This window comes from Rhincodon typus, chromosome 31 (assembly GCF_021869965.1).
Source record: "Rhincodon typus isolate 14 chromosome 31, sRhiTyp1.1, whole genome shotgun sequence".
Taxonomy (NCBI): Eukaryota; Metazoa; Chordata; class Chondrichthyes; order Orectolobiformes; family Rhincodontidae; genus Rhincodon; species Rhincodon typus.
The window spans coordinates 17997211-18141389 of NC_063362.1; the positions used below are offsets into that span (position 1 = coordinate 17997211).

The 144179-nt window shown below is 42.5% G+C and overlaps 4 protein-coding genes across 12 annotated transcripts; 1 reads left to right on the plus strand and 3 right to left on the minus strand.

Moving 5' to 3' along the window:
* Positions 1–34527: 34527 nt before the first annotated feature.
* On the minus strand, positions 34528–47334 carry LOC109919458 (migration and invasion inhibitory protein). 5 transcript variants are annotated; one of them, XM_020519470.2, is made up of 10 exons: positions 46810–47334; positions 45877–46105; positions 44516–45247; positions 43643–43745; positions 43352–43463; positions 43075–43142; positions 42012–42138; positions 38852–38948; positions 36712–36837; positions 34528–36008 (listed from the first exon to the last, which is right to left on the minus strand). In XM_020519470.2, exons 2-10 carry the CDS (start codon positions 46078–46080, stop codon positions 35886–35888), a joined length of 1692 nt encoding a protein of 563 aa, XP_020375059.2. In that variant the 5' UTR covers positions 46081–46105; positions 46810–47334; the 3' UTR covers positions 34528–35885. The 5 variants fall into 5 exon arrangements, with proteins under 5 accessions (XP_020375059.2, XP_048470884.1, XP_048470885.1 ...); XM_048614927.1 differs by having other exon boundaries at positions 46614–47334; XM_048614928.1 differs by having other exon boundaries at positions 44516–45244; positions 45877–47334.
* Positions 47335–47443: 109 nt separating this feature from the next.
* On the minus strand, positions 47444–64310 carry mfn2 (mitofusin 2). 2 transcript variants are annotated; one of them, XM_020519469.2, is made up of 18 exons: positions 64192–64310; positions 63474–63652; positions 62825–62960; positions 62378–62540; positions 62031–62155; positions 61722–61830; positions 61446–61553; positions 60448–60601; positions 57074–57141; positions 56719–56840; positions 56326–56452; positions 56054–56158; positions 54624–54726; positions 53597–53817; positions 53026–53181; positions 50566–50762; positions 49904–50038; positions 47444–49557 (listed from the first exon to the last, which is right to left on the minus strand). In XM_020519469.2, exons 2-18 carry the CDS (start codon positions 63646–63648, stop codon positions 49488–49490), a joined length of 2274 nt encoding a protein of 757 aa, XP_020375058.1. In that variant the 5' UTR covers positions 63649–63652; positions 64192–64310; the 3' UTR covers positions 47444–49487. The 2 variants fall into 2 exon arrangements, with proteins under 2 accessions (XP_020375058.1, XP_048470883.1); XM_048614926.1 differs by lacking the exon at positions 64192–64310 and adding an exon at positions 63904–64159.
* A 3374-nt stretch (positions 64311–67684) lies between these two features.
* Positions 67685–97199, minus strand: plod1a (procollagen-lysine, 2-oxoglutarate 5-dioxygenase 1a). 4 transcript variants are annotated; one of them, XM_048615176.1, is made up of 20 exons: positions 96922–97199; positions 90342–90433; positions 89420–89556; positions 88892–89055; positions 88192–88304; positions 86122–86185; positions 84931–85028; positions 82531–82632; positions 82094–82225; positions 81726–81847; positions 80041–80145; positions 77678–77803; positions 76144–76285; positions 75843–75956; positions 75263–75328; positions 74220–74324; positions 73988–74134; positions 71824–71949; positions 71436–71561; positions 67685–69333 (listed from the first exon to the last, which is right to left on the minus strand). In XM_048615176.1, the coding sequence occupies exons 1-20, from the start codon at positions 97031–97033 to the stop codon at positions 69178–69180; spliced, it is 2349 nt and encodes a 782-aa protein (XP_048471133.1). In that variant the 5' UTR covers positions 97034–97199; the 3' UTR covers positions 67685–69177. The 4 variants fall into 4 exon arrangements, 3 of the variants coding, with proteins under 3 accessions (XP_048471133.1, XP_020375061.2, XP_048471134.1); XM_020519472.2 differs by lacking the exon at positions 71824–71949; XM_048615177.1 differs by lacking the exon at positions 71436–71561.
* A 1351-nt stretch (positions 97200–98550) lies between these two features.
* On the plus strand, positions 98551–106503 carry kiaa2013 (KIAA2013 ortholog). The gene is made up of 2 exons (XM_020519473.2): positions 98551–100304; positions 102235–106503. Exons 1-2 carry the CDS (start codon positions 99335–99337, stop codon positions 103092–103094), a joined length of 1830 nt encoding a protein of 609 aa, XP_020375062.1. The 5' UTR covers positions 98551–99334; the 3' UTR covers positions 103095–106503.
* The last annotated feature ends 37676 nt before the right edge of the window (positions 106504–144179 follow it).

The window sequence follows — 144179 nt, forward strand, 5'->3', positions numbered from 1 at the left end:
CTATTTTCTCCACCGTGTAAACCTCACAGTTATATTATATGCAAATGATTGACTGGATTATTTTCCACCAGGAGGATGGACCTGGTTGGTTAAATTTAAACAGAAGGAAATTTGCCTGCATTCAACAAATATTCTAGTCCAGTGAAATGGATCAATGACATGGTATAATTGTGAAAAAACAATTCTGATTTCAAGGCTCTGACAGATGACAGTGTAGGACTGAGAGAGCTAACCACAGTAGGTGGAACCTAATCTGCAGCCAATAGTAATATACATTGATATAAAAAGCCATACCCAGCAAGTAACTTCAGCAATCCCATTGTAAAGGTCAAACTCCTTAGACCTCCAAGAGAGAAGGAAACATGAACCAAAGTGAGAATTTTAACTCGGTTCCTCAAGTTTTAAAGTTTTAAAGGTTTTAAAGTCCTGGTCCTTATCCCTCCCTGCCTCAATCTCAACTGGCTCCCTTTCAGGCTACAAGCTGTCCATTAAGGACACTATGCATGACACCTGAAAGACAAGACATTCGCATGCAGTGCCAGTAAGCAATTGTGAGGATTGTGTCTGCAAGATGTGTAAGTGTGCCTAGAAGTCCTCCAGTTTAATCAGTGAAATATCAAGATAAATATTTATAGAATATATAATAAAAACTAAAAGAACTGCAGATGCTATAAATCAGAAACAAAAACAGAAATTGCTGGAAAAGCTCAGCAGGTCTGGCAGCATTCCTGAAAAGAAATCAGAATGTTCTGAAATGTTGACTCTGATTTCTCTCCATATGAAAATGTTTTGTTTTATCCTTATATTAACCGAAGATATCATTAAGCCTTGTATATGCAAACTGAAAGGAGGAGATTATTAAAAGAACTCCTATACTCAATGGTCTGAGCAATGAAGACAAGCATGCTAAATGCCTTCTTAACCACCCTGTCCACCTGTGACACAACTTTCAAAGAACTAAGTACCTGAAACCATAGGTCTCTCTGTTCGACAACACTACCCAGGGCCCTTCCATTAACTGTACAAGTCCTGCACTTGGTTCTTTAACCAAAATGCAATATGTTGCATTTATCTAAATTAAACGCCATCTGCCACTCTTCAGCCTATTGGCCCAATTGATCAAAATCACATTGTAATCTTAGATAACCAACTTCACTGTCCACTATATGACCAGTTTTGGTATCATTTGCCATGCCTCCTATATTCTCATCCAAATCATCTATATAAATGACAAACAACAATGGACTCAGTGCCAATCTCTGCTGAACACCGCTGGTCACAGGCCTCAGGCCTTCAGTCCAAAAAGCAACTCTCCACCATCACCTTCTGTCACCTACTGTCAAACCAATTTTGTATCCAAGTGGTAAGCTCTCCCTGAATCCCATGTGATCTAACTTTACTAATCAGTCTATCATGTGGAACCTTGTCAAAGGCTTTACTAAAGTCCATGTAGATAACATCTACAACTTGGCCTCATCTATCTTTTTGGTTGTATCCTCAAAAAACTCAATCAAGTTTGTGAAACACGATTTCCTATGCACAAAGCCATGCTAACTAATCAGTCCTTGCCTCTCCAAATGCATGTAAATCCTATCTCTTAGAATCCCCTCTTTCAACTTACCAGCCACTGTTATCTGACTCAGTGGTCTATAGTTCCCAAGCTTCTCCTTACAGCCTTCTTAAATGAAGGAACAACATTAGCCACTCTCCAGTCGTCTGGTACCTCACCCATGGATGTAGATGATCTAGCAAATATCTTTGCTCGGGGCCCCACAACTTTTTCCCTAGCTTTCCACAATGTCCTGGAACACAAATGATCAAGTCCTGGAAATTTATCCAGCTTTACGTTTTTTTAGACCTGCAGCATCTCCCCTTCTGTAATTTGGACTGTTTTCAAGGCATTTGGCCCCAAGGTTCCCTGGCCCCCATGTCTTTCTCCACAGTAAAAATTAACATGAAATATTCATTTAGTATCTCTCCCATCTTCTGTGGTTCCACACATAGATGTCCTTGTTGATATTTAAGGGGCCCTATTCTCTCCTTAGTTGCTCTTTTACCAGTAATGTACTTGTAGAATCTCTTTAGATTATCATTAACCTTATCTACCAAGGCCATCTCATCTCCTTTTTTGGCCCTCCTGATTTCTGTCTTAAGAGTGCCCTACAACCCTTATATTCTTCAAGAGATTCACTTGATCCCAGTTGTCTATACCTAACATATGCCTCCTTCTTCTTCTTGACGAGAGCCTCAATATCTTTATTCATCCATTGTTCCCTACTCCTACCAGCCTTACCCTTCACTCTAACAGGAACATGCTGCCTCCGAACTTTTGTTTTCTCACTGTTGAAAGCCTCCAACTTGTCAGTCGCCCCTTACCTGCAAACAGTCTACTCCAAGTTCTGAAAGATCCTGTCTTATACCGTCAAAATTTGTCTTATTCCAATTAAGAACTTTTACTTTTATACAAGGTCTATCCTTTTCTATAACTATTTTAAAACCAATAGAATTATGATCACTGGTCCCAAAGTGCTCCCTGACTAACACTTCAGACACTTGCCCTGCCTTATTTCCCAAGAGAAGGTCAAGTTTTGCTCCTTCTCTCGTAGGTACATGTACATATTGATAAAAAAAATTTCTTGAATACATTTAACAAATTCCTCTCCATTCAAGGCCTTTACGCTATGGCAGTCCCAGTCAATGTTTAGAAAGTTAAAATCCCCTATCATTACAACCCTATTATTCTTACAGATATCTGAGATTTCTCGACATATTTGCTCCTCAATTTCCCGCTGATTATTTCGGGGCCTATAATACAATGGCATCAAGGTGGTCATCCCCTCCTTATTTTTCAGTTCCATCCATGTAGTTTCACTGGACGATCCCTCAGGAATATTGTAAGTACAGCAGTAATGTTTCCCTAATCAAAAATACCACCCCCCCTCCTCTCTTGCCTCCCTTTCTATCCTTCCTATTGCATCTAGCCCCTAAAATGTTGAACTGCCAATCTGTCTCTCCCTTAGCCATGTTTCTGTAATAGCTATGATATCTCAATTCCACATTCCCATATATGCCCTGAGTTCCTTTGCCTTATCTGTCAGACTACCCGCATTGAAATAAATGCAGTTTAATTCTCTAGAGTTACCTCATTCTCTAACTTGCTCATGCCTGCCTTGTCTAATTAACTTGCTTTCTTTAACTTCAGAAGCATCCTCATCTGTCCTTCTATTCTCACTACTACTGAGGATCACCCCATCTCCCTTCCCTACTCGTTTAAATGCTCCAGAATTCAATGACAAAAACTCTCAGATACTCAGCAAGTAGTCGGAAAAGTACTAGGAGATGGAGAGCAATGGGAGGTGATGTGAGAGCAACAGCTTTAGACTTCGTAAAAAGAGCACACTTTATTAAATACTGTACACTGTTTTCTTTCTTTAACAGCTAAACATTGTCTGCCCCTGAACAGTAGCTTGACCTGGGTTAGAGTTAGGGTTAGCAGGGACGGTTTGAGCTGCTGGATGAAAAGGTTGCTAGTCGTACAATCCCTACAGAGTGGAAGCAGGCTATTCAGCCCATTGAGTCCACATTGACCCTCATCCTACCCTATCCCTGTAACCCTGCATTTCCTATGGAAAATCCACCTAGCCTGCACATCCCTGGACACTATGGGCAATTTAGCATGGCCAATCCACCTAACCTGCATATTTTTGGACTGTGCAAGGAAACTGGAGCATCTGGATAAAATCCACACAGACAAGGGGAGAATATGCAAACTCCACACGGGCAGTCACTTGAAGGTGGAATCGAATCCACGTCCCTGGTGCTGTGAGGCAACAGTGTTAAACATTGAGCCACTGTGCCACCCACTTAAGTGGAACACCATTATTTTAACCAAATGTAGAGAGAAAACAGAACATTATAGACCAGTTAGCCTGACATTGCTAGTGGGGAGAATGCCAGAGACCATTATAGATTTAATAGCAGAGCAGTTGGAAAAAAGTGACAAGATCAGATGGAGTCAGCATGGATTTATGAAAAGGAAATCACACTTGACAGATCTACTGGGATTTTTTGAGGATGTAACCAGTTGAGTTGATAAAGGGGAGTCAATGGATGTGGTTTACTTGTACATTCAGAAGGTTTAAGAGATTAACATGTAAAATTAAAATTCATGGGATTGTGGATAGTGTACTGACATGGATAGAGAACTGGTTGGCAGACTGGAGACAAATGGGTCTTTTTCTGAGTGGCCAGCAATGACTAGTGAAGTACCACAGGGATCAGTGCTTGGACCCCAACTATTAACAATATAGATAAATAATATTATCTCCAAGTTTGCAGAAGACACAAAGCTGAATGGGACAGTGAGCTATGAGGAGGTGCAAAGATGCTTCAACGTGATTTGAACAAGTCAAGTGAGTAGGCAAATGTATGGCAGATAAGATATAATGTGGATAAATGTGAGATTATCCAGTTTGGTAGCAACACTAGAAGGTGGATTATTAGTGATATTATGTTGGTAAATTGGGAAAGGAGGAGTTGCAATGAGACTGGGGAGTCCTTGTACACCAGTCGCTGAATGTAAGCATTCAGGTGCAGCAGGCAGTGAAGAAGACAAATGATGTGTTGGCCTTTATAGCAAGACAATTTGAATACAAGAACAAGGATGTCTTGTTGCAATTGTATAGCACCTTGGTGAAACCATATCTGGAATACTGTGTGCAGTTTTGATCTCCTTACCTGAGGAAGGGTGTTCTGGTTATGGACGGATGGCAATGAAGATTCCCTAGGCTGATTTATAGGATGGTAGGACTGAAGCATGAAGAGAGACTGGATTGATTAGGACTATATTCATTGAAATTCAAAGAATGAGTGGGGAAATTATAGAAACCTGTAAAATTCTAACAGGTTTAGACTTGGTAAATGCAAGAAGCGATGATCCAGGAATCCAGAGCCAGGGTCACAGCTGAAGGGTACAGGCTAGACTATTTAGGATTGAGATAAGACAAAGTTTTTTCAAGTGAGCCTGTGGAATTCTCTGCCACAGAAAGTGGTTGAGGCTAAAACATTGAATGTTTTCAAGAAGGAGTCAGGTATAGTTCTTAGGGGTAAAGGGACCAAAAGGAATGGGAAGAAAGCAGGAACAAGGTACTAAGTTTGATGATCAACCATTATGTTATTGAATGGCACAGCAAGCTCAAAGGGTTAAACAATCTATTCCTGTTCCTATTTTTTGTTCCTATGAGCCTAACACCCTCTTACAGTCTCCACCCTCCAGGAGACCCACCCTCTTACAGTCTCCACCCTCCAGGAGCCCCACCACCAACCCCCATCCCTGCAGGCCCCCACACTGCCCCCTGCGATTCTCCAGTCTCCTTCTTTCTCCACCACCTCTAGCCACACTTCTTCATTTAATCCTGCTTTAGGAGGAATCCTTGCTTCATGTAAAAAGACTGTCTGAATCAGGCACTGTAATTACTTAATGTCAATGACACTTCTACAATAGAACCAACTCTAATGTAGTCATTATGACTCACCATTTTGTGTCAGCGTTGGTTTAATTCCCAAAACAGCTACTTTTTGGTTTTAAGATTCACTCCAAGTTGAGACATGACTGTATTAGTGAGGGAGCAGTGCACTGTCAGAGGGCCAGGGCTGAGGCAGCGCTGCACTGTCGGAGGGACAGCAGAGTGGGCAAGGGATCAAAGCATGTTTACTCTGCTACCTGCAAGAGGCCAAACTCCGGGGGTTGTCGGGGCGCCAAGTAGTGAAGGGGACCCCCTAAGGCTACGGATGTGATAACTCCAATCATCTTAACGGGGTGCCGCGTCTCCAGGCCTCACTCTGTCCCCAGCGAATCGCTGCCCAGTTGCTGTCCCCGGTTACACAGCTAGCTGGATAGGGAGGGGAGGTCAGTCGTGTGTATGTTGTTTTCTCATTCTGTGAATCTGAGATGAATGTGAAAAGAAACCTGAGGTCACTGACTGAACATATGGCCAGTCCGAGCTGACAATTCTCAGCGTGTTATCAGAAACAAGGATCTAGACGGAGGGCAGGAATGAAGCAGCACGTTGTGCATCAGATCTGATCAATCAATGTTAGGGACCATGCATTCAGAGGACCACGAATGTCATTGAATCGCTTTTCTCCTGTTCCCAAACTGAGGGATGGTGCCAGGCGACTGTTGCTTGCTTCCCCAATAATGTCCAGTTATGACGGGGCAATCTGCCCAGCGAACTAAGCTCCTGCTGACGGCCAGTAAAGTGGAATTGGGGACCCGTTTGATATTATTTTAAACAGTCCGCTAGTCCAGTTAGGGAGGAAGCGGTCTTTTTTTTTAAAAAAAGGGTGTTTTACTTTGAAATTGTCACTGCTGTACCATGTAGGGATCAATTAACCCTCAATACCCCGGTTTCCAGCATTCTAGACAAATTGTTGAAATAGAGCCCACATCATGAAGTTCTGGTCAGGAGGGCAAATCAGTAGCGACAGGATCCTCGGTACAGAGGCAGTTAATACCAGTAAAACAGCATTTCTGAGATTTGATTTCAGAGTTTGGAGTCTTGCAAGTATTATGTGAATTCGCTGGATTGAAAATGCAAATAACTGATACAGTGTTGCATTTGACTATTCATGATGGTGACTTGCAAAAGGACTGTACGGTAATTAAATTTACTTTATGTTTAAAGACGAAAAAACTGCAGGCTGTCCAAATGAAGACAAATTGCTTTGATCATTGGAAAATCTCAGCAGCTCTGGCAGCATAAGTGGATAGAAAGCAGAGTCAACTTCAGATGCTGCCTTTTTCAGATGCTGCCTGATCTGCTGAGTTTTTTTTTTGCCCCCAGTAATTTCTGTTTTTGTTTCAGATTTCCAGCATCCGCAGTTCTTTGCTTCGTTATATCGGATGGGTCATTGCAGGCCCGGCTCCACATCAGAAGACTGGGTCAAGACCACGAGATTACCCAGAGATGGAGAAAAGGACCGGGCCAAACTTGCCGACAGCTGGTACAGATGGATTCAGCTGGTACAGTTTCCTTAGCTCTTTGCCCGGTCTGTAAACCAACCTGCACTGAACCATCCCTTCCATAGACACCTACATTGTGGTGCCCTTGCCAAAGAAAGACTGTTAACTGGGCGCTTGTTGTGTAATGTCAGTGCAATGGGCCTTAACACAAGCAGCAACTCATAACTGAAATCGGGGTGAGAGTGGGCTGCGGGACACAACCGAAAATAGGAGCAGAAACCAAATTGTTTCAAACTTCCCAAGATTTGAGTTCAGAGAGTTTAGAGAGTTTAAGTTCACCCAGGATGGGGCCAGCTGTGTAACAAATGGGAGAGCTTTAAGTGGTGTGACAGAGCTGGGAGTTCGTGGCTTTACACGTGAAACAAAAACAGAAATTGCTGGAGAAACTCAGCAGATCTGGCAGCCGAGAAAAAGGAACAAACGTGGTGATACCAGTTTATGTCACCAAGGGGCAGTGAATTTACAAAAAAAGTTAGGGACACTTGGCGGTCTGACCTCTGATAACATTAGTTTTGTTTTTAATTCCGCTAGTATCTGATGAGAAAGTGTTCATGAAATGGTTGGGGATGTTGAGTCCACTGTCTTTTCCCCGACACCCATCTGATTTTCAGAAAGTGACTTATGCAGGTTTAGAGAAGTCAGTCTGAAAATCGATCTGGCAGCTATTTGAGTTGTTTGATCTTTTGCGCCTAACCACATGAATCACATCGGTCTACAGTTAATGACTTCAGACTGTTCCAGGAACAATGAAACAACAAAACTAACACCACCAGGAGCTATCCATAAAACTAAATCAACTCCATGGAAATCAGTGCTTATCAATTATACTCCTACAATACCAGGACATGTCGATTCAATCTCTTACAACGTATCAACTTGGGCATCTCGAAAATACCTCCCCCATAGGATACAGCTCCGAGGGCGGATTCTATCTAGGGATACCATGGTCTTCCACCTCACCAGTTTCTGACCCTTTTTATATATTTATACAAAGGGCAACATTTGCTGCTCACCCCTAATTGCTCTTGAACTCAGTGGCTTGCTCGGCCGCTTCAGAGGGCGGTTAAGAACGAGCTACATTGTTGTGCGTCTGGAATCACACACGGCCTAGATAACCAGATATGTTTTAGTTTTGTGAATGGTCATCGTTACTGAGACCAGCTTTCATTTCCTTAAACTGAATTGAAATTTCACTGACAGTTCCCGGAGCCGTGACTGAACATCTGAATTGTTAGTTCTGTTATATCCACACCTCCTCCCCCCCAGGCCCCCCCCCCCCCCTCCCCCCACAACCATGTTACAGTCCCCATTCCCCTCTCTTACTCCCCAGCAGTAGCCGGGTTTAAATACCTCAATGTGAGGAATAGGGACATAGGGTAGACACGAAGAGCATCCGGAGGCAACAGCAATCCCTCCTTTACCTTTCTCTTCCTTTGGTTAATAACATTTTGTTTTCCTCTTGATGTTTTGAAATTTCGTTCTATACGCCCACAGAAACATTTCCAGGTCACTTCCCTAAAAACAAATCACCCACACACTTTCCCGAGGAATAATTCTATGGGCTTGTATTTATCCGAAAACTGTCCTAACGACGGGGAGGAGAGAACGTTTTCCAATTCATTTCACTAAAACTCATCAGATCATTTTTAAAAACTCTCTTTGGAACCGCTTCTCCGGGACAAAACGGTTCCAATATCTCATGGTTTTCCTCATAAATAGTTTCTTATTCCTGATAACTTCTTTGGTCAGTTCACAATTAGACACCATAGAGTGAGAGAGAGCCGTGGGTTTCTGGTGAGTACAAGTTGCACATTCGCTCTGACGGCGTTAGCCAAACCCGGGTGGAGGTGGGGGCGACCCGTTGCGATCAATGACCAGGGATGAACAGCGCCTCGTTATGTTTCTTGGCCCCAAACGCAGAGAGTCCGAGACCAGAACAGATCACGGTTTTCAGTTTGAGCGACTGATGTATGCTTAGGAGCCGGGGCAATGATGCAGCTCCCTAGAGATTGTACCCGCGAACCTAGGCCCTCATCCCCAAACCGGTTTTAAACCCTTTAGCAAACTCCAGATTCAAATTTTGCCCCGAATCATGGAGATTAAGTTAAAGAATTGGCTGCACTGACGCGTCTCATCAATCGCGTTCACATTCATTTGAATCAGTACCTTTTTTGCCGCCACTGCAGTCCAAAGGCACATCCAGAAAAGAGTCGCCACGCTCCGGGAACGAACCATTCCTGGGGTGGAGATACGGGTCGAGATGCTGACTGAGCTCAGCTCTGTACAATTAACCCTGCAGACCCACTTTTAATTCGACTGCAAGAACAGGAGCACGTGTTATGCAGAATTGGGTGGGAGGAGCTAGGCGCAAGTCTCAACATCGATGTACTCACTGTAGAACAGAATCATAGAAATGGTTTGCAGGACAGAAGGAACTGCCGTTCGGACCACTGCGTCCGTCCTGACTCTCAGGGAGCAACCCTACTGGTGCCACGCTCTTGCTTTTGCCCGCTGTCTTGCAACTCTTCTCCTTTCCGTTAGTTATCCAATGCTCCCTTTGAATGTCTCAGTTAAACCTGCCTCTAGCGCACTCTCAGGCAATGCATTCCAGATCATAACCACTGGCCACGTAGCAGTTTTCCTCATGTTGGCTCTGGTCTTTTTGCCAATCATTTCAAATAGTGACCTCTGGTTCTCCATCCTCCAGCCAATGCGAATACTTTCTCCCCATTTACTCTGGCCAAACCCCATGATTTTGAATACTTCTATTACATATCCTCTTAAAACCTCTTGAAAGGAAGCTGTGGCAAGTTCAGCTATCTCTCCGCTTTACTGATGTCCTTGATTCCTGGAGCATTTTGGCACCACTTTCCTAAAGTCTAATGTCCAAAATTTGATACAATACCCCAGTTGAGGTTGACCTAGTGTTTTATGAAAGTTCAACATAATCTTTATGTTTTTCTACTCTTTGTATTGATAAAGCCCAGGATCTCATAAGTCCTATTTACCACTTTCTCAATCAGCTCTGTCACCACCAACAACTTATGTATATATAACTCCGGATCCCTGTGCTCCCGCATACCCTTTAGAAGTGTATTCCCTGTTTTGTATTGTTTTTACTCATTCTTCCAGCCAAAATGTATTACTTCACGTGTCTGCCCATTCCAGTGATCTATCTACTCCCTCCTGAAATCTATCACCATCCTTCTTCATTCACAATACTTCCGTGTTTTATACCATCAACAAATTTTGAAATTGTGCCCCACACATGCACACCAGTTGAGATCCTGAAAACAGATTTTAAAAAGTGGACCTGCAGCAGAATGCTGATATCAAGATCAATAACAAAGAAGGGTATTTGATATAAAAACAGAAGATGCTGGAAATACTCAGCAGGTCAAACAGCATTCGCAGAGAGAGAGAAACAGAGTTGGTAATTATGGTGCCGAATGGAAAATTGTAAACTACTGTACCAACTCTATCCTCCTTCCTGTCCAAATTCATTGAACAGGGTGTTGCCTCCCAACACTCATCCTTCTCAGAACTCCTTGCTGGAATCTTTTGCATCAGTACCAACACAGCCCTTGTCAAATGCATAAATTATGTCCTCTATAACATTAAAACGAAAGTTACCCTTCTCAATCTGAGTGCAGCCTTTGACATGTTTAACTTCCTCTAATGCCTCATTATTATCATCTGAACCTTGGAGCTGCACCAGCCAGTTCCATTTTTAATTATCCAGTCATAGTCAGGGAATTACCAGCAATGGCTTCCCTCAACATTATATCTAATATCCCAGAAAACTGATCCTACAATTTGCATCCACTTTCTGCATGTGGCTACATCATCCTAAAGTGTTATTTTCTGTGCCTATGCTGGCAAAATCCCATACTTCACCATCACTTCTTCACCATCTCTATTATCTCCAGCCTCAGCTCATCTGCTGCTAGAATTCTTCTCCTTTTGTTTTTTTTTTACCTCTGGCTTGACTTTCCTACACATGTCTAGCTGGCCTCCCACATTCTTTCTCTCATAAACTGAGAACCATTCTTTTCGGCCTGCAAGGGTTAAGCAACATTTCAAATTTACAATTCCCAATCTTGTTTTCAAATCCTTCCATAGCCTCAACTTTTCTACCTCTGTACTATCCCCCACCTCTACAATTCACCAAAATTCTGTACTCCTCCAATTCTTGCCCCTTCTTGAGCATCCCCGATTTTAATCACATCACCTTCACCACTGCATCTTCAGCTACTTTGCAATTCACTCCCTAAACCTGTCTGCCAATCTAACTTCCCCTTAGATGCTCCTTAAAACTTACATTTTAACACGCTTTTGGTAACCTGTCCCAATATCTCCTTATGTAGCTTCATGTACAATTTTGTTTCATAATGGTCCTGCAATGAAACAAAATGCCACGAGATGTTTTATTATATTAAAATTGCTATATAAATATAAGTTGTTGTCGTCAGACCTATAACATGTTTCAAGCAAGTACAGAAGCAGGGAAAGGGGGAAGGTTAAGCAAGAATGAAAGAGATGGTCTGTTCTAGGTTAGGAACCAGAACTAACTGGATGACAAAAAGGGTGACAGTGCAAGGCAAAGGGGAACGGTTGTGAGACATGTAAAGGAACAATACACGGGTTAGGAGGAGCTATGAAAGCAGCAGTATTTCCAATTCTACTGAAAGGTCATAATGTTAAGTGTTAAACCTCTCTCTATCAACAAATGCTATCTGACGAGTTGAATATTTCTTGAATTTCCCTGTTTGTTTGTTTTTGTTTCTTCAGATATGCAGCATCATCAGTTTTCTTTTTGCTTTTGTATTATCAGCACTTTTTGTCTGAAAATAGAAAATGAGAGGATTGGCTCCAATTTTACATTATTAAAGTCAATAGAAAAGCAAAATATCCTAACAACTCCCTGCTGACTGCATTATCTCCCTGAATGATTAACTCTAACCCTTGAACACCCTGCATCCTCCCTTGAGCTCTTTTATACAGCTTTCCTTAGTCACTGATGAAATCTGTGTTACAATCCCTTCACGAAATCCATTTACTGAAATCAGGTTTGCTCCAGGTTCCCAAAGGCAGGTTAACGAAAACTAATTTTGGTTTTTTCTAGTCCTGGTAACTAGACCAGGTTTACAGAAAAACTGTCAGTGACGAAACCTTCCCTCAGAAATTAAATGCAAATTTCCAGATGTTACTGTTAAGTGGCCCAGAAGGACAGTGTAAATAGAGTTTCTTTTTAGTATCTTCATGTCACAATTTGACCCAGGCTGCCTGTGAGCATCATCAAGGAGAATCAACTAGGTTTTATTAAAATAGATAGAGCCATTTGACCACTTAATCACTATATAAATAAAGGTTTTACCATGGTTGTATTATTAAAGCTAACTATCATCAGATTTTACTGTAATTACATATTAATTATATGCAGCTGGTAGGCTTTGACTGGGAATTCACTTGTACTCCTCCATGAAGCAATAGATTTATACTTGTGGTTGGATGGGGAGGTACATATTTTTAATGTGCATTACTGTAATTTAATGTTTATAAAATTATGTGAAGATTAATTCCCATTCTAACCATCGTCATCTGCCTTTCTGGATAACAACATAACCCAATTTGTAACTTAAAAAATAAAGACACCCCTTTGCTTTGTGCAATTTGATTAAAATACCCTTCCCCCTGCATCTATATAGTATTGGATATCACTGTAACAGTAACACAGTCTAACCTTCATCTAGTTTCAGTTGGATAAGCCCCATTGGTGCGCACATCACTGGTCTGAAGCAAATTTGGGTCTTAGTATGACTCCCACTGGCTGGTTTTAAACACTAGCTGCCTCTCACTCCATGTGCATGGAAGCGGAAGCAGAAGTAGAACATGACTTAGAGGCATAAACAGCACACCCTTCCAACTCCCATAACCTCTACCTTACCCTCTGTTTTTTATCTCACTCTAGTTGTCATGTATGTACATCCTGCAACTTCCCAACACATTCTCACTGGTAATCCCTTCACAGATTCAATCAATACCATATCTGGAACTACTCCAGTCCAAAGTCCTCAAGCTGAAGCACCCACATCAGGACGATATCTGGTTTGATCCTTTTTCTGTGCTAAGTTAGCTCATCTCAGCCACAGTTGTTCAATGCTAAGGTCACAGGGTCCCAAGGATTATAGTGACTTAGAGTCTGTCAAGGTTACTGCTCTTAATTCTGATCCTCTTCATCTTTAGGAAGGTAGCAGGTACATGAACGTAAGGTGAAGAGCTATTGAACTCAGCTCTGATGTCCTCCATGCTGAATAGATTAACACATGCAAGGTAATCAATTTGATGAGTTACTATCTGAATACCCTGAGGAAAGATTGTGACTATGATGCAAAGTCACAGCCTTAATGAAAAGCTGTGACCTTGATGAAAGGTCACAATCCTGATGAAAGCTGCCTGTCAAGATGAACTGCATTTCATTTCAACCACTCAGTTGCCACTTCTCACTCAAACAGAAAGTCTCAAAGACCAAAATTAGATAGAAATATCCAACATCAAAACAGGCCATACAGCCGAAAGAATCTATGCTGGTGTTGTTTCACTCGAGACTCCTCCCGTCCTTCCTAATCCAGTATCATTCTATCACTATAACCCTCTATTCACACTTCCTCATTTGCTTATCTAGTTTCTTCTCAGATGTATCTTATACTATTCATCACAATTACTCCCTGTGGTAGCGAGTTTCATATTCTCATCACTGAGTGACAAATATTCTTCTAAATTCTCTACTTGATTTCTTGGTGACTATGTTGTAGTAATGTCTTCTGGTTTTGTTCTTTCCACAATGCAGAAACACTCTGTCTGTATTTACACTTTGAAAATTCTATCAAGAATTAACCACCAGTTTCATACCTCAATCAGAAACTCAGCTTTGTTCTGAGCGTTTTATTACAGAACTTCTAACAATCTTCTGAATTTTGTCATCCTGCCTTTTATTTTCGGATACTTTTATTGAGATGACTGAGCAGAGTTTCAGGTTTGCAGCAGAAGAAAACAGTCCAATAATTAATTGAGTTGTTAGCACTTCCCAGTAAAACCGAGATTCAGAAAGTTACATTATTACCTAACTAAAGTTATTGAGCAGCTGAGACCCTTCCCCCACTGCACATTCTGAGTCCTTGCTCATTTTGGGGGACTCAATGACTGACCAAGCAGAACCGCACCGGAACTTTTTTGGTGCTGTCCCAGATTTGATAGCTCCCCATGTCGATCTCCAGCTTGCTGTACTCCTAACCTTCAATTGCGTTTTGAGGACACGAGATCCTGGTATATATGGATTGTTTAACTCCAGGGTGGACAGAATACGAAGAGGATGCTGGAAAGGCTGAGTTTTAAAACTTAAAATTCGTTCTCTCCGATTTAATTTTTAAAAAAGTTTTAGTTTAATAAAGTCTTTTGTAATCCAGAACTTCCAGAAGCACTTTGCAGCCAATTAATTACTTTTGATGTGAAGTCACTGTTGCAGTTTAAAGAGACATGGAACCTAATGTGTGCACAGCAAGATCCCAGACATACCTTTATAAATGACTAGATAACCTGGTTTAGTGGTTTTGTTGAAAAAAATGACCCTGAGCTGAGTTTCTGACCCTATTCCTGCTTGATCACCAAAACCACTACCAACTCTCGGACACCACTTTGTAGAGCACTTGCACTCTGTTTGCGACAAACAACACCACCTTCTGGTCGCGAACCATTTTAACTCCCCCTCCCACTCCATGGATGACATGTCCATCCTGGGCCTCCTCCAGTGACACAACGATGCCACCCGCAAACTGGAGGAGCAGCACCTCATATTCCGCTTTGGAAGCCTACAGCCCAATGGCCTAAATATGGACTTTACCACTTTCAAAATCTCCCCACACCAGGCCTCATCCCATGAACAACCCTCCCTCTCATTCCTGCCTTTTTGACCTGACACAACCTGTCCATCTTCTCTCCCACCTATCTGCTCCTCCCACCTCACTGACCAATCCCCACCAATCCCTACCTGCACTCACCTATCACCGTCCCACTTACCTTCCTCAGCCCTACCCCTCCTTTCTCTATTTATTTCCGAGCTCCCTTCCCTCTCCCCCATTTCTGAAAAAGGGTCCTGACCCGAAACATCAACTTTCCTGCTTCTCTGATGCTGCCTGGTCTGCTGTGTTCCTCCAGCTCCACACTGTGTTATTACCAACTCTATAAATGTTGCCTATCTCAGCCCTTTCTTCTGACATGCTGCTGAAGCCCTCATCTATGCCTTTCTTACCTCTAGACTTGACTATTACGACATTTTCCAGTCTTCAGAAATGTGAACTTACCAAAACCTCTTCTGCTGATACGTCAACTTGCATTAAGTCCCATTTACCTATCAACATCTTTAGTCAATGATCCCCCCAACAGGCTCTTCGTCTGAAAAAATCCTCATCCACATTTCAAATACTGCCTTGGTCACACCCATCTCTATATCTGTAACCTCCTCCAATCCTGCAGCCTTCCAGGATTCTATTTTCGCCCATTTCTGGCTTCTTGATCTTCACCAATTTTTGTCACTCTGTAATTGGTAGCCATACCTTAAGTTATTGAGGACCTAAGTCCTGAAATTTACTCCCTAAACGTCTTCCTTGTCCTTTAAAATGCCTTTTAAATTTATCCTCTTTGACCAAGCTTTTAGTCAACTGCCTTAATATCTCAAGTAACTTGTGTCCAATTTAATGATCATCATTTTTGAAACACTTTAGAATGTTTTATTACAATAAGATGAGTACATCCGTGCATTTTGTTCTTGTTGTTCATAAATATTAGTCAGGACAGCTGAACAGCTTCCCTGCTGTTTTCAAAATAATGTTATAAAGAACAGGGTTGTTTCAACATCTTGCCAAAAAATGGTACTTTCAACTGTGCAGCACTCTCTCAGTACTACTTCAAGAGAATCAGCATAGATTTTGTGCTTATGTCTATGAGGTGTGTGTGTGTGCATGTAAGTGTGAGAGTGTGTGTGCGTGTGAGTGAGAGAGAGAGAGTCAAGGGGAGAGCACACACATGCAGTTGGAGTGATTATTTTCAAATTGGACGGAGATGTGCAGTGGTGCTCCCCCAAAAGTTAGCATTGACATTACTGCTCTTTTTGATATATATTAATGACTTAGATTATCAGTACATGAGGCATGATTTCAAAGTATCCAGAAGGCACAAAACTAAGATTGAGATTTAATATTCGTTTTCAAGAAGAAATTGGATAAATATTTAGAAGGAGGCAGTAGGAGGGTACTGTGCAAAGAGCAGGGATGTAAGACTAACTGGGTAATTCTACCAAGGAGCAACCACAGGCAATCTGGGCCGAATGGCTTTTTTCTCTATTATATCTACGAACGTAAAAGATGAGAGTTAATCTTGGCCCAGTTTAGAATTTTAAATTCAATGATCGCAGATTCATCCAGATGTTTAAAAAGTTATTGGATGAGCACTTGATTATAGAATCCCTACAGTGTTCAAACAGGCCCTTCGGCCCAACAAGTCCACACCAACCCTTGGATCCACTCCCCCATAACCCTGCTAATCTACACATCCCTGAACACTATGGGTAATTTAGCATGGCCAATCCACCTAACCTGCACATCTTTGGACTGTGGGAGGAAACCGGAGCACCCAGAAGAAAACCACGCAAACACAGGGAGAATGTGCAAACTTCACACAGTCACCTGAGGGTGGAATTGAACCGGGTTCCTGGCGCTGTGAGGCAGCAGTGCTAACCACTGAGCCACCACGCCACCCCTATATCATAACATTCAAGGTTGGGCCTTGAGCTGGAAAGTAGGACTAGTATAGATGTATACTTTTGGCAGTACAGACTCAATGGCTGAAGGGCCATTTCCATACTGTATGATTCTATGATTCTCACAGTAACAGGACTTGTTTGAGATAAAGACATTGACTACTGAGTTCGACACAAGGAGCTACCAGTTGATTTCGGAGCCAATCCAAGCCAGTCAGCAAATATTTTGATCAATTAATTCTATTTATCCAACGTCCCAATGGCAAGACAGAAAGAAGAGTTTAGAGGTTAGCTGCAGACACATATCCAGAAGCAATAACTTACTCACCAACATTCAACACTCTCCATATCTCTATCTTCATAACACATTTCATTAGTCATCTCCTTCCCACATTCACTCATTTGTAAACTGCAGCCAGGAAAGCTGATTGGATGTCAGTTAACATAATTAAAATGCAGTGCCTCACATGAGTTTTCATGATGCAGCACACTTTCCCAGGGTTGGCTCAAGACAACTGCAGTAAATACAAATATAATGAAATACCTGACAAATGTGTGTTTTCCCACTAAACATGCATGGATTAGGGGTGATATGATAGAATAGTATTCTGGAAGTTTAAGACAGGATAAATAGAAGCAGGCTATTTCCGGTCATGGAACAGTTAGCCTATTGAATCATTGACACAAGGTTAAATGTAAGAAATTTAGAAGAGTGATGAAGAGAAATGTCTTTACAAACAAAAAGCTGAGAGGATGTGGAATGTCAGAGAGAGTGGCTGAGGCAAAAAAGATATCAACACTCAGGATTTGATTGAATAGGTGGATGAAGGACAAGGGACAGAGTGAGTAAGGGTGATTGGAACCATGCATCTATGGAGGATAAAGGAGCACACGACTGCTTTAGGCCAAATGGTCAGCTTTTGTGTTACAACTTCTCTGTCATACTGTGCTTAGTCCACGTGTAACACACAGGAACAACTAAACCAGGGTTCAAACATTTCCGTTGCAGAGATCAGTTGACAGGAGAGAGGGGCCTTCTCACTCAGTGAGAATGACGCGTGAGTGTCAAATGGGGACATGAGTCTTGGAGTCAGTTGCATGAGCTGCCAGCAGGATAGCTGGCCACTGAAACACATAAACTCTCTATTAGCTGACTTATTTCTCGAAAATAGTCAAAGATGTGAAGCTGACCACTCCCCACAGACAGAGGCTTCACAGCAAAGGAGGCACATCCTATCCCACATCATCGATGACTGGCAGGCTGTCGTAGGAATCTGCTTGTGCGGGTTTGGCAGCAGGAATCCGTAGGGAGCCTGCGGCAGGACGAGGGGGCCGGCGGCCTAATCTTGATGAGGCCACAGTCTCTCCAACCTCCGGGATCGGGCACTCGGTAGTCTGGCAAAATTCACAGTCCGCAAGGGCACACGGCTTGACCTGCCAGAATTCTTCCAGGTCCACATTTCTCTTTGCCATCTCCGAGGACACCACGAAGTAGCGGACACGGCCCTGTTTGCCAATGTCACACATACACACCCAGGGCTGCCATTGTTCCCACTGGAAAGCCGGGTTACCTGGAAAACAGGAGGCGCACGCAGTCACATAAAAACCTCAAGGTATCAAAACTCAAGTCCCCTTCAAAAAACCGGCAGCTAAGTCTCCAACATAGATCCAACCTACAGAGGGTATTGTCTAATCTCATTAAGGACAATCACAACATTTAAGACAGTAAACTATCCGTCAAACATTTCAAATGGGATGCTTCACCCAGCAAATAATTTTTTTTATTCAATCATTCCTAAACTAAAACTTTTCTATCCGCAGTCCCCAATTCTATAGTTAGCCCTTTGGAAACTATGAGATAGACACATTTTCTGATATTACAATTCGTAGTATCAGAAAAAGTTACAGTTCACAAACTGGCCATTCAGCCACCAGGTCCTGCTGGCCATGAGATAACCCGTTTAAACTCACAGTCAGATCTAGCCTAGAACTGTTTAACATTATTCTAGTTCAAAAAAAACTACTTTGTTTTCTATTAAGATCATTTATAGATTTTGCCTCCACTTTCATCTCTGACGGAATTTCTAACCGTCCTGTGCTAAACTCCATATGGGTTAATTTTGCAGCAATCACTTCAGCATTGAATTACTAATGACACAGCAGAGAGAGAGATTATTCAGCTCATTGTGCTTCTGTGGGCTATTTTTGAACAAACAAATTAGAAGCAGAAGTAGGCAATTCGGTCCTTCAAACCTGCTCCACCACTCAATAAGATCATGGCTGATCAGTTGTGTTCTGAATTACATGTTCCAATAACCCTTGATCCCCTTGCTTAACAAAAATCTACCAACTCCACCTTAAAAGTATACAATGTCCCTGCTTCCGCTGCCTTCTGAGGCAGAGTGTTCCAAAGTCACTCAACACTTAGACAAAAAAAATCTGAGTCTTGAAAGAGTGACTACTAATTTTAAAGCAGTGCCTCCTGGACTCAACCACAGGAGGAAACATTTTCTTCACATCCACCTTGTCAAGACTATTCAGGATGTATAAACTTCAATCAAATCAGCCTCAATCTTCCAAACTCCAGTGAAAGCAAGCCAAGCCTGTGCAATGTTTCCTCATAAGACAACGTGCTAATTCCAGACATCAATCTAGTAAGCCTCCTCTGAACAATCTTCAATACATTGACATCCTTCCTTAAATAAACAGACAAAAACTGCACACATTCAAGATGTGGTCTCACCCTGTATAACTCAAACGTAACATCCTTATTTTTATGTTCAATTCTCTCCAAAGAAAGGGTAGCATTCTATTAGCTTCTTAGTCATTTGCTGCATCTCCATACATTACGAACATTTTATGACTCATGCACTAGAGCGCATAGATCCCTCTGCACCTTGGAAAAGTAAATTATTTTCTAATCAATCTGTTCAGCGACGTTACTACATACCTCTGAAACAAGTGGGACTTGAACCCAGGTCTCCTGGTACCACAGCAGCACAAGAATGCTGCAGTTACTCTCTGTTTAAATAATACTCTTCTTTTTATTCCTCTTGTCAAAGTGAACAATTCACATTTTCCCCCACATTAAACTCCATCTGCAAGATTTTTGCCCACTTGCTTATTTATATTGGTCTGCATCCTTGTTATGTCATTTTCACCTATCTTTGTGACATCTGCAACTTTAGTCACCGTGTGTTCGATTCCCTCATCTAAATAATTGATATAAATTGTAAAAGGTTGGGGACCCAGCACAGATCCCTGCAGGAATCCACTTGTCACATCTAGCAAATTTATGCATACTGTTTTCCACCAGCCAATCTTCTATCCATGCTAATATATTATTCCCTGTGCCACAAGCTCTCACTTTGCACAATGACATTTTGCATGGAAGCTTGTCAAATGCCCTCTGGAAATCCAAGTTCAGTACATCAACAGACTTTCCTTTATACATAGCCCACATTACTCTTTCAAAGAATTCCAATAAATTGGTCAAACGTGATTTCCCTTTCATTAAAACGTGCTGACCGTTCCTGATTCCATGAGTTTTTCCAAGTGCCCGATTATTATCTCCTTAATGCTCAATTCTAACACCATTCCTATTACAGTTATCAAGCTAACTGCATTATTCAGTTTATCCCATATTCCAACTCTTACCCAAAAACCTACTATTTTCCCTTTAAAATATTTATTCAACTCCCTTCTGAAAATTATTATTCAGTTGGGTTCCACTACTCTTTCAGGCTTTGGCTTCCAGATCCTAATTGACATTGTAAAACAAAGTTTCCTTCAGTTGCTTCTAGTTCTTTCCCCAGATACCTGAAATTGGTGTTCATTGGTTATCAGCCTGTCTACCACTGGAAACAGTTCCTCCTTTTTGCCTCTATCAACATCCCTCAAAATTTCATATTCTTCTCAGTCATAGAGTCATACAGCATGCAATAGATTCATAGAGTCCTTCGAGAATGAGGATCATGTTCTTCCACTTTAGTGTTGGTGATTCAGAATTGACTAAACAGGCTAGTGCTGAATGTGAACACCCTGTTAGAGGTGGGGCAGGTGGTGTTTGAAGACATGGGTGGGATTTTTAATTTTTGCACCTTTCAGCTGTATACAAGTGGTGTCCGCATGGGTCTGTCAGAGACGCTCGCAATGGTTGGCACCTGTACAGATGTTTCTTCTCCAGTTTGGGCATCTTTGGCAAGAAAGTCTCATTAGTCAAGGAGGTATTGCATTTTTTCAATGAGGTTTTGGGGGCACCTTTGAAATATTTTCTCTGCCCTCCTGGTAACCACTTGCTGTGATGGGCCTCTGAGTAAAGGGTTCCTTTTGGAAGTCTTATGCCAAGTGTGAAAATGATGCGGTCCACCCAATGCAGCTAATTGATGGCAACCAATTTCTGAAACTAGGGAAGTTGGCCTGAGAGAGAACAAAGATATTTGAGCACCTATCCTGCCACTGAATTTGCAGGATTTTGGGAAGACATTGCTGGTAAGGTTTCTTTAAAGGATTTGAGATGTTTGAACATTCTCCATGTCTCTGGTGCACACAGAGCAGCAGGTAACCTTACTGAACTGTGGACCATGAATTTGGTGCTGGGTTTGAAGTCTGTGACATCAAATATTCTGTTCCTTAGGTGACCAAAAGCCGTACTGGCAATGATGGTGGATTTCATTGTTGATGTCTGGCCTTGATTGCAAGATAGCAAGAAGCAATATAGGTTGGAGGGCATAAAATCATGTGGGTAGATTTGAGGAACTGAAAAGGAAAAAAGACTTTGATGGGAATTGTATGCAGGCCTCCTAGCAGTGGTCAGGATGCAGGGCAGAAAATAAATCAGGAGGTAGTTTGGCATATAAGAAAGGCACTATCACAATAATCACAGGGGACTTCAAAATACACGTCACCTGGAAAAATTAGGTTAGTAGCAGATCCCAAAAAAAAGAAATTAATGGAATGTGTATGAAATGTCTTTTTGGAGCAGCTTGTGGTAGAGCCCACTAGGGAACAGGCAATTCTGGATTTGGTGATGTATAATGAGGCAGACTGGATTAGGGAGCAGGGCAGCCTCTCTGCCCCTATGATGCTGCTTGGCCTGCTGTGTTCATCCAGCCCTGCACCTTGTTGTCTTGGATTAGGGCGCTTAAGGTGAAGGAACTCCTAGGAGGCAGTGACCACAGTATGATAGAATTCACTCTGCAGCTTGAGAACGAGAACTGGAATCGGATGTAAAAGTATTAAAATTGAATAAAGGTAACTACAAAGACATGGAGGAGGAGCTGGCCAGAGTTGATTGGTAGGGGAACCTACCAGGGATGTTGATGTGGCAGCAATAGCAGGAGTTTATGCAGGTAATCTGGGGACTCATTCCAGAAATTAATCCCAAGAAAGAAGAAACATACCAAGGGGAGGATGAGGAAATCATGGCTGACAAGGCAAGTCAGAGACAGCATAAATGGAAAAGAAAAAGTAATGTGATGAAGATTATTGGAAAGCCAGAGAATTGGGAAGCTTTTAAAATTAGCAAAACCCGTCAGTCCAACTCATCCATGTTTAAAAAACAATAAGGGGGAGAAGATGAAATCTGAGAGTAAGCTAACTATTGATTTAAAAGGAGATTGCAAGAGTTTTTTAGATATGAAGAAGGCAAGTGTGGACATTGGAGTGCTAGAAAATGAGGCTGAACGAGTAATAATGGGGAACAAAGAAATGGTAGAGGAACTGAATAGGTACTTTGCATCAGTCTTCACAGTGGAAGATATCAGTAAAGTATGAGAATTTGGAGAGAGTTAGGGTGAACAGTTAAGTGTACTGGTCACCACTGAAGAGAATGTGCTGGGGAAGGTGAAAGGTCTGAAGGTGGATAAATTACCCAGACCAAATGGACTGCACCCCAGAGTTCTGAAGGAGATAACTGGAGATTGTGGAGGCATTGGTGGTGATCTTTCAGGAATCACTGGAGTCCGGGACGGTCCCAGAGGACTGGAAAATAGCTAATGTACCATTAATATAGGAGAGTGGGTGAAGAAATGGCAGATGGAATACAATGTGAGAAAGAGTGACGCTATGCAATTTAGTAGGAAGAATAGAAGTGTAGACTATTTTCTAAATGGGGAAAGGCTTCAGAAATCTGAAGGGACTTAGGAGTTCTAGTTCAGCATTCTCTTAAGGTTAACATTGCAGCTTCAACTGGCAGTTAGGAAGGCAAATGCAATGTTAGCGTTCATTTTGAAAGGGCTAGAGTACAAGAGCTGGGATGTATTGCGGAGGCTGTATAAGACTCTGGTAAGACTGTATTTGGAATATTGTGAGCAGTTTTGGGCCCCATACCTAAGGAAGGATGAGCTGGCCTTGCAGGTGGTCCAGAAGAGGCTCACAAGAATGATCCTTGGATTGAAGGGCTTGTCACATAATGAGTGGTTGAGGACTCAATGGAGTTTAGAAGGATCTCATTGAAACTTACAGAATATCAAGAGGCATGGATAGAGTGGATATGGAGAAAATGTTTCCACTAATAGAACCCAAGGGCACAGCCTCAGAGTGAAGGGACAATCCTTTAGAACTGAGATGGGGAGGAATTTTTTTAGCCAGCGGGAGGTGAAACTGTGGAACTCGTCGCCACAGAAGGTTGTGGAGGACAAGACATTGAGTCATTAAAACAAAGATAGATTGGCTCTTAAAGAGATCAAGGAGAATGACAACATGGCAAAAAAATGCAGTTGAGAAACATATCAACCATGATTAAATGGTCGGACAGAACAGCCTAATACTACTCCTATATAGAATCATCGAGTTGTACAACATGGATACAGACCCTTCGGTCCAACTCATCCATGTCGTCTAGATATCCTAAATTAATTTAATCCCATTTGGCAGCTTGGCCCATAATTCCTCTGAACCCTTCCTATTCATAAACCCATCCAGATGCCTTTTAAATGTTGTAATTGTACCAGTCTCCACCACTTCCTCTGGCAGCTCGTTCCATACATGCAACATCCTTTGCGTGAAAATGTTGCCCCTTAGGTCCCTTTTAAATCTTTCCCCTTTCACCTTAAACCTATGCCCTCCAGTTTTGGACTCTCCCATCCCTGGAGAAAAGGCCTTGGATATTCACTCATTCGATGCCCTCATGATTTTCTAAACCTCCATAAGGTCACTCTTCAGCCTCTGACGCTCCAGGGAAAATAGTCCCAGCCTATTCAACCCCTCCATGTAGCTCAAACCCTCCAACCCTGGCAACATCCTTGTAAATCTTTCTGAATCCTTTCATGTTTCACAACATCCTTCTTATAGCACGGACACCAGAGTTGCACATAGTATTCCAAAAGTGACCTAATCAATGTCCTGTACAGCCACAACATGACCTCTCAACTCCTATACTCAATGCACTGGCCAGTGAAGGCAAGGATACCAAACGCCTTCTTCATTCTCCTGTCTACCTGGGACTCCACTTTCAAGGAACTATGAACCTGTACTCCACAGTCTCTTCTGCCCCCAAGCAAGTTTTTAAAGTTCTTGCTTAATACTGCCAAAGTTGGCCTTCCTCCAATTTAGAACTTTAACTTTTAGATCGGGTCTATCCTTTTCCATCACTATTTAAAAACTTTTAGAATTCTGGTCACCGGCCCCAAAGTGGTCCCCCACTGACACCTCAGTCACCTGCCCTGCCTTGTTTCCCAAACGTAGGTCAAGTTTTGCACCTTCTCTAGGAGGTACATCCACATACCGGATCAAAAAATTTTCTTGTACACACTTAACAAATTCCTCTCCATCTAAGCCCTTAATACAATGGCAGTCCCAGTCTATGTTTGGAAAGTTAAAATCCCTTATCATAACTTCCCTATTATTCTTACAGATAACTGAGATCTCCTTACAAATTGGTTTCTCAATTTTCCGCTGACTATTGGGGGTCTATAGTACAATCCCAGTAAGGTAATCATCCCTTTTTTATATCTCAGTTCCACCCAACTTCCCTGGACGTATTCCCAGGAATATTCTCCCTAAGTACAGCCGAGTGTGAGATAGAGGTACAAATATGTAGACAGATTATGGAAAGATGTAGGAGCAACAGGGTGGTGGTGATGGGAGATTTTAATTTTCCCAACATTGACTGGGATTCACTTAGTGTTAGGGGCTTAGATGGAGCAGAATTTGTAAGGAGCATCCAGGAGGGTTTTATAGAGCAGTATGTAAATAGTCCAACTCGGGAAGGGGCCATACTCGACCTGGTGTTGGGGAATGAGCCCAGCCAGGTGGTTGAAGTTTCAGTAGGGGATTACTTTGGGAATAGTGATCACAATTCCATAAGTTTTAGAATACTCATGGACAAAGACGAGAGTGGTCCTAAAGGAAGAGTGCTAAATTGGGGGAAGGCCAACTATAGCAAAATTCGGCAGGAGCTGGGGAATGTGGATTGGGAGCAGCTGTTTGAGGGCAAATCCACATTTGATATGTGGGAGGCTTTTAAAGAGAGGTTGATTAGAGTGTAGGACAGACATGTCCCTGTGAAAATGAGGGATAGAAAGGGCAAGATTAGGGAACCATGGATGACAGGTGAAATTGTGAGACTAGCAAAGAGGAAAAAGGAAGCATATATAAGGTCTAGACAACTGAAAACAGACGAATCTTTGGAAGAATATCGGGAAAGTAGGACCAATCTGAAACAAGGAATTAAGAGGGCTAAAATGGGTCATGAAATATCTTTAGCAAACAGGGTTAAGGAAAATCCCAAAGCCTTTTATTCATACATAAGGAGCAAGAGGGTAACTACAGAAAGGGTTGGCCCACTCAAGGACAAAGGAGGGAAGTTATGCGAGGAGTCAGAGAAAATGAGTGAGATTCTTAATGAGTACTTTGTGTCAGTATTCACCGAGGAGAGGGACATGACGGATGTTGAGGTTAGGGATAGATGTTTGATTATTCTAGGTCAAGGAGGGGGGAAATGTTGGGTATTCTAAAAAGCATTAGGGTAGACAAGTCCCCAGGTCCGGATGGGATCTATCCCAGGTTACTGAGGGAAGCGAAAGAGGAAACAGCTGGGGCCTTAACAGATATCTTTGCAGTATCCTTGAGCACAGGTGAGGTCACAGAGGACTGGAGAATTGCTAATGTTGTCCCCTTGTTTAAGAAGGGTAGCAAGGATAATCCAGGTAATTATAGACCGGTGAGCCTGACATCAGTGGTGGGGAAGCTGCTGGAGAAGATACTGAGGGATAGGATCTATTTACATTTGGAAGAAAATGGGCTTATTAGTGATAGGCAGTATGGTTCTGTGCAGGGAAGGTCATGTCTTACTAACTTGATAGAATTCTTTGAGGAAGTGACAAAGTTGATAGATGAGGGAAGGGCTGTAGATGTCATATACATGGACTTCAGGTAAGGCGTTTGATAAGGGTCCCCATGGTAGGCTGATGGAGAAAGTGAAATCACATGGGGTCCAGGGTGTACTAGCGAGATGGATAGAGAACTGGCTGGGCAACAGGAGACAGAGAGTTATAGTGGAAGGGAGTTTCTCAAAATGGAGAACTGTGACCAGTGGTGTTCCACAGGGATCCGTGTTGGGACCACTGTTGTTTGTGATATACATAAATGATCTGGAGGAAGGTATAGATGGTCTGATTAGCAAGTTTGCAGATGACACTAAGATTGGTGGAGTAGCAGATAGTGAAGGGGACTGTCGGAGAATGCAGCAGAATATAGATAGATTGGAGAGTTGGGCGGAGAAATGGCAGATGGAGTTCAATCCAGGCAAATGCAAGGTGATGCATTTTGGAAGATCCAATTCAAGAGCAAACTATATGGTAAATGGAAAAGCCCTGGGGAAAATTGATGCACAGAGAGATCTGGGTGTTCAGGTCCATTGTACCCTGAAGGTGGCAACGCAGGTCGATAGAGTGGTCAAGAAGGCATGCGGCATGCTTTCATTCATCGGACAGGGTATTGAGTACAAGAGTTGGCAGGTCATGTTACAGTTGTATAGGACTTTGGTTCGATCACATTTGGAATACTGCGTACAGTTCTGGTCGCCACATTACCAAAAGGATGTGGATGCTTTGGAGAGGGTGCAGAGGAGGTTCACCAGGATGTTGCCTGGTATGGAGGGTGCTAGCTATGAAGACAGGTTGAGTAGATTAGGATTATTTACATTAGAAAGACGGAGGTTGAGGGGCGAGCTGATTGATGTTCTCAAAATCATGAGAGGTATAGACAGGATGGATAGCAAGAAGCCTTTTCCCAGAGTGGGGGACTCAATTACTAGGGATCACGATTTCAAGGTGAGGGGGGAAAAGTTTAAGGGAGATATGCGTGGAAAGTTCTTTACGCAGAGGGTGGTGGGTGCCTGGAACGCATTGCCAGCGGAGGTGTTAGAAGCAGGCACGATAGCGTCATTTAAGATGTATCTAGACAAATACATGAATGGGCAGGGAGCAGAGGGATACAGATCCTTGGAAAATAGGCAACATGTTTAGATAAAGGATGTGGATCGGCGCAGGCTTGGAGGGCCGAAGGGCCTGTTCCTGTGCTGTAATTTGCTTTGTTCTTTCTTTGTAATGTTATCCTTAATTGAAAACGCCACTGCTCCTCCTCTCTTGCTCACCTTTCTATCCTTCGTATAGCATCTATACCCGAAAACATTAAGCTGACAGTCCTTTCCATTCTGAGCCACATCTCTGTAATCGCTATGATATCCCAGTCCCATTTTCCCAGCAGAATAAGATCTTTGTCCACTGGCAGAGATAGCCAAAACGATTGGAGATCAGGCTCCACTGCACAGATCGGAACTAACTAACACACATAAATACATTCACACAATCACACAACTTGTAGTACAGCATTCGTATAGCATCGGACAGGAGAGAATATTCCACATTAAACTATGAGATCAGCAAACACTCATTTTGGACAGCAGCAGACTACATACTTTGGTGTCACATTTGACACTCTGGCCCCATTGCCCATCCCACTCAGCTGTTCTAACAGGCTGATCCAGCTCTCTCCTCACTACTACTGACTCTGAAGGTGCTGTCTATTTTCCGGCTACTTTAACTGAGAGCTAAGAACAAAATGGCACTCATCAAGGACAGAGAGGCAGTTGTTCCATAACCATCAGCTTGAATAAAAAAAAGAACTTGTACAGATGAACAATTCACACTTTCCCATCATTTACTTATTTAAGTGTTCTATATTGTGATTAGTTTCATTAATATAGCTTCAAATTTGGGAAACTTCTGTCCTTGTAACTCTATTCTTGCGTTCTTCAAGGGAATCTCCACTCTCTGCTCCATGTCACCTTATGGTTGATTTGGCTGTGGCCTCAACCCTGCTTTCCTGTCAGTCCTACATAGCCTGGACTCTTTATCTACATTGAATAAATTGAATTACCTAGTCTCCACTATTCTCTAGTAAAGTCACCATGGTGCTGCTCTCTCACTGGGGAGAGGTAACTGTGATGGCTTAACCTGAGGGTCATCATCCCTCAGGTGAGGAGAGAGGTTGAAAAGGAGAGTCCTTCATGGTAACCTCAGCTGGTGTTGGCAGCTATTGGCAACACTGTGTCACAAATCAACTGTACAGCCAACCTTGCTTGACAGATTCACTGCATCAGCTGGGAGGACAGATGTGCTACCATCAGCACTCTTGAAGCAGCCAATAACACCAGCATCGAGGCCATGATCGTATGAAACCAACTCTGCTAGGCCGGCCACACGCTTAGGACAAAGGAAGCTTTTCAAAACTCCCCGAAGGCTTCCCTCAAGAAATGCAACATATATGTCAACGCATGGGAGACCTTTGTTCAGAAGAAACAGACATGGAGGAAACTCCCACATGAGGGGACAAAATTCTTGAGAACACCCAGCGGCGAGAGAAATTATGAAAAAGGAAATGGAGAAAGTAGTACCAATGGTCTCAAGGCCAAGGACCAATACCACCATCCAGAAACACTTGACAAACGCGTGGTTGGAAATGTGGATTGGGTTCATCACCCACATAAGGACCCCAAAGATCAGTGACATGGAATTTCCTTGGTGAACAATCATACTTATTAGTGAGTGATTGCTGATGATGATGAATTATGATGCAGTGATGCCAACAGTATGGATTCAATTCCTGCACTGGCTGAGGTTACCATGAGCGACTCTCCTCCTCACCATCTCACCTCACCTGTCATGTGGTGACTCTCAGGTTAAACCACCACCAATTGTACCTCTCTGATGACAGAGCAGCTCTATGGTCCGGTCGGAGTATAGCAACTTTAACTTCACTATTTCCTGGGAAAGTGAATTTCATAGACTAACAATAAGAACATAAGAACTAGGAGAAGGAGTAGGCTGTTCAGTCCCTCAGACTCTGTTCCACCATTTGATGTGATCATGGCTGATCTCATCTCAGTCTCAACTCCTCTTTCCTGCTCACTGTCCATAACCCTTCAACCCATTACTAATTAAAAATCTATCTATTTTCTCCTTAAATTTACTCAATGTCCTGGCATCAACTGCTCTCTGGGGTAGTAAATTCCACAGATTCACAAGAGAAGTAATTCCTCCTCATTTCTGGTTTAAATCTGCTACCACTTATCTTAAAACTATGACCTCTTGTTGTAGGTTGCCTTACATGAGGAAATGCTCTTTCTACGTCTACTTTGTTCATTTCCTTTAGCATCTAATATACTTCAATTAGATCGCTTCTCATTCTTCTAAATACCATAAAGTATTGGTATAAACTGCCCAATCTCTTTTCATAAGACAAAACTCTCACATCTGGAATCAATCCAGTGAACCTCTTCTGAACTGCCTCCAGTACAACTACATCCCTCCTCAATTAAGGGAACCAAAACTGTATGCAATATTCCAGGTCTGGTCACATTAATGCCTTGTACAGTAGCAGCAACACTTCCCTACTTTTGTACTCAATTTCTTGAACAATAAATGCCAAAATTCCATTTGCCCTCCTTATTACCTGCCATACCTGCATACTAGTTTTCTGTGAGAGGACACTCAGATCCCTGAAAACTGAAGCACTCTGAAGTTTCTCTCCATTTAAATACTATTCCTCAAACCAAAATGGATAACCTCACACTTATTCAAGTTAAACTGCATTGGCCCATTCACATAACCTATCCATATCTGTTTGTAAATTTCTTGTTTCTTCTTTGCAACTTACTTTGTTAGTATCTTAGTATCTCTGCAGATTTGACTATAGTACTTTCAATCCCTACATCCAAGTCATTAATATAGGTTGTAAATTGTTGAGGCCCAAGGACCGAACCCTGTGGCACCCACTGGTTACGTTTTGGTAGCCAGATAAAGACTCTGATTTTTGTTGGTTAGCCAATCCTCTATCCAAGATAATGAATTACCCCTAATCTTGTGTGACTTGACTTGCTGTATTAACCATGTTGTTGCACTTTATCAAGTGCTTTCAAATACTCAGAAAAGTTCCCACCATCCCAGCTTTAAATGGGAGACCTTTTATTCTTAAACCGTGCCTCCTAGTTCTAGTATCCCCACAAGAGGAAGTACCTTACAAACATCAACCCTGAAAAGTCCCCTTAGGTTCTTAAGTGATTTCATTATCCCAAGACTATATGTTCTACTTTCACGATCCCAGAATTAGCGTAACGACATCAACATACTGCGACAGCTGGAAAATTTGAGACAATCACACAGAATGCTCAGCAAGTCCGGCAGCATCTTCTTCTGAAGAAAAGTCGCTGGACTCGAAACGTTAACTTTGTTTCTCTCCACAGATGCTGCCCGACCTGCTGAGTTTCTCCAGAAGTAAAGTGGCCGCCATCCCGGCCTCTTACACCCTCAGCCCGGAACCTGGCTATCGAGAGCCTGGACTGCCCAAGTTTCCCCTTTTCTCCATCCACCTCCTGGGTCGGATTCAGGCCCCGTCTCCTCCTGCGGACCGGCCCCGCCCGCCATAGCCGCCACCACCAATAGGAGCAGCCGCAAGCGCGCCGCCATCTTTAAAAAGCCGGATGCTGTAACCTGGCAACCAGGGACCAGTGCGCATGCGCGTAGTCTAGCTGTCAGTCACCCAGCAAAAGGCCGAGGCTGAGGCGCGGGTTGTAGATGGGAAGGTTTACAGACAAGCAGCTTGAATCCAGCCACCCCATCAAGGCTGCCTCCTAGCTGGACTTGCACAGCAAGAGTCTGTGGTTGTCGCAGGGAAACGTGCAGACTGCTCAATTCGTGGGAAAAAGTTTTAAGGCACCATGGTAACTGGAGAAGAACCGGGAAACACAAGTCCCAGTGTTTCAACAGCCTGGAATGTAGCAAGAGCTTCAATCAACCTTAAAGCTCATGGTAGCAAAAGGCCATAAACCTGCTGAGATTATGTGATTCCGCGTGGTCCAACCTATCGAAACGCCAGTGGATTCACGCAGGAGAGAAACTATTCATTAGCTTCACGTGTAGGAGGAGATTCCCTTTTGAATCTAACTTGAGGGCACACTAATGCCTTCAAACCTGAAGCCAAATAAAATGTGTATTCATTGATATTTGAGTTTTCTATATTCTTACATGTCCTTCCATGGGAATTGAATGTGTCACTCAGTATCTCTTTACAATATCTGGAGAGTACCACATCTGAAGAACATCCAGTTATTCCTTGTGTGCAGGTCTGCAGGAATGTCACCACTTCCTCGTCAGAAAATTGTTTTTAACATCATAGCAGTCTGGAATGCCTTCAGTGTTCCTTCAATGTGGACCGATCGTGTTAACTGCTTAAATCTGTACTTGTTTTATGGGCCTCAATTAAAGAAAACATACCGAACACTTCTTTTGAGTAATTTTTTTTGTTAAAGAACGTTTTGCCTACTCTAACATCTGCTTGTGATATTATTTTGACTTCTAGTGAAGGCCTTTGTCTGACCATTGTTCCGCTTAGCACAAAAGTTAGAAAATGTTAGAAAACCTGGAACTTGTTCCTGAAACTGATGTCTCTATAGCCTTACTCGGACTTCTTTTGATCAAAGATTAAGCTATAATTTTCACACCAGCCAAATCATTAAGTGACAAGTTTTGTTTCATCTTGTTGCACATTTTGTTGTAGCCACAGTTCCTCCAATGCAACAGTCGTTACATTCTGAAAATACTTAATTAGATTTACAAAATATATAATGTGAATTAAATTTCAAGACTACAATTAAGTTATTGAAAAAAGCAATTGGAAATTCTTAATTTTCCCATAAAGCGAGGTACTGAATGGCGCATAAAATAAGCAGACACTGTAATTATGTTTGTTGAGGTAGCTTTACAGATTCTGATTAAATCACCTGATTATATGAACTTACACGAGTCATAGAAGTCCACAGCACAGAAAGATATCCTTTAGCTGGTCAGAAGCAACCACCTAACTATTCTAATTCTATTTTCCAGCACTTATCCTATAGCCTTGTATGCCTTGACATTGCAAGTGCACGTCTAAATATTTGTTAAACGTATGGTGGGTTTCTGCCTCTACCATCCTTATAGGCAGTAAGTTCCAGATTCCCACCATTCTCTGAGTGAAAAGATTTTTTTCTCCCATCCCCTCTAAACTTCCGGATCCTTATTGATCCCTCCACCAACAGGTAAAGTCCTTCTTGTCCACTCAATGCCCCTCATAACTTCATATATCTCATCATGTCCCCTTTTGGTCTCCTCTGCTCCAAGGAAAACAATCCCAGTCTATCTAATCTCTTTTCATGACTGGCAACACCCCAGTAAATGTCCTCAGCATTCTTTCCAGTGCAATCACATATAATGTGGATTCCTCCTATAATATGGATTCCAGAACTGCACACAAAATCAATTAGAAAGTTGGGCAGAGAAATGGCAGATGGAGTCTTATCCACTCAAGTGTGAGGTGATGCAATTTGGGCAGTCAAAAGCAAGAGGGAAGTAAACCATAAATGGCAGGACCCTTCGGAACATTGACATACGAAGGTATCTTGGGGTGCAAGTCCATAGCTCTCTGAAGGTGGCAGGACAAATGGATAAGGTGGTAAAGGCAGCACACGGCATGCTTGCCTACATCATTGAGTAGAAAAGTTGGCAAGTCATGTTGCAGCTGTATGAAACTTTAGTTAGCCATGAAGTATTGTGTGCAATTCTGGTCGCCACAATATTGGAAGGATGTGAAAGCTTTGAAAAAGGTGCAGATGTTAGGATATTGCCTGGATTGGAGTGAATTAGGTCTAGAGGTTGAACAAACTTTGATTGTTTTTCCTAGAGCATCAGACGCTGAGGTGCCAGCTGATAGAAGTATATAAAATTATGAGAAGCATGGATCGGTTGGATAGTCAGAATCCTTTTCCTCGGGTGGAAACGTCAAAGACTAAGGAGCATAGGTTTAAGGTGAGGGGGAATGTTTGAAGGAGATGTGCTTCGTATATAAACTAATTCCAGCTGCCTGAACATGGTCCATATCCTTTGATTCCCTGCCTGTTTGTGTTTCTATCCAAATGCCTCTTAAATGTTGCTATCGTATCTGCTTCTACCACTTCCCCTGGCAGTGCACTCCAGGCTCCTACCACCCCTCTGAGTGAAAAAACATTCCTCACACATCTTTTAACTTTTCCCCTCTCACCTTAAACCTATGCTCCCTAGAATTTGACATCTTCCAGCTTTATGCACAAATTCCACCGTGACCCTTAATGGACCCTACACTTTCCATAGCTTTCATTTTATCTTTAATGTATTGTAAAACATTTTAGGATTTTCCTTTATTTTACCTGTGGTCATCATTTCATGCACCTTTTCTACTCTGCATATTTCCTTTTTAATCCCCCCCCTCCCCCACACATTCTGCACTCCTCTAGGGCTTCTGCTGTTTTAGCTTATTTTGTACTGAGCAAAGTTCTCTCTCAAATGTACCATTCAGAACACATAATCACAACTGTTGTTAGGTAGCAACATTCAATTATGGCAGTGCCTTCTGCAAGGTTTCCAACAGATCACTCTGGTTACTGAAATGGAGTTCCAAGAACACACTGAATTGGAGAAAGAGGGAAAATTAGGTACACCTGCTGTTAACTGTGCTGCTCAAGGAAGTTGAACTACTCAGGTTTTGTGTAAAGAGAACTTCTACAGCATTTGAACAGCTTTGGGTAGTAAACACTCAGTGTGAAAGGCTCAAAATAAGTCGATGCACAATTAATAACTCAGTATCGGGGGTGAAAGATCACAGCTTGATTTGTGCCTGTGAATAAGTACTCGAGTGTGGTTTTTAGAGTGCAGACAAACATGGACCCAGGATAGGAGGGTGATCAACTAAAACAGGAGCAGTCATTGAGGCAGTCCATGACAAAGCAACACTTGAGACAGTGCATCAACGCCAGATCAGCCAAAGTGAAGATTTGTAATCCCTTGTGAAATTTAAGAACTCACCATGTCATTAACGCCTGGGGGAAAAATTACTGAGAAATGTGTGATCATACTGGCTATTTGATACACACTGTGAGGTATTTCATCACATTTACTACATGTTAATTTTGGGTATTAAAAACAAGTTGCATACGTATTGTGGATTATATTGCTGTTCTAACCTGTAAATGTTGTTGTTTGCACAAGACTGTGGAATCTTGTGGCTTTCTTCACTTAGTAAGTCCCCAGGGTCTTTTGTTAAGTTTAAAAGAATAAAGAATAAAGGGTACAGGTCCTGAACCAGATCATAACATAATTTGGTGCTCTCATTCAAGTTCATAACAAATATAAAGGACTTTATTAAGAGAGTTTCAAAGTGAAAAACTGATTACAGTAAAAGGCTTTAAAAGATTAAAAGTTGTAAAAGATTACAATATGAGGCTTCAGCTAGCAAGCAGAACATTGCACAGTGATCAATGGTTGGAACATGCAGCATTCAGGTTACAATTTCAGACAAAGACAGAAAGTTACAGGCTAAACTGATACATCAAATGCAGATACTCCCTGTTGATCATACTTTTTTTTTTACAGCAAGTCACAACTGAGCAAATCTCTAGTTAAGATGACAAGATATCTGTCCCATCCTCTCAGCTGGGAATACTGGGACTAAACAGAAGGCATTGACTCTCCCACAGTTGCTGACAACATGATTGCTGAAATCGCTCTAGTCAAGAATGTAATCTCCCATATTTCATTTTGGAATTTTCCATTTTTCGCCATAAGCTACTATTTTCCTCAATGGTGCAGCCAAATCAGGGTTTGTGCACAGAGATGCTCATTGTCCATTTGCTATTGCGACACTGCATTCCCAGTCATACTATTCACCAGTAATTACCTCCTTCTTTCATCTGTTTCAATTTATTCAACCAGTGATTTTTCATTGACACCAAACATTAAAACAATATTTTAAAAGATACACTAGAAAGTTATTAATAACTCTTTTCTCCTCAGCTATCAACTGATGTTTGCTGCTTACTAACTGCAAATGGCATGTGTTTGCAGCACAGAAGGTTTAATATCTGTCATTCTCTGTTAAAGTGGATGCACAGACAGAGCACTCTCTCAAATACACAGCCATGCTCAGTATACAGACAAACGGGAACACAATCAATTTCACTTGATGAAATCTTCAATTCCAGCTGTCTTATCAGTTCAAGAAAGGCTTGGCACAATTAGCAATCAAGCAACTCCATGGAGTTTGCTCAACAAAACACTATCTTTACTGTATCCCACAGATAAATATGTAAACAGGGTTTCCGTCATTCTGCCATGGCTGATTGAGGTGAATACAACTTAGAAAATGCAGAATGAGTGATAAACTCTGATTCATGGACAGGTTGAACTTTAACACCTCTCTCAGGCTTGCTGTCTTGTACAACTGTTCTATTTTTCCTCCAATATTTACAATTCTTTTTGCTTTAAACAGGACTGATTTGTACAGCCAGGATCTGACATGCTGGTAACGCACATTGTTTGCCACTACCCCAACCCGCCTTTCTTGGACTTTCAATGGTCACTACATGCACACATCCCCAAACCAGACTTTACAATTAAAACAGATTAAAAATCCATTGGGGTGCAACAAAGGTCAAGTACTGAATGGAAACACGTATACGTCCAGAGGCATTAGACGTTAATAGGATGTTGAATAAGGACAGTCTAGTCTCAGTCTCTGAAACTGGTAGGCTGTCAAATGGGTAAGGTTTAGCAGTTCATCGGATCTGGTACCTCCAGCCACTCGAGATGCAGCAGGATTCTGAAACATAAGCATAAAACACAAATGTTGGTTCAACCACTTCTTTACAGAAAATATAGAACAACAATATTTGCCAGTACAAGTAATGCTTTGTATTCACATTTCCCTGCTCACTATGTTTCCTAATTACGTTCATCCAATTCCCTTCTAAATGTATTGAAAGACGTAGCTTCAATCAACAATTCTACTCCTGAGTAACGAAATTCACATGAGTAAAAGGTATTGTTCTCTACCTGGGGATAAATCTACCTGGAGTTTTAAAGATTAAGAAGAGGGCTGAAAAAGTTAATCTGAGCAAATAGCTCATTGAAGGGTTTTAAATGTGACGGGACACAACATAAAGAGGCAGAACCAGAGGAAGATCACTCTCTTTCACATAAAGGGCTTTTGAATTGTAAATCAATGTCATTTAAAAAAAGTCATTAAAAGAGGCAGATCAAGGAATTCAAACAGGTAAGCCGTAGAGGTAGGTATGCAGAATTGAGATCTGTTAATAGTACCAGATGTTTAAGGCAGGAACAATGCCTGCAGTATCTATCCAGCAGAAGTTATATATAGAGGCAAAACCCTGAGGAGATCTTTCTGCACAAAGGCTGAATAATATTTGATGTCTCCCAACATCTTTGTTGACTGGCATTATTCAGTGACAGATCACCAATGCTAAGCACTACCAATAACAGACTTCAGTTTTACAGGATCCTACCGGGTTGGACGGGTTAAGGGCCAATGGAGAGGAAATCTTTTCGGCCTCCACCGTGCTGCGCATGTCCAGGGTGTTCGCAATAGGAGTTGTTGAGGGCATGACATTCCTCCAGCCCAAGAGACAGTGCTGTAAGAGTCAACACAGTCCAAGATCAGACTCTCAACAATACAATCATCTACATGTTGACAACATACAAGAGGCTACCAGATGCCCATGTATATACTCCTTCCTCAATCACAAATTGGCTGTGCCTTCTCTTCTGAATTCTGATCAGTGTAGCTCCATACTGCTAAATCACACAGATTCTTGATACCATGTACCACTTTTGATTTGACAGTCCTTTATGCTCATTACACGGTAAACGTCAAATATTTTTAGTGCACTTAAACCACTTATATTCACAGATTAAACACTAAACAATATAAATATTCCAGATGTTTAAAAACACCCACATTAATAGTGCTAATAAAGCTTTGCGGAAATCTGGCTTTCCAAACATGACTGACATGGAATCAGTATTCAGCACACTCCAGGCTTATAGCCTAAGTATATTTGATATCTCTCCAGGCATAGAACAGTACTATTAGAAATGCTAATAATTATGTGGACTCCCAACCTAATACTGGAATTCCTGGATTATCTAGAAAGAGAATTATCTAGGGGATACATTTGAATAAGTTATGAAAACTATATGGATGGATAAGTTCTAAAATGTTTATTTTCCTTTGTTTCCTCTTCCACCTTTGCTCCAGTTTAGGCTTCTTGCTGTATCCATTTTGTTTTTCATTTTCTCCATTCCTGTTACTCTTTCTCTTCCTTCACAAAATTTTCCCATAATCTTTTTTGTTCTGATCCCGCTCTGCAGTTTGTTTTTAAAGCACTTCTCTTTTGCTCCTGCAGAACTACAGCACAGTAACAATGCAGGTCCAAGAACAAATCATCATAGGACTGAATGTCATTTGTACAGTTTGTAATGTAACTACATCTGTAGCAAATCAATCATACAAGCTGATTGCTGAGGTGTAGTTTGACAAGAATGAGGCTCAGTCAACCAGGAGCAAGCTCAGCTTCTGACTTTATTACAGTCAAACAAGTTCAAAAATAGACAAAAGAGGTGAGGTGAGAGTGATTACCATCATCATCAAGGCAACATTTGATTAATGCCACACTCAAGAAGCCCTGGCAAAAGGGAAGTCAAGGGAAATCAGGAGTAATCTCTCCACTGGTAGGAGTCATACCTAGCACAAAGAAAGGTTGTTATGGTTATTGGATGCCAATCATTTCAGCCCCAGGACATTGATGTAGGAATTTCCCAGGGCAATAATCCTTGGCCCAAACACCTTTCAGCAGCTCCATCAATGACTTTCCTTCCATCATAAAATTGATTGGCACTCCACCCAACACCTTCAACATTCACTCCCCTCAAAACTGAGGGGTACAGTGGCAGCAGTGTGCCACGACAAGCACTGTGGTAACTCATCAAGGCTCCTGAAAGCACTATCCAAAACCATAACCTCTACCAATCAGATAAGGGCAGCAGATGCATGGGAAGACCACAACTTGAAAACTCCCCTGCAAACCACACACCATCCTGATTTAGAATTATATTGTGCTCTTTCAATGTCACTGAGTCAATATTGTCAAATTCCCTTCTTAACAGCACTGTGGTTCAAGAAGGTGACTCATCACAACCTTCTCAAGGACAAATAAAGATGGTCTATAAATGCTGGCCTAGCCAATGATACCCACATCCCATGAATAGATTTTTTTTTTTTAAATGTGGGGATGTTTGCTGATGATTATACAATGTTCAGAACTATTCGTAGTTCCTCAGATACTGAAGCAATCCATATCCATATGCAAGAAGATCTGGACAAAATTCAGTTTTGGGCTGATAAGTAGCAAATGACATTTGCACCACACAGGTCCCAGGGTATGATCATCTAAAAATTTCCCTATGACATTAATCAGCATGATGATCACTGAAATCCCCAATTTCAACGTCCTGAGGGTTCTTGGAAAGAAACTGAGTTGGACCAACCACGTAAATACAATCAGGGGCTGAGAATTCGGAGGTATCCCTCAAAACAGTACTGATGTTTGTTTGAACTTTGTGTGCTTGTAACTGTGAAAGACTTACTGAAGGCAACGACAGACTGTCTGTGGGATCAAAGCTCTTCCTACGGTGTAGCTTGTATTTGTGTGGAGGAAGCAAGGTTGATCTAGGGATGCTGACTCTGAAAGTAACACAAACAGAGACAGAATAAGAACTTCCTGATCCTGGTCATAATTGACATCTGTAAATTCCACTTTGCAGTGCAGAGAACAACTATCAGAGTCATGAATAAAATTTGTAACACATGAATATTTGATAAGCCTTACTGCTTTAGTTCAGTTATTCCCGACATCTACCTCATACTGTAATACTTGTTCAGGGTGTTTGCCGAAGGGTAGGAAGTCACAGAGCTCTCTCTTCTCACTGATAACAAGCATGAGGGAACCCAAAGAAGCAGAATCACTTTCAGCTTTTAGGGACAGCAAAATGTCATCAGATTCAGAAAGAACAAAAATTAACCAAATCAGTTATCACTACTCAGGATTTAGGGATTGTTAATGTTAGTGCGAGAATTAGATTCCATTATTCCAGCTGCCTTTTTTTATTGAAACCAAACTTAGTGAACTTAATTAAGTGTATTTAATATTATGATAATATTTCATATTTAATATTTCTTGGACGACATAGGGTTTGGAGGATAGTGCAAAAATTCATTTATTTCAAGTTTGTGAAAACACCTGGAATGGTTTCTTGAAAAGAGTTTATTGAAATGTCACTGGAGACTTTTTAAAAATGTCTTCCCAGAAATCACATGATTGGTGATAACTTTGCCGTAGACATTAGTTGGAGTTCATGAACAGTGAATGACTTGGAAAGTTGCTGTTTCTTTTTAAATCCGTTATTTGCTTGCAGTAAAATAAGCCTGCATGTAAGGGATGCCCGGCTCATTACTCCTACTTTCGGAAAAGAAATCCCTCATTATGCTCAGGACAAAACCTATTTTTTTTTTGACCGTAATTGAAGGAACATCTCATTATTACATTTCCTCACTTAACAAGTCCATAGACAACAATGCATGAATGGTGACTTGGCCACAGGTGCCAAGACATCATAGTGATAGACTTCAGAACATCATACACTTTTTCTTAAAGAGAGTAAGCCACATCACCTTTCTTAGTACCTGCCTACAGAACTGGATCATCCCAAATGGACTGCAATCTACATTCAGGCCATCCGAATTTGGCCCTGACCATGACAACCGCTACATACAGAACATTCAGATCCTCCAAAAACATTTTTCTCTGCGGCTCCTGAAGGACACACTCTCAGCAATGCGCCGGCATCTTCTGGCCCTTCAATCAAGCCTACCCCAGCTCAGAGCCTCCCTCTCCCAAACTTGCAAAGGACCTCTCCTGTCTTTCATTCTTCGCAGGATCCACATCTGCTCCTCCCACCTCACTGACCAATCCCCACCACTACATACCTACACTGACCTTTATTAGCTTCATTCCCGCCTCCTTGACCTGTCCGTCTTCTCTCCCACCTATCCGCTCCACTATCTACCTGCTATCACTGTGCCCCACCCCCAACACTAATTACTTCAGAGCCTCCTTCCCCTCCCCCATTTCTGAAGAAGAGTCCTGACCTGAAACATCCTGTTCCTCGGATGCTGCCTGGCCTGCTGTGTTCCTCCAGCTCCACCCTGTGTTATCTATACACTTTTTCTTATTGCCTTCAAGAAGAAACACTAGCCAGTGATTCTTTTTTTCAGAAAAATCAATCTGCTGAAAAACTCATTTCATTTTCTCTTTTGCTGAAAAGAGAGTGTGTGTGTGGTGTTTTGGGGATATTTAGCGGGATAAGCATTTAAACTTTTATATTATCAATTGTATATGCTAACCAATCCTTGCAACAGCGGGTTCCTCCAGACTCAGCTAAAACGTTAACTCAATAATTAGAATATATTAGGTACAAAGTACACACAGGCTATTATATATCAGCAAGGCCTGAGCTACAATGTGTACAGTACTCCTTGGCCTACTTTTGCTCTTAGTTCTTATGCTCCTAATCCCTTACTGATTTATTGACCTGCCATTTATCAACAGCCACCTTTTTCACTTTCATTTTACTCTCAAGAGGCTTTGTCATCTAGTCACATGGCTTTGCAAGATTTTTCTTTCTACATCCTGTCAAGTCGGCACCTTTACATGTTCTCTATGAAAGTCTCCTTTTACTCAATTTCCTGTTTTATCTGTCAATCATCATTTCCAATCCATCTGGACTAGATCCCTTTTCAATTCACAGAAATTTATTTCATTTAAGTATCTTCACCTTTAAGTACTCCTTGCCCTTTTCTGTAACTATACTAAACTTAAAGGCATGAATAGATAGATAATAGATTTATACTAAGATTCCACTATAAAGCTAGCAACTACAACAAAGAACTCTGCATAATTCCTATTTACTAACATGGCCAATCACTTCTAAACAAATCCGAGAAAATAAAACATCAATATAAATCAATACAGTACATGTTAGCCTGCCCCTGTGTGTACTTTGTACCTAATGCATCCTAATTATTTAATTAATATTAAGAAGAATCTTTTATAGTCTTTCATTTTGGAGCACAATGGCTGGAAACTGTTAAGCCTGTGCACTGGGCAACAGCTATCAAAAAAACACAATCTTGCTTATAATGTGGCTTCAAGATATGGACTGCATTACAATAGGGGTCTCAATGTAAATCTTTCATCTGCATACAATTCCTGTCAACTTTTGCTATTGTAAATTCTTATGGCTACACTTATACTGGCAACTGTCAATGAATGCATGTTGCCCTATATTTACATGACATACTGATTGGGTGGCTTGTAGCACCATGTTCAATTATAAATATGGACAGACAAATCATATGAACATAAAATTAAGAACAGATATACGTGTTTACAATGGGACCTGAAGTATATCTGTAACATGATCTAATTGTCTCTGGTGTCTAATATCACTTCATTTGAAACAAAGCCAGAGCCTAGAAATTACTAAGAGCAAAACCTGGGGTCTCAGCAGAAACAGACTCCACTGTCTTCTGAAATTTTCTCAACTCCATCTCTGTGTGCACCCACAATAGTTTGTGCCTCAGACATCTGCCTGCTGCTTTATAAACAACTTTATATTTAAAGTTTAAATTCACATTGCAGAAGTTCAAGCAGAAATGTGGTGTGTGCAGCAATGAAAAGAGTATTACCTGATATAAGCAGGCTCCTCCAGAGTGTGCGGCTGCTTTGACTTGGGAGTTTTACAAATAGGACAGGGTGCTGCTGGTTCCAGTGGGACAGCAAATAGGCGATTATTAACACGGTAAGAGTGAGTGCCTGAAACAATCACAGTCATGAGTTTGAGCATACATTATTTTGAAAAGATGCATGATTGACAAATGGCAAAATCAATGCAACAGATCAGTATGCAGCCCAAACTTGGACACTGTACAGAGCTGCTGGGCAGTTTACCAACTGTCTTGTTATAAAGATTTGCCTCCAAGTGGCGTCAGCAATCACTATCAGCCATTACTTATGTTGCATCACATTCAGGTTTTGAAATTTGTTCATGTGATGTGAGAAACATTGCCAATTTAATGCCCATCTCCAGATAGTCTGAGAGATTGAGGAGTCCAGATCTCCTTTTCTCTTGAAGGTGCTGACTCTCTCTGGGGTCCAGCACCCCTCTTCCCATGAAGGTACTGCCTCTCACTTGGGTTCAGTTCCTCTCCATGCCAAAATGCACATTTTTCAAGTCGCATTCAGTTCCCCTCTAACCTGAAGGTGGGGTCAGTTAAGGTAAAAAAAGACTTGCATTTTTACAGCACCTTTCACAACCATTGGCTGTAAAGTGCTTTGAGATGTACAATGAAATATCACTGACGTGCAGTCACTTCTGGAACAAAAACTAAAATATTCTAATTTAGTATTAGTTCCACAAATACCAGATGTTGTCCAACCACTACTTGCCAAAATAGGCAATCTTCAAGTGCCACGAGTTAATAGTTTAACAATAGCGGCAAACTTGATGCTGTCATAACACATGACCTAACAACAATTGAAACGTGATCAGGAGCAGGAATCCTGGCACAATTATTCTTTCTAATATGGACATGATTAGTTGTAAGACAGACAGTGAAGTGTAGGCAAAGAATAAGGTTCTTGATTCCACAGCACGTAGCACTTTTATGCATTGAGCTCTCACTGAACCAAACTACATACAGCCATTTCAACATATTTTAAACACAATCTCTAAACAGAATGATAACTTACACTGGTGAACATGACAGTTGTAATCAAGCTTCTCCTGATCTGTAGACTGAACATCGAGTTCTTCTGCTCTGAAAAATGCAAGAATAAGATTAATATCCCCCCATTATTCTAAGTCGTTAACCAGATTGTAAGGTTTCTTTGTGCATGATCTCTGGCAGAATAAAATCAGACAGCTCTGCTGAATCTCTCTACAGTTGATACTTGGACAGTTCCAGTCTAGACTGACTTCCTCCAGCACACACTTAAGTTGTCTCCAATAGCATCATCTCACACTTACTCCATGTATTCCTGGTGCACACATTCATCCTTGTTCACCCTTCGGAAGTCCTGCAGGTCCAAAAAATACTGCTCCGACTTTTCCGACAATGGCGAGTTAAGATCCATCAGACCTGCACGCATATAGCAGCAATCAAATGTCAATGCTGTGGTATTCTGAGGAACCAAACAGCACACCAGGAGAAATGAAAAGTGAAACAGACAGGTCAAAAGCAAGATCACTTGAAAAACGAAGGCCTGCACCTCAGCCCGAGTAGGCAGTTAAAGTCACAAGCTGATTACAGCACTTTACCTGCAATCCAATCATAGCCCAGGAAGGGTCGCACTGCCTGAACCTGTGCCCTAAGGTTGGACTCCTCTTTTGGAGACAGAAATGTGACATGACCCGTATCCACCTGAGAATTAAACAAAATTCTAACAGTCTGAATTGTATTTACCAACGGCAAGTAGGCATTAGACAAATGCCCACATCTCCTCTACCAGTGTTGGCTGGTACAGATCTCAGCATACACCATGTACCTGACATGGGTAGGCTTAGAATGTAGACAGACAGCAACTTACAGAAACAAATCAGAAGGTCATACAAGACAATTCACAGACACTTGTTTAAGAAGCACTTCAGCCCTACCCCAGTCCTGTAATGGGTCCTATACCACATCCACTTTGGCTCTGTCACTGTTCCTCTACATGGACCAGGTCACTCTGGCTCTGTCACTGTTTCTGTACCACCCCACTGTGACTCCGTCACACTTCCTGTACCTGGACCACCCCACTCTGGCCCCGTCACTCTTCCTGTAACTGGACCACCCTACTTTGGCTCTGTCACTGTTCTTGTACCTGGACCACCTTACTCTGGGTCTGTCATTGTTCCTGTACCATCCCATGCTGGCTCTGTTACTATTCCTGCACTTTTTCCTGGACCAGGTCACTTTGTCTCTCTCACCTGCACCCTATCATTCTGGCTGTCACTTTTCCTGAACCCTGACATTCTGGCTCTGTCAATGTGCCTGCAGCCTGCCAGCAGTGCAGTTGGTTACCAACAACCCAGTATAACTCCAATTATACACAAAGAAACTAACTCAACAGATGCTCTTGGTGTTAAAATGCCTAACATGGAAAACCTCAAGCAACAGAATATCAGTTGTAAATCAGGGAGGTCTCCTACCTTTGCCACTTTATCACAAGATTCTAAGAGAATTGGTTTTGGCTTCTGAATGTCTCTGATAAACTGATCTCTGTGTCGATCATTACCCTCATCCAACAGTTGTTCTACATAAAGTGGTGGCTCCAGCTTGGACCTTCGCTTTGGGTCTTCACTGAGGTTCTGTAGGAAGCGAGAATGATGCCTGGGGCTGCTTTCCTTAAAGCTGGCTTCATTCCTACAAAGCTGTCCCGAAGCGGGGTACTCAGGCTCCTTCATTAACCTCGGTGCAAAAGGAGGCTTGGTAAAAGGAGTTGAGCATTTAAAATCTTTTGACACATAGCTGTCAGTCAGCAATTTGCAAGAGGTGCTTCTGGGTCTGGCCTCCGACTTCAGTTTATTCCATTCGCAGTCTAGTGTCTCCATTGCATTGAGGCGACCTTTAGGTGACATACCAACTGACAACGAACAATTCTGTTCTATGCTGGGAATCACCCTAACTTCACTCCCAAGTAGCCAATCTGACTGGTCCACGCCTGCTCCATCTCCAGCACCACGGGTCCAGCCATGCTTTCTGCCTCTGTGTGCCAATGGAATGAACAGTGCAGCACGAGACGGTTCCTTTCTCTTTCGGGACTCAGTCACAACCATCTCATCGAACTGCTGCAATCCATCTTCACGAATCTCTGGACCTGGCAGTTCTGAATGAGTCTGGTCCTTCATATTGGGATTCTTCAGTGAATTTCCACCTTTCTGCTGAAAAAGATCAGAGAATTGATACTGATCAGAATGTAGGCCTTTGAGAACAAAGGGCTAGAACCAGCCTTGAACATTGCACTCATAGCTTGCATTCAAATCCAGCTGTCAGATAGAGTGGCACAATCAGAAATGCAAACTGAGAGATATTATTCAATTTAAGCAGCTCTACATTCAGATTATTTGACAGTTTGGTAACGAACCTGATTGATATCCTATTAACTACCTACGAACATCATAACAATAGCCTTTCAGGTTAAAGTATGTTATCAGGCTAATTTATTTAACACTTGCAGGGAGCCGAATATGTGGAATTCTTTACCACAGAGGGCTGTAGAAGTTGAATCATTAAGTATATTCAAGACTGAGATTTTTATTCAGTAAGGGAATCAAGTGTTATGTGGAAAAGGCAGGAAAGTGCAGTTGAGGATTTTCAGATCAGCCATGATCTCACAACGGACTCAATAGGCAAAATGACTGCTTAATTTGCATTTATAAAGTGCCTTTACCGTAGCAAAACATAGGTACAGAAACATTATAAAACAATATACGACAATGAGCCACTTAAGGACAAATCACTAAATCCAATCTGCACCAAATACTGCATTCAATGTGGAGATGATATCTACCTCAGTACCCTTGTCGTTGCAGTTCTCTTGGTATTCTGTAGAAGCTCTGCTCTGCACTGACTTGATGGCACCTCGACAGGATCCATCACCGCTATCAAGGGGCAGAAGCACATTCCATGGAATCTTGAGCTGCTTTAGCCTCAGCTTCTGCAGCAGATATTTGTTCTGATCTCGAAGGGACTGCAGATAGTCAGAGTGGGACATCTTTCAATAGGTAACTCAGCAGTTGCTGCAAATAAGGGCAGAAAGAAAGCTTCAATTTATATAGCGGCCTTCACGACTTCAAGATGTTCGACAGTGCTTTACAGCCAGTAAAATATTTGAAGTTGTCATTGTTGTAATGTTGAAAACTCGGAAGCCAATTCGTGCACAACAATGTGAAAATATCCATGTAATTTGTTTTTAGCATGCTGGCTGAATATTAAATATTATTTGGGACGTCAGGACACAACACCCTCACTTTTGAGGGAGAAGGTGCGAGACAGAAGGGTCACTGGATCCAAAACGTTAACTCTGTTTTCTCTCCACAAATGCCGCCAGACCTGCAAGTTTTTCCAGCAATTTCTATTTTCGGTAGTGATTGAGAAGAGGGGTTCTGATTTAAAAGTCTCCACACCTCTGAAAGCATAGCCTTCCCTCACTAGGAGGTGTTTCAGCCTGAACTTTAATTCTTGAGGCTCTTTTTTGGAAAATAAAGATATTTTCTTATCAACCCGTTCAGAGATATTATCACACACCTCTGGAGGCAGGTGGGACTTGAACCTCCTGGCTCAGAGTTGGGGACACTACCATAGCGCCACAAGACACCAGTGAACTGGGATTTCAACTTGACAACTTTCTGACTCAGAAACTAGAATGCTCTTGGACGTCCGTTAGAGATAGAATATCAAACAACAAGTACATAAAGTCCCAGTGTTTGGGAGAGTAAAGTACCGAGAATAGGAAATCTGAAATTGCCCCAGCAACAGTAGTAAAAGGAGGGCAAGAAAGAGAAATGTCCCAGGGATAAGGAACAGCCGGTACGAAGCCCTCAGTGCGAAACGTTCTTCGTTATCACTCTATCGGACTTTCTGGCCGCACTCAGCTCCAAACGTCCCTCCGGCCCTCGAGACGCCGCCATTCCCTCAACAGGCTTTTCTTCCCGCTGTTGTCCCCTCGCCGAGAGCGGCCGATGATTGGTCGGGTGCCGTGATGGGTGGGACCTGACTCTCCCTCTGATAGGTCATCCCATCTGTCTGTCACTAAACTTAACCTATTTATTGGCTTGTTCGCAAAGTGACGCATGTCTATTCATGAATGACGGATAAATAGCAACAGGTTATGTCCGAACTAGACAAGTACGGTTACTTGTTAGTAACACTGGGCATGTACAATCCGAATGCATATCCAGGCCGGCTTATTCTAACAGGCCTCACTTCTCCGCAGGGTTTACTTTTAAACACACAGAAGAGGTGTCAGTGTCCAAAGTTGTGTTTTCTATCATTATCCCAAGCTCTTCCTTTAATCCTCCTCCACTTAAAAGATAAAAGAACACTTCTAGTTCATAAAGGGACAAATGACACAAAGGAACTTTTTCAAATGAATTTATTTTGTCCAGTACTTTAAACAAGTTCAGTCCCAGTCATGACAAGAATAATAGTGGAAGCTTTGCAATCATGAGCAGCAGAAATAGTGCATTTAAATTTTTTTCAAAACTAAAACCAACTGCATATGAATGACCAAAAGTACTGAGATTTAAACCAATTCTGGTGCCTTGTTATGTACAGCTCTAATCATCTGCCTCACATTTTTATTCAGTGCAACTACTCAAACTTCACACAGCTGGAACAAACCTCAACCTGGATTCCTCACTTCATTCTTTAGTGAAGTGGACAGCAACGTGACTTGCATCTGAAAGATAAGTAGCTTAATATTTCAATAATTAACCCATCTTTTCTCTGAGATGCTAACAAAGTGTACTTTCAGAATTTTCAGTTCTTACATTTTATGATTTATTTAAATTCTTCAAACTTTGAATACAAGCCTCAAAGTAATGGCTGAACTCAAAATAGCTACTTTAAAAATATTAAATACTCATATTTCTGCCCATGTAACCAGAAGAAAGATTCAGTGTTACAGTCTGGGTACATGATCAAAATTCAAATCTGTTGTCCATGATGCATTTATAAAGTATTTGTCATCAGTGAAAATTGACAGGTTCAGAATAATCACAGCTCTTAACGCTCCCATATATTACAAAATTTAAAGCGCAGAATTTGCCAGTATTCAGGGTAAAGAGTTTCCTCCATCAATAAAACTGGGTACATCAAGATCACCATGAAAACAACACAGCAGAGATCTAGGGTTTTGAATGCTCATCCTTTGGGACAGTGTTTGCAGTCAATGTAAAAGATGTAGCTATCACACCAATAAAAAATACTTCACACTGCATTACACAGACAATCTACACACACAGGATCTGCAGTGTTCAACATTCTTGGTTTTTACATCTACATGCAAATATCCCACTTTTCATAAATGTGACTCATGAAATGCAAATGCATCCTGTATACTATCTTACACATGATTCCAATTAAATACTCCTCCAAGTTGGACTGAAGGTCTGATATGAGAACGAGGAAAAGCTATTCTTTTTATCCACCCAAACCCCACTATCAGCACTAAATCGGAATTAATTATACTCTCTTTACTAATAACCAGATAGGCACAATGGAATTCTTCTTTACCACCCACCAATACAGTTAATTAAATTACAGGCAATTGTTTTCCCATTCAGCAAAAATCTTTCCCACGTTTACATGTAAGCTCAGTACCCAAGTCCATTCAGATTTGAATTTCAGTTCTCCTTTTCTTACTGGCTTGCTTCTCTGCAAGGCTGATTGACAGACTGAGAACATTACATACTAGGACTACATTCAGCTCAGGCTTGCTGCCCACTTTTTATCCAAACAAAACTCACTAAAGATTCAATTCAGGGCACAAACAATTTAAACAATCTAGAATAAGAGGTACTCAGAGTGTGTCACAGGCTGGAATCTGACCAAAGGGACTCAAATTTACAGGCCAGAATCTTATCAAGAAGTTTGTGACAACACAGATTGTGAATTTGGGGAAGGGTTTGGGAACAGGATCATGATTTTTTCATTCCTAAGGAACTTATTTTTTTCTCCAGTCAAAATACAAATGTTTCACCATTTCTCAGCTGTACAAAGGTCCAATATTTTGCTGTAGTTAAAAAGTGGTCTGTGGATCACAAGTGGAGTATTCCACAGGTCACTTGGGATCATGGACCTCAAGACTACAAAAGATCAAGGAGACAAGTTCCGTGTGCCAAGTGCAAATCAATAAGCCTGAGCTGATTCATGACAAGGAAGGTGGTCTCCTTCTGACTTGTGATGCATCATGTGTAAAAAGTCAAACACTGATCATTGAATCAATACCATTAGTTCAGTCCCAGTTTTAAATCAATTCTCAAATGTGTATAAACTATTCTGAGAGGAAAAAATAATATTCCAACAATACCCCCAACCTCCCCCAGCACAGTAGTTAGTGTTGGATCTGTGTTTCAGATACAGGAAACATCTCTCAATCTTGTACGAAATTAGTTACTCTCATCTGCTCTGCTCCAGGTACTGGTGAGTGAACATGTTCAGCTCACTGTCCAGCCAGCCAGCCTTATTCCTGCAAAGAATAACAGTCAGTTACAACAAGCAGAGGTCAAGGAACACAACAACTATGAGACTTCATTCCTTAAACAAAGTCGAACGCCTGGCAACTCCCACGTACTCTGCGATACCACCTTCATCCAGTCATAGCATGCAGAACATTTGAGTCCCAGAGCTCTTTCCCTCTTCAATTAGGGGGTCAGAGATCTACCACATAGTGTACAGTACTTGATCACTTGACTCTAAACTCCAACAGACTAGACCTTATGGAACAGCTCTACATGTAGCAAAATGCTTCTGGTAATCATATTTTTGTGCTCAACGCTTGCCATTGGTTTTTTCCAATACTAGTGGATACTCACCTGAGCAGCTTGGCTTTGCTCTGCAATGAATCCAGCAGTTCAATCTTCTTATTTAAGTCTTTAATTTCCTCATCGAGGTTCTGCCGTGTTACATCCACCTGCTGACACAACTGAGCGAATGTTCCTGTCAGCTCCCTGCAGAGGAAGGCATAGAAACAGAAGCACTTTGGAAAGAAGGTAAAGACACAAAAAACTATGCATTTACTGTAACATTAGAACATGCGATGAGTAAGGGGAAATTGCATGAATCAGACAGGGTTTTGCTGCAGATTAGCATCCATTGGTCTCTGGTAGGAGCTGCAGGTGGGGATGACAAGTGAAATCAGATCTGACTTCACTGTAATGTCATTGTATTTGAATTCCTACTAGAATTCATATGTTAATGCCAGATGTGAAGAACAGTTGTCAGTGTGGGGAACTGATGGGTGTTGGCACTGGGTTAATGGGACAAGAGGTAGATGGCACTAGGCAACTGTACTTGAGCAAGAGTTGGCGCCTTCAGAGCCAGTGGGGGAAGACAATTAGAAAATCAGAGAGGAATAACTTTTGAAATTTGAATGGAGCAGCCCAGATCTTGAAGTAGAAGAATGTGTGTAGGACGCAGTGGAAGGTGGGATCTGTCTCCATATTGACTCCAACACTCGCCCCATTCCTTCACTTACTGTTGCACCTGATGGCTGCAGTTGGATCCAGTGTAGCCGACAATGAGCTGTAGTTTCTCAGTAGCGTAATCCACAAGTTGACGTTTGAAAGCTCTTTCTTTGGCTCTGGTTGTCCACGTCAGACGCTCATACACATACAGGAGGCCATACATTCCCACAGTCAATGCAATCAGCCGCCAGCCCACTGCTTTCCACACCTGAAAAACAATCAGACAAGGAGCTCGCATTTCTCCAAATCCCTTCCATAAGGTGAAGCAGGAAAGCTGACGTTTCAGGTTGGGACCCTTCTTCAGAAATGGGGGAGGGGAAGGGGGCTCTGAAATAAATAGGGGGGGGGGGGGGGGGGTGAAAGCAGGTAGGTAGTGGATTGGTGGAGAGAAGACGGACAGGTCAAGGAGGTGGGGATGAAGCTAGTATAAGGTCAGTGTAGCTAGGTGGTGGTGGGGATTGGTCAATGAGGCGAGGATGAAAGGGGGGTGCTGGTCTTGGGATGAGGTCAGGGGTGGGGAGATTTTGAAGCTAGTAAAGTCCACATTGGGTTGTAGACTTCCAAGGTGGAATATGAGGTGCTGTTCCTCCAGTTTTTGGGTGGCATCGTTGTGACACTGGAAGAGGCCAAGGATGGACATGTCGTCCAGGGAGTGGGACGGGGAGTTGAAGTGGTTCGCGACTGGGAGGTGTTGTCGTTTGTTGCGAACTGAGCGTAGGTGTTCTACAAAGCAGTCTCCGAGTGTCCGCTTGGTCTCCCCGATGTAGAGGAGGCCAGATCGGGAACAGACAGTACAATAGACCACCTTAGCGGATGTGCAGGTGAACATCTGTTTGATGTGGAAGGTGTTTTTGGGGCCTGGGATGGAGGTGGAGGGGCAGGTGTAGCACCTCCTGCGGTTGCAAGGAAAGGTGCTGGGGGTGGTGGGGCTAGTGGGGAGTGTGGAGCGGACAAGGGAGTCGCGGAAAGAGCAGTCCCTCCGGAAGGCAGACCGCTCCTCCCACCTCAGTGACCCATCCCCACCACAGTGACCCATCCCCACCACTGCCTACCTACACTCACCTTTACTAGCTTCATCCCTGCCTCCTTGACCTGTCCGTCTTTTCTCCCAACTATCCGCTCCACTATCTGCCTGCTATCACTGCCCCCCCACCACCATTTATTTCAGAGCCCCCTTCCCCTCCCCCATTTCTGAAGAAGGGTCCCGACCCGAAATGTCAGCTTTCCTGCTCCTCTGATGCTGCCTGGCCTGCTGTGTTCCTCCAGCTCCACACTGTGTTATCTCCGACTCCAGCATCGGCAGTTCTTACTATCCCTTCCATAAAGCATCATTTTATAAAACACTGGTTTATTTGATTTGCTGCAACATTCCAATCCGTTTCTCAAGGACATCTACAGATTTTCTGTTCATTTATATTTTACAAAGGCAATCTGAACAGGCAGCTAAGCAAGGAATGAATGGATGGTAATACTAGAGGCAAGGATGAGAAATCAGACATCCCTTAGGTGTATGCACACTGCCCACTGTTTCATCAACAGGAGACCATGGACAGACACCAGCCAGATGCCAATCTATGACCTAATCCTGCTCTCAACTCCTAACTACATCAACATTTCTCAATTCCAAGCAACTGTCTCATTCCCTTTGAAATGGGTCAACTCACCGTCACTTTCCATTTTGAGAGATAACTTTAAGTTTGGATCCTTATTACCCTCATGAATGGAAACAAATATTGCTGTTTATATTTACATTAAAACTATTCATATTAAAGGCCTCTATCAGGTCATTGGGTTACCTCAACTCTAGCCAACCACCGCAGCACTGGACAACGAGGAGGATCTTGCTGGTGACCTTTATGCCATGAAATACATCTACCTGCATGGCAATCCACTTAGGTAATTTTGAGGTGTCAACATGGCCTCATGGTAGAAGTCTCCACTCCAGTCAAAGTGACGGATCCAAGCCTTTTGACAAGTACATGTTCCCAGCCAACAGTCAATGAAGAACAACTGCCCTGCTTACTTGGGCAGGAGAATTCCATGGTACATTTCTCCTTTTATCTATTATGACCAAAACATATTAAATGGTTTCACTTCAGCTGCTGCTTATGGGATCCCGCTGGACTATGTGCATTTAGGCTCTGGTGTTTGCACAGAAGTGACTACACTTCAAAAGTATTTCATTGACCCTGATGAGACATGGCATGTCCTGAAGCTGTGATCAGCTCCCACATTAATTAAAGTTATTGTTTGTCTTTAGGTCCCAAAACCTGTTCCTCTTCCTCCTTCTCACAGTGTCAGCAATGCCACACTGTCCTGTCTAATAAATCAATCTTGGTTGTCATAGGGTTAGAGTTAGTCTAACGATATCACGGTTATACAGAGGAACTGCTGCTGTCCAGCTCAGAATGTCATTGTTCCTCTATCAGCTACTGACTTTGCAATTTGGCAGGGATCACCCCATTACTTACCACACCCCCAACCACGATAATTCCCATAGATGTCCGCGAAGTTAATGAAGCCAATCCTGTTATCATGGAAACCATGAGTTCTTCCTGGGTCATGGAACCCTGGGGTAAGGGTGGTAAACTGGTGCTGACTGGCGTAATGGGTAGTTGCCGTGGCACCTGGAGACACAAGAATGAATGGAAGTCAGGCAGCCTACAACTAATACAAACCTCTCAAATTACCTCATACGTCAGTTAGATGACAGGAAAGCAGCAGAGGAACCAATCTCGCTACTAGCAATCAACAATGGTTCAGTGATAGTATTTTGCCTCTGGCCAGAGATTCGAGGGTTGAGGTCTCATTCCAGAGGCTTGAGCACATAATCGAGGCAGTACTGAGAGAATGCTGCACTGTTTGAATTGCCATCATTTAGATGAGATTTGAAACTGAGACCCCTGTCCCAAAGAATCATTTAAAAGAAAACAGGGAGTTCACCCCTTTGCCCTGACCAACATTTAATCCTGCAACCTGGCTTAAAAGCCAAAAACCAGAATTTCGTTAATAACTAGATAATGGGTTTTTCCTTTGCTTTACCTGGTCATTGTATCCTGTTAGTGCTCTGCGACTGCTCTTTGGGCCAAGGAAGCGATTGATGAGCATTGTCCACCCAAGTGAGAAGTGGAAATCTATGTCCTCTTGGAAGTCAGCACAGAGTCGATCACAGTTTAGGTCATAACTGAGACTAAAACGCTGACGAGGTACCAACACATCTACCTGACCTCTTTCTGTAGGTGGTAGTAGGGGCCGCAGGCTGTCTGGGGTAAGGAAAAGAGAGAAATTTTTTCAAAATCATCCACTGGAAAGGGGTTTCAGAAGGTTTCCATCACCAACTAACACAAGGCTTCACAGAACTCTCCACACAATCCCAACCCTGGTACCCCAACCCTGCCCTCACACCCTGCACCCCACAGCCCATTCCTACAGACACCAAATTCTCACTTCTTTCTCCTTTAAAAACCAGTTTGGTCTGCTCCATGTTCCCTGCTGTCTCTAATGTGTCAGCAACCTTGACACAGTAGTTAAATGAGTACAAGCTGCAGCTAAAGGACAAAACGTATGGTTAGTATCAAGTACTCTTGGAGGAAATTAAATTATAAACAAGCCCAATGCTGCAGACCGCAGCACAGCAGGGTGGCAAGGTGGCTCAGTGGTTAGCACTGCTGCCTCACAGCGCCAGGGACCTGGGTTCGATTCCACCCTCGGGCAACTGTCTGTGTTGAGTTTGCACGTTCTCCCCGTGTCTGCGTGGGTTTCTTCCGGGTGCTCCGGTTTCCTCACACAGTCCAAAGATGAGCACACTAGTGGGTTGGCCATGCTAAATTGCCCGTAATGTCCAGGGATGTTTGGGTTAGACATGGGGAAATGCAGGGGAAGGGGAATGAGTCAGGATGGGATGCTCTTTGGAGCAGCAGTGTGGATTTGTTGGGCCAAATGGCCTGTTTCCACACTGTAGGGATTCTATAAAAAAAAAGTTCAATGCTACTCATTTGTTGACACGTAGCTGAAACTCTTATTTCTCATAAATGTTACACTGTGAAAAGACCAAATGTCCAACACTGACCGATCATTTCCTGTTGTGTTTTTTGCAGGCTGGCTGTAATGGTGACAGAGCAACGATCAGACATGTTGCGCCCAAGTCCTTCCTCAATGTGTTTGTGAAGCTCCTATAAGAAGGGAGGAACAAAGAAAAGGATGCTTAGAATAGGTGGAACAAACTGAGAGAAAGAACAACATTGACCCTGGGACCATAAAACTCAGATCTGTCAAGTTTTTTTTTTAATTCTTTCATGCAAAGTGAGTGACACTGGCAAAGTCAGCATTTATTTCTCTTCGCCAACAGCAACTTGAACTGAGTCAGAGGGCAACTGAGTCAACCACACTGCTGTTGAACTGGAGTCACATGCAGGCCAAATCAGGTGAGAATGGCAGATTTCCCTTCCCTCAAGGACATTAGTGAACCAGGAGGGTTTTCTTTTAATAGCAACTGACAAATGGTTTCATGGTTACCATTAGACTAGCTTTAAATTTCAGATTTGTGAGCTGAATTAAAATATCCATGCCATGATGGGACTCAAAGTCATGTCCTCAGAGCATTAGCCAGGATTATCCAGGGACTCTAGATTGCTAGTCCAGTGATAATACCAGTACACCATTACCGCTCCTCAAAGTCCAGTCTTATTTCCTCTGCAGAGGGGCTGAATAAAGTTTCTTTCCCCGCCTCGTTCTTGGCTGTCAAGTTTATGGAGTCACTTTCCCCAGAGGGCTTGGCACCCACACTGGCTTCTCACTTGATCCTATTAAGATTAGTAATTCCCTGAAAGTTCCTTTTCTTCCTTCCAAATTTCAGATTGCATATCCTATACACAGACTTCTCCTTCCTGCACCCTCATTATGTTGGATCCAAGATTCATTCACCTCCAGCTCAAACTAATTCTCTCTCTGGATCTTGCTCCTACTACCTACAAACTTTTATAATTCAACCTTGACATCAACCAGCACTGCCTCCCCAATTTGCCTGTCCCATTTCCTCATTCTTCACCCTCAGCCTTTTAGCAAGTTTCCAATAAAGAAATTCTAACAACTGATTTGTTACATGACCACTAACTGAATTGCAACTGGAGACAAATGAAGCAGACTGAGGGGCTGGTCTAACAAGCAGGCTTACACACCTACAATGCTTTAGAACACCTGCCACAAGTACTGCTCTTCTAGTAACCATGAGCCTAATAATCACATCTTCCACCAATTTCTCAAGTTTGAACGCGTGCGAGAGGGAGTTGAGCATTAAGACGGGGTGTTCACGATGGAACTGGTGCTCAGACATCTTTCAATGAGTTCCATCCTCTTGGGGTACAAATCTTTCACATCGACCAACTGCATGCAGACTAATCAAAACTCCTGGAGGAAGATTCACCCAGGAGACAGGGTGATTCTAATGCAAGAAGATTGAGCCCAGGGATCAATCCACTCATTCTGACACCAAATACTCACACTCTTGTAGACTCTAAGCACCACCAGAGAGGGGTGAAAATCCATCTGAAAATCATCCACCAATGTGGCAAGATGGCGGATTTCTTCTGCCATTGCATTCGAGACCTGAAACACAGGAAATGGCATCAAACTGTGGCCAGGTCAGACTTAGCAGTAGGTACAAAATCTTGGAGCAGAGGAAATACCACTGAGAACATTACATCACACTTACCTGCTCCCCCAAAACCCCCTGAAAAAAAATGCAAAGCTGGCCCTTCGATACTCAATCTCACCTGCCGCTCCACCTCCTCAGTGATCTGTTTCATTTTAGCTTTACAGTCCTGGGTTAATAAATCCAGTTGATTGTCTATAAACTCCAATCGATCCATTCGTTCTTCTCTCTGTTTCAGGCAATGTACCCTGAAATGAGATTAAAGATCAATCCCAACCTCATCTAATCCAAAATCCTCAGTGTGACGGTCTTAAGGACAGTGGTATTATTCCGTTGTACAAGGTCCTTATCATTTTATTTTTTGATTTCTTATATTCTTAATGTCCCCCTATCCTCCCCAGTGAATTAAACATCCCGATCAGAAATTGGGGCAGGGGTGTTGTTTTAAATTATGGACAACCTGTTGATGCATCAAAAAACTTTAAGTAACATTGGCCCTGCTTTCTGTACACACCTCTGCTCTGTGGCAGCAACATGCACAGAATCCATGATTCGCCGAAGGGCCTCAGAGATTTGCTTGGCACGGACTGTGTGTTGTTCAAACTTAGTCTTCACTGCTGACTGCGAGATACATTCCTGCAGAAAATATTCAGAAAACAGGAGGACAGGTTACACAGGAATCAGCTTAAACTCTTAAACCTTATAGCAAGAACAACTCAGAGGAAATGAACTTAGGTCAGAAGGATTCTTACACAGAGTAAAAGACCACATTTATTTGACCAAATGAAATAAGGACCTGATGGATTTATGGAACACAAGGGCTTTCAGTGAAAACTATGAATAAGTCCTATCATTCAGCACAGACTCACCTCAAACCGTCGCTCAAAGTTCTGGAATTCGAACATTCTTGCCTGGAAGCCCTCAGCCAGTGCTCCACCTGTTCACAACACACAAACAGTATGAACCACATCACTTCTCAGAGACATGCAGAAATTCAGGCATCATAAATTAAACCGGTAGATGAAGGCTGGGAAATAATCCACAACATAAGAGATGCAGCATCAAAGTCAGACAGCTGCAGTGAAACACAATTATTTCAGTCTAACGAACGACAGTGCAGTCTGGGTCAAGTTAGCAATTGGTCACAGTGTCTATGAGTTAGGGAAAGGAGTGTCCAAGTCTTGATTGTTACTCAGTGATTTCTGCTAAAGATGAACAGGTTAGGGGTGGAGAGATTTTGAAGCTGGTGAAGTCAATATTGGGCCATTGGGTTGTAACCTCCCAAGGCAAAATATCAGCTATTGTTCCTCCAGTCTGTGTTTGGCCTCACTCTGACAGTGGAGGAAGCCAAGGATGGATATGTCACTAAGGGAGTGGGAGGTGGAGTTAAAGTGGATGGCAACCGTAAGGTCAGGTTAAGTTGGTGCATGTAGAGCGCAGATGCTCCGTGAACCAGTCCCTGAGTCTGTGTTTGGTCTCCCTGATATAGATGAGACCACATCGGGAGCAACAGATACAGTTGATGAGGTTAGATGTAGTGCAGGTGAATCTCTGCCGGATTTGGAAGGTTCTTGAGTAGATTTGTAGCTCGGGTTGTGGATGCTGTGGTTGGTTCACTCACCGAGCTGGTTCGTTAGTTTGCAGACATTTCATTACCCTGCCGAGTAACATCATCAGTGCAGCCGCCGATGAAGCGCTGTTTTGTTTTTCCGCCTGATATTTAAACTCTGGGGTCCATTGGAATTGCTTACCTCATTTCCGGTTTTTCCTTGCAGTGGTGTATATATAGGGTCTAATTTTACATGTTTATTGATGGCCTTCTTGGTGGAGAAATTCCCATGCTTGTCTCTGTCTGGCCTGTCCTAGGATCCTGATGTTGTCCCAATCGAACTGGTGGCTCTCCTTATCCGAGTGAATGGAGACAAGTGAGTATTGGTCAGAGATAGTAGGAACTGCAGATGCTGGAGAATCTGAGACAACAAGGCGTAGAGCTGGATGAACACAGCAGGCCAAGCAGCATCATAGGAGCAGGAAGGCTGACGTTTCGGGCCTAGACCCTTCTTCAGAAAAATGGTCATGTACTGGTCATGTCTTTTTGTTGCTAGTTGGTGTTCATGTATTCTTGTGGCCAGTTTCCTTCCTGTCTGTCCAATGTAATGTTTGTTGCAGTCTTTGCATGGGATCTTGTATATGATGTTGGTTCTGTCCATAGTGGGTAGGGGGTCTTTGGTTCAAGTTAGCAGTTGGCGTAGTGTTGATGTAGGTTTGTGTGCCACTCTGATGCTCAATGGTCATAGGAGTCTTGTGGTCAGTTTGGATGTGTTCTTGATGTATGGTAACATGACGAGTGTGTCAGGGCTTACTGTATCTTTGTTGTTTGTATGGTAGGCATCATCGGACCCAGCTGTTCGGGTAGCCGTTGTCCTTAAACACTTGGTAGAGGCATTCTTCGTTTTGGCGTAGTTCCAGGTTGCTGCAGTGTGTTGTTGCTCATTTAAGTAGTGTTTTTACAGAAGTCCGTTTGTGAATGTTGGTGTGGTTGCTGTTGAAATTCAGGACTTGATCCATGTGTGTGGCCTTTCTGTGTACCTTTGTCAGAAATTCCCCGTTGGCCTGGCCCTGTGTTCTACCATGACGTCCAGGATTGGGAGCAGTTTGTTCTTTTCTTCTTCCCTGGTGAATTTGATGCCAGTGAGTACTCACTTGTCTCCATTCACATGGATAAGGAATTTCAACAATAAACAGACTCACATGATAAATCACAGAATAATCAAGCCATTAAATGCTTCCTCTCCTCCCTGCCCCTTGTCAAGCTATAACCTTATTTTAAACTAAATGAACCTAAACAACTTACATATCTACTTTCATAAGGTTCAGTGTGTTGGTTTTCACAAAGTACAGAAATAGTCTTTGACTTACAATGAAGGACAACCATGAACTGTTTGATGAGGTGGATGACCAGCATCACAGTTGCAAATTGGAAAAGAAACCCACATCTATATCAGGAATAGGCCTCTTAGCCCCTGTAATGTCTGTTCTACCATTTAATAAGATCATAGTTGCTCTGTTACTCCACATTCTCGCCAAGCCCTGATACCCTTTCACCTCCTTCCTTACCAAGAATCTATCTACTTTTAACGTAAAAATATTCAAAGTCACTGGACTTAACCTTTCCATTTTCAGGCAAGTGTTTCCTTGAGTTAGATTCATGGTGCTGGGTCCATCATGGCTCACTGCAAATTTTTCTCTCACAACTTTTGCACTTCATGTCATTAACCCTAAGCTAAGCCTATAAAATTCAGGCAGGACTAGACAGGGTAAATGCAAGAAGGATATTCCTGATGACCAGGAGTCCAGAACAAGGGATCACAGTCTCAGGGTATGGGCTAGGCCATTTAAAACTGAGATAAGATGAAATATCTTTACCCAGACAGTTATGAGCCTGTGAAATTCTCTGCCATAGAAAGCAGTTGAGGCCAAAACACTGAATATGAGGAGGAACCAAGACCTGTTTGCTGAGTTAGATGATCAGCTATGATCGTACTGAATGGCAGAACAGGTTCAGGGCTCAAAGGCCAACAATCCTATTTTCTATGTTGCTATGTCATAGCATATGTCAATAAATGTGGAGCTGGAAAAGCACAGCAGGTCAAACAGCGTCCAAGGAGCGGGGAAATCAATGTTTCAGGCTGAAACCCTTTGTCAGGACTAGGGAGGGGGAGGGGGAGGGGACCCAGAAATAAATAGAGGGAGGGTGTGGGGCTGGCGGAGGGGGGTGGGGGGGGAGGTTAGGTGGGATGGAGATAGGTGGATGCAGGTAGGAGGTTATTGTGGATGTCAGTGGGAAGGGTGGAGCGGATAGGTGGGTCAGATTATGTCAAAGGATACAATCATTAATGAATTCTAAGTAAATAAAGTAAAGCAAAATACTGTAGATAATGGAGACCTGAAATAAAACAATTAAGTACAGGAGAAACTCAGCTGATCTTGCAACATCTGTGGAAAGAGCCAAACAATCAAGCCTGATATGACTCATTTTCAGAATGGAAAAAATGTAGGGTAAAACTTTGCCAGGCAATGGGGAAAGTAAAGAATAGAACTAACTGTGTGAACCTTTCTAAGAGACAGACATGATGGGCTAAATGGCCCCTTTACAAGCGGTGGGATTCTATAGGTCAGGAATTTTGCTTATTCAACCAGGGTTATTATGAATATGTAGCAATCCTGTTTGCTTCCTTCATACCTCCTTCTGGCATCCCCTGTGCTTTCTGGATGCGAGCATTCAAAACCTCTTTGGCTGATACAAAGAATATGCGATCTGTGGCCTGAGCCCGATTCACTACTCCCAACTCGTCCACCAGGAAACTGGTGCAGCGATCCATATGCTGCCGGCGCACCTGTCATCATGGAAAGAGGTGCTGCATGATTAACATTCTACTCAAACAATGCCCAGTCACAGAGTGAGGAAAAAAAAAGAACATTCATGAGCCAGTGTTGATAAATACCCTAGTTATCACTATAATCATTGCAGTTGCACTGCAGAGTGTGCATATTGTCCAGTGTTAGTCACACACAGAGTGACAATAAGCACAGACATCTGCATTGCTTGAAACACGAGTCTCCTCCATCATTCCCTTAGCAGATCGTCAGTCATGCCTGCCGACTGGTCTGGAAAGGAGCTCACAGCACAACATTTTTACGCCAGGGCAACCACTTCAGAGAAGATAGGATTATTCGCCTTGGAATAGAAAAGTTTAAGAGAAACTAAGGTTGAGAATCATGAGGGTTTTGGAGAAGCTGCCTTCAGTGGCAGAAGGTTTGATAATTTAGACTTATGAAATTGGTAAAAGAACTAGATGCAAAAGGATTTTTTTTAAAACCCATTGAATTCTTGTGATCTTAAATGCACTACTTTAATGGGTGGTGTAAGAAAATTAAACAATAACTTACAAAAGGGAATTGGATAAATATTTAGAAAGGACAAATTTGAAGGAGTATGGGCACAGAGCAGCAGGAAAATGGGACTAACTGGATAGCTTTCAAACAGGGGCTCCAGACACAATGGGCTGAATGGAAGATTCTATGATTCAGTGGCTCCAAATGATGCCGGTTTCACAATGCAGCAGATGAAGCTCAGTCTCCAACCTGTCTTCCCTACACCCACAAGGGCCATGGCCTCATGGTGTGCTCAGAGCCTCACACAGCGAATCACAGAGCTGCTTGTTTTGCAGTATAGCTCACCTCCTCCATGTACTCAGGTTCTGATGCAGATGCATCCCAGCGGTTATTGAGGATAAAAATGTTGGGTTGTGACAATCGTTCGTTGACTTTGTGAAAGAACTGCTTCTCCTGAAAAAGAAGACAAGGAGTTAAATTTTACCTTTGAACTCAACCAGTTATTGACGTCTGCCCACAGGTGTCAGTGCCTTGATAACTCAGCGCCTGCAGTACACAACTGAGTCTCGCACATTGTCTTCCTTAGTCTTGCCCGTATACGATGGTGTCTTGTTCACTCACCGTTTGCATTAATGTTGACTCAGAGTTTGCCACCAACACAAAAACATCAGCATCTAGGCAAAATTTATCAATCCAGCTGTCCAGCTCTGTGGTTACATCAATCCCAGGGCTGGGAGAAACAGAGAGAAAGAGTATCCATTAATATTGAGGGACAGAACAGGGTGCAGGCATTCACAAGACATGGGGCAGGGAGCTGGTAAATACCCAGCACGGGATAGGGAATTCCATGACTACAGGGCACAGGAGAGGGGTCTCAGTGACTACAGGGATATTGAATTGAGAGATCCCCCCAAGTACATCCTTTCATACCTGTCCATTAGCACCAGATCATCTCGCAACAAAGCGCATTTCATCTTTGGCCACATGACGGACACGAGACTACCCGCAGTGAGTTGTTGATCCTGGTGAAGCGCATGAGCCAAATGATTCACAGTCTATAAAAGACACAAGAAACAATTGAACAAGTACTTTTTAAATAACATAATTAATTCCACAGATCTATTGTTCTTTCTATCTCCATAGTACCTTGCAGTGCAAGCTTCAACCGTTACTATTCTGATGTTACTTGGCATTTGGTGCTGTCACGGAGACTGCTGATAATGCACCCATTTCCCTGTTCCATATGATCATACCATGAGTGTCAACTAATGTCTAACCTTGATGTTTCGTTTCTCCTCAGATCCATCTGTGAGCAGATAGGCCTCATTCCCATCTGAGCCTTCCACACGTAGGAAACAGTTGGTGGTGTGACCAATTCCAGAAGGCAAAACTTTGTCCCACAGCATAGCATTTATCACACTACTTTTCCCATTGCTAGTCCTGTAAACAAAATGCAATTAGCCTAGAACAAACTAGTAGAGTAGACACATCACCATAGAATGGCCAGGAGCTTGGAATTTCCACAACAAATCATTCATGACTTTATTGAACAGTAGAGTAGGGTTGATAGGCCAAATAGCTTGCTGCTGCTCCTATTTCTCACACTCATAGAGTCATACAGCTCAGAAACAGACTCTTATGATTTTAAGTCTGGGATAGCAGAAACACTGATAAATCTGCAATGCAATTAACGCTGTCTTTTGCTGGTGGTGTATATGACCTACCTGCCAAAAAATGCTACTTTCATGTGACGCCGTGCCAGTACTTCACTGATCCCTCCGACCTTTGAGAGATAACCTGTCACCTCCAGCACCTGCTCCTCTGTGGTGATGGGATCCAGCTCTCCATTCTGATGTGTCTCTATGCAATCACAAACATGAACAGAGATTAAGCTATGGCATCTCAGTTTCTGGGATTCTGGAAAGCAGCCAGGTCCCATGCAGCGCTCATGTTTAGAAATGAAGGCAGTTGCTGTGACAATCGGAGGAATAAGTGGATGTGCTTGAATGGACACACTGGAAGGGCACAGAGAGCTGCACAATCCCCAGTCACTGATACATTGAAGTGTGATACAGGCTATTCCATGTGACTGTACTGCTATCCACCACCATGCAATCCAGATAACCTGGGGCATGAGATTTATCTAGAGTCATAACTTTTGAACTAGCTGAAGTGGAGGTCATAATCAGTACAGGTCTTGGGGAGGGAAGTTCTTACTATGCTATCTCCCTAAGGTAACAGATGGATGCAGGTGAATAAAAATCCTGAGTGTAACTGCCACATTCCCATGTGAAGAGACTACATTGCACTTGTATCCAGAACATATATTTATGAGCTCACTGCCCTCCCCATTCAGCAAAAATCACTACCTACCTTTGAGAAACGCAGCACTCTCCTTGATGTAGGCTGTTAGCTGTTCAAAGATTCCATTGATTTTCTTTTTAGCCGTAACAAAGTGCTTGAGCGGAGAAGCATTAACCTCAGCCATCAGACGCTTATCTTTCTTACCAACTGCAACTGGGTGTGAGCGGGAGAACATCAGGGACATGGCACTGAAGTAATGAGAGAGAGAGAGAGAGAGAGAGAAAAAAAACATCAAACTCACTTAGAACCCATAGATGGATTGGCTGTACATGGGGCTTGGGGGTGGGGTTGGGGGTGGGGTGGGGGGGGATGAAGGGGTAAGAAAGCAGGGATCAGAGTCCAAGGAATACAGAGGCAGAGAGGATGTCAGTGCCCCACTGTAGAGGGTTGAGGGGGGTAACAGGCTCTAGAATGAGACTGGATGGGACGGGGCTATTACCTTAAGGACAGGACAAGACAAGACGAGGAGGGGACGGTGGCGTGCGCCCTGACACAGACAGGGCGGGCGGCGTGAGGTGTTTTATACGCGATGAGGCGCAGGGAAAGGTCTCCTGCGTCCAGCGTTGGACTTCGAAACCCTGTCAGCCGAGGCCGGGGCCTCTGGTACTGCTCCGGGCGGCGGAGGACAGTGACCTTGCGACATTGCTTGGTCCTCCGACTCGGTCACGTACTTTTTTTCCCCGATGCCGGCCTCTGCCTGAATCGTTCCATCGAGGATCAGACTTACATTTGAATCGCCGGGGCCTTGCCTGCTCCACGGCCACTGCAATCGGTCTGCAGCCGCCACCACCGCTGCTCCTGCTCCCGGGAACACCAACAGCCTGCGTCATTAACCCGCGACTGCTCCTCGTCATTAACCTGCGACAGTCTGCTTCCGTTACCAGGGAAACAGGATTCGGATGGAATGGTACCTTACTGGGGAAAGTTGTGTCCCGCAATGGCATAAAGACAAAATACTGAAGGAGCTGAAAATCTAAAATAAAAACAGAAACGTTTAGCCCATCTGTGAAGAGAACCTAACGGGATTGGTGCTTTGTTTGTAGAAAAAAAATCAGTTCTCTGGAATGATCACCAACCTGAAACTTCATCTGTTTCTGTGTCTAAAGATGCAGACAGACATGCTGAATATTTCTAAAATTTTGTTTGCAATGAATTTGCATACTGCTTTTCATAGCCACCAGATGTGTTAAATCATTTTATAGTCAATGACATATTGCTGGAATGTAGGAAAAGCTGCAATAGAGTCAAATCAAAGTAATCCCACTTGCCTGTGTTTGGCCCATACCCCTCTACACCTTTTCTATTCATGTATCTGTGAAAATGACTTTTAAATGTTGTAACTGTATCTGCATCTCCCACTTCCTTTGGCAGTTCATTCCACATATGACACACACTGTGTGAAAAAAATGCCCCTCAGGTGATAGGCAGTAGAGAGCCTTAATGCTTTATACAGTCTCAAAACGTAGCAAGTTATGGTTGATTCGGCCTCAACTGCAGTCTTGTGTCCAATTTAATGGATGCAACAGTTCTCCCATCTGCCAGGTGGAAATCCAGTGAGACCCCTTGTTTCTTTTTAGGGAGGTGCACCGGCACATAGCTGGGCAACAGCAGGTCTTCCCCAGCATCAAAGATCCTGAGAGCTGCTGGCCACTGATTGGTCAACAGGTTTCATTGACTGGTTGTGCTACCAAGGAGGTGCATAGGTGCTACCAGTACTACACCCATTGATGAAGTAGAATTGTGGATGAGCACTGAGATGGTGGGAAGGGGGAAAATACCACGGGATGGGGGTTTAACCGCAAGGGCATGGGGGTGGCTGTTAGCCATTTGGCCCCTTAATCAGGCACTCATGCCTCCTGCAAATTCCATAAGGGTCCCTGATAGAGTTTGCTTTTCAGGCCTCCTGCATTTTGACTCTTGGTCTGTCATTGAGTGGGCTGTTTAAAAATCTCACTTGGCAGCAGGGCAATGAATACCATCTACATATGCCTTCCCACCTTGGATTAATTGGGCAGAGATGGAAAGGCAGCTAGGTCCCCACCCACCACTTGGTTAAATGTTTCCCCCATCCCTGTTCTCAAACCCACCACAGCGGAGAGTTTAAATTTCACACAAAGTCTGGAGCTAACTAGACTGGCATCTGTGAAGCTGAGAAACTCAGGAAGAGGGCAAGGTGATTCATCAACTTGGCACTTTTAGCTAAACCTGGTTGTAGATGCTTCAGAGATCGTAGGAACTGCAGATGCTGGAGAACGTGAGATAACAAGGTGCAGAGCTGGATGAACACAGCAGGCCAAGCAGCATCAGAGGAGCAGGAAAGCTGACGTTTCGGGCCTAGACACTTCTTCAGAATTGTAGGTGCTTCAGTCCGTCTTTCATATTCTATGCCAGGCTCTGTCATCAATACGGATGGGAATGTTTATGGAGCCACACGGTTCTATTAGCTAATTGTTCATCACCAATCATGACTGAATGGTTGGACAGCAGAACTTTGATCTGATTCGTTAGTTGTGGATTAAAACATTAGAAACAGAAGCAGAAGTTGGTCACTCAACCTCTTGAAGCTTCATTGGCAGTTAACAAGATCCTGGCTGATCCACAACCTCAACTCACTTTTCTGCTAACCTGGATATAATTTCCTTCACAATCCTCTGAGTAAAGAAATTTCTATTGAGCTCAAGTCTGAATGTCCATCCCTTTATCTGTTTTTGTTTCTGATTTCCAGCACCCACAGTTTTTTTTAACCCTTTAACTACCTAGGTTCTCCACTCAGGGCAAACAGTCTCTCAATATTTACACTATCAACCTCACTTATATTCTACTCAACCTTCCCTCATAAACTAACATTTGCAATGTAGTTGAGTTACTCCAGTAACCCATGGACTTAATTGAGCAGAGACAGGCAGCACGGTGACTCAGTGGTTGGCACTGCTGGCTCACAATGCCAGAGACCCAGGTTCGATTTCAGCTTTGGGTGAATGTCTGTATGGAATTTGTACATTCTCCCTGTTTGTGTGTGTGGGTTAGGTGGATTGGCTGTGCTAAATTGTCCATAGGGTCCAGAGATGTGCAGGTTAGTTGGGTTAGCCATAGTAAATGCAAGGATATGGGAATATGGCTGGGCTTGGGTGTGATCCTGTTCAGCAGATTGATGCAGACTGGATAGGCCGAGCAGCCCAACTCCTCACTTTACAGATTCTATGATCCTCACTATTTCCACAAATTGCAATTGAAATTGACCAGTACCCTCCTACAACTTACATGAAATATTGTATCAGCAAAGAACACAGAAAATGTTTGATCATAATTTATTTGTTTTTTTACTTTGACAGTTCAAAAATCAAAGGACTAGAGATTCTGTATGCTCTCAAATCTTACTTTCTATGTTTTCCCTCTGTATATCTTCCTATTGAGAGCCTTCTAGTTCTGATCAATCTTTATGGGATCTCTATGAACTGTTAAATATTCAATGTGCAAATTTCAGAATATAGACAGTTTCTGATACTTGTGGATACACAGCCCCACCCTCCATCAGAACGAGTAACGAGTTGCAAAGTTTATCAAAAAATATTGCCTATGTTTTTCAGCCCTTCTCCAGATCTGGAATGAGAAGGCTACGCCCTGTGAAAGCCAAATACAACACAGTAGAAAGTTAAAAATAACCTTAAAAAGACAAAAAAAAACTTCTGAAAATTAGCCGCAGGAGTTGGGAAGAAGAGAGAAGTGTCTTAAACATTATTGATCCTTAGATATTTGACAGTGTTCCTATGAATCCCAAGATTGAGCCCTGGTGTGTCACCATTCCTCCATTAATCCAATCTTATATCTCTGAACATGTTAGGATATTATTAAATTGGAAAGGGTTCAGAAAAGATTTACCACATTGTTGTCAGGATTGGAGGCTTTGAGTTATTAGGTCAAGCTGGGAGTTTTTTCACTGGAACGTAGGAGGTTGAAAGGTGACCATATTGAGTTTTATAAAATCATGAGGGGAATAGATAAGGTGAATAGCAAAGGTCTTTTCCCTAGGGTGGGTTAGTTCAAAACTAGAGAGCATTTTTTAAGGTTAGAAGAGAAAGATTTAAAAGGGACCTGAGGAGCAACTTTTTCACACAGAAGGTGATTTGTGTGTGGAATGTGTGTGAATTGCCAGAGGAAATGGTAGGTGCAGGTACAGTTATAACATTTAAAAGACATTTGGATTGGTACATGAATAGGAAAGGTTTAGATGAATATGGGCCAAATGCAAGCAAGTGGGACTAGTTTAATTTGGGAAACTGGTCGGCATGGATAAATTGGAATGAAGGGTCTGGTTCTGTGCTTTACGACTCTATAATGGTAGTCTGAAGGGCATTTGCAGTATTGCTAATACTATTCAGTCACACTGTGGGTTCAATGCATGAAATCAGAGCTGTAAGCACAGCAGGGAGATGTTTGTATTTCTTGGGACATGATGGTTCAACTCTATTCTTGACACATTCTGAGACAAAAAAAAGATTGGTCTTTATAATGAGAAATGCTGGGGACAAAATGCCAAAAGGGGCAGTGACAGTTTGTGAGTTTCCAATTGCCATAAATGCCACCTAGGCTGGAGATATACTAGTAAAGATAAAGTGAAATCTGTAGCAGGATATATGAAATGCTCAATTTATTCTCAATCTGTGTTAATACTGAGACACACTCCTCAGCTTTGTTCTCCAAGGCGTGAATACTGAAAGCTTCTAGTGAACATACAACTAGCAGGAGTTAGGATATCTCTTAAAGGCAGGAGCAGCCCTCAGCCAACTCCTTATCCTTTCTCCTAGCCCTTCTAAACTTCATTGCTCAAGTAAATTCCTTCCCTTTAAGCTCTTTCAGTGGTACTGTATTTTCAGACTCTGAAGAAATTTCTCCTCAATTCTCTGATTACCACTTAGTTCCAATTTTGAAATTCCTACAACCAGTCAGTTTGGGAGTGAGTGTGATTCACAACTCAATCTCCTCTCCATCCCTTCCTACAAAGCTTATTGATTGAACTTTATTGTGTGTTTTTCCATCTTTAACTTGCTTCTTTTGCAAAGGGCACTGGCATTTCTGTTCCACATGTGAGAGTATTGGCAGATAATTAAACCAATACTGACAAAACCATCCTGTCCCAAACCACAAAACATGCATGCACATATCCAGTGGGTTTAACCTGACACAGGGCAGAGATTCGGTCACAGTAACCTCTCTGTTACCCTGGCTGTGAAGGAATGGGAGTACTTTGAACTCCAGGATTCGAAAAGAGCCAGAGCCCGATTTACGCAGGAAGTTACTGTATCCAACCATTTCAAGCTAAAATGGAATTGAATAGCCAGGTACCTCCAGCATCTAGGTTTCATGGGGTCTGCATAATATGCAATGGGGTAGCACTGTAACTTTAAAATCTGTGGATTACTTATTGTCCCATTATTAAAGGGAGGGGGCTGTGCTTTATCTTTAGAACCTACAAGTTAGATACATGTTGTTTTGGACTTGACTAAACCTCAGCCTAACTTCACAACTGACACAGTTGCACCTGGTGTAACTATCTCTTCATACTAAGCACTTGGGGAATTCTTTAAACCATTATATACAAAGTAGGAATATGGGCCATCCTTGCTGCAATATTCTGAATTAGGTCAAATTGCGGTATGTCACAAACAGTCTGTAACAGTTTCCGCTGCATGCACTCAGATTCTAAGCACTTTAATTAAGGGTCAACAAAAGAGACAGCGATGTATCTTGTGCCACTGGTCGTTGGAAGACCCTCGTGGTAATGGGTCAATCGCCCTGGATGCATGAGGGCCCAGCCCTTCCGAGGAGCCTGGATGGAACAGTTATACCTGATGAACCTGCAGCCACCTCCCTGCAAGAGACATAACAACCTTCAGTATAACAGCAATGGTTTTCTGTGTCAGAGTAAAGGCTAAACGTATAATGATCCAATCACAATGAGATTCAGAGCTCTTTTTTTTTCAAAGCACTGTTTAATAACAGGATACTGAAACATCATAAGAAATCTACTGGTTACATATAGTCTGTGCAGGGGCATACACAGTCTGTCCTGTTATACCTATAGTCAGTGCTGGGCCATTCAGTCCTGTTATACTCAAAGACCTGTGTCAGCTAGCTTCACAAACCCAAAGTAAAACTGAACCTTGTCTTTGTCTGTAGCCTACTGAACAAATAAAGTCTCAGCTATCTTAGGAGGCTGGGGAAAGGCGTATTTGGGAACCACAAGCCATTCAATCACAAAACAAAAGGTAGGAAAATAAATATTAACATTAAACATGAATGAAGACCAGACTGTAAAGGTGGTTCTGATATATCATCCTCTCCACAACACACAGAAAAAAGTTGGATAGTGATAACAGTTGGGAATTAACATTGGTTGGAAGGAGTGGGGAGCTGGGACTCATGAGCTAGGTGCTGAAGCCTGGCTACAGGACTGAGGTGTTTCCAATAATACTGCCTTTAACTAGACACACTGATTCAATCTGATGGAGAATTGCTGTTCCCCCTAAAGGTGTCAGAGAAGGCAAATATTCTACGTGGGACCAGGACTATTTGACAGCAACCTCTAACTCCATTTCCCACCTCACCTGTGGCAAAGACAAATGTTGGAGGAGTTTAAACAGACTCAAAGTGTGGAACTACTGTATATCTACCCCAAATACAAGCCTAAAATCATAAACTCAAATTATTCCATCTTCTTCAGTGAGATATCAGCAAATATTGAAAGCTATAATTGATTCCCCCTGTGAGGCCACTTTGATTAAGAAAAATCCCATGGAATGCATGTGAGAAATGATAAAGCAGACCAGGTACTGGTATTGCTTTCTTTCAAAAATTCCTTGTATTTATGGTTCACAAATTGCACCCTTATTGTAAAGTGAAACTCAGGGCTTTTGATCTTACAGCTTTTTCAGTCCTTAATATTAATCTTCAGTTCCTGATTTAGGGTTGATAGAGTAAACAGAGAAACAGGGAGAGACACAGACTGACAGATAGAGAAACATTGTGACATAGAAACTGACTCTGACAGAGAATACAGACAGAGATGGGCGGAGGTGTTTTCTGATCTTATCAGGAAAGCATAAGTTGGGTTCTTAGCAATCCAGAGTTTAACAGCATAGTTACTATTCTAATGAAATAAGTGTTTCATTTTCTGCATTCCTTAGAATCCAGTTTGTCTTCTCAACAACCATGCTGTCTTGGCAGACTGACTGACTTAAGTCCATCTGGACTCTTAGTGTGAATGGTGAATGAGGCAACCACATGAATGAGTGATAAGTGCAGAGTGGGCGGATAAAGAGTTTTGTTTTTAGAATTTACAGGAAAATTTGCAACTAAACCAAACACTTCAGGTAAACAAGCCACATACATTGGGATCAGTAACATTGTCCGTGGTCAAGATAGTTGGAGGACATTCTGAGATCACTTTAGCTTGACACTAAAAATCAAAACTGGTTTCAAGAGTTCTGGTTCAAACTGTCCTGGCTGAGTGAGAATCTCACAAGTCTTATTGTAAGTAAATACATAAACATCCAGCAATACCCTATTGTCAACAACACATTATAACTGGCAAATTATTGGAAGAAACCTCATGGATGTTTCTAGACACATCCTTATCTTCCCCACCAGTTTAAAGACCACCATTAGTTGAACTATCTGACCTCAATCTACAATGGCTGTTAATAGTTAGAATGATCATGCATCCAATGAGTTGGAACATTCCACAGCGCAAACATAACTTTAGAAACATGCAAGATCAGAATAAAGAGGAAGAATAAATTTACCAAATTCTGAGAACTTTGGGGTCTCCACTCAGCAAACTGCAGTATTCATATCACAGCCATGTGTTGATTCAGTACAAGCTCCAGTAGAATAGGTCATGAAACCCACTCCGTGTTGGAGTACTGAGTAAACCAGATAGGCTCAATCCCAAACGTCAGTCATACAACTTACCTGATAGTCAACTCCAACCTTGTTGAGTGCAATGTTTACAGTAAAAGTAGAAGCATCATGATGTGGCATTAAAGATGGCTGTTCATCAGGTTTATATCTAACTACAAAGGCCAGGTCAAAGAGAGCCTGTAAGAAAGAAAAGGGGTGTGAAGCAGTACCATGCAGCATCCATTACAGAGCAGACACTGAGGAGAGAGCACCAAACCCCATCTTACAAAGTCCTGTCGTCCCCAGGCATTGACTTCATCTAGGCCTCGAGCTACCTCCATTGTCATGACCACCTAGGCCTGGTACTTTTCCTGCATACAGCAGCAGCAAGGCCTCAGATTTCTCCTTCATTGCAGGCAAATCATCCTGCTGCATTCCAGCGAGACTGAATCAGTTTTACCTCATAATCAACTCCTGCCCTGTTTAGAGCTACGTTAATAGTGAAGGTTGAGGCATCATGGTGGGGTTCAAGCGAGGGCTGCTCCTCGGGTTTGTATCTCACTACAAAGTTCAGAAACGAGAACGCCTGGGAGGCAGAAATTTAACATGGAAGAAATAAAACCAGCATTAGTAACCATGGCGATAAAAGTCATCAGTTGTTACAGTTTATAATCATTTTAGCTGTTCATTTTAGTCCCTGCTCCTATTGGTTTTTATCCCTAATTTATTAAAGTAAAAGTTTATTACTAAGTAGAATAAGTTGGCAATTAGTTTATTTTCCTGATTTACTTTTACAGTTTCTTTCTAGACATCACTGCCTCTTGTGCGGAGTTGCACAGATACTGCTGCTTCTGCGACGACACCAAAGGGGTCATACTAAAGACAAAGAAAATGTTATGAAGTTATTCAACAGTGGCAGCATGAGAGCAAAGTCCAATCTGACCTCAACTTTTTCACACACAAACACTTTCTATAGATAGTAACAGGGCAGGGATCAGGAACAGAAGCTCCAATCTCTCATGGGCACACAGTGTCTTGTGAACAGTGAATTCCCGGTTACTATCTAAGTGACAGGGTATCCCAAGAAAATTCCCTGATCTGCTGTGAGAAAAATCAAAGGGAAATTTTAAAAAATGTGTTAAAAGATATTGGAAACAGCAAAGGGCTTTTTAATTGATTGGAGCAGTTGGCCTCTGATGGCCAGTATGGTAAAACTTCCAGGAATACGCCCAAGCAGTTTTGTCAACATTGACCGTGGAAAGGTTTGCTGCAAAGTGTTTCATTTCATGCTTGAACCTTAGGTTTCAAACACCAAGCCTTGATCAGATCTTAACATCTGCACTGCCTGATGAGGAAACTGTTAAGCTGAAGCATTTCCATAGCTGCTGCTATATTGTCATAATTTTAAGCAATTATAGAGAAGGTGAGAAATTACTCTAAATGTATTCAACAGTTTTAGTGTCTTTGTTTCCAAATCATTTTCTCAATTACTAAACATCTAGGTATAATCAACAGGAACTGAAATTCTGGTCCCTGCACGAATAAACTCAACATATTATTCATTCAAAGTTACGTTCACCGTGCTGTAGCAGAGGCAGCAGCCTCTTCAGTGAATCAATGAAGCCATATCGCCGCTCCGTCCGCATCAGCTGGAAATTTGCTTTGCAAAATGTAATTTATCTAGACTTGGTCTGCTGTTAGTTCTCAACAACATGCTGCTTCTTGACAAAACATATCAATTCTCACATGTATGTTGATCACATCCATCTTTATTTTACCATTACCTCTTGAAATTCCCCCAATGCCTCCAATTGTACACACCCTTTATCGACATACTGTATGGGATGAGTAGAAATTCTCTGCAACTAAATATTTGACAGATCAAAGACATTTTCCGTTTCTGTCACAAACACAGTTCCCTAGGCACCTAATCCACTTTTCCTGGCTACTCAGGGGGAGGTCTGGTCTTTTTGCAACTTTAGCTTTCTATCTGATTCTGAGCTGAGCTTCTGACCCCATATTCATCTTGTGACCAAGACTGTCTGCTTATGTATGTGACATCAGCCATTTCCATCCCTGCTTCAGCTCATCAGCCGCTGAAAACATCATCCCTGCTTTTATTCCCTCTCAACTTGAGTGTTCCAACATTCTTCTGACAAGCCTCCCATCTTTCCTCCTCCATAACCTTAAGTACCTCTAAAACTCTGCTACCCTCATCAAGACCAGGACAAGGTTTAACCATCACCTCTTTTCTCACTAATCTTGAATGACTCAGGTTTAAGATAAATATGTTACAATTTTAATCTTTATTTTTAAGATCCCTCCAATTTCTCATCCCTCCTTATCTCTGTAAGCCCCCCTGAGATTTCTGTGCTCTTCCAACTCTGGTCTGTTGGTCATTCCCTATTATAAAGGCTTAGCAACCACAGACTCTATCTCGACGTATTGACTGCTATTGCCTGAAGAATTTCCAGTCTCAGGGTGTGATTAAAAGTGACCTGTTTTCCTGGTATTACTGGGTTTAATTGGATATTAATGCATTATGTACTCTAGTAAAGCCAAAGGAAACAACTAACCAATCACAGAATGTACTGGAGAATGCAGCACTGGACAGCAGGACTGACCTTGGTGTAGTAGCCTGGGTAGATCTTTTCTGTTAAAGGTGCAATATATTCTCTTAAAAACTTCTGCCATTCTTTCTCATATCCAATCTGATTCATGTGAATATCAATTGTTGGCACATTTTCATATCCACCCTGAATACGTATGTCCTGAGATAGAAATGGAGAAATCATTTAGAAAATGTGTTCAGATACACAGAAGTAATACTTGATCTTTGATCTTTAGCATTCTCACCTTATTGTCTCCAGTTGACCACTGTCCATAATGCTCCATCTCCTCAACAATGTCATCACAGGCTCGTTCAGTGAAAATAGGGAACCAGTATACGTCTGGACAAGGCTGTAAAACAACACCAACATGTATCAGATATATGGTTTAGAATCTACCACATGGTCCAATTGCCTGTACAACAGGCAATTATTGTGTGTTGGACTATGTCAATCAATGTTCATGAAACTGGATTATCTCAAAATCTGTCACATTATCATACCTAACACATATACCAACATGGAATTTTATTGCTCTGCAGCACTTGTAGATGTCATGTGCTCACGTGCACATCTCACAGTGATCCCTACCAGATTTCACTACTGGAATGCAAGCACTACTTTTATCCTTATATACAATAGCTACACATTACCCTGTTGGCACTGTTGTCACATGTGAGCATTGCACATGACAATTACACTCAATTTTAAAAACAACAAGACCTTCTAGAAACATCAAAAATAGAACCATTTGATCAGTTATTACGATTCAATATGATCAAGGCTGATTTTCCAACTCAGTACCCTGTTCCTGCTTTGTCCCCACAACCTTTGATCCCTTTAGCCCCAATAATTTTATTTAACTGATTGTTGAAAACATTTCAGTTTTTGGCCTCAACTGCATTCTGTGGCAGAGCAAACAGCAGGCTCACCAGGCTCTAGGTGAAAAAATTTCTCATCTCAGTCCTCAATAGCCTACCCATATCCTTAAACCGTGAACCCGAATTCTGGGCTCCGCAGTCATCGAGAACATCCTAACTGTGTTTGTTCTGTGCCCTGAACCACCAAGAGTTGATCAATTCCAGCTTCACTTGCTGATCTCAATACACAATCAGAAGATAGCTGGGGGTGAAAATGGACTTCACTGTACACACTTCTCCCGAAGACACAATGCATTGTGGCAACATCAATTGCCAGATTCTAGCACAGACTGGATCAGGATGAGTATGTAAGTACTCAGATGTTGGTCCTGCAGTAGCCCATGCACTCATTCATATAGCAGATCCTTACCTGTAGAAGGATCTTGTTTTCCATTATTGAGCTGTAGTTCTCATGAATGTACTTGTCTTCCCAATCCTGTAACACAAACAAAGGAAAATGGATGGAATGCCATTCATACCTGTGGTGCTACTCTCTGCAGACCTTTCACTCTCTTTAGTCAATATGTCAGAGCGAGTAACTTGGACCCTCAACACAGCTATTCTGAATAATTAGTCAGAGATCAATTAAATAAACAAAGAGAAGGAGATGGTCCTTATTTTGATTCGACTTCATTTGGTATTTTAAAAGGAAAGTGCACAAACATTTCAGTAATTATAGCACAAATATTTGAATAATGAACTGGAATATATTGCTTCTTTCTTTCGCCCAAGCTCTTCCAGAGGCCTTGACTGACACCAGGAACTCTTCCACAATTCGGTGCTCTGCTTTGCTCAACGTTGAAGCAGACAGGAAGTCTGGGATCTCAAGGCTTTTGGTTCAGTCCCATGCTATCCATCACACTAAACAGAAACGAGTTCAGTCCCATTGCTGTACCTCAGGTTTAGAGGTCTAACTCCCACCTCCCCCACCATCTGCGTTTTTGGTGTACCTGTGGGTTTTCAGAGATCTGCCACAGGTCATTGTGCAGGTGATCAGTATGATAATTTGCCACGGAGAGAATGCGTCCAAATTCATGCCTGTTGGTGATGTACATGAAGATTCCCTACAGCAAAAAAAAAACAGATTAATCCTGATACTCAGAGGTGTGTGTGTGTGTCTGTGTGTGTGGGGGGAGGTGGTGGGGGGATCAAAACTTCTAATTCCTGCCAAGAGGCGCCATTTCCAATGCATAATCTCTGAGGAAGATGCACCTGGCGAGCTGCTCACTTGCTGGGAAGCAGCACACTCACCTGTTCCCTGATATTGTGACAGAAAGCCATGTCTGTGTCCAAGCTGCCAGCATGGTAGAGATCTTTCTCAGTTAGGACCGATTGAAGCAAAGTGCCTTGGATTAGGTATACACTGGAGATGTATGGAACATTCCAGAGGCCACTGCACAGAAATAGAGCACATTAGTACCAGAAACCAATTTAAACCTTTGGCAAATTATGCAGATCACTGTCCTTTCTGGGAACTATGAATGTCAATTCCCAATGACAATTCCTAATTGCTGCCCTTCAGCCTAACTGGTGCTTCTTTAACAGATTGCTGCAAATTGTATCCACATTGTTCCACTGGGAAACCATTCCATTTCCCCACTGCCAAGTATCAGGGAAACTATCATCTGCAGGTCAGTCCATTTTTTAAATTCATGAACTGTGGCTGTCACTGATAAGACTAATATTTATTAAGAGAAAACAGCGGTGAGTCACCTTCTTAAACTGCTGCACTCAGGTACTGTAGGTACACCCACTATATTGTTAGGGAAGGACTCTCGAGGTTTTAGTCCAGTGATGAAGAAACAGCCATGTCAAATGATTCTCTGAAATGTTGGTTTAAATCCAGTCCATAATCATGAAAGAGAATCTTTCACCACCAGCCTAATGGTTCAATAAGAAGCAAATTTAAAGTGAATCTGAATCCAGCTGTGAATGAGCCAAAGTGGATCCAATCCTGCTATGAAGATCAAAATGGGAGTGAATCCAGATTTCATCTAAATACAACTAGAATAGTCCACTGTGGAGTGAATCCAGAGTAGAACCAACCTAGTTGTAATTGTCCAAAGGGAAGGGAGTTTGCAATGGATCCACAATGCATGTTGCCCACTGATCATAGAATCCCTACATGGTGGAAACAGGCCCTGCAGCCCAACAAGTCCACACCAAACCTCAGAGCATCCCACCCAGACCCATCCCCCTATAACCCACCTAACCTACACCTCCCTGAACACTACGGGCAATTTAGCACAGCCAATCCACCTAGCCTGCACATCTTTGGACTGTAGGAGGAAACCCACGCAGACACGGGGAGAACGTGCAAACTCCACACAGACAGTCGCCCAAGGGTGGAATCGAACCCAGGTCCCTAGTGCTGTGAGGCTGCAGTGCTAACCACTGAGCCACCGTGCCGCCCTATATCTAGAAGTAATCAGCAATACACCAACAACTTTGTTCACAGTAAGCTGCAAAGAAAACTGATGCTGGGATTCTACTTTTGAAGTGAGTTTGCGAAAAGCATTTGTTCAGATTGTGGTGTCAGAGTCTGTGTGGCAACATGTGCAACAGATTGTTGCCCTTTGCATTTTTCAACTCGATGAGAGTGAAATGCTACCCAAAAATATAATTACTATACATATCTAATATCACTACTGCAATGACTCATGTGGAGATCAGATATAGGGCTTCTTGGTATATTAAGGTACTTCTGCCCATTCGGGAGGTGATTGACAATATCATAATGTTTGAGAATGAAAGTGTTTTTAAGGTTTTTAGGATTGATACTTACATTCTGCGTTGCTGAACAATATCCACATAATCCTCTGATCGGGCATAATATCCATCAACATCAAGTGCCCCCCAGAAGTTAGACCACAGCTTCTTGTGGCGACTGACCAGAGGTGCCAGTATTGGTCTACAAGGATCAAGATATTTGATGACATTTATTATAAAAGTTAGAGCCATTCTAAACTCAAAAAAAAGCATTACAATTCTTCAGTGCTTACTATAAGTAAGCTTCCATATCTGAAGGAATGTGGCTCTGAATTCCATTTCTACACTTAAACCAAATTCTTATTCTTTTTACCTGGTTTACAGCAGCTCAGGTTATCGTAATTAACATCAACCCCCAATGTAATGTGGCATAATATCATACTTCTCATCCACTGAGTATTTTGTAAGCCTCTGAAAGGTTACTTTCCGTTAATATTTTCCTTAAGGGCTTCTCATCAATGACCTTCCACTTCGATCAAAGAAATAATTAAAATTAATCAACAAGATTGTTCACAAGAGTTTGAGATGTGATAATACGTAAATGCAAATCTTTACGAAATAATACTGTTCAGTGTTAAATAATCCAATTGACACAGAGACTACCCATCACATTTTGCCATTTACAGTAGCTAACTCCTGAATGTCTGCAATCTTAAGTGACTTCACATTCATTTCCAAGGACTTAATTACCTCATGTTTTCCTGGCTCTCAGTTCACGGAGTATTCCTTTGCTGGAAGGTTTAAAACTGCTCTCTCCCCATTGCAGCTCCTTTCCACTTTTCTAGTCCTTTGCTCCCCTTTGTAGCCCCCGTCCCCACTTTGCAGCTTCACTCACCTACAGCCCCAAGGCCCTCACCCTCACCAGCTCCCTCACCCCCTGCACACCAGCTGAGTTTCCCAGGCTGCAGCCTCACTAGCCTTGCTTTCTTGCCCTTCCAATAGTTTCCGGCCTCACCAGCCTCTCTTTTCTGCCCCTCTCCACCCCCCATTTATCCCATCTACAATGGACAGCTTCACTTCATCCAGCCTCTGCAGCCTTGCTCACTGCAGCCATTCACTTTCTCTATGCTGTTCCAGTTACAGGCTGCCTCTCTCCTGCTTATCAGCAGCAACCAGACATCATTGGTGAAAAAGCTTCTCAGGAATTTTAACAGTTCCATGCATGGAAGTGACTTCTCTGCTGTTGGTTGCCCCCATTATGATACTTTCGAGGGCTTGTAGAGGCTGGTGCTGATTTTGCCTGCTGCCTCTGAGTATTTTGAGTCCAGCTATTATGAACTGAGTTGTTCAATACCTTTCCACTCAATAGTCACATTGGGCAGAGTTGGGCAAGTCTTGATGCATTGCAGATCTCTTAGATGTAGGAGATTGCCGGTCTGGCAATCCAGAAGGAACATTACCCTCAAATAAATAGGGAAGAACACTTAAGTATTGCGATAAGGGAAACTCTCCTTCATTCAATTATGGCTGGTCTGGTTGATAAATCTGGTGTTGTTGATATGATCATGTACAAGGGACCAAAGATATCATTTGCTGGTCATTTGTTTTGATTTATATTTCCTGTTGTGAGTGTGATAAACTGGATTTTTGGCGATTTGCCCCAGGTCTTTCTTAGTTCCATCAATGGGAGGAGGTTGAACCAGGCTGTTCGATCTGTCCACCTAATGTTCTTTTTTTATGTAGTTTAACACATTGAGTTTGTGCTGCTAAGCACTGAGACAGCTGGCAAAGATGGTCACCATGACCTGTTCTGATGATGTCATACTGCTACGATAATGCTTGCTCTGCCAGGATGCATTTGCACGTAATGATGTCATTGTGCAAGTGCTGATAAATAAAACACCTTTGCCCATTTGCAAATGTGTCATGAAACATGTGGGTGAACAGCAGCCTCAGGTTCACTCAGTCTATGGTTCTGCACACATTTTTCCAAGAATTATGAACAGTCTTTTCTCCCATTTCTTTCTTTCTGGTGGATTCCTAACCTCCTTCTGCTTTGCCTGGTTTCATTTGATTGCATTTCTTCCTACTATAATCCTCTACTTACAATGGAACACTGGGGACTTTCTGTCCTGCCATGTTGAAATGATGTTCCAAATAGTTAATGTCAGTGAGCTGATGATTAGGAGTTTAATGCAATTCTGCAGTGTGTTTAAACGACCAGTATCATCTTTGTTCCTGGCACCTACTGTTCCATTATTTTGCAGTGACATAACATCACAAAGAAGTGTTTCTGTAAATGCACCATCTCTGCTTCACCTTGTGGGGTGTTGACAGTAAATGAAGCCTTAACTCCTATCTCTCGCTCATCCTTCCCAAACAGAAATCAACTGGAAAGTAACAGATAAAGAGGTCGGTGTGTCAGGTGTTTTTTCTGACCTGTTCTGTTCAATGAGGAGTTTCAGGATGTCATGATTCAGTAGTACAACTTCAACGTCAACACTGAAGTAATAATCACATGTCACATCTTGCCGGCACAGGTCACTGTGGTCAGAAGATCAATGAGAATTAAACTGTAGATTTTGCAAACAGCAATTCTAATGCAAACAGTCAGAATTTTCATACAGATGCACCAGAACATACTCCTATGTCTTGTACTCCTATCAGTGAAAACAATTTATATTTATACACTGCCTTTAATGTAGTAAAATATTCCAAGGTACTTGACAGGTGCATAATCAGATTAAATCTGGCAGTGCACCAGAGGAGATGTTAGGATAGGTGATGAAAGCCTTATAAAATGAATAGTTTTAATGAGCATCTTAAATAAAAGAGAAGTGGAAAGATTTAGGGATGCATTTCCAGAGTTTAGACCTTAAACGCCTGAAAGGACGGTCACAAATTGTGGAGAAAAGCGTGTGAAGAATGCATGAGATTCAGGGTTGAACACACGTATATAAATGTGTACAGACACATTAATGTGCATCTGCAAGGGTACACACATACAATATGAAAGAGTAATACATTTACTTCATGTACACAATCCATTAACATTTCAATGCAAGGAAATTGCTAATAGAAATAATTAAAAACCTTGATTAAAGGATCACATTCTCATTTCTCTATTTAGAGTTGAGAGAAAGATTTTTCATGAACAGTTGCACTTCTAAGCACATTTCATGATTTCAAGATGTTACAAAAAGTAATCATTTTTCTAATGTTGGAAACAGCAGTCAATTTGCACATGGCATGGTCTCAGAAACAGCCATGTAATAATGGCTAGCTTATGTGTTTTACTGATATTGAGCATAATTTTTCTCACACTGGAGGTGGTAAAAGAGATGACGTGAAAGGGAAATAGTGGGGCAACTTGACATAGACAGAAACTCAATGCCTTTCACCCCCTCAGCAATGAAGTGCTGGGTAAGAGGGTCAAATGAGGACAGCAATTAAAGTCCTTAAGTGGTCAATTAATGGCCTCAACCTATCACCTCCCTGACTGCCTGCCTCCCTGCCAGGCAAGAAAAGTGGCTTAATTTCCTGACGGGACACCATCTTGACCCACCTACCAGATTGGGGTGGGAGCTTCTAATTGCTTCAATCTGAAGGCAATCAAAGGCATGAATGGTGAGGACGAGAGGTAGCCTTTGAAAGTCACACCCATGCCCTTCCCTCTAACCCCTCTGAACCCACCTGAACCTGTGAATCTCACCTCATGACGAGGAATTAAAATGTGACCACCCTTCTCACCTCTAGATCCCCCAAGGTCTCGGCTGGCAATCTTTGGGATCCAGAAGCTACAGACCCAATATGGGAAAATTTGGCCTACTGGTTAAGGGGTAAATATTGGTACAGTCTACTAAGAAATTCTTTGATCTTCAAAGCAGCTTTGTAGGATCTTTTATGTTTCCTTGAGAAGGTAGATAGGACCTCATTACATCTCATCTGAAAACAGATATCCTCAACCCAGAGTGCACTTGGGTGGGTCAATATGGATTATGTGGTCAAGTCCCAGAGATGTAGTTCGAATCCCCAGTCAAACGAAAAGTGCTAACAGCAGACATGATGCAATATCAGTGGACAACATGAGACTCCATTTCTAATTAATGCTCTTTGTTACTCACATCCCCATGTTGCGAGCATCTGCATTGGCAATCTCCTCATCAGGTCCAACTACTTTCACAGTCTGGTACTTGTCCCCATGTTCCTCCACAAACTGCCACACATGCTGCTCATGGTGGTTTTGCTGTTAATATAGAGAAAGAGGGAATCTCTAAGTATAACATAGCCAAATCAGACAGTTGCACTTCATCCTCTGTACTGAACTTCCTTTAGCACTGGCACTATCTGATAACATACCAATCAATATATCAATAGTTCTTTTTAGGAACCATTGAATAAACAAAGGAGTGATTTAGAATTTTCCCAACTGATCAGCAAGGCAAGGATTCCAACAGCAAAATAAATTATAGATAGCAGGATGGACACTCACTGTATTGTGAATGAAGATTTGGAGTTGCTTCTTTGGATAACTCAAATTCACTAAACGCTCAAAGAAATCCTCTACAAAGGGTGTCAGCTGCTCAATGAAGATTCCAATGAACACAGTAGGGAATTCACTGTCCTAAACATGAGAAAAACAAAATCACTCACCACTTTGCAAAGTGATCAATGAATCAGGATTGCAGATTTGAGAATGCTATTCATTCTCAGATATATCTCATAGCTGGGGGTACATGGGGAGATCTCAAATTTATCAGCTCAAGCCACTGGGTCGAGGAGATTTAATACTGCAAGTCACACTGCACCCGTAAACATCAATACTGACAAGGCTCAGGCTTAGGCGTAACTTATGGGAAGAAGGAAATACTGCCTGTCCCAGTTTACACAGCTGGTATCAAATAAAGAATTTGGACCAGAGTCACTCACCTTCTTTTCTGCTAAACTTATTGTGTCTTTATCACATTCTGTGCAGCCAGTTTCAAAGGTCCAGACCTTCGGAATGTAGTTCCCCATATAGTTCAGCTGCATCTTAAAAGTGAAGAATTCAAACTGTTAGAATAATTTGGTAGAAACAAGAAATGTTTCCTCTGGTTGAGAGTCTAGAACTAGGTGGCACAATTTAAAAATAAGGGGCATGACGCTTAGGTGCAAGATAAAGTTTTTTTTACTCAGATGGTTGTGAACCTTTGGAATTCTCTAACCTAGAGGTCTGTGGAGGCTTAGTCTTTGAGTATGTTAAAAGAGAAATTTTAAGATTTGTGATTACAAGTGGCATGCAGGGTTTTGGAAATAGGATAAGGAAAAGGCATTGAAGTGTTCAGCTGTGATTGTTTTGAATGGTGGGGCAGGCTTGATGGGCTGAATGGCCTATTCCTTTTCCTATGTGTGCTAGTGAGTGGGTGAAAGAGGTAGAAGAAGCATGTTTAAGAGAGAGGGACTAGAAACAGAATCAATGAAAGTGAGACAGGTAGAGACAGGTTTGTGAATAGCATCAGAGAATGTGACATAGTCAGATCAAATGAGCAAGAAAATGAGCTCAGGGAATACATAATTATATTTAAGGACTATGCGGAACTGGAACACGAAATTGTTTGGACTCTGGCTTGAAAAGATTTTGAAGGAACATGTGATTTCTGAGTGTCATGTTCAGCAGTAATTACTGAGTCAAATTTTATTGTGCGCTGTTAGCCACCTGCTGTTTTGTTGGAAATCAAGTGATTTTGGAAAGAAGACAAGCAAAGCTTTAAAGACAGTTAAGAGATCAGTTTAATTTCTAGACAAACTTGGTTTGGAAGAGATAGGACCAAAGTGCTGGAGGCTGACTAGTTCATCATTTGAACTAAAGTTGCTGTTTCAGTGCACAGGTTGGAGCATCAGTTGAAATAACAAACCTCCAAAAAGGTGGCAGCAAAAAAAAATTCTGTCCCTCACCTGAAAAAGAAGAAACTTTACAGCAGGATAACTGCACAAACCTCTCTCAGTGAAATACCTTCTGGGGGCCCGAGAAATTTCCAGAAACAAATATGCTTAACCGCCTCTTAAACTTTGAAAGCTGACTTATTTCTATTCAAAGTCCTAAGTCTAAGGCTATTCTCATTAAAGTGAAGTTGAAGTTTATTTAAAATAAACAACTTATTTTTTGAGTTTATTGAAGAAACCGGTTGATAGTCTCTCTTGTGCTTGATAATAGAAAGAAGGAGAAAAACATTCACCATTTTGGTAACTGAGTGAAACATTTACACTTCTACCATATCTTGTGGAGAAGATTCTTTTCATTCATTCATGGGATGTGGGTGTCGCTGCCTGTGCCAGCATTTATTGCCCATCCCTAATGTCCAGAGGGCAGTCAACCATATTGCTGTGGCTCTGGAGTCACATGGCAGGTGGGACTAGTTTAGCTTCGGACTATGGTCGGTATGGACTGGTTGGACCAAAGGGTCTATTTCTCTGCTGTATGACTCTATGTAGGCAAGACCAAGGAAGGATGGCAATTTGCTACCCTCAAGGACATCAGTGGCCAGAAGGATTTTTCTGACAATTGACAATGGGTTCATGGTCATCATTAGACTCTTAATTCCAGATTTTTATTGAATTCCAATTCCATCTGCCTTTGCTGGATTCAAACCCAGGTCCCAAGAACATCACCTGGGTCTCTGGATTATTAATCCAGTGATACCACCACTCGGCTTGATTACCAATGCACTGGAGATAAATTGAGACAGTGACTACGAAAGCAAGTGTGGAGAACTGGCATAAAGATAGAAAGTGAATGAATGGAAGAGTGAATGGCTGGCAGAGAAAGCGACAGGAATAAATGGTAGAGTAACAGATGAGTAACTAAGAGTTAGAGGGCAATTGTCTCAGTAGGAAAGGGACATTGTGAATGAATATGACAGCAATGATACACAGGCAAATTAATGGTAAAGTCATGTACAGAATTACATATACATGCATGCAGGAGGCCATTCAGCCAATCATGCAGCTGCTGGCTTTTTGAAAAATCAAATAATTTATTGCCACATCCCTGCTCTTTCCCCAAGTCCCTACTTAACATCGTTATAAGATGTCTAATTGAAACAGAAAATGCTGAAAATACTCAGCAGATCTGTAACATCTGTGAAAAGAGAAACAAAGTTAATATTTCACATCAAAGACCTTTCATCAAGCCAAAATATTAATTTTATCCCCATCTTAATTGGTGTGAGACATGAGGTGTAAGAAACAACTGCATACTACAATGTAGGATGTTAGAATCCCACTAGATGATCTGAATAACATTCTTGTTCTGTAATAAACTTGGGATTGTGACAGCAGGGCCACACCTACCTTTGTGGGACCATTTCCATGGATGATGACTGGCAATGAATTATACTCCATGTTTCGTGCTCTTACTCGCTTATCTTCAAACTTCAGAACCACTTCATCTGGCAATCAAGAGAGAGACCAGCAAAAGACAAACTGTGTTAGCACAGTTAAATCTCAATGTTGACTTTTGCTCTTAATTCTATTTACTTCCCTTGAAGTTAGTTTGTCAAATCTCCTCTAAGAATAAGACCATAAGTACCAGATTGTACATGCAACATATCTAATATAAAACAAAGTTCTGGAAACATTCAGAAATTAGTGTCTGAGGAGAGAGATTTCCCACTATGTGTTCCTGCTTGTAGCTCTCTGCATGCTGTGGGGAAAGAAAATAAAATGTTCATTGTCCAGTGATGGTTGCAATCTCAGCCTTCACTGGCAGCCAGCATAAAGGCAGTTCCCAATTTCCATTGTCTGCTTCAGCCAGAATTCAGTTGGTAATCAGTAACCAGCACCAGGACAGCTCTGCCTAAGTTCATAACTTCACTGACCAGGTTAACCTTTATTCGAGCATCTTGAACAACCACAACTGATGGGAGGTCATGCCCCAAGCACCACACCTGATGATCTTTATGAACTAGAGGTCACTTTTCTATGGAACTGGCCTTGAATATTAGGTGAGTTGACAATTGTACACTTATATTCTTTTCTTCTTTATTCTTTCATTGGATGTGGACATCGCTGGCAAGACAGCATTTGCTGCCCCCTCTCTTTAAATGGGCTCTTTGAACTTGAATGGAGGGGCTTGCTAGGTGCTTTCAAGCACATAGCTCTGGAGTCACATGTTGGCCAGACCAGGTAAGGATGGCACATTTTCTTTTCTAAGGACATTAGTGAACTTGGTGGGCTTTTATAACAATCAATGTTGACAGTCATCATCAACATCACTAAGACTAGATTTAACTTCCAGTTTCCAGTGTAATTGAATTTAATTGAATAAATTGAATTTGAATTCCACAAGCTGACATAGGGGAATTTTAAATCATGTTCCCAAAGCATTCGCCTGGTCTTCTGGATTATTCGTCCGCTGACATTACCACCACTCCATTGTTTGCCTATGTTTTCATAGCTGCTTTACGCTTGGATTCTTGATTGCGTGCTTTGTTGCCTGACTCCTGACTGTGATTCAGAAGAACAGAAAACACAGAGACATACCAAGTGCTCCATTTAAATTCTGGAATATCCGACATTTGTGGTCCAAGGTAATATTCAAACTTGCCTGGAAAGAAAGTGGAAACAAGGCAAATGTGAACAGGACAATCTCACTGCATTAATAAATAGAGCATTGTTGGTTACAATGGGCAGAAGGTTGTGCTGCTTCTAGGAGTGGGAAGTGAGGTCCATGGGGGAACTTAATTTTGCAGGAGGCTAAAATTCAGAATTCTAATGGAGGGGTAAACTTTTGCAATTAAGTACACAGAATTTTAAAGTGGGTTGAGCTTCCCAACAGTAAAGGTCTGGAAGCCCTTTTGTATCTCATGCATGCCTATTAAAGGCTAACTCACCAGAGGCTTCCTCTGCCAATTAATTTCTCCACGAGCAAGCAATATTTGACTTACAAATTCCTACTACATAACAGAGGTGTGCTCTAGTCAATCTCGTCATCTTCGAGAGTATTAGAGTAACCAGCCATTATTTTGTCCTTTTTGGGGAGTGTTTGTCTATTCCATGTCTTGATTGAGATTGGGTGATGGTTATCTAGGTTGCACAGTGCACAGAAGATGAGAAAGGAAAGCAGAATGGAGTGCAACAGACAAGGGGCAAGGAGGCTGGCCAAATTGGGCAAGTATATCTGTCGGAATGTAGGAGGTTCACCATTACTAGGGAAGGGTCATAGGTGAACGTGAATGGTGCAGCTACAGGTGGGAGTGGTTTCATAGGCAGGGCTGGTGGTTGACGAAGGGTACTGGGCCTAAAGGGTACTATCAGTTGTGTCAATGCTGGGGTCCTGGAGATTAAGTTAAAGATACTGGTAAGTGGCTGGGAAAATGACAGAGATAGGGGGTAGTGGGACTTGTGAGGATGAGAATTCCCAGCTCATGGAAAAGAGGCAGATGGTCACATGAGGGGGGTCTCTAAAGGTAAAGCAGTAGGTGGTTTCAATCCTGTGAAGATTTAGGATGGGCATGGGGAAGATGATGGCTATTGTCTCAGGGAGTGGTTGGGGAGCAAGACAGAAAGAAAGAGAGAGAGAGAAAGAAAGAGCAGGCATGTGGATGGCTATTGTAATGGGTCCAGTGTAACAGGAGGAACATGAAGTGTGAGAGAGGGGAGGTCTATCCTAACATGGAGTACAATAAGTTCAAGAATAATAGGTGGAACAGGAGGAGGGTAATATGCAGTGAAACTTCTGAAGTGAAAGTGATGCAGACCATTTCACCCTTCTCTAGCTCAGAGCAGAGTTCCTCATCAATAATGCATAGTTGAATTGAAAGCAGGGATTTGCAGATTGGAGGAGTTTCTGTAGAGTTCTGGGTGGTAACTAAAAGCAAATCCTTGTTATAATAGGTCAACTGCATGAGAACCAGGCTCAGGTGTATTCTCCTCTCTATGGTGAAGCCCTCATTTAGAGCAGAACTATCACTCCATGATTCAGGAGCCTCATGACATTGAAATCTCAGCAAGGTCAGGAACTGCAATGAAGTTTGAAATGAGGGGCATCCTCTATAGTTGAAGGCAGGCAAGAAGTGAGAACAGCAAAGGAATTAGTCAATAGATTGAATCCTGCAATTTGTTTACATCTATCCCTTTATGCTTAAATGAGGATGGGACATGTGAATCCTGCACTTCTACTTGCTCTGGTAAAGTAAGGCATCCCTGAACATGGGATCATTTTCTGCTGTGTCTATGACATCTCTGGGTAATAGTTTTGGAGGATGGGGTGCAACAAAGGCAGGATTAATGCTTCTGGTCAATAGCCGTCCAGATGCCCTTTAAATGAGGCAATGGATCCTTCATTTTTGAGAGGTAAGTCAGGGTAAAGGATTCCTCCTGTAAGATTCACCAAGCTACTTATACACTCATCTGTAATAAATTGAGATTTACATAATCACTTAAGAGATGCCAACCTGCTAAGTGGAAATGAAGGTCACTTCTCACCTGACACTGAACTTAGACAACAAAATGGAAGATTCCACCCAATGTTACTAAATAATACCTTACCACAGTGTTCCACTATTGCCCACTGATGTCTGTACTCTTTCAATGTTCTCTCCAGTTCCTTACCCTCTTCTTCGGATCCAGATATGTTTTTGTGTAAAAGAGTTGATCATCATGCTTGTCCTCTAGATCCCAGGGTTCCACAAGTTCGTAAATATTCGGAGCAAAGCCAATAAATCCTGAAATTTCCCAAAAGGATAATGAAGTTACCGCAATGTAATCCTGATCCTATTTCTACAGGGCATTGGAATATAGTAGTACAGAACTGAATTAAAGGTGTACATAAACAACCACATGAACACCTATTTGAAGATAGATACATATGAATGGAGGCACCAGTATAAATATAAACACATAAATGCTTTCACACATGGACGTGTTCATGTACACACTTTCATACAACTACAAGTTGTATGGAAACATAGCATTATACACAAGCTGCTTTACACATAAATAAAAGTAAAACACTGTGGAAGCTGCAGATCTGAAATAAAAACAGAAAGTGCTGGAGAAACTCGGCAGGTCTGATAGCATCTGTGGAGAGAGAAAGTGGGTTAATGTTTTGAGTCCAATATGACTTCTATTTGTAAGAACTGGATCCAAAGAATAGTCATGTGTGACTCAATGTTAACTCTATTTCTGTGTCCTCAGATGCTATTGAATTATCCAACACTCTCTGCTTTACACACAGATATAAATCCAAGCATTCACTGTGCCTGTTACGCTCAGAGGATGAACTTTGTGCAATGCAAACATGGAAACTCACCTCCGGAATTGAGGAATCGTTTGCCCTCCCTTACATGAGGGTACTGGACTTCAAGATGGTGATTGGGCCAAATAAAAGCCTCAGCAGAAAAGACCACATTGTGCTTAGCCTGATGAAACTTCTTTAGTAATTCTTCAGGCCCTGAAGCAAATATCACATCATAGCTGCAAAACATTACAAGATTAGGTAGTGGCAGGAAGGAGTACTTGAATTTAAATAGCACCACTCATAATCTCAGGAAGTTTCTCATGGGTTTTGAAGCACAGGCTCTATTGTAATTTAAGAATGCTGGCAGTTAATTTGCATGAAACAAGCTCCCACCAACTGCAAAGTGATATAGAACTGTTAATTTGTTCTAATGATGTTGTTGAGGGATAAATATTGTCTAGGACATGGTGAGAAACTCTCCCACTCTTCTTCAGAACAGGATCTCTTACACTCAGTTGAGAGATCAGATTGTCAAATCTTATGTTGTGAGAACTTCATGACCCATCCCATGCGGGGAGATCTCATACAGCTGGAGTGTACCTGTCCACAAACAGAATAACCAGTTCCTTCTCTGTGGCATATGATTTCAAGGCTTGCTTCAGAATCCGTACTTTCTGCCCGCCTCCTGAGGATTTTGTCACGTCTCCACCTGTCCACTCCTCACCCAAACCCAACACCTACAAAATACAAAGAGGGACAATTTTAAATATTAAACACCCATGGGATCTAGCAATGCTAAATGGCCTTTGAATGCCCAGTCAGGAATGATCTATTTTACTTATTAGGAGCAGGAACTTGATACTGGGCCAACATCAGCTAAAGTGTTCTGACATTGTGTTGTTTTGGATTTGTTACAAATCATTGGCCAAGGAGGTGGGGTGCCTGAGATTTTTTTAAATTCATAACCTCAGTTTTGGAATATCATTCGTTGACATCACCCACATCCAACACACAAGATGACAAATCAACCAATTATTCCTCTTACGGCGCTTGTGGATTTTCAGTCGCCTGGCTGATTTACTTATTGGTAACACGCATTCGACTAGTGTTCTGATAATTAAACCCTGCACCCAGCAGTTTGCCCTCCCCTCAAACTTGCTGAATCTAATATATCCTGGTGTTTAGGGGATAGGATTTATCCAACAATGATGTCAACAGTCCCAAATACATCCTTTTCCCAAACTCAAATCTCAGAATAATCTAACAGAGTGAACTAACTAATCAGAACCTTAAAAACTGAGTAAGCAGCTGGGTTGACAACAGCATCTAGTTCTGAGAACATTAACTGCAATTAGAAACTTTATAAAAACTTTATCACTGTTTCAGTCCAGTCAATCAGCAGTTCATTTGACAGAAGCGTTTTGCATTAGAGAGCAACTTTATTGGTCTCTGACACCAGTTGCTGATCTGTTCTCATTGCTATTGTGTTAGTTGATAAATAATTTGCTCCAAATTATGTCACCTTAACCGTGTAATTGAAGAAGTTTGCAGATCTCATGAATCGCATGAAGCCATCTGTTTCTTTTGTGGCAACAGTGAAAACCAAGAGATTTTCTGCAGGAAACAACAAAAAGGAGAGTTTATGGCAGAAGCACAGCAATTCCCAACCTACACCCTCCTCACTGTAATCCACAGTCATTGACTCACAATATATACAGGTCCCACTGCAAACCATGTACACCAACTCAAAATCTACACCCTCCCCACTGTACAGACCATGTTTTTTGTATTTTTGGTTGTGAGAAAACAACTATTTTAAAAGTCAGGGTTTAATGAAGAATTGCTGCATTTTAAAAAAGTAATCTGTCACTTATTGTAAGTGCTGTTTACACAGCTGCTTGTTTAAGCGGTAGTGGAAGATGAGTTTGCAGATGAACTACAGCCAAGTTTGCATATAAATGTAGCTTTGCCTGGCAACAAGTAGCTGCTTGGTCTGTGGGTTAGTGGTCAGTTATCAATGACAAAGGTCTTCTGGTTGCCAACAACTATTTGATTGACTCTCAGTTGGCTGAACAGTCTTGCTGTAAGCTGTGACTTAACTGATAAATCAAAGACCTTTAGAAGTGGGAACTAGTCATTTTGTGCCCCCTGAAAACAGGTGGAAGTATCTGGAGAAGGAAGATAAAGAAGCAGTGTGCTGGTCAGCCCAAGAATCATCTCAGCAAACCCTATTGACAGGGGCCATTGAACTGCTACTCCAGTCTTCAATTCCACCCATGTTTTCTTTACCACATATGTATTTGAGTGTGTGTTTAGAAAAAGGGCAATTATAAAAGGGAGGTGGAGTTTTAACTCAAGTGGAGTTATAAATAAATGGTTCATAATTTTATTGAATTCCTACATGGAAACAGGCCATTCGGCCCAACAAGTCCACACCGACTCTCTGAAGAGCATCCCACCCAGACTCATCCCCCTACTCTGCCCCTGTGACCTGCATTTCCCATGCTAATCCACCTAGCCTGCACATCCCTTGACAGTATGGGCAATTTAGCATGGCCAATCCACCTAACCTGTACAATTTAGGACTGTGGGAGGAAACCGGAGCATCTGGAAGAAACCCACGCAGACATGGGGAGAATGTGCAAACTCCACACAGTTACCAAAGGTGGAATTGACCTCTGGTCCCTGCTGCTGAGAGGCAGCAATGCTAACCACTGAGCCACCATGCTGCTGTAATTGTTTATTTGTAGTTACAACCTATTTATTTGAAATAGTCATTCTTGTTAAGTACAGAAACCTAGTCTATGCTTTCTGTCAAACTGGGCCTAAAAGAAGATAAATTAAGGAATTCTGCACACTTTCAAGAATCTTTAACTTTGAGGACACTTCTGAGAATAACAGGGCTTGATTTCCAGCATGCTACCCCAGTGAGGCATAACACCACACCACGGGCTCACAACACACACTCCTCCCCAATGGAACTTACAAACATACCCACCCCAGCAAAATCCCCAGAAATTAATTCACAACTCAGGACAATAGAAGCCTCAGTTTAGCATTTATCTGAAAGATGGCACCCCTAACACTGCAGCAAGTACTCCTTCAGTTCTACACCAGCAGTATCAGCCTGGATTACACACTACATTTACTGGAAAGAAATTTGAACATATAATCTTCTACCTTACAGGTAGAGATCATACCCTCTGAGCTATTATGAGGCTTAGAAATTTGTAGAGGGACAGACTGATTTGGGATTGATTACAATGATGGACTTGGTGACTGTGGACCCAACTTGTTGAAAGAGGAGATTGTATTTGTTCAGAACAAGTCTAACAAACAGGCATCTCTCGTAATTACATTTTCAATGTACATTAGACTTAATATTTATACTTCAGTTGGCTGTGAGGCCATCTGAAAATGGGTCAGGGAGTTTAGTCCAGTCAAGACCGACTGGGGAAAGATGACTGCCTGTCAACAAAAAGGTACTAAGGATGTGTTAGAATATGATGAGTGGTTTAAGACAGTCAAGTTGGAACATTCAGGATTGACTGACAGGGGCCATGAAGATGTAGGCCAGAGCTATTTAGGCCCCCTGTGGGCCACTTTTGTGGCGGGACTAAAGCCCGAACTAGCCAAAATGTTGATGGTAATAAAACCGGACTGGGAACAAATGGGAACTATATACGGAGAACTGGTGGAACAGTGTGATCGTCTGGACAGATATGCAAACGAAGGTGAGGACGATACATGTCACTGGAGGGTGATATGCGGCAAAAGCGGAAAAACAACTCAGCAAACGTTACTGTTGTGGGAAAGAGGAGCACTGCGCCGAGACATGCTGAACTAAACAACGGGAAAAGCGAACTGGGGGAGTGAAAGGCAACCCCCGACTCAGGGTCAGCCCCCACCCCCCGCCTATTAGTAGACCATATCAAGAACATGACAGTCGAGCAGCAGAATGAGATGTTGAATATGACAAAAGACCAGACCTCACCCCTCTCCCTCGCCATACTCTTGAAGGCTCTAATACAACGAGGGGATGGAATTTACATCCCTACGAGGGTGGACAACTGAGAAATACCAAGAAATCTTTTGGATATCGGAGCAGAATTAACTGTTTACTTCTGTACTATGGAAAATTACTACCCCTGGATGGGAAAACGCAAACAGTACAAGGAGTGGGAGGTGAAAGTCTCACTCTGAAAAGAACACATCCAGTGCTCATTGAATTGGGTCCACGTGAATTAATGACCTCGGTGTGGGTAGGACCGATTGAACAAGCTCTCTTGGGAATGGACATTCTGATCTAGGTAAACTCTTCCTTGCACTTTGAGGATGGTAAAGTGACCTGGTCGATAAGATGCATGAAAAAGGAAGAGTTAAGAGACCATCCAATCTGGGCAAAGGATAAGAACTATTGTGGCTTGCTCCAGATGGAACCAGCATCATTCACTGGAGTTGCCCCTCCATATACCAAACAATACCCCTAGAAGATTTGAAGCTCAGGTTGTGGATGAAGTTGTAGACTTGCTCGCTGAGCCGGTGGGTTTGGTTGCAAATGTTTCGTCACCCTGCTAGGTAACACCGTCAGTGCACCTCCAGTGAAGCATCTGTGTTCTGTCCCGTTATTTATATGCCTCAGTTTGCTGGGGTGGTTGGAATTACTTCTGACTCTGTTTCTCAGTGGTTTGTACACAGGGTCTAATTCAATGTGTTTGTTGATGGAATTCCGGTTGGAATACCAGGCCTCCAGGAATTCCCTGGCACATCTCTGTTTGGCTTGTGCGATTACGGATGTGTTGTCCCAGTCAAATTTGTGTCCCTTGGTGTCCGTGTGTAGTAAGACAAATAAGACTTGGTCGTGTCTTTTGGTGGCTAATTGGTGTTCATGTATCCGTATTGTCAGTTTTCTTCCAGTTTGGCCTATGTAATGTTTCTCAGAGTCCTTCCATGGTATTTTGTATATTACACTGGTTTTACTGGTTTTGGGTATGGGATCCTTTATGTTTGTCAGTAGCTGTCGTTGGGTGGTTGTTGGTTTGTGGGCTACTCTGATACCTAGGGGTCTAAGTAGACTTGTGGTCATCTCTGAAATGTCCTTGATGTACGGTAGGGTGCTTAGTGAGTCTGGTTGTGTTGTGTCATCCTGTTGTGGTCTGTCACAGAGGTAACGATGGAATGTGTTTTTTGGGTATCCATTCCTTTTGAAGACTCCGTATAGGTGCTCCTGCTCTGCTTTGCACAGTTCCGGGTTGCTGCAATGTGTTGTGGCTCGTTTAAGTAGTGTCCCGATGCAGCTCTGTTTGTGGGCAATGGGGTGGTTGCTAGAGTAATTGAGTATCTGGTCCATATGTGTGGTCTTTCTTTATATGCTAGTCTGGAGTTTCCTGTTGTTTTTGTATTCTGCCATTATGTCCAGGAAGGGTAGTCAGCTGTTGTTACCTTCTTCTTCAACACGACCAGACTTACTAATCACCCTACTGTACATCAAGCTGTACCATAATAAAGTTGTATCTAAATCTACCACCGGACTCTCATTGGAAAATATAAGACCTAACATTCTGTAAGAATTAACAGTCACTTAATAATCAGAAGCCATCCCACTCCACCCTCAACAGCTATTAAAATACTGGCACCATCTGTCAATTTTTGTCCTCAAGGCACAGAAATACAAGAGCATGGAGTTACACTAGAATGTACAAAATGATGGTTAGCCAACAATTAGAGTACTGCACGGAATATTTCAGATCAACATATTATAGGATAGACGTGATTGCAATAGAGAGAGTGCATAGGAGATTCACCAGGATACTTCCTGAGCTACGAGGAAAATTGGATCGTCTGGAGTTGATTTCCAGCAGCAAAGGTTGGGAGGGGACCTGATAGAGGTATGTAAGATTATGAGGGGCAGAAATAGGGTAGATAGGAAGGCACATTTTCCACTAAGGGATCAATAACTCAAAGGCATAACTAAAAGACCAAAGGGAGAATTGAGGTGGTTTTTATTCACTGGGAGGGTGGCGTGAGTCTGAAACTCACTGCTTGGAAGAGTGTTTGAGTTAGAAATTCTGGTGACATTGAGGCAGCACTTAGATATTCAGTAAAATAAGGCAAAGAACTGAGGATGTTGGAAATCTGAAGCAAAGACATAAATTGTTGGAGAAGCTCAACAGTTCTGGCAGCATCTGTGGAGAGAAAGCAGCGTTAACTTTTCGAGTCCACTGACCCTTCTGCAGAACTGAGTGATGTTCTAAAGAAGAGTCACCGGACTGGTTAACTTTGCTTTCTCTCTACAGATTTTTATTATTCATTCACAGGATGAGGTGTGTTGCTGGCTAGGCAGCATTTATTGACCATCCCTAATTGCTCAGAGAGCAGTCAAGAGTCAACCATATTGCTGTGGGTCTGGTGTCACGTGTAGGCCAGACCAGGGAAGGATGGCAGACCTGCCCAGTTTGTCCAGCAATTTCTATTTTGCTTTTAACATTCACTTGCGTTGCAATCGCCTCCAAGGCTATGAGCCACAAGCTGGAAAATAGGATTCTAGTAGTCTTTTTTTCCTGCAGTCAGATCTTTCTTGACTGGTGCAGGCGCAGTGGGCCGAATGGCCTTCTGTGCTGTAAACGTCCATGCGTTTCTCTCTATTACAAATAATTCTTCAAAAGATTTAGTCTAAACCATGAGGATGTGTGGGGTAGGGCTAGGGCTAGGGCTAGGGGTGGTAAGTGACCTTCAAATCTCCGGTTAATCAACTGGTGGAGAAAACATGTCCATGATTTTACTGAGCGCAGAAGCAGAGCTGAAATGAATGAAGCCTTCCACACTCTCACCCCGTACAATATCAAATCGCAAAACTACCTGAGAGTCTGGAGTAAAAACTGGACTAGGAACGAGGGAAGTATCCAGTGGCTGCAGGAATATAGGGAGTTAAATCTTGGCGATTGAGTTGGAAATGGGCGGAAAGCTGGCGGAGTATGTTCCAGAGCCTGGGCTCAGAATCAAAACAGAGACTGAGCCGCTGATTCCATTATAACTCGGGCCCTCCCATTCCACTCTCCCAGCCTTTTGGGAAACTGCTCACCCCTCCCCCATCTCTTTCCACGTCAGCACCTTCACCCACCCCCGAAAAAAACATAACCCCAAACAGCAATTGAATAAAGATTCAGGAGAGGGTAGCCACAGGTTCCAGCCCTGATCCCTGCACAGTCGCCCCCGATGTTACAGACCCCATTCTCCGTATTATTTACTAAACAACTAGATCACTTTTGTTTGAACGCCCTGGCTCTTTATGCATCCCCTCCTCCGGCATTTATTCCAGTTGGGGCCCCAAGACGCTCCCCTATGCTCACTCATTCACTTAGCCCTTACCAACCGCGCCCCCCTTCTCTCCTCTAAACTCCTCTTACAATCCCGCCCCCATCACCTCCTCCCCACTCTCAATCGACCCCGTTCCTCCTCACCCCCACACAGTTGCATAGTGGTTTCCCTGTATCCCAAAAAGCGACGTTTCTCCCTTCTTTACAATGTTTCTCCATAGCACCCCTCCCTCCTTATCTCCCCCATTGCATCCCTCGTCGTTTACCTTCCCACCCCTCTCTTATTTCCCCAACCTCTCATTAACCCTCTTCTACATTTCCCACCATCTTCACCTGCCCCCTCTTCATCTGCTCTATTCCATGCTCCATCCCACTCTCCTCAACTCACCCTTCCCTAACCCCTCAGTCCTCTTTTCCCCATTTCTTCCTTTTCTCCCCATCCCTTCTCCTATTTACTCCCCTATTCCACCCTCCCCCCCTCCCCTCCCCCCACCCCCCCCCCCCTCCCTTCCCCCCCCCTCCCCCCCCTCCCTTCCCCATTCCTCTCCTCCTCTTCACCCTCCCCATTCCTCTCCTCCTCTTCACCCTCCCCATTCATTTCCCCCATCTCCCCATTCCACTCGCCCTCCTCAACTCCGCTGCCCCCGTCATGTGCCTTTTCCCTCATCCTATCCTTCTCCGTTTCTCTCTCCTTTCTACTCTGTCCCCTGTACCTCAATCTCCGCACTTCTCTTATTTCTCCCCAAAGGATTCCCCCTCCCTCTCTTCCCGCAGTCTTGGAGATACCTTTCGGAACCGGATTTTTCCGAGTTTCACTTTTACAAACGCGAAATTGGGAGGTTAAAATCAGGACCGGTAGGATCAGAAACAATGAGCAAACTCTTCGAACGCAATCCATTGCAGCCTCCGCGCTTATTTCTGTATTGTCTCCCTCAATCCTTTCTTCTCGACTTTCCTTTTCAGAGCTTAAACTGGGCCCAGGGCTACAGCATCGCCTTCTATAGGGCAGCGCGTCACTTTAAACAGGCCAGCCCCTCTTCCCAGGCTCTCCCTACTGCCCCTGACTCACGTACACACAGACGGTGCACATACTTAACATACACGACACACACACATAGATGGAGCTACTTAATGGGTTCGAATCTTCTGCTGTGTTGCTGTTCTCCATCACTATCCAAAAACCTTTGGATCAGAGATTCGGTAAATCAATCAGCTTTATTTCTCCCGATCAGTGTCCACTGATCCCTCGTTTAGAGAGAGGACATCAGATAGCTTTTCTGCTCCTCATTGCTGTCTAGTAATGCATAGGTTAGAGAGGGGAAATCATTCCTGCTCCTAACTTCCGTTCAATGATGCCTGGACAAAAGACTTCTTGACCCTGAACACACTTGCCACACTTGGCTTAGGGAAACGGTATGTAGCCTGGGGGGCTACTGCACCCGATCCGTGGGTTAGAGAATGAGGGGAAATCAATCGAGGTACCTGCTGTAGATCACTATCTAGTAAATTTTGATCAAAGGGAGGGGATATCAAACGAGGCTCCTTCCCCTTATCACTGCCAGTGGATCCTAGCTGAAAGTTAGTAACGAATTCTGCCCCAGATCATTAACACTCTCTGCCCCAGATTTCCATGTGGGAAATCAGCCTAGGTTCGTGTTCCTGATCATCACCAGTGAGTAGGTGGAAGAAGTGTATAGAACTGTACACAGCAAGAGTCAACAAACTTCAGGGAGAACACTGGCAAAAAGTACCAGTGTCAATGTGGCTCTTGTCCAGTATTAGCAACTCCCTTCAGACCTGATAAAAACCGAAAGGACTGCGGACGTTGTTAGTCAGGAACAAAACAGAAGTTGCTGGAAGAGCTCAGCAGGTCTGGCAGCATCTGTGGAGAGAAATCGAGTTAATGTTTCGGGTCCGGTGACCCTTCCTTGCTCAACATTGTTTTTGCCCCCTCAGACCTGGACCGTGCTCATTCCTGATCGCTAGGGGGCGTGGCCAAGTCTGCATGGGCCAAAGAATTGGAATCCCTGGGATGGTGTCCTGAGGGGGCGGGACCACAGCGGGACCGGGCGTTGTCTGAAATGTGGGCGGGATCATAGCGGGGACTCGTGAGGGACGTAAACAATATTGAGGGCGGAGCATTGAAGGGGCGAGGTCATCATTGGAGGGCGGTGTCACTAAGAGGCGCGGTCGGCACTGGAGGGCGGGGCTCTGAAGGGGGGGTTAGCTGCGTAGGGCAGGGTAACCATGGGGCGGGGCCCGGGCGGGGCATCGTTAAGATGGGGCGGGCCCAGTGTTCGTTTGAGGGCGGCGTCACGAGGAGGCGAGTCAGGATGGGCGTGGCTTTTGCGCGCGGAAGTTTCCCGTTTTCTTTCATGCGGGGGCCGATCCCAAGCTGTCGCAAAGTAAGCTGGAAATATAACGATGGTTCCGGGTAAATCTCACTGATGGCAGAAAATCTGACAGACGGCAGTGTTCTGTGAGGGTGACAGGAGCGAATAGAATCAAAGTGGAAATAGATATTGGCTGAAAGAGGACTGGATTTTTAACTGACGTTGTGCAAGCACTAGGAACTAGAGCTGAGAAAGGAAATTTCGACTTTAGAATAGTGAGAGATGAGAAAGATCGAGAGCAGAGCAAGAGAGAAATGCTGGAGGAACAGATAGAAAGAGTGAAACACTGATGCTAACAGAGATAGAAATGAACTGAGTAGGAGACAGAGGAGGGAGGGAAGGAAAGACAGAGAGAGAAAAGGAGCAAGGGGATGAGTGAGAGGGGGACAGACGGTGGAACAAAAACAGAGACTGCAATGAACTGGAAAAAGAGCGATAGATTAGGACTCAAAATTACTTGGTGTGGCTGTCAGAGGGCTTGTTTTCTTGTACCAGTTCCAGAGAAGGAATTAAATTGATGTAACTGTATGGAAAGTGGATAATAATGGGAAAATAATACAGAAGGTAAAATTGCAGGGTTGACCTCCTAAGTAGTATTATCAGCATATTGTGGAGAGGTTGTGTAATTGAAATTTAAAATAGGAAGACAAAGTTTTGTGATTTGTTTTTCTCCTGTGCTCTTGCCCTCTTCTGAGACCTGTTAGAAAAAGGAGTTTTTGGAAGCAGAGAGACTCTGCAGGACGAGTCAACACTTCAATTAGAAGCTGGAAGACAAAGGACGAAGGGAAGTTTTTAGTGGCCAAAGAATGTGGTTGCAGCAGCGTTTGAAGGGATTACCAATGCTGCTTTCAAGTAGCTGGGCCAGAAGAATGCTGGCAGGCCTAGGTATCCTGTTGATCTTTTACTGGTACCTGGCATCAGAAAGTGGGTTCAGGTTGTTCCCTGGCTCTGAGGATGCCAAGACAGTCACAGACAGTTGTCTTCAGGTAGAGACGCAACAATGGAAGGCAGCTGTAGAGAACAGCAATGGCCTGATGAGTGTTATTGGTGGAGACAACACAGGACAGTTATCTGGCCCAGCTGTGGTTGGCAATGGTCATCTAGTTGTGGATGCTCTCTCCAATCAGCTTTGGGTAGCATCAGCTCCTGCCTCAGGCCTTGCTGCCATCCACCTGACAGATTATGTGCCATTGGTGGTTTTGAAATCACTCAGTGTTCGTTCAGTATCCAGAGCTGCACTTATCCACTTTCAGGAGGGACTGGTTCGGTTGTTCCAGTGTGTACAGGTCGGACTATCCCACAAATATCGGGAGTGTATCACTGTTCGTGAGGATGTGATTGTGCATCGGAGCAGGCCCCACCTTATACTGCAGAAGATTCACATTTCCAACCCCAGTGACAGGGCTACAGTCTTTGAAGTCAACAGCAAACCGTCCATAGTTGGAAACAAGTTTTCCTCTAGTCTAGAGAAGCACAATGACCAGGAGTTTCTACTCTTATCAGGGAGAGTTCTGACAGAGGAAAGGGAGACCATTCTAGTGGTGGTGGCCACAGAGAAAATGGCCAACAGGCTGCAGTTAGCAGCAAAGTCTGAATTCACTGAACATGTGGTATCAGTAGTTTACACGCTTCAGTTAGTTGACTTAACAAAGTTGGAAGAATCATTCAGTAAACTGAGAGATGCAGCAAAATCGGAAATGTCTGAGCTGCTGAGAATGGGAGCAGAAGAACTGTATCGTGAACATCAGAAAATGTGGGGTGATTTAATAATCTCCGGTAAGCTACTGTGTGTAGTTAAGATTGATCTTCACTGTGACCCCCTCTAATAGTTCAATAATGTATTGATGTGTAGTGTCTAGACTCGCACAGAACAGATGTTGTGTTCCTGGAAACGAGGGACAATACTTATGAGAAAAAAGCCAAGAACCCTTGACCTGACCTGTATTGAGATATTAGTGTATCACACCAGATTCCTCCTCCTGGAATCTTAGTTATATTTATTTTCTGCAGAAATGTATTTTACTTAAGTATCCTTAAAGCAGCTTGACAATCTGAAGCACTAACACTTTTTTCTGTTTCTACAGATGCTGACTTGCTAGATGCTTTCAGCGTTCAGTTTTTTAAAAAAATATTGCGTCTCTAATCTCTGCAATATTTTGCTTTTGTTTCATCTGGCAATTAATCAGTCTCTCTCTAGTGTTTTTTTTACTCTTATTCTTGTATGGGATGTGGGTACTGCTGGCAAGGCTGGTGATTGTTGCCCATCCCTAGTTCACCTGAACTGATTAGCTCTGTAGAGCATTTCAGAGGGCAATTAAAGTCAGCCATATTACTGTGGGTTTGGAGCCTCATGTAGGCCAAACCGGGTAAGGACAGCAGACTTCCTTCCTTAAGGGACTTTAGTGAATCAAATGGGATTTTACAACAACCAATAATGGTCACCGTTAAACTAGCTTTTAAAGTCCGACTGTATTGAATTCAAATATTAAATTTATCATTGGTGGAAATTTAACCCATCTTCCTAGAACATTAGCTTGAGTCTTTGGATTACTGGTCCAGTGATCGTGTGTTTCTGATAAAGACAGTGGAGTTGGGTTTTACCCCCTTTTAGATCTATTTAAGGCTGAGATATATAAACTTGTGATAGACAAGGGAATCAAGGCTTATGAGGTTCAGATGCAGATGCGGAGCTGAGACCGCTACCAGATTAGCTATAATTGTATTGAATGGTGAAGCTGGTTGAAATAGCCTACTCCTGTCCACAAGTCCTCTATTCCTATGTTCTGCCTCAGTGCAGAATCCATCCTTCAAGTTGGAATGAACTATTGACACTGATCCAAACAGCCAAGCTGCTGTTGGCGTGATCAGCTTTTTACCAAGGCGGGGAGAAACAGTGACATTTTGTAGTGAGTCAACACATGGATCTTGGGCTGGAAGCTATTAAATCAGACTCTGGTGCAGTTGGTGCAGAGCCTTAGTGCTGGTCAATGAGTTTGCTTCTGAGACTCTGGAAATGGGAGTTACTCTCTTTTCCGTTGGACCACTAAGACCAACTCTGCCTCACCTGCAGCCTGCTCCCTCCCTGAGGTGCTTTTGTTGGGTTATAATTATTTGACCTCTTCGATCCATTGCCATTTGTTGTGCGGATTAGTCTTTCCAAAGTGAGTAAATGCCACTTTAGTGCATTCATATTCCAAGAGGTCTTGGAGATTCACTTCTTAGTCTGTGCTGACTCAAGCTCTCAGCTACTGTACAGAGTGTTATTGATAATCCCACTCTATGTGTGCATTTCAGTATCATTGTGACATCTTTGTATGAAAATAACACCTTGTGGGTGGCAGGGAGGTGTGAGGTGGGTAGGACAGGGACAGACATAAAAGTTGCCTGACGGTTGTAACCACGATCATGGCTACACCTGCACTATCACATTCCCCTCAGCATGCCTCCCTCTCATCCTGCTCACCTCTTACTCTTAATTCCCTCATCCATCCACCCGCTCCTATTGTTTTTGCTGCAATCATCTTAGTCTTACTTTGCTCGATCTCTTTCCTCAACTTTCCTCACTACGTTCCCTTACACCTTGATCTGGGCCATGCTGACCCGAGGTACTAGATTCTCCTGTGGATATCAGTTTGCCCTGGGGCTGAGGGAATGAGAGTGAACCTTGCCCAAGGTGTCCACAATGAGCTGCCTCTTTCTGTTCCAGGTGTGGAGATGAAGAAGATCACCGATTCGCACACCCCTTCCAGCGTGACTGTGAATAGAACACTCTTCTATGTTCTTTCCATGTCAGTGGCTCCTCTCCTGGATTTGCAGAGTAGAGCTGAAGAACGAGAGAAGCTGGAGGCCAACCTGAATTATGCAGATCATTGTTTCAGTGGCCATGCTACAATGCATGCAGAGAACCTGTGGCCTGAGCAGATTTCTGATGTAGTTCGCTTGCTGCAGCTTACCAATCTGTGGAGACTCACACTGCAGAAACGAGGCTGCAGGAGCCTGTTGGCAGCTGGCTCCCATGGCATGCTTCAAGGGATGGTCATGAGTTTCGGGGGCCTACAGTTTACAGAAAACCACCTGCAGTTCCAGGCTGATCCCTCTGTCCTGCACAACAGCTACCTGCTGCGAGGGATTCATTACAACAAGGACCTTATCAACCTGGCAGTGTTGCTGGATGGAGACAACAAGCCTTTTCTTCATGTCTCTGTCAAACCTCAGGACAAACCAGTCAAACTGTATGGCTGTGAGGCGGGCTGCATGAACGATCCAGTGGAACTGACCTCTGAGCTTAAAGGTCACACATTTCCTGTCATGGTAACACGCCCCATCACTCCCTTACTGTACATCTCGACTGACCTGACTCATCTGCAGGCACTGAGGCACACACTCCACCTGAAGGCAATCCTTGCTCATGAGGATCACATGGCTGAACAGTACCCAGGCCTCCCCTTCCTCTTCTGGTTCAGTGTGGCATCACTCATCACCTTGTTCCACCTCTTCCTCTTCAAACTCATCTACAATGAATACTGTGGCCCGGGCGCCAAGCCCATATTCAGGAGTAAAGTATAAATCTTCCGTGGGACTCCCCATCTCTGCTTGCTCGCTGGGAGCCATACTACGTCGTGACTCTTACACCTTTCTCTGAGCTGGGAGCGCTGTGGGTCTGTGGTGATAAGAGGTTTATTTTTCTTTCTGGTGAGACCTTTTAACCTTTATCCCCAGCACAAGGACCCTGGTTCAAACTTGGAACAGTATGCTTCCTGACATAAATCAATTTTTTTTTTTTTAGTTTGCACTACAGATCTTAGATTGAGCAAAATCAAAGCTTATGTTTGTGTGTGTGTCCGCGCGCCTGGCTCAGTTATACCCACTGAAAAATTATCAACACACAATACTTGATAAAGTAGCTTTATCGGAGCTCATTGTTTTAAGTGTGGTATCCGCACAGAGTGCAGGTGAAGGGGGTCCTGTCTGCTTTCTCAGCATTACGTTTTGGGGGATTTGTTGTAAGGGGAGATCAAATGAGGTGTATAATTTCCAACTGATTTGAAGCAGTATCCAAATTGAAGAATTGCTTTGTGTCACCAGTCACTCTTAGTGGCTCTGAAGGTGAACAGTGGGAGCTTGAGTGGGTCTCGGGATGACAGCGCAGAATGGGATCTGACCATATGTAGCAGGTAATTAACTGTTGTCTGATCTGAAAGGGTCCTGCTTTTCAGCTTAGTTGAGATTGTCAAATTTCACCAAGCCTGCTCTAAATTTGGAACAATTCCAGTCTCTCAAGTGATTTCCTGAGGCAACGTTTTAGTGTGAAATCTATACAGAATGCAGAGCTGACAAGTTTAAGTTTTAATATAAAATGGGCGATTAAACTCATGGTTAATCAGTGTCAGCACAATCCTGAGACATGTTCATTCTTTCTTATGTGAACAAGCAGAATTTTGGAGTGGGTGGGGAGCTTGTTGGACGCTGCCACCAATCGCAATGTTCAAACAGAACAATTTGGGTCCACAGATTTTGTTTGTGACTGTTACAGGGAGAATGGACCTTAATGAGTTGTCCTTAGTACATTAGGAAACCCAAAACATTTCACTTTGATTTTTGCTGAAAAAGAAACTGTACTGTGAAATGGGACAGTGATTGGACTGAATGTCAGTGAGTGGAGTGAGCTGTCAAGGTATCCAGCCCAGTACTTTCAGTTTCCAACCCCTGGGATTCCTGTGCATGATTGCCAGTGCTTGTACACAACAGGAAGTAACAGATTCTGGTCTTAATGAGGTGTCTCCACAGTTGGGTGGCCAGCCAGTCTCTCTTGATTCATGAGCCTGATGTTAATCAGCAAAAAAAAAATCAAAGGGCACTTATTTGGTACAGCAGATGTTCATGACATGGTATGAAACCACACTCCACTAACAGCACCAAACCCTCCCCTCAACCACAGCTTCACCCATATCACAGAGTCACTGTTCCTTAGTACTCCCTTTCGTCAGGTTTGTTGGGAACTCTTGGATAGAGGTGAATGACTTTACCTCCTGTAGACAGCTGTGAGATTTTATTGATTTATTTATAAAATGTGCTTGTGCGTGAATGCTCTGAGTATTGTATTCACCATTGCACAGGGTTTCTAAGTGACCTAACTTGGGGCATGAAGTTTGTAAATAATCAGGCTGGTGACTATAATATCCCAAGCAGTCCGTCAATGCACAAATAAACCGTGCTCTGAAGTTGCTGTGTTCTCGGGTGTTGATGGAGCTATACTTTGCCTGTGAGGCTTTCTCACCTGCCTCTGTTCTTTCACCTCTCAGTAAAGCATGGAATAAAAAGCAATGTCTTGGCCCAACAGCAAACAAATGGTTTCTGCCCCAGCAGGTACACAGAAAGTACCATTGTGCTACTGGCTCTATTATTCCAACAGCATCTTGAGTTCTGTGGAAGACACATATTTACTCACACTTCAGACCAGTTTAAACAAACCTTTTCATGTTGCTGACCCTGTTTATTTAGTAGCAGCTGGAGAATGGATAGAATCAAACAAACCATTAAACCAGCCCTGGGATTCATTCACAGGAGTGATGCTATTTTTCACTTTGATTCTCTTCCACTGTAATGCCTAAGGGTTTTTTTTGACTATCTAGGATGGTGCAAGATCTTCATTCTGCCCACAGTATATGCTTCTTGGTTTGAAATTTTCCAATCCCAGAGGGTACAGTCTCAGGTCCCCTGTCTGCAGCCACTTAGTCTGCTGTTTAGGTAACAGTCGAAAGCAAATGAAGCATGTACCCATCTTGAGGAAGCATCAGATGAATAGCTTCTCATTCACTTTGCTGTGCTTTCTTGGGCTTGTTTACAAAGCAGCATGAATGGGCTCCGAGATCAGTGTGGCTAAATAAATCCAGGTTGTGGAAAGATCCGTGCCAGAAACTATCTTCATATATGGACACCAAGCCACATTGGGAATTGTTAGTACCATTAATTTTCATACCCTGTTTATTAATATCCAGTGTTACTCTCCTGATTATTACCACCTAATGTTTAGCCCCCAGGTTATTAAAATTTGCCTTGAATATTCCTGCCATACTTTGCAACTGTCCGTCGTTCTGTTCGTTATTATTACCCCAATTGTTAGTGCTCTCCATTGTCACTGTCCTATAGTTCATAGCATTGAATGTTACTGCTCTGAGTGTTAGTACTGTCCATTATTGCTGCTGTTAATAATGCCATTCTTTGTTACTGTCCTGCTTTGTTGCTACCTTGATTATGATTACTGAAGGCTACAGTCAGTACTTTTGTATTCACTTGGCTGGTTTGGTCTGTTTTCCTGTTAGATTCTGGCTTGGTTGAATTGTTTTTTGCAGTCTGATAGTTTGACAGGTTTTCATGTCTATTGGTTACAGTTTTTTCTTTGTCAATTAAACAGGACATCGAAATCATGCCATGAAATGGTTCTTATCCCGTTTCATCATGATCTTGTGTGGCTGTTGACTTCTGTAGGCTTAAGGATTAGAACGTGATGCGGCCATCAGCGTCGGGTGAGAGTGCAACTACAAACAGATTCCTTTTTAGTAAAGAAAGGGCACAGCATTAATTTATTTGCTAAAAGAATGTGAAATTGCATTAGACACTGGATATTAGACAACCTGCAACAAAGCTCTTGATTGTCGCCTTTGTACAGCTTTAACTGATCATAACTGACATTGAACTGGTATTCTAGACAGCCATAAAACTTTACCATTATCTCCAGTGAAATTCACCTTGTTTTCCAGCAGTATATGGGCTGAGTAGTTCCTTGCAGGGAGTGAAGGAGTACCTTTCTGAATCGGTTGTGTGGTCTTTGTTTATCAGATTCAAAATTGCCATTTAGGGAGAGAACTGTGGGAAATTGTTTTGATCAAAACAATGTTGTGGGGTGATATTGCTGTGGGATTTTGTAATGATGCTGTTAACTGTTTGAAATAAATGCCATCATTGTAACACATGACTTAAAGGTTGAATTGATTGAGAATTGGTTACATATCCTGTTTCTGGCTATTTTACAATATTTTATGAACAAAATTGCCACCACTGTTGGATTTAAATCTATATCTTATGCCTTTCAGTGTAAATTTTATATTTCAGTAAGGAATAATGAAGAAGTGTCCCGGTGTCATTTACTGTTGTTGCATCCCGCCTGAGTCTGTGACTCACAGTTTGGTCGATAACAGAACTTATCAAGCACAATGGCCAAAACTACCTGCATTATTTCTATAGCATCAAATGTTGGTTTAACTCCTCTTCATATTCACAGCAAGGATTAAAGTGGAATCAATTGTACAATTGCTACCATTTATGAACAGTGAAGAATAGTTCCCACTTCCTCCGTAACTGAGGCTGTTAATTAGAGAGGGAGGAGTTCTCTGCCACTTCCTCCACCTACAATCTGACCCCACAACCAAAGAGATATTTCCCTCCCCACCCTATCTGCCTTCCGTAGAGACCGCTTGCTCCTCGCTCCTCGCTCCACGCTCCCCACCACACCCGGCACCTTTGCTGCAACCGCAGGAAGTGCTACACCTGCCCCTACACCTCCCCCCTTACCTTCATCCAAGGCCCAAAGCAAACTTTTCATATCAGACGGGTTCACCTGTATATCCGCCAACTTGGTCTACTGTATCCGCTGCTCCCGATGTGGCGGCCTGTATGTTGAGTTCCCTTTTAGGAGATTCCTATGCACTTGATACAAATGCAATATGCCAACTTCTGTGAAAAGCCACAGTTTATTTAAGCAAGTAGAAGCTTTGGAGGATCACTTAACAGTCTTCGCAGGGCTCGCGGAGCCGTGTCAAGCGATGCTGTCTGTAAGGGAACCGTCCTCCCTTTATATAGGTTTTTACAGCACAGTCAGACATGCATACAAGATACAATTTTTTTTTCTCCCCCATAATCACGTAACTTAATCATCTAACAGTAACACAGAGAGCAGAGTATAATTAGATTATCACCTTTTGTCTGCGAGATCTTTTTAGCCTTAGTTCAACATTTACAGAGAGCAGAGTATAATTAGATTACCCCATTTTGTCTGCGAGACAGGGGCACCCACGAAGCACCTAATTTCTTGTATGTCAGCAGAACAGATATTAACCCTTTAACATTTCATTCCCTCCTTTTATCATTCCATGATAACCAACTAAATGGAGGCTGAGAAAGGCGCCGCCAGCTTATTCGTAAGAATCTTACAGCCAGTATTTAAGCAAGTTATTAACACACAACATACAATGATTATAACAACAAAAATTACTAGCCCATGCAGTAGACAGGATCCTCCCAGTAGCCACCCTAGCCAGTCATCTCCTTTACCTTGTCTGAAATCATCCAATTGTTTTTTAATAGACTGGATGGCGTGGGTTATGTTGTATGATTTGTCTGTAACATGGGTGATGCATTTGTCTCCTACTATTGTACAGACTCCCCCTTGTTGAGCCAGCTGATGGTCCACTGCATACTGGGTTTGCTGAGCATAGAGCCGAAGTTCGGCTAATTCTTGATTTACTGCTTCCAATGCCAACATTGTGCTATTTCCCAGGGCGGTGAGTCCACATATAAGGTAATTTCGGTTTTTAGCAGACACCACCCTGAGGACCCTCCCAAAGTGATAGTTCCCAGGAAGCCATGTCCCAAGGAAGAGCCCACGATTACTGGATCCTGCCAGTCGGCGCAAAACTCCTTGCTTATGAAGCGATTGACAATTCGTCGTCGAGTATATGCTCGCTGGGGACAAGGTACCGTGAGAGGCCCAATGGTCCCAACAGCAAATAGCACCGGCAAAGTTGGAGTAGCAGTAGAAAAGGTCCCATTGAGAAGGAAAACGAATCCCTTCTTAGCACAGTAGCAGGTAACGGACTCACGGACTGTCTTGTAACTATTCCAGGAGGATTGACCCTTCAATGGTTAGAAGTCTGAGGAGTGAAATGGAAACGTCCCATACCCCGTTTCTACATGGGTGCCATTACAACTCCCACAAGTCCAATGTATGCCTGAAGTCATATTTACCGGTTTTGATTCCAAACAGGGGCAGTTCAATAGCCCTCCTTTAGTTGTACAAGTCCGTTTTACACACTGATGGGGCCTGGAAGCATCATGGGGATGGTGGGTGACGTTTACTAAGGCATATACACAACAACTTCCAGTACCATTAAAACAAAGCGGATAGCTGTTAGGATCCGTACAGTTGGCCCCTTCCTTCCCAGACTTAGGTTTAGTGCCTGTACAATTGGAGGGGCCGTTACTTATCAATTCTACACATTTACCCTGCACACCCCTGCTCCAGGTTCCTCTCTTCCCTTGGCAAGGCTCACCAGAATAATCTACTTCATAGAGTTGGTGAGGGTTCCATCCTGGGCTTGCTACAAACAAAGCTTCTAGATTGTGCTAGCGGATAACATACTGTTCGATGACCATGGAGTAGGATATGTGTCTTATAAAACAAATTGTCCTCCAACCCACTCTCAGTCTGAACAATACTTAGTCCAATGATTATTTTCAAGACGGTGAGGGAACCTATCGTTTACAGTCACTTAGGTGGATCCAGCGATTCTGCCCTTTGACTTTAAGCGCAGTCGGAGTCTGGAGAAGTATTTGGAATGGTCCTTTCCACCTGGGTCCGAGCTTGGGGCGATCCCAGTCTTTGATTGGCACGAGGTCTCCAGTTTGTAGTCTGGGGGGTTCATTCTGGTCGTCTGAGCTCTGATCCGTCGCTTATGATAGTGGTCCGAAGGCATGCTTTACCTGTGATTGAAGAAACTTTAGAGACTATGTTAGCTGCTGAAAGTATCTTTGCATTTCCTCTCCCATGATATTTAAGTCTACGTGGGTAGGTGGGTCTGCGTCGGCATCCCAAGGGATCCTACTGGGTCGGCCATAAATTATTTCTGCGGCCGAGAGTCCGGTAGTGAAGTGGGGTGTTATTCTCATGTGGTACAGAGCTAAAGGCAAAACCTTTAGCCAGTTAAGGCCGGTTTCGGATGTTAGCTTAGTCAATTTAGTTTTGAGAGTTCCGTTAGCTCTTTCCACTATCCCTGCCGCCCTGGGGGTGGTAGGCACAGTGGAATTGTTGTTGGATGTGTAACACCTCACCTAGTTCTTTGTTGATTTTTCCTACAAAGTGGGGGCCATTGTCTGAACTAATCTGTCGAGGCACTCCAAACCTCGGTATGATCTCCGTCAGTAGTAGTTTTACCACCGTTGAGGCTTTATTATTAGCGGTTGGAAAGGCTTTAATCCATCTGCTAAATACATCAACAATAACAAGACAATACTTATAGCAACGTACACGCGGCAATTCAATGAAATCAAGCTGAATACTCTCAAATGGGCCACCTGGCAAGGGTATTTTCCCTGTTACGCACCACATTCCTTGGCCGGCATTATTTTGCTGACATGTCAGACATGACCTGACACGCTTTTGGGCTGCCTCAGCCAATTGGGGGTGCCACCAGGTACGTAACATGATATTACTCATTCCCTCCTTGCCAAGGTGGGTATCAGTATGAAGACAGTCAATAAGCATTGGTAACAAAGTATCAGGTATACACACTTGGCCAACTGGAGTGATCCAGAGACCTCTTGATGCAGAGTGCGAACACCCATGCGTCTTCCATATGTCTTTTTCTGAGTCAGGGGCGTCCCCCTGTAAACGCTGCACAGTGACAATGTCTGGTATGCCCATTGTGTTCGAAGCAGGTGAGCGATTTAATGCCTGCCAGTTCATAGAGGACACAATAGAATTGTGTGCTGTTGCAGCGTCTTTGGCAGCTCGATCAGCTCTGGCATTGCCTTTGCTGATATCTGTAGTGTCCATTACATGGGCCGCACATTTGATTATGGAACAATATTGGCAGACCAGTCATGCCAGGAGGTACTTCCATTTTATTCCCACATGATAAACCGGCTTGACACTTCAACCCTGATTCCTTATTTTGCCTCCTTTCTCAATCTTTCCTGTTCTGCTTTACTCATATCATAATCCTCACACTGCCGCTTCAACACCTCCCACGACTTAGGGTTTCCCTCATGATCACATACTCTAATCCCTCTCCGACGTGCATTATTCTCCCAGCTGGCCTGTTTAGATTTATTCATTATTTCCTCAGCAGTCTTTTTCCACGTGGATATTAAAGTTTTCCATATTGTCCCCGTATTACGTTTCCAAATTGCCTCTTCCGCTTTTATGCATTTATCTACATCCCAATGTTCCCCCTATTGGCCAAATTTCATTTCTCAATTTCTTATTTAGGCATGCCGACAGACGTCTGAACCGTTCTTCATTTTCGGGTCATCCTGACATAACCGATGCAAAGGGGTTCCGACACCCGACTTATCCAACGTCTGTCCCATCCTAATGCTTCTACTTCTTACTTATTTCTGTATACTAGTCCAGTGTCCTGGGTCTCCTCACCCACTTCAGGGTCCTGACCTTCGCATGGGGGATTTCCCCTCTTAACAACCGATTTAAGGCAGGGTGGTTGAGACAAACGCTGTAGTTATCCTGTACCTTAGGTACTACGTTCCAGGGACTCGAACCCCGGTATTGGAGGACTCTAACCTCCGAATTCCCGGTACTTATAGTTAGGAGGACTCTAATCTCCCTGAGACGAACTCGTCAGCGTACAAGTGCATAGATTATCTCGGAGATTCCGTCACTACAGAGTTCTAGGGAACGAGGGGGTCGACTGAGTGATAAGTTAATGAGAGAGATCAAGGTAAATCTTACCTTGTGGGCCCATCCGTCTCACGTCACCGTCACACAGGCGATCACTTATTCAGTCCGTCTAGAAGTTCCGTATATGTTGGAATCCCACCGCTGCCACCAAATGTTGAGTTCCCTTTTGGGAGATTCCTACGCACTTGATACAAATGCAATACGCCAACTTCTGTGAAAAGCCACAGTTTATTTAAGCAAGTAGAAGCTTTGGAGGATCACCTAACAGTCTTCACAGGGCTTGCGGAGCCGTGTCAAGCGATGCTGTCTGTAAGGGAACCGTCCTCCCTTTTTTATATAGGTTTTTACAGCACAGTCAGACGTGCATACAAGATACAATTTTTTTTCTCCCCCATAATCACGTAACTTAATCATCTAACAGTAAAACAAAGGTTAGCTGCCCAAAAACAATGTGTAAGATGAGGTAGTTCCTTATCCTTTTAGCACTTGCAGAGAGCAGAGTATAATTAGATTACCCCATTTTGTCTGAGACAGGGGCGTCCACGAAGCACCTAATTTCTTTTATGTCAGCAGAACAGATATTAACCCTTTAACATTTCATGTACATTAGTGAGACCAAGCGTAGACTCGGAGACCGTTTTGTAGAGCATCTGCGTTCCATACACGACAAACGACAACACCTTCCGGTCACTAACCATTTTAACTCCCCCCTCCCACTCCCTGGGTGACATGTCCATCCTGGGCCTCCTCTAGTGCCACAATGACATCACTTGCAAACTGGAGGAGCAACACCTCGTATTCCGCCTTGGGAGCCTACAGCCTGACGGCCTTAACGTAGAATTTGCCAGTTTTAAAATCCACCCCTCCCACCGCCGGCCTGATCCATCTCCAACCCTCCCTCTCCTCTCCGCCTCCTTGACCTGACACAATCTGTCCATCTTCTCTCCCACCTATCTGCCCTACCCATCCCACTGACCAATCCCCACCATGCCCTACTTGCACTCACCTATCACCATCCCACCTACCTTCCCCAGCCCCACCCCTCCTCTATTTATTTCCCAGCTCCTTTCCCCTCTCTGTTTCTGAAGAAGGGTCCTGACCCAAAATGTCAACTTTCTAGCTCCTCTGATGCTGCCTGGCCTGCTGTGTTCCACCAGCTCCACGCAGTATTGTCCGTTAATCAGAGATGCTCAGAGGTAGCTAGATGTGGGTTCTGTGTCCATGGATTAGAGAGGGGAAAATGAGCCAAGGTTTACAATCCTGATCAGCACTGAGCACCTCCTGAGCCAGAATTGGTAAATGGATGTTGGGTAAAGTCAGGATCAGCTGTGATACATCCTACAAGTTGTAAATCTGTCAACTCTCAACCTAATCTTACCATGAACAATGACACTTGGGTCAAGTAACAGCAGATGTCCAACTCCTATAGACTACCCCAGTGATAGTCTGGAATGATGAAGCAAGGGTATGGGAGCTTTATTTCCTGTTTAAAAAGAGTAGAAAGAGCTTTACTCTGTAATTAACCCCGTGCTGTCCTTATCCTGGGAGTGTTTGATGGGGACAGTGAAGACAAAGCTTTACTTTGCATTTAAAAAGAAAAGAGGAAGCTTCACAACAAAAATAGAAATTGCTGGTGAAAGTCAGCAGGTCTGGCAACATCTGTGGGAAGAAAGAAGAGTTAACGTTTCGAGTCCAGCGACTCCTCTTCAGAACTGTCGACAGCTAGGGAAGAGTGGTATTTATGCTGACGATGAAGTTTGGAATGTGGAGGGGACAGGTAATCAGATAGTTGGAGATGGTGTGCAGAGAGAGAGATAAAAGGAGTAAGTAAACGAGGAGATTATGGAGAGCAGGCCAGCAGAGAAGAAAAGTTTAATAAGTGATGTTAAAAGTAGGGAGAATTTTTCATTTCACTCTCTCTTGCGCATGCTCGCGCTCGCTCTCGCTCTCGCTGGACTCCATCTCCACTTATCCGCTCACCCTTTCTCTTATCTACTCCCACACCCAACTTTGCCTTCAGCACAAATACCACTATTTCCAAGCTGCTCATGGTTCTGATGAAGAGTCACTGGCCTCAAAATGTTAACTCTGATTTCTTCCTACAGATGCTGCCAGACCTGCTGAGTTTCGCCAGCAATTTCTGTTTTTGTTTCAGATTTCCAGCATCCACAATTCTTTGTTCTAGAGGAAGCTTTACTTTCAATTTAAAAGACCAAACAACGATCTTCTCCATTTGTCCTGTACTGACCTGGGAAAGTTTTGGATGTTATTGCACAGATTCATTGGATGATGCCTGCCTGGTGTGCATGTATCTTGAGTTCTGTGTCTGAAGCCAAATCTTTGCGGTTAGTTCCTGAACCATAGCAAAAGGGCTGTGATTTTATTTGACCACTGGTAGGGTGAGGACATAGTCCCCAGGTTTACATCAGCCACAGCAAGCCCCACGCTGCTGGTATTAATGTGATTCTACAAGCTAACCATCTACCTCAGTGGCCTTCTATACATTATACATATGCAAATATAATATCTCAACATTCTTCCTATAGTGTGGAACCCAAAACTTCTCAGCCTCCAATCAAGGTCTTACTGGGGTACATCCAATCATTTACATTCTATTCCATTTGCCATTAAACTTAGTATTGAGTTTGCTGTTTATGATCTTCTCATGGAGATGTACTTTTAGTACTGTGAAACTGAATCTCCAAATCCACGTCACCTAGGCTTCCCTTAAAGTAGAATTATTTGTTTTTGACTACATCACAGTTACTGCTGTTGAATTCTGTCTGCAACATCTTTTGCATATCTCAATGTTTTATCTGTTACAGAAGTTTTGAAATCTGGCAGGAGGTGAGACACAATTAAAACTGATAACAAGAAACGCTAGAAGCATGAAAGACCATGAGACCGCCCAATTGATAATTAGCAAAGGATTAGAAAATATACGCTCACTTTCTGCTCAATTACCTATCTTACTGTCATGAAATTGAGTCTAATTTAATTGAAAGTAACAGAAAGGAGAGGTTAGTATGCAATGTTGTCACAACTGCCTGAGAGTATGATGGATTCTATAATTAGAAAATTACATTTTAAGAATTATTGACATAAACATACTCCTAGAAACCAGCTCAATGTATGGTTTTGAAAGCAAAGGAGACAGGTGAAGAGTATGTGGGCATGACAAGACCTCTCCACACTGACCAAAGCTTCTTCCTCCAAACATCAGAACTATCACATTTAAGGGGCTGTTAGAAATGAAATAATACCACAGCTTTTCTCTCTGGACTCTCGCCACTGGAAGAAACTCATTCAGGGATACACGTTCCTAACAATCCGAGTGATGCTCCCTCCCAGTTACATTGATGCGGTTGAGATGTGTTCTCTCCTGTTTTGATAAAATTCACAAATAATTTTGCATGAGCAATGGCATCAGGCCCGGGCTGACTTGGAATCAGGAATCGTATAAAAGTGTAAGGAAGAATGTCAGAGCGTAACCCCCAGCTGGAGACAAAGACTCCGGAGGCAGACAGGATTCAGGCATGTGGCAGACTTTATTCCTATTCAAGCAACAACCAGTTAATGCAGGGAGAGGGCCAAAGATCTAATCCGAATCTGGGCTGGTGGTGAGAACGCAGTCGTTCTCTTAATCAAGGCTCAGATCGGAATAGAGATCAATGACTGACTCTAATTTGACAGTGAAATACAGCATTTTTATACATTTTGTGTTACAATAATCACATAAAATGTGGTTACTGTGTCCTTCCCCTTATTCCATACACCCAATCCTGTGAAATATCTAATCAATGATGGACATCCCCAGGTTCCCATGATCTCATGGTGTTTTAACAGATATTGTAATCTCCAGGCCTTGGGATCTTTCTATGCATCATATTAATTTGCATTCCAAAGTTACTGGTTATACCCTTTCAGGTCTGTCCCACACTTGCTTATCTCTAAGGACTGCTTGAATTCTGTTATTCATTGTATTCCATGTGCTATTTCTATCCAATTCTGTTACTGCTCTTGTATTTTCCACTGTCCTAATTGTATACACAAAAAATAAAATAATGACAGTTGGTTTTAACTAAATGCTATAAGATTCATAGTATTGTGGAATTTTACAGCTATTCCTACTGTAAGCACTTTTTAAGTAATAAGTTGCAAACAATCTATTTCGTTCAGGACATGCTAGGCATCTTTATGAAGGTAGGTGTTTCTGGAGACTATGTTTAAATGTTTTTCCCCTAATGCTTCTATTATACTTCTATTTGTATCTGTAATTATGTTGAAATCTATTTCTATGATTATCCGAAGAACCTTTAACCAGAACCTATTTCCTAATATTGTGTGTAACTTCAAAGAAACAACTGATTACTACAAAATAACATTAGTTGTTGTTTTCATACTGCTTAATGATTTGGGCTGACTGGTTCATGGACTAAGATTTACGCTCGTTGTTCACCTAATGGGACAACATCCTCTCATTAATGAGGCTGTAATCAATCACTTGTCATATTTCAAATGAACTTGTGTCTATCCTTAGATATCCTCTTATCAAACTGTCTCAGATGTTCGCTCAAAAGGGACTCCCGTTCACCTGGCAGTAGCTCTATTCAAATGTACCATTATGTTTCACTTAAATGCTGGACCAGGCTCTTTAATTCTATTTATTCCCCGGTTGGCCATTTTGTGTCTTTCAAACATGGGTAGCCCTTATAAAGGGGAATTGAGAATTGTATAAAAGTGTGAGGAAGAGCCTTCTCTTGTCATAACTGGCAGAGTGACTGTTCATCATAATCGCTGTCACGATGTCATCGACAGGCCGGCTAGTAAACAGGGTGGGTTGAACTATTCTGGAATGGACTTGTACAAATATTACTTTGGGGGAAATAGCCAATCGATATGACCCTACTTCCTGTTACTCGGATAAATTTATTTCATTCAAATATAAAGTTACTGCATTAACGAGGGTTTCTTTTTAATGAACCGCCCAATTAAATCCATTAGTCATAGGGTTTTTTTAAAGCCCTTCGGCCTATCTTGTCCATGTCCATCATCAAATATCCATCTATTCTAATTCTTTTTTCCAGCACTTGGCCCTGTAGCTTTGAAGTTTCAAGTGTTCGTCTAAATACTTCTTAAATGTTGTCGGTGTTCGCGCATCTACCAGCCTTTTAGGTGGTGAATTTCAGATAGCCACAGTCCTATGGCTGAAATGTTACCCCTTCAAATTCCCTCTAAACTTGACCCTTATCTGACCGCTCCCTGGTTATTGTCTCCTTCACCACGGGAAATGTTTCCCCCATCCAATTCTGACCAAGGATCACAGGACGCGAAACGCTAACTCTGTTTTTTCTCTCCACGGATGCTGGCAGACCTGTTTGGATTCCTCCAGCATTTCCTGCTTTTGCCTCATTTCTCCCTAGCTACTCTGTCTATTCCTCCCCTGTTCCTGCTTACTCTCTGAATCCTTTAATATTCCTTATTGTCAAGCTCATTCTCATTTAAAGGTGTTTATGGATTCTGCTTTCGCAATGGTAATGTCCCTATCCCTGGACCGGAAGGCCCGTGTTCAGGCCGCACATGTTCCAGACGTGTGTAATAACATCTCTGAACAGGTTGGTCAGAAAAATGGGTTAAATTGTTTAAAAAAAACAGAATCCCACATTATAGCCACCCTGTGTGATTTGAAGGTCCCATTTAATTCTATTCAACATAACCTTCTATTTCTACCACCTCTTTAGTCGGCGGAAACAATGTTTACCTGCCCCTTCCATAACACTGTGCCAGGTCACCCCTAAGCACGTCTTTGAGTGAGACTCCCTATCCCTGCCAATGTCCCATTGAGTCTTCACTGCTCCTTGTTACTATATTATTCCTTAAATGGAACCCAAAGTGTGCGCAATATTCCAGCTGGTGTCCAACTGAAGACATACAAGTTGTAGGTGGGATGTTTGTTTAAGTGGTGGAGGAGCTGCTTAGCTGAGTGCCCGGATGCTGTGTGTGAGAACAACTGATGCAATCGGACGAGGGCCTGTCTGTTGGTGGCGACTCCATCAGATTTCCCTGTGCAGCATTATCTGGCTCTAAACATGAGTAGGTCTCAGGTGGACTATCTTTGTCTCCTCCTCTCCATTTCCAAACATCAAAAGGACCTCTGGTAAAATGCTGCGTCGTCAGAACAAACAATTTGATCTCCAATTGCACAACAGAATGAATATTCAATTCCAGTCACAAAATCGGAAATTATGCAGTGAGTGGCTCACTGCATAAAATAGAATTAATTAAGTGGTCGAGAATTAGTCTACTTTTCAGATTTAATCTATAAAAGCGCAAATTCTGTGGAGGCCGATATTATCAGGTATTCCTACATGCTGCTGATAGGACAAATTACTCCCATATTTCATGTTTTTTCTGTAAATGGCAGCTGCTTCTCAGCACCTACTGAACTCTGGGTACTTTTGCAGTACAGGTACAGAGCGAGGACTGATGTTTCAGCCCCGATTCAAGTTTGGCCTCTCCTCCAAGCTGACAGTTCGCCTTTAGAAACATTTGTGAATGCTCTCCTGACCAGCCCGCTACTTCCATCCTCCATAAATTTTGATTTAATCCGAAACTATGGTCTTTATATTTTTACATTTTATGCTTTACTAAGGTATTTCGAGGTGTAATATATGACAGAGGACTTTAGAATTTGAAGTAAAATGTTGCATATTGAAGTATAATTTGTTATTGATGTTAAACTAATTACCTCCTAGTGATCAGCTATGACCAGTATTTGATTTTACACTAATTATAATACGCCTGCTCCACAATAACGGGTCTAGTTGAAGTGCATTGTATCTTGCTCTTTAGTTAAAGTTACTTTACTTTTTTGACTGTGTAAGCAATGTGTGTATCGTACGTGTGTATTTAGTCCTGAGGTTAGATTTTTCTAACAAGCTGGTGTGCTTTGTCAGTGTCAGTTATCCTTTACCTGTCTTTTTGAGGTAACTCGGGTTAAAATGAAGTTCGTCTAAAAATAACACATCCGTTCAGTAACAACAGCCCGTGTTGGCGAGTATGTTATTTTAACTCGTTCATTGGATTTGGAGCTTGCTGGCTATTGTCAATCCCTAAATCGCCCTTCAGAAGCGAGTGGTGAGCTGCCTTCCTAATCTGCTGCAGTTCTTGGGGTGAAAGGAAAACCCACGGACCGGTTATGGAAACAGTTTCAAGATTTTGACTCGGTGACAGTGAAGGCACGGATTAACAGCTCCAAACCAGGATGGTTTGCGGCTTGGAGGGAAACTTGTAGATGGTGGTGTCCCCATGTATCAGTTGGCATTGTCTGTCTGTTTGAGGTCGAGGATTTGGAAGGTTTCATGAAATTTGAATAGAGTTTTCTCCACGGCTGGGAATAGACCGGAATGGCTGTCGAATCCTAAGCAGATGTGTAATGACTAGAACAGAATTCTTGCTATATACCTGCTGGAATTATTCACAGGCTTTATTCCAAAAAATGATTGGATGATACTATTAAACTTTAAATAATTTTTGTATCAAATGCATCCAATGATATGCCTTGTCGGTGGATTTTTTTTTGCAGGCCCTTAGACTTCAGACAGTATCCTTAATGAGCTAGTGCGATGCCTATGTAATAGTTGGCCAGGCAGCATCAGAGGAGCAGGAAAGCTGACGTTCCGGGTCTGGACCCTTCTTCAGAAAGGGGGAGGGGGACGGGGACGGGGTCTCTGAAATAAATAGAGTTGGGGAGGCGGTGCTCCACACCTTGTTATCTCAGACTCCAGCATCGGCAGTTCCTACTATCTCGGCCTACGTAATAGTATTCTGTCAGGTCGACGGAGTCTGGATGGTCAGATCAGACGGTCTTTGTTTTCTGGTTGAACATCAAAGCAAGTTGGAAAGTGTATCTTAACTGTGCTTCAGGTAACTAAACGCATGTAGTTTTTTACCCGAAGAGAGTTAATTATGGTTCTGAGGGAGAGATTGGGAATAATTTATTTGCACAGGAACTATTTAGAGCCCGCAGGCTGGGAATTAATCTTGGATAGCTTTAACGGTTTTCATACACTCCGCACATTTCTCACTGACAATGACACATAACAAGCGCTATCCCCAGCTCAAGATACCAGCGTCTGAAGTTCATTTCGGTTGCTCCCCGGGAACATTCCGCGCAATTAGATTTGCTCTGTCTGATAGGAGAAACGGCCAAACGGATACCCGCTCGGTTCGCGCCCTCGCCCTGGTCCAATTCCTTAGAAAACCAGCAGTTCGCTTCTGTTTCTAAACTGCAGTTTAGACGAAACCCAGAGGCAGATTCGCAAAGACGAGAGCGGTACATGAAAGGCCAGGGACATCCCGGGTAAGAGGGAGCTAGTTTCTGAAAGAACAGCAATAGATTTCTCACCAAGGTGACCAAACCACGTCAAATAGTGGAGGGTGTTTGTTTTCACAGAAATGCTGGTTTCCATATCTCGGGACTGCCTGGAGCTGAGCATTGGGAGGGAAAAGGGCGGTTTGACTGAGGGGTATTCTTCCATCTCTCTCTCTCTCGGTGACTTCATTGGCTCCATTTGGCCACATTGGGATCCTCTCCCTCTCATTAGCTGTCACATCGAGTGGCGGACCCTGTTGGGTTAACCTTCCAGCTGCAGGTACTCCGGTGGCGGTTTCAAGCCCCATGATCCTAGGGCCGGTCCTCACCGGGTTTCGGCTGCGCTGAGAGATTCCGACAGGGCTCAGGTTTTGTATTGGATTACATCTCACTGTACTTTGCTCATGTCTGCAGCCGACCGGAGGATTGAGGCTAGTCTCTCTTCGGGAGTTCAGCCTCCCTCCTCCGATAAAGGGAAGGCCATGGCGATCCAAAGTCGGAAAATGAAACGGCCACAGGATGCGGGATGTAGTAAGGACTCGACTTCAGACTCGATTTGTGACATTTACAGGTAAACATTCCCACATTAACAGTCTGGAATACCGCGCCAGGATCACCCAGCACGGGGTATAACAGGCGCAGACCCAGATGCATTTTAACGAAAAAAAACATTAGAAACGCTCAGCAGAGCAGTTAGTTCTGAAAGATTAACCCGCTAAAAGCCCTGCTGTTTGCAGTTCTCAGGAAGGGTCACCGGACCCGAAACATTGACTCTGATTTCTCTCCATGGACCTGCTGAGCTCTTCCAGCAACTTCTGTTCATGTTTCTTGATTTCCGCAGTTCTTCGTTTTGTTTTTGTTATTGATTTTTTTTTTCAGCTTACCGTGTTATCTCAAGATTTCGTTCCTGTTTTAACTAAACCTCTATCAGTCAGCCCGAATTCTAACCGGCAGATTAAGGGCAGTAATTCAATCTTACATTTACCGGGGTTCGCTCAGTTCTCCGGGGGCACCAACCGAGATTAGTTTTGTATTAATTTGGGAATGAGATGTGGAGCCGGTGTGTCACCGTGGCTGGTTCCGGTAGCGGCACACGGTGTGATCTTGGAACAAAACCCAGAAACAAGCATCGAATGGCGGGCCTGACACGGGGGAAGCCTCGGGGTCCCTGATGGATGCAAAGTGACAATGGGTTTTACCGAACACCCTCCGTCTGCGCAGATTCCGTTGATCAACGGAATAACCGCCGCTGGGCCTGGGGCGTGTTAAACATAAACCCGGCAAGAATTGGTTAAGGCCAAATAACACACTTGCCTCTCGCCCCGCCACTAAATGCAAGTTAAAATATCGAAATCTGCCAATGCAAACCAAAACAGAAATTGCCGGAAAAGCTCAGCAGGTCTGGCAGCATCTCTGGAGAGAAAGCAGAGTTAATGTTTCGAGTCGAGTGACATTCCCCTAAGTGCAAAACTCGGGATCGAAGACCCATGGGCAGAAGGCCATGAGGTGGAGGTGCCGGTGTTGGACTGGGATGGACAAGGTCGGAAATCACACGACACCAGGTTATTGTCCAACAGGTTTATTTGAAACCACAAACTTTCGGACTAGTATTTTCAAATAAACCTGTTGGACTGTAACCTGGTGTCGTGTGACCACTGACTCTGGTTGGAAGCACAGGGAAATGAGTGGGAAAATTTGAGGCATTGACTGTGGATGAATGTGTGAGGGTTTTGGGTGGATAATAGTGTACTGGGGGGGAATTTCAGTCCCTCCGAATGATCGCCGTTCCGATTCAATACAAACACAATTTGTCAACTCCACAAAGTGTTGGTTATGTGTAATTTTAGGCAGCAGTTTTTAGGCAGTCATTTACTACTTTCTGCCCTAGGACGATCAGGATAATGACAATCTGACCCTAGGCCTGAAAATAAAGAGTAGTTTGACAGGGGAATTTGATTCACTCACTTTTAAAACAAATGAACGAGGAACGGCCCCCATGTCCACTCGGAGTTTGTCTCCTGCTGAACTCTTACTGCCGTTTACCTCGGAGCAGAAACTACAACACAATTCGTATTTTGACGATTTTTAAAAATTATCTGGGTTCTGTGTATTTAGAAACAAACACAAAGACAGACACACGCAGGTAGATCTTGTCTTTATCCAATGATGTAACAGGGGGTGAGTAAGTACCTGAACCTATTCTATTCCTATTGGAGACGAGCAAAGACGTAAAGTGATTCGGACTGACGGTCACATGCGCAAAGTCACAATCTACCCGTGACAATGAGAGCGGAACATTGATGCACAATAATTCAGAAAAACAGAGAGACACAAACAGAATGATACCAGGTGTGACAGAGGCTTGGGAACAAGAAGCTATTTCACGTTCCACCATTCGATGGAATGGTGGTTGATGGTTAAATGTGAATTCAATTAAAATCTAGAATTAAGAGTCTAATGCTGACCACAATCGGGGAGTAAAAATAAACACCTGGTTCACTAATGTCCTTCAGGGAGGGAAACTGCCGTCCTTACCTGGTCTGGTCTACATGTGACTCCAGACCCACAGCAATGTGGTTGACTCTAAACTGCCTTTTGGGCAATTAGGGATGGGCAATAAATGCTGCCTAGCCAGCGGCACCCACATCCCAGGAACGTATAAAAAAAATCTGCAAATCCCACTGAGGCTAATATACCCAGGTCTGAATTGCTGGCAGTACTCTGGATGTGGTCTAAATAGCAGATTGCGAAGGTGTAGCATTACTCCCGCGCCTTCTCTTCCTCTAAATATATAGGCTAGCAGTCCAGAAGTCTCGCTGATTTATTTTCTGTACCTGTGGGTTACATTTTAATGATTTATGTACACGGATCCTCTCCCTGTAGTCCCTTTGGATATTGACTCATTGTAGCTTTTCACTATTTAGAGAGTACATTTCTTTCTAACCCTGCAGTAGATGGCACTGCGTCAGACACGCCAAGACCCAAGGTCGGACATTCACAAGGAGGTGCAGACACACACACACTAGAGTTCAGAGGGCGATGACCCAGGATTTCTGCAGCAGGCATTGGGTTTTGGGTACCAAGCATTCAATCTCACCAAGCCCTTCTTTGCCCTGCATCAGATATCTCGTTTATTTTAATAAGTGAACTGTAAGCTAGAGGAAATAAGTCTCCATTTCAATCAGTCCTGCTGCGGCTGACTGAAGGTTCATTGCAGCCTTGAATCTCTCTGGTAAGAGCGGCGGCTGGTCAGCGTCAAAGGCAGCATTTCCTAATCTTGTTCCCTGTCTTCCAGGTGTGTGGCCCCTCCTGAAGCGGGAGGAAGCCGCACTGTCCGCAGGATCGGGGCCGCTTGCCTTCTGTCTCTGGCCGCCTTGCTGGGCTCGATCTCCCTTGACCTGAACAGCAGCCTGGAAACGTGGAGAGAGACAGAGAATGCGCTTCAGGCTGTGGCTTCCTGCAGAAACCTTCTCCTCCTCGAGCTCATCGACTGGCTACAGAAAGAACGTGCCTCTGTCTGGTGGCGTTCAAACAACTCCTTGGTGACCCTCAGCCGGATCCAGGCCACCTGTAAAGAACTGGCGCTCGACATGAAGAGGCTCTCGGGCTGTTTGAAGGCAGAGATTCCTTGTTCCCAGTTTGTAAATGGAAGCACAGAGAGTGCACGCTGGCCCCTCGATGAGGAAACGGGGGACAATCTCATCACGTCCACTATCTCCAACCTGCTGAGCTCCCTCGAGGGCCCAGAGAGAGACCTGAGCCTGGCCAGGTCTAACCAGGACTGGGCAGATGTGCTGTCGCTCAGGATGGTACTTAGGGCCAAGGAGACAGTGTTCATCTTGTACAAATCCCAGCTCACAGCCTCCTCACAGCGTGGTGGACCAGGTGACCCTCCTACAGCATGGCACCAGATCATCACCAGGCTGAACCATGCCCTGTTCTTGTCGGAAAACATGCAGCGCTGCTGCAGAAATAATATGAATCTCTCGCTCCACTTTGCTGACTATGAGGGAGTCTGTCAGTTCAGGCTTTTCACTGATCTAGTGCCTCAAACTTCCCAGAGGGATGCGATGCTTCATCACATCAGCATTGTCCAGGATTGTTTAGTTCACATCAGCACGGAGTCCATGCGAAGGAAATCCAGAGATATTCTGTCTGCCGTGAGTTTCCGGATTACCTTGCTGAGCACCGCCTGCCTCATTTACCCGATAGTGTTGGTCTCCTTCAAGCAGATGACCGAGTGGATTCAAAACTATGCCCTGGGCCTGAAGGAGCGCACTGAGGAGCTGAAACGGCAGCGGCACCTGGCTGAGGACCTCCTGCATCAGATGTTACCCAAGTCGGTGGCGAAACAGCTGCGGAGGCGCAAACACGTCGAAGCGGAGAGTTACGAACAGGTAATTTTCCTGAGGTCCCACTCGAAACTCCAACTCCCCCTTGTCTCTCTCGACGGAGAGTTTCTCCAGCACTTTCCGATTTTATTTAACATTAATGAGTGGCTCGGTACCTTCGCTCTGAGTAGTCAGTCCAACACTCTCCAGACATTTTCTATTTAACTTGGTTTTACAAACCTCCGGAGCCGGGGGCACTTGAACCCGAGTCTCCTGGCTCAGAGGTAGGGACACTGCCACAGTGATCCTAGAGACCCCCAGGCTTACCCCAACGCTCTCTATACTGCTCTCAATTAGTCGAACAATTCAGGAACTCTCTCCTGAAGTTAGGGATTTGCAGGTTTGGCCGGGAGGAAATGCTGTCGGTGCAGTGTTACTTGCAATAACACATTGCTTGAAACGGGTGAGGTTGGAAAGAGGGGCAAGTTTCAATGTGAACATCATATTGGTCGTACCTGGCTAATTCTGACACACTGTGCCCATAGGTGGGATGGCCGCATCAAACCTTACCTCCCAGCCCTGGCCTTCCCGGCTACCCCCTTGTGATTATAACCCACTTTCCCCCACTCCAATGCTGTGGGGTACAGAATCCATTCGTGAAGCCATTGGAACGTGTTTGGCTCAGACTCATTCCAACGCTGTCCCTCCCTGCTCTGAAAGCCTTTTCTTTGTAGAAGCGGAGATTTCCGAGGTCCTACATTCCCTCGATTGAGAGGAACTCCAACGCCTTCGACCATAAGATGCAGGAGCACCAGCCCCATCGGCTCTGCTCTCCAACAATGAGATAATGGCTGATTTGATAATCCTCAACACAATTTTCCTGTTTTATCCCCCGACACTGGATGCCTTTGCTGACCAAAATCTGTCTATCTCAGCCTTGAATGTACTTAATTAACTGGCCTCCACAGTTTTCTGCCATAAAGAATTCCACAGATTCATTAAAAAAAATCCTCCTCATCTGTTTTAAATGGGCAACCTATTATTAGCTCTGGACCCACCTTCTCCACATCTACCTTGTCAAGTCCCCTCAGAATCTCCTCTCATTCTTTTAAATTCCAATCAGTACAAGTCCAATTGACTCACCGTCTCCTCATAAAATAATTCCCCCAATCCCAGAATCTACCAAGTAAACATTACCTGGATTGCTTCCAATGCCAGTATATCTTTCCTTAGATAAGGGGACTGAAACTGTTCACAAAATTCTAGGTGAGGTTTGACTGGTGATTTGTATAGTTTTAGCAAGGCCTCCCTATTTCTATACTACATTCCTTTTGAAATAAAGGCCAACAATCCATTTGTCTTCCCTATTACCCACTGAAACTAGACATTAGCTTTTCGTGATTCATGAACAACAACCTCCAAATTTATCTGTGTTGCAACTTTCTGCAATCTTTCTTCATTTAAATAATATTCAGATTTTCTATTCTTCCTGCTAAAATGCATGACCTCACATTTTCCCACATTATATTCCATCTGTCAAGTTTTTGCCCACTCACTTAACTTGTCTATAACTATCTTAGCCTTTTTGTGCCATCCTCACTTCTTGTCTTCCCACTTATTCCCTTCCCAGATGGCTCTTCTGTTTTGCCTACTGAAGCTGGGGGCTGTGTGGGGGCGAGATATCAGCCCTAATGTCTCTGCCTGATCTCCTGAGCTCAGACACAAACATTCACTGTGTTATTTCTCCGATGATCAAGGAGCTCACAAGTGTTTGACAATTAAACAGCAACGCTCGCCTTTCTAAAACTCCCAAAATAGAGGGAACACTGGCAACCAAAATAAAAACCAAAAAGAACTGTGGATGCTGTAAATCAAAAACAAAAACAGAAATTACTGGCAAAACTCAGTAGGTCTGGCAGTATCTGTGGAGAGAAATCAGAGTTAATGTTTTGGGTCCAGTGACCCTTTCCCTGTTCTGAGGAAAGGTTTCCAAACCCAAAACATTAACTGATTCCTGTCCACAGATGCTGCCAGACCTGCTGAGCTTTTCCAGCAATTTTTCTGTTTTTGATATTGGCAATCAAAACTTTGATTAAAGAGTTGGGATTGAGAATGTTTTTAATTGTTGGAAATAGAAAGGGGATTAGGAAGCAGGTTCCTGAGCTGGGATTAGCTGGAGTCATATTGATTTTTGCACAGAATTCATTAACACATCTTAATGAGTTCTACCCTATGTTCAAATTTACCAGTTTCACAGTCAAATCAGCTCTCTTTCCTTGATGTCAATGATGTTGAGAAATTGGCCAGTGTGATTTCTGCTATTGTCTACTGCAAGCTTACCTTCATGGCCAATATACATGTTGGTATTCATACAGTTCCACAAGCAAAATAACTGGCCTTAATCATCAAATTTGCAAATAGAGTCCAAGTCAGTTGTTCACCATGCAAGCTTGATGCTGAAATAAAGCACATCAAAGACATCCTACAGAATAATAATTACTCTGCTCAGATCATATCTTGTTATGTATTGTACAGTGTCATGAATGGGCCTGAGGTTTTTACTTTTGTTTCTGAAAGATGCCCAGTCTACCTCCAATTACCCTAGAAGAGTAAGGTATCTCAAACATCTGAGCAACAAGTAAGCTAGCAGTTTCATGTTGCTACTAGGCAGTAACAACATGAGTGATGTTCACCATTAACTGAATGCTGCCATCAAGCCAAAGAGATGTTGACATATTACACAAATGAGTAATGCAGTATTTGCAAATCACTTCTGGTGTGATGCTTGGTATGTAAGTTGTCAGTCCCAAAAATTGCTGGATCATATCAAACAGCATATCCCTTTGGCTGTTCACAACAAGCAAAGTTCAAATAATACACAACTGGCCCACACTTGCAAAACTCACAACACAGTGTCGAGCATTGGATGCGATTCCATGACTGGGTGACATTTGCTAAACAAACCTTAGTGTGTGAAGAATTACACTGACTACAATTATGTAACATTGTTAGTCTGGTTTGCAGTGTGGTACATTTGCATGTAGTGGAAGCTACAAATATTAATTCAAAGGACTATCTTCTTTTCAGGCAGGAATAACATGCCTGTTTCAACTCAACAAATTAGAGGGAGGCAGTGGCATTGTGGTAATGTTATTTCACTAGTAATCCAGAGGCCCAGATTAATATTCTGGGGAAAATCTAATGAAGGGTTACTGGACTCGAAATGTTAACTCTGCTTTTCTCTCCTCAGATGCTGCCAGACCTGCTGAATTTTTCCAGCACTTTCTATTTTTGTTTAATATTCTGGGGACATGGGTTCAAACTCCAGCATGGCAATTATGAAATTTGAATTTAATAAAATCTGGAATTAAAAGCTAATCTAATGTCAACTGTGTAACCATTATCAATTGTCATAAAATACTATCTGATTCACTAATGGGAAGGAAATCTGCTGCCCTGCCTGGTCTTCATGTGACTCTGGATCCACAGTGTGGTTGACTTGTAACTGTCCTCTGAAATGGCCTAGCTAGCAGTTCAAGGGCAATTAGGGATGGACAGAAAATGCCAACAATACCTGTATTCCATTAAAAAAAATTTTAAAAAGTGACAGCCATTCTCTAGTTCATTTAATCAGAGTCAATCTGTCTGATTTAAAATTTTTAAAAAGCAGTTAACTATCAGTCATCATTAACTAGTGCATTGCTCAATCAGAGTCCACTTGTCAACCATTAAGCACTGTCTTCTCTGACAGAATAAATGTCGTTTTCCCTTTCCTTTGGCATTTCTTGCAAATTGTCATGATGAGTGCAAGATAAATGATTTTAACAAAATTATTATTTTTACAGCAATTCAAAACTAAGAGCGTTATGACAAACCTTTATAAAACACTAGTTTGGCCTCCACAAGAGTATGTGTTCAGTTTGGGGCATTACATCTTAGGAAGGATGTGAAGGCATTAGCCATTGAATTACACTGCCCTATGACTGCCCTTTCCGTATCATTTTAAACCTTTTGGCAATTGGCTAAACCAACAGTAAAAGAATTGACCCAACTGTCGTAATTCTTTGGAGGGGACATATTCGGGAACTTTGACGCGTCCTGTGGTTGCTGTGTTTCATGTCGAGTTATGCTTTCATTTCCGTGTCCTTTAAAAGAGGTTTCCAGTGAGTACAGCAATCTTCAACGTAATTTAACTCAATGTTGATAATATCGGAGCAATACCCCAACATGCAGCTCTACCAAAACACCATATGCATTTGCAGCAAAGTGCGCATAAAGGTTTCTGACGAAATAAATAATCGGGATTAGAAAATACCTTCCCTACGTTGCAGAATAAAACATGATTCGTTGAGACAAGAAAGGTGCCAGTTCTCCAACACAGTCTGTAACAAACTCAGTTTGGAAGAGTGTAGAAATTGTGCAGAGTGAGCTGGAAAAGTTGTTTTCAGTTGCAAGCCCAAACCATTTTCACAAGGTAGCAGAATTACTGTCAGGTCTGGCCAGCCAGGCGGGTTTATTTGCATCTGAAAGCTGCTCAAGGGCATCATTGTTGCAAAATAATTACAAATAATTAGCCAATTACCTATCACGGTTATTAAGGAAAGTGTAGAGAATTGAATGATAAATAAGCAGCTTTCCGGATGCAGCCCAAAAGCAAACTGATAGCCCAGTTTCCTGTGTTGGAACACATGATATCTGTGGTGGTTTGAGGATGTTCTGGGAGACTGAAGAAGCTTACACTTTCTGCCTACAAGGTCAGAAGTCAGACGACACCAGGTTTATTGGAAATCACAAGCTTTCGAAGCGTTGCCCCTTCGTCAGGTAAAGACTTCTGATCTTGTCCACTCCAGTCCATTACCGGCACCTCCACATCTTTCTGTCTACAGGCAGCTGCTGGCAATATCTACACCTCATTGTAAACCAAGTAGAGCACGGAAAATATTGTTTTCCCCCCAACATTTCCGTAACAATATGAAAGATGCTGTGTTCCAGCTCGACTCGTGACTTCTAAATACAAATCCTTGAAGCCTCAATTTCTATCCATTTGTGCATCGTCACGTAAAATCCTAAACTGCATCGAGGGAGAGGCAACACTGGGGGTCCAGTCAGAAATTAATACAACCCCGAAGGCTTCCACTCCGGGCTACGAGCTGTAAAATAGTAAAGCCGTTCTCTTCAGCTTATTGCAAGTGATGTCAGATTCAGTGATGGAAATTCACGTGCAGTACACAAATCTTTAAAGTTTTCGGGAAAAGTTGTTAAGGTTGTTTAAAAGAAATTGGTTCCTTAGATTAATATACAGAGGAAGAACATGGGCACTAAAGGCATATTGGTCTCGAAACGTTAATACTATTTCTCTCTCCACAGATGCTGCCAGACCTGCTGAGTTCCCGCAGCATTCCCTGTGTTTTAGATTTCCAGCATCCGCAGTGTGTTGCGTTTATTTGAATACTATATGGTAAAACGTTCTAAATCTCGTGTTAAGCGAAAGTCAGAGTATTGGGTGCAATTCTGGACGCTGACTTCTAGAAAGGGTGTTAAAACCTTTAGAGGGGATGGAGAATGCTGAGAAGATTTACTGGAGTGATACCACCAATGAGGGGATCTCGGATATAGAAAGGCTGGAACAGCTAGTACTGTTTTCCTTACAACAGAGGCTAACGGGGAATTTGAAAGAAATGTTCAAAAGTATTGGATCCTTATACACATAGAAAGTGCAGCGGTCATGAAAGTACATACGGTTAAGCGAACTGGCGAAAAGGGTAATGATTTTTAACAGTGTATAGTTACGATCTGAAATGTACGCAGATTCAACAGTAACTTTCAAAAGGGAATATACAATTTTTTTTTAAAAATGCAGGGCTATGAAAGACACAGGAGTGGGACGGACTGGAACAGCTCTTGCAAAGAGCCAGCATAGGCACGATGGACCGATTGACCTCTTGTCTGTATGAAGATTCTATGATATTGACCTTGAAAGCAACTGTTGGGATACTGATCTGGAAAATTTTAAACATTTGGTTTAAAATTTCTGCATTACACGTTGGAATGCTATATCATCAAGTCACTGAGTCAAAGATCAAAACAAAAGGCCAGCTGTAGGGTACATTATCACACCGTCCAACTGTAGCTGCTATTGTAGCTATACAGAAAACTTCCACTTCTCACTGTGAATGGGAGATCGACGTATTACCAATGTTCGGGCCAAATTCAGGGCCTATGTTTCTAGAAGTTTATGAAACATTGAATTGGGGGAAACAATCATTAATTTAATTTTAAATTAATTCTTAATTTAGCATCTGTGCAAATTTACATTTTGTTGGCAGGTGACAATTTATTTCTCGGACATTGTAGGATTCACCACCATCGCTGCTTCGTGTACACCTCTGCAGGTGGTGGAGATGTTGAATAATCTGTACATGTGTTTTGATACCAGGATTGAATCCTACGACGTATACAAGGTACGAATTCAATGAATGTTGGTAACTAATGACACAATCACTAATGTCAAAACAGTTCAGGCCCTTTAGGGATGGAAACTGCCATCCTTACCTGGTCTGGACTATATGGGCTTCCAGACCAACAGCAATGTGGTTGACTCTTAACTGCCCTCTCGGCATTTAGGGATGGGCAATAAATGCTGGCCTAGCTAGTGATGCTCTCATCCCGTGAATGAATTAAAAAAAAGTTCAGACAATAATCGCTGGTCGGACCAGAGATCACTTGATGTTGTTTAATATATTTCATAGGTGTCCATGAGGCACAAGCTCAATGCAAGGGGCCGACTAACTATAACCTGCTCCTAATATTAACTTAAGTCCTGCACCTTCACATGAAAGTGAGGTGGGATAGCGTCTTCGTTAAATTATATCCAGTTTTTTTTCTAACCAGAGGTCTCAATGTACCACAGATATGACGAAGAGTTTTAAGGGAATGAAAATACAACCTGAACCCAAGCTATGTAACAACCAGTTCAGGTTATTAGCTTCTAAAGGAGAGGATCTATCAGATAAACAGCTCTTTTACTTATCCAAGTAGCCTGGGAGGGTAGTTGAAGTTGGAAACCTCGAAACCTTAAAAAGTACTCGGATAAGCACTTGAAGTGTCATAACATCCAAGGTTATGGGCCCAGCACAGGAAAGTTGAAGTAGTGTAGGTAGTAATGGTTAGCCCTGCTGTCTCACAGTGCAAGGACCCAGGTTTCATTCCAGCCACAGTCTGTGTGGAGTTTGGACATTCCCCATGAGGTTCTTTACTCAGAGTGGTAGGGGCGTGGGATGCATTGCCGGAGAGGGTAGTGGAGTTGGCCTCATTAGGGGCAATTAAGCAGCTATTAGATAGGCATATGGATGATAGTATAAGGTAGCGGTGGAGGTTAGATAGACCTTAGGTTTCAGGTAAAAGTTCTGCACAACATCGTGAGCCGAAGGGCCTGTACTGTGCTGTACTGTTCTATGTTCTATGTTCTATGTGTCCGCGTGGGTTTCCAACAGATGCTCTGGTTTCCTCCCACAGTCCAAAGATGTACAGGTTAGGTGGATTGGCCATGCTAAAACAAAATTCAGTGCAGACCAAGTCTTTAGCCAAGGCCAGCAGCATCACAGAAGCTTACAGTACAGAAGGAAACAGTTTGGTTGGTTGTGTCTGTGCTGGTTCTCTGAAGGAGCAATTCACCTGGTGCTACACCTCCATTGGTGAGCATGTTCTACCTTTTCAAACAATAATTCAACTCAATTCCTTGAATGCCTTGATTTAACCTGCTTCCACTACATTCTTAGCAGTGCATTCCCTCCCCAACCGCAGGCTGGGTTAAAAGCTTGTCAGGTCACCACTGCGTTTCTTGTCAATTTATCTCAAATCTGGTCCTTGATCCTTCTACCAATTGGGCTATTTTCTCCCTCTCTCTACTCTATCCAGAGGTTTCTCTTCCTCTAATAGAAAGTTTTTATTGAAATTAATGGAATTATTTCATTACTTTTCCAGTCAACAATCTACCTTTCATTCTCTGTAAATTACAGCTCCAAAACTATTATGCATTTCTTGACTTGCAATGTCCTTTTCATCCATTACCCCGTGAATGCTAACCTACATTGTTTTCCAGTTCAGCACTACTCAATTTCAAAATTCTCTCTCTTATGTTCAAATCCTTCCATACCTTTGTTCCTCCCAATTTGTGTGACCTCCTGCAGCCCCATAACCCAATGCCTTCAGCTCCCTGGAGCACTATGTTCTGACATTTTCTTTCTAAATCTTGCTGCATCTTTCACCTTTAAACCCTCCTTACAATTTACTTCTTTAACAAAGCTGCTGATGACATTAAGGAGGTATTTGGAAAGTGAACAGTATCAAAACTACTTCTCATGGTATTATTCCTCTGAAATGTTAAAAGAGCTTTATTAATTTAAATTCTTGTTGGATGCATCTTACAATAGTCCACAACAGACCATTTGAAAAATTCACAAGTGGCCTTTAAAAACAAGAAAAAAACAATCTTTTTCACGGATTTGCTTCCTTTGAACATGAAATGCTGTTCAAAATATTCTGTTGACAAAATATGCCTTTGCTCCCTTTTCATTGCTGTGTAATCAAGGACCTGTGTGAGGTAGATTGGTGTATTGTCTATTTTCAGTTTCAACGACTTCACCATTGGTAGCCTTGTCTTCAATTGCCTAAGCTCTAGGTACTGGAATTCAATCCCTACACCTCACTGACTCTCTGCTTTTATCCTTTTAGGCACCCCTTAAACATATGTCTATGATCAAGATTTCGATCATCTAACTAAATCTCACATGGTTCAGTATCATGGCTTGTTTTATACTGCTATTGTGAAAAGTTGAAATGTTTCTCTGTTAAAGGTGCTATGTAAATATAAATTGATGTTTTATATGAATCTGAGTTGCTTTCAGAGAGCCATTTCTTTTTGGTTACAACTTCTCTCCATTAGTTATGAACCTGAAAGTCCTTACAAAATATCATTTAGGGTCATCTCTCTGTATCAATACCCACAATCTTCTGTAAATGCAGTCATATATCGATGCCATCATCAATGTATACCAGACATAATCTTATTCCATTTCTTTATTACTCACTTAAGTGCTACCCCCTGGTCTATTTCCATGGATGTATTCTATTTCCTTGCCATAGTCACTTATAGATTTAATATTTTCAATGGCCTCATGACTGTCCTTCTATCCTCTGTAAACATCTTCTGATCTAGAACTTTGCTGTCATGTCCTATTCTACACAGCATTGTGTTTGCTGCCTGTTTTCACAATTAAAATAGCCTTTGGTCATCCAGTTTACAAACTTTCACCATTATAGTTAACTTTGTTCCTCCTGATCTCAATCGATATTTTAAATCAATCTGTTCAGATGTGTTACAACACCCCACTGGAGCAGGTGAGCCTTGAATCTGGGCTTTTTAGGGGGTTCAGAGATAGGGACACAACTAGTGAGTCGCAAGAGCACCCCTCCTGATCTCTACAACCTGTAGTTTGACACTCCTGCTCGTCAAAAATCTCTTCCTCTGAAGCTGGCTTCATATTCATAATCCTCCTTTTCCCCTCATCATTAGGTAGCTGCACTTTCAGCTGTCTGAAAGATAAACTTTGGATTTCAGTCCTAAACCTGGCTGCTTCTCCATTTCTTTCTTCAAAACATTAATTAAAATCCAACTCCTTGACCAAGCCTTTGGTCACCTTTCCTAATATTGCCTCTTTTGGCTAGCCATCTATTTATTGATTAAATCTCAGTGCAGTGACTTAAAATGTTTCCTATGTTTAAAAGAAAGGAAATGAAAAGACTCTTAAATGAGTCATTCCAAAGTTTTCAAAGGTTACCTACAAAAGCATTTTACAGCTAATGAAATACCTTTTGAAGTCAAATGTGATTCCAATACTACTGGTTAAGTCTAATCTAGAATGAAACCTGGTTTGATAGATTTTTTTTTGCTGTTGGTTATCATGATAGTTAGTCACTGAGACTCCAAATGTTCTTTAACAACTTACCATATTCCTTATTACATAAAAGAAAAGAAAACAATCAGACAAACAATCATACTTCTGAGTCAAAATCTTGGAATTCCTTTCTAAATAGTATCAAAGGACCAAAATATTTCAAGAAAGCAGCTCACCACCACCTTCTTCAGGGAAATTAGGAATAACAACAAATGCTGATCCAACCAACAATGCCCACATACCATGAATAAGTTGGAATGATTTTAATAGCAACCGCAAAACAAAGTTTCAACCTCCTTCCCAATGCTATCCTTTTACAGCTAGTCAATTCCAAAGAAATGTCTCTCTTACCTCAATTCTTAAATTTTTGCATAACTGACTATCCTTAGTTTATTTTCCTTGAATTGCGGGGACAGTAAGCTTGCTGGCATGAACCTTCCATAATTCTGTTCATGTAATCTTATTCAGTTCTAAGAACTTGAAGATAGCTATCTAAGCTTTCCCAGTGTAGACTTAGCCTAGGCTAGGTTGACTAGTTCCCCAAACTAAAAACATAATTCTTCTGCTGGAAGAAACTGTTGTCCCTGCTGAACTGAACTCAAAGCTAACCCTAATGGCTTTCTGGTCTGTTGTAAACTCAGCAGTATAAATATTCCATCAATTAACGCTAAAGAGGTACTGGCCTCATCCAGTGTCACAACAATGCCACCCAGAAACTGGAGGAACAGCACCTCATATTCCGCCTTGGAAGCCTACAACCCAATGGTCTCAATGTGGACTTTACTAGCTTCAAAATCTCCTCACCCCCAACCTCATCCCAAGACCAGCCTCCCCCTCACCCTGCCTCCTTGACCTGTCCGTCTTCTCTCCCACCTATCCGCTCCTCCCACCTCACTGACCAACCCTCACTGCCACTTCCTACCTACACTCACCTGCACTGGCTTCATCCCCACCTCCTTGTCCAGTTTGTCTTCTCTTCCGCCTATCTGCTCCACTATCCACCTTCTATCACCGCCCACCCCCCCGCCCCACCCCATTTATTTCAGAACTCCCTTGCCCTCCCCCATTTCTGAAGAAGGGTACATACCCAAAACTTCAGCTTTCCTGCTCCTCTGATGCTGCTTGGCCTGCTGTGTTCCTCCAGCTCCACACCTTGTTATCTCTGCCAGGTAGTTGACTGTAGTTACATGCTTCATTGGAATTGATTCGCTCAGGTCATTGTTTAAAATATATTTCTGACCCGTTAAAAATACTTTCACAAAACTGACCCACATCCATCTCCCTCTTTTTAAATTCCAAATCCTAAATGACAATAATACATACCATTCAACTTTCATCACATTAGTCACTATTATAAACAGCAACCAAGATGGACAATTTACATAAAACAAACTTGTACAAAACAGTTTTGTTTTACCAGTGTTGGTTGAAGTCACAGAGGAACTTATTGTTCCTCTTCTTTGAAATAATGATATGGAATCATTAGCATGTATTTGAAAGGGCATCCATGACCATGGTTTAATATCTCATTTGAAAAATTGCTGCTTTGACAATTCACTATTCTCATTACGACACTACATGTGTCAGCCTGTCCCATATGCTCAAACTTTTGGTGTGGGTATTATAATCATCACCTTCTGGTTCAGATAAGATTGTTACCATTGAGAAATGTCTGACACCTATAATGTGACATGACATAAAATCAAGGTGTTGTGGTATCTGATCATGGTGTTTCCTGAACTGCCCTGGTATTCTCCTAATAGCATTGCCACACGTGCTGTTTCCCAGCATCATACTTAAAAAGTCAATTTATTTTATAATCTAGCCTTTATTTACTTTGTTTTCTTCCTGATCAAGGTGGAGACCATTGGAGATGCATATATGGTGGTGAGTGGCCTCCCCGAACGGAAGGGAACTAATCATGCTGATGAGATTGCAAAAATGGCCCTGGATCTAGTAGCAGCTGTAAGACAGGTGCCAATTCCTCATATGCCAACACAAAGACTGCGACTGCGGGCAGGCATTCACACAGGTTGGAAAATCTGACAAGTAATACCAGAGAATGTCCTTTTTCAGACAATTCCCCTCCTAAATACCCTAAAGTCACATCTTTGGCTCTATTCCTATTATTCCTTGTAGATTGGGGCTTTGTCTATTTTTTTCTGATGGTTTGTAACTTTAACACCTTCAGTTTATTGCAAAATGGTTTCTGGAGGGTAACATTCTACAGCAAATAATACCACTTAGTTTGAGTACAACTACCACCTACCATGAAAACAGTATCTCAAAGTACACCTTAGGTCAAAGTCAATACAATATAAATGCAATTTTTTTCTGTAAGGGAGAGTTACTTATCTCTGAATATGTTGCTGAATCGGTTTGTTTATCTTTTCAAAGAAAATTAGTGGATGTTCCATGCCACTGAGATTGCAGGAGTTAATTTGTTTTTTCACTTGCAACTGTTGTCTTGTGACAGTTGCAGGAGGCCAGTTGGATACAGACTTTTACCTGGCAGGTGAGGGAAGGGATACAACCAGGAGTTTTTTCATTAAATACGATCCTCCTTGTTGCTCTCTCCATTGTCCTTTGCCTGTTTATGATCCATTCCTTCACTACTTACTTCCCCTCTATTCTTCTGAATAGGGCTTTGTGTGGGGAGAAGTACAGGCACCAGTTGATCCCAATCCTCCAGGACTGACTAGGAATCTTAAGGAATTTGAAGATTAATCTCCAGAACAGTGCCATGAGCAAACAATGTGAAAAAATCATAGCATTAATTTTTTCCCATTTTTCTTTCTAAGCTTCTAATTATTAGTATTAAAAATATTGGTAATGCAAGAAAAAAAGGGTGTTTAACTAACAAAGGAAAAGGATCCAATTGGGCAAATATGTCTTCTTACTTTCCATTGTTGGAAAGGCAGTAGTGAGAGTTGGAGACAGGAGGGATCTTGTGATAAAAGCTCCAATAATATGTTCAACCGTAATTGGAAATTCTAGGTGAGATGCTGGCCATATTTGAAAGAAAGTGAAGATTTCAGCTGCAGATAGGTTAAGGTGGAGCAGAGACAGATGATGCGTGTGAGGATAAGTGGTGTTTCTAATGGTGAGGATATGGAATGATAACCTACACTGCCCCAAATTTAATTATTTTTAACAATGCATTTAAACCTGAAACAGTGCCTTAAAAAAGGGTGGGTGGGGGTGGCTTGGAAAGATGTGTGGAGAGAGCTGTTGCTTAGTAAGTTTTGATGAGGGCAGGAGCATTGTTTTGGGTCTTTGCAATGTTTGGAGGAAATTGCAGCTTGCCCAGGTTTGGATATCAGGAAGCTGGCTGACAATAGAGGCAGTGATGTTTTGGTAGTTGTGGAGGTCATCCTGATTGTCATTGATGGACATGTAAAGGTTAACCCCATCCAAACGGATAATGTTGTTAATTGCCAGATTATGACTGAAGAAGAGGAGAAACCAAGAATAGGTGGGAAGAAATAGTGGGAACATGGAGGAGGTGCCAGTGTTGGAGATAGTTCCATGTTTGTCAGGAGCTGAACTAAGTGAAGTTTGTCCCATTAAGTTGGAAAATGTGACAACAGGAAGGACTGTCCAGTAAAGGATTGAATTATCTACATAGAATTTTTAATGTAATGAGGATTAACTATGACCATCAGAATACAATATGTTGGTTATGTTGACTTATATATCTATTTCTGCATTCAGGACGCTATCAGACTAGGCTCTAGACTGAGTACAGCCTAACCATTAGAGCCCTCGCTAATTTTTTATTATTTTTATTTTATTATGTTATCAATTTTGGTTTGTAGGTATCAACTGAGAACTGTAAGCTAAAGCTAACCTTTGGACTGTGAGCATCAGCTTGTGCTTAAAACAAAAAGAACAAACAAGTTGTGGTCTGCTTGTGAGACCAGACCTTGAAGTTAACTAAAGGTTGGCTCATGACCAAAAGGTTCAACAGATACTTCTACACCAGGGAACCAGTATGTTTAAACACATAGCCGTTGTTGGCCATTAACAAGGTCAGTACCTGGGAATTGGTTGCAGAAAGTCTGGGAGAGACCTTATGCTCAAGCAGATGGTAGATGTTGAATGGTAACTGGGTCCTCATGGGGAGAGAATCAGTCTAACAGGAAGACGCCAGCGTTTTGAACCAGGTTTTGGACTATGTTTTTTGTGAGAAGGAGTTTGGCTGTCGATGCTACAGCAAGAAGATTTGAAAGCTCCCTGCCTAACCTCCCATTTTCAGCTATTGGAAGTTCAGGGAATAAACTAAGTTATAAGTACCACTGACTTCCTCTGAGGGAATTGAAAATGTGGTCCTGATCAACATTTTCAGAAAATCGACCAAGAAACGATGCCTGTGGAACAATGCATCATGAAAACCGCTTCAATAATCTGGCCAGTTTTGTTATTTTATTTTACTTATCCCTTAACTGTGTTTGTTTGTCTCTGTTTTTTGTGTACATGGGGCTAAAAACAAAGGTTATTGGGTTTAAACATAGACATAAATTAAATGACTTTGTTTAATTTTGCTCTGCTAAAGTTACTATGTTGTTAATAAATTGCAAGGTCTTTTGTTTAAGCTACAAACTGGTGTCAAGAATTGATAATTCAAAGAGTCTTGGATTGGTTATTCAGAAAATGTCTGGTAGGGGCCATTGCCGTCAATTTTGAGGTCTTTGAAGGTTTTAATTTTACTGTGTTGCAAATACTGATTTGGTTCAGCTGTCTGCCTTCTTGTTGTAACATCATTATGTATGCCTCTGCATGTGACTGAATATTATAAAATAAGTATTCTTTTACCCCTTTAAACATAAGTTCTTTTGAAGTATGTTTTGATACTTCCAGTATGTTTTTGGTGTAATGGTTTGCATTAATTCCACTAAAAATCTAATTATCTTATGATAGATTTTTTATCTTAAACAGTGTCACTGCAGTTTCAGTAGTTCAGACAGGCTTTAATATTGAGTGGATATTAAAAATGTTCAAAGCAGGTATATAAAAGGAAAGAATTGCATGTATCTGCCTGTTCCTGGGGTAGTTGAATGAGTAGTATTGATGTTGCGATGTGAATATCACTGTATTATAGGTCCATGTGTGGCTGGAGTTGTGGGACATAAGATGCCTCGGTATTGTCTATTTGGAGATACGGTCAATACGGCATCTCGTATGGAGTCCACCAGTCTGCGTAAGTCATCACTTTTATAATAATCTTGTATTACATTGCTCATGGGGCAGCATTAATCATTGCATTAGCCAAACCAGTCTTTTGGCTCTGACGCTGTCTGGTTTCCAGGAACAAACAGCTTCTATTGTGGAGAATAGCTGTAAGGAAACCTTCCACAATTCCACTGACCTCCACCCTCTACTACATTTTTCCAACCCCAAGTAAAGCTCTTCACTGAGACTAATCTTCATCTGTCGGTTTTTGTCCTATGAACGACTATTGGTAGTTTACATGAGCTTATGGTGTTTTACCCAATATAATATGATGTTTCCTCTATTGTAGCTCAGAAAATTCACATTAGTTCAGCTACATTTTCTGCCTTGATGCATGACGATGCTTATGAAATTGAACTACGAGGTGAAACTGAGATTAAGGTAAAATCTCCTACTCTGCTTCAAGTGAAAATATCTATACATTTGTTATCACGTTTATTGCAATTGTTCCTTTATTGGTCATATAACTATGCTGAAACAGCAACCCATTTCACACACCAACTCTCAAAGGACTGAGGAGAAATAACTTAGAATGGCACAGTGGGATTTCACACAGGGCTCACTGTACACTGAGTACACCAACTCATACGTACTGACCCGAGCTATCAGTGTGAGAGTAAAACAGATGACAGACTGCACTAGTGAGAGGCATCTCATAGCTTTAGTTGGTTTTCATATGATAATCAGAGAATGTATCATGCCATGTGCAAGAGAAAGATAAAGTTCTTTACTCATCTTTATTTGACCTTGGAATCCAGGATTGATCCCCAATGTTACCAGAATCCAGGTCTGTCCCAGATAATGCTAAACTCCATTTCCTTAATCCCTGTTAGCAGCAGTGGCCCCGGCCAAGGTTGGTTGTTTTTTGCAGTTTCCTTCAGTAAATTAGAATCTGCTTCTATGACAGGGAAAGGGGAAAATGAAAACCTATTGGTTGATTGGAAACAAGAACTACAGTGTTCAGAATGACAGCCTGGTCTGTCACTGGAACCCACGTATCAAGAAGAGAAATGAGAATGGGGACAGTATGTCTTCAGTACAACAGGTGAGAACAGATAAAGGTAAATCCAACTGTGGCTGAACTAGTATAAAAAATTGATAATTTAACTTTCACTTTACATGGTGACATTTCAATATTGGATTTACAATCTGTGAAAACTATGTGAAAAGCACTTTTATTCAGTTGTTAGCATAATTACAATGCAAGCAAACATTACCAACATTAAAAAAAAGGCTGGAAATGCTTAGCAGGTCAGTAAGCTACTGTGCTGATAAGTTAATGTCTCAGGTGTGGAATTTCCCAATGAACCTTTTGAAACATCAACTTGTCTCTCCTCTCTGTAGATGCTGACATGTTCAATGGGTCCAACAATTTCTAAAAATTTGGCAATAGGACCGAGAGTAGGCATTTGACCCATTAAGGTGGCTTCACCATTCATTAAAATCATGGCTGAATGTCAACATTAACTCTTTAATCTTCTGCTATAATCCCATATTTATTGACTCTTTTAGCTTTTTTTTTAAAAAAAGCAATCTGTCTTGAATATACCCATCAATAGGGTGGGGGGCTGGGGTCTTGGTTAGCTTGGATGGCTGGTTTGTTATGCAAAGTGACAACAACAGAAGAATTGTCCATCTCACCTCTCCCCTCACCTGAGGTATGGTGACCCTTGGGTTAAGCCACTGCCAGTCACCTCTCTTTAATGAAAGAGCAGCCATATGTTCTAGTAAGACTATAGCACCTTACATTTACGCATCAACTGAATCCCCATCTGTTTGGGTTAGAGAATTCCACAGACTCTCATTGCACTAAGTGAAGAAATTTCTCCTCATTTCGATATTATGCGATCAACCTCTTGTCCTAAGGTAATGAATCACTAGTTACAAATTTTTCGACCAGAGAAAACAACCTCACAGCATCTACTCTGTCAAGTTTTCTGAACATTTTATACATTTCAATAAGATCACCTGTCACTCCAGAGGGCGGTAGGCTCATTCTATTTGGTTAATTTCTCAGATTTCTGGCACTTGCAGCTTTTTGCTGTAACCAATTAACAGTTTGGCCAGAGCATGATGACACCAGGAATCCTCCCAAAAGTAAGGCAGGGTAAAAGACTCTTTTTACAAAATGGTTGATTGCTATCCTCAGCAGGAAAGGGGCAATATTTCCCTAATAAATTGTTACATATAATGCCTGCAGGTGGCAGTGCTCATCCATAGAAGAGCTCCTGTCATGATGACAGGCACGAGAAACAGGCTTAGATTTTCTGCTATCAGAATTGGGATTCGTCTGTGCTGGACTGTAACTTGCAACCATCTTAAACCTGGCTCAATTCCATTCCAAGGTCACTATCATACTTAAGCCAAAGCCTTCTGTGTCTGTGATGCAGTCCTCCTGCAGTGCTTGCAAATTAATTGCAGAAGCAAAATGTTTATGCACAGTCTGTGTCTTCCCTTCAGCCTGTGCAAGGCCAGAGTCTGTGAATATTTGCTTGGGCTCCAGGAGATTCAAATGCCCCATTCCCTCCTTGTATTTATCAAACATTTTTCATAGCCAAAGCGTATTCCAATGTGCTTAATAGTTAATCAAGTATTGTCACTATTGTAGCAAATTGTTATACAGCAAACTCCCACAAATTGCATTTTTATAACAACCAGTTTTGTGTTATTTCTTTAAAGGGATGTAGGTGTCACTGGCAAAGTTAACATTTATTGCCCATTTCTAATTGCCCTTGTGAAACTGGTGTTGAGCTGCCTTGTAGACCACAGCATTCCACAACGGGTAGGTACACCCAGAGTGCTATGAGGGAGAGAGTTATAGGATTTTGACCCAGCTACAGTGAAAGAACAACAGCATAGTTCCAAGCCAGTATGGTGAGTGAACTGGAGGAGAACATGCAGATGGTGGTGTTCCCTGAATCTGCTGTTGTTGTCCTTTGACGGGGTAGACATCACGTGTTTAGGAGGTGCTGTCAAAAGGAGCTTTGCCAAATTGCTGCAGTGCATCTTGTAGATGATACACACTGTTGCTGCGGTGTATTAGTGATGAAGGGATTGAATATTGAAGGTGCAACGCTATGAAGAGGTGTGACTATCTCATTTGGACAGGATACCAGGGACTGTTGATAACTCAGGAGCAAAAACAAAGTTGCTGGAAAAGCTCAGCAGGTCTGGCAGCATCTGTGAAGGGAAAAACAGAGTTAACGTTTCGGGTCCGGTGATCCTTCCTCAGTTCTGAAACATGACCCGAAACGTTAACTCTGTTTTTTCCTTCACAGATGCTGCCAGACCTGCTGAGCTTTTCCAACAACTTTGTTTTTGTTCCTGATTTACAGCACCCGCAGTTCTTTCGGTTTTTACTGTTGATAACTTCCCCTGTTTCTCTTCAAAATAGTCCCATGCCAACTTCCACATCTATCTGAGAGGGCAAGCAGGGCCTAGGTTTAGCGTAGCATTTGAAATTTGTCACTTCCAACAATACAGCACCCCCTCAATAATACATTAGAGCATTAATCATGATTTACGTGAAACCTTCTGACTTGGAGAGACGAGACTACTATATGATCCATAGTTGACAGTACAGGATGTAAAGTGTCCAGAGCAGTAGATAGACAGGGTCTCTGGTGGCCCTGAGAGAGAATGTTTAAAAACCCAATTATGTGGGAAGAAGTGACCCAAGAATTTGTCTTTTTGTAGTATGTTGAATAGATGTTTCTTCAGTATCTATACTATATTCATTAAACAAATGAGTAAGAATACATTGTGTTAGAAAATATAAGATTACTGCTAAGAATATCATGGGAGTCCTGTTTAGACCTTCAAAACATTTCACTTAGAAAAGAGGTTTTTGAGATATCTGTGACAAATCTACAGATATTTTGCTCCAATGTCTAAAATTTCTCAGCTCCAAATCAGAGCCAAGATTAAAAAAAAGGTTAAATTTGGCCATAAGAAAATACAGAAAGACAATGTGTATCTGAAATGAAACAAACTGTAGGTTCAGAATTTCTACTGTTTTTGGTGCTTTAATAATATTTTTGTTTATAGTCAGGAGCAAGTTCCTTAGTGCATACACCAAGCAACAGAAACACACCACTTTCCATCATGGAAGTCAGTGCCAATGGATGCACAGGAGCTAAGAGTGACTGTCTGCAGAAAGCTGACAGCCAGTTAGCTTTGTCATCACTACAATCCAATGAACATTCACAACCTTACAGTCTGAATTCTGAGAATGGACTTGCACTGCATGACAGACACCCAGAACAAGAACCCTATCTCAAAGGCACATCGTTGATTGAATCAGAACTTTCTACCACCAAATATGAAATGACACAGACTGAATATGAAAGCAGGCACCTGGAGAAATTGGAACTTCTCCCTGGGTTTGTGAATTTCAGTTAACCAAAGCAAACAGCTAGAATTTAAAAAATCTGTTGAAGTTTTTTTTGGTTTTGTTGTCATTTTAAAGTAAATTGGAATTGGAATGTGGATGGGGTGATATTTAAATACCACTTTATGTTTGCCTAAGGGAATTAATATTCACATTGTGGAGATTGTGGTGGGATATTTGTAATCAGCCTGTTAGAGATATATAACAATGCATGCTCGATCAGGTGGGATTTGAACCCAGATTTATCTGGCTCAGGAGGGAGGGAAGGGCACTACTTCAATGGAAATTGAAAACTGAAGAATGTATTTATTTTAATTAGCCTGCTTAGCCATATTGTGACACACATCTGGGACAGGTGGGACTTGAACCCAGGCCTCCTGTTTCAGAGGTAGGGATGCCTACTATTGAATCAAAAGACCATAAACACAGAAGAATGTAGTTATTTTTAATTAACCTGCTTAGAGATGTTATGACATCTCTGGAGTAGGTGGGATTTGAACCCAGGCCTTCTGGCTTAGTGGTTAGGACACTACTGCTGCTCTATAAGACCCCTAGAACTGAAGAATATAGAGCGTGCACCTATTTCACACTATCTCCCAAAGTCAAAATGACTGCAGTAAAATAGAACTAGTGTTAGATTTAGGCCAGGCTGAGTAGAGATCGAAGGTTCCATTCCC

Excerpts from the sequence above, each read along its gene's own strand:
- LOC109919458 (XM_020519470.2), bottom strand. The coding sequence starts at position 46,080 with ATGTCCCACTCTGACTATCTGCAGTCCCTTCGAGATCAGAACAAATAT. Across the intron at positions 43,143-43,351 it reads GTGCACCAGGAATACATGGA|AGCAGAAGAACTCGATGTTC; the intron begins GTAAGTGTGAGA and ends TGCATTTTTCAG. Across the intron at positions 36,009-36,711 it reads CCCTTAACCCGTCCAACCCG|AATCCTGCTGCATCTCGAGT; the intron begins GTAGGATCCTGT and ends CTTATGTTTCAG.
- mfn2 (XM_020519469.2), bottom strand. The coding sequence starts at position 63,648 with ATGTCCCTGATGTTCTCCCGCTCACACCCAGTTGCAGTTGGTAAGAAA. Across the intron at positions 60,602-61,445 it reads AACCTGAGTACATGGAGGAG|GTGCGCCGGCAGCATATGGA; the intron begins GTGAGCTATACT and ends CCATGATGACAG. Across the intron at positions 50,039-50,565 it reads TGCAGCCATCAGGTGCAACA|GGAGCTGACAGGAACATTCG; the intron begins GTAAGTGAAGGA and ends CTTCCTCTGCAG.
- plod1a (XM_048615176.1), bottom strand. The coding sequence starts at position 97,033 with ATGGATTGCGTTCGAAGAGTTTGCTCATTGTTTCTGATCCTACCGGTC. Across the intron at positions 88,305-88,891 it reads ACGATTCCTCAATTCCGGAG|GATTTATTGGCTTTGCTCCG; the intron begins GTGAGTTTCCAT and ends GGGAAATTTCAG. Across the intron at positions 76,286-77,677 it reads ATTGTTCAGCAACGCAGAAT|TGGCCTCTGGAATGTTCCAT; the intron begins GTAAGTATCAAT and ends ATTTCTGTGCAG.
- kiaa2013 (XM_020519473.2), top strand. The coding sequence starts at position 99,335 with ATGTGGTTGCAGCAGCGTTTGAAGGGATTACCAATGCTGCTTTCAAGT. Across the intron at positions 100,305-102,234 it reads GGGTGATTTAATAATCTCCG|GTGTGGAGATGAAGAAGATC; the intron begins GTAAGCTACTGT and ends TTTCTGTTCCAG.